Source organism: Hemicordylus capensis, chromosome 6 (genome assembly GCF_027244095.1).
Source record: "Hemicordylus capensis ecotype Gifberg chromosome 6, rHemCap1.1.pri, whole genome shotgun sequence".
Lineage (NCBI taxonomy): Eukaryota > Metazoa > Chordata > Lepidosauria > Squamata > Cordylidae > Hemicordylus > Hemicordylus capensis.
In genome coordinates, this window is record NC_069662.1 from 141,936,236 (window position 1) to 142,052,863 (window position 116,628).

Consider the following 116,628-nt stretch of genomic DNA (forward strand, 5'->3'; position numbering starts at 1 on the left):
CTCTTCAGGGAGAAGAAAAGGCCATAAGAATTCACTCTCCCCACAGAGCAAGTGCTGGTCCTGTATTAATCTGAAATTCATCCACAGCACTGGAATGTCTCACAAAGCCCTGATGCTTCATTAGTCAGGATGCCAGCTTCCATGGCCAACCAGTTCCATTGACAATTGGCCCCAAGTTCTAATGTTAGGAGGGATCTCTACCCACCATGCATAATTTGATCAGCCCTTCTCATGTTCCCCATTAGTCGCCTTTTTTCCTGAACTACAAAACCCCAAACACTTTAGCCATTCCCCACAGAGAAGTGCTCCAGCCCTTTGATCATTTTATTTCCCCTCTCATTCTGACAGCATGCAATCCTACCTGCTCCTAAGCCATGAGGAAGGTTTTAATCATGCTCTGTTCACTCTTGGCTCTTCCTCGCCTTTGTCTCATTCACCATCCCACCGCCCACCCCCCACCACATTAGTTCCAGTATTCCCTCAACAGGGATTTCTAGATGTTGTTGACTACAACTCCCATAAACCCCAGCCAAAGGCCATTGCAACTGGGGAAGCTGGGAGTTGCAGACAATATGTCTGGGGATCCCTGTTACAGGAGACAATGATTAGGTCCCTGTTAATTATTAGGTCACTGGCTATTCTCTTCAGCCTATATTGCTTATGCTGTACAAAATATAACAGCTCATATGCCACGCAATGCAACACAGGTGGTTGCAGAATTGTCCACACTGCTGCATGGGTGGAAATACCATCAACAGAGTTCCAAATCAAGACAGCTCCAGTCTGGAATAAAACTGCTCAGAGTTGTGCAACATGGAACCTATTGAAAATAATGGATGTTTGCACAACCTCATGCTGGAGCAGAGTTGCCCCTGTGTGCAGCCCTTCTGATGGTGCTCCCACATGCACAGCGGAGTGGGCACTCTAATCGCCCATGTTGCATCGCTCAGTATGTGAGCCAACACAATTAATCACAGATGACAAAGGAAGGCTACCACTGCAATCATATGCACACCAACCTAGGGGTAAGCCCCACTGAACACAGGGCAACTTTCTTTCAAGCAGATATACATAGGGTAGGGCTGACTGGTGTGAAGCAAGGGCACTCATGCAAGAGGAACAGTCAGTGAAAGTAACTGATCATTATAATGTGCTTCATATAAGAAGAATCTTGGCCCAATCAATGCCCAATCTCCCATTGACTTAAATGGCACTAAGATTTCACCCAGTAGCCGTATCTAATTACTACTTATGTTTGAAACAGACAATACACTGAAAATCAATAGAAGTGAATCAGGAGCATTCAGATGTGCTCATCTGACAGCTGCTACCGACATACTATACACCACAATAAAGCAATTTAGTATCATGATTAATGATGTTTTGCTGACAATCAATGTTCTCTTTTTCCAAAGTGCTGGAGGCCTGTTTGGTCCCGCAGCCTTGATAGCTGTAAGTAACACTTTTCCTTTCTTCAACCTCTGATGTAGTCCCTATTCAAGCTGTTGCAGTTTAAGCCCATTGGTTCATAGGAACTGACTTACAGAGTACCCCAAACAGCAACCTTACAAAACAGATTCACTTCATGTATATGATGCATCGCCACAGCTGATCACTTTGTTCATCTCTCAAAAAAAGACACGTGCATAACATCCACCTGCAACCTACTCCGCTTCCTTTTGTACCTGCTTACCTTGTAAACACAAAGCAAATCATCAGCATCATCTTTATTTGTTGGCCACCCCATAACAAATTGTTATCTGAGTGGCTCACAACAGAGGATTAAAACACTCAATAAAAACACATAACACAGTAAATCATAACAGACAAAAAATAAAAAATACAATACAATACAAAACAGCTTAAAAACTCATCTTAAAATTAGTTAAAAATCAGATCAAATCTGAAAAACCCAAAAAATTTTGGTTGAACAAAAAAAATTGTTCTGGGTGAACAAAAAGGTCTTTACCTGGCGTCTAAAAGAACAAAGTGCCAAAGCCAGGCGGACCTCACTAGGGAGGCTATTCTATAATCGGGGTGCAACCACCCCAAAAGCCCTGTCCCTTGTAGCCACCCGCCTTACCTCATTTGGCAGGGGCACCCGGAGGAGAGGCTCCGAAGAAGATTTTAAGGTTCGGGTAGGGATATATAGGGCAAGGCAAGGTAACCATTTAGGGCTTTAATGGTTAAAACCAGCACTGTGAATTGGGCCTGGAAACGGACTGGGAACCAACCTATGTGGGTTTAACTGTGAACTTCATTCAGAAACAACTCCATTTCATTCCTCTCCTTTCTCCCTTCTCTCCCTCTGCCATTCTGACTCCACCCTCCATACACTCTACAGGATCCCCACTGGGACAAATATCTAAATGACAAAAACTGATTATCGGATTATCACAACACTTCCATTGGGAATTTACTCAAATTTCTTGAGGGAAGAATTGGGCACCCGAGACTTGAACAAGATCTAAATAAAATGGTTGTGTATAATTTTATGTGCAACACCTTCAATTTATTATTTATCACATTTTCTTACCACCCATCCTAAATGGCTCTTGGCGGTTTACATCAATGGAAAAACAATTAAAATAAATAACCAATTAAAACAATTTTTAAAAGTTAAGACAATGCAGAACCATTTAAAAACTACTAAAAGCCAGACTAAAAAGTCTGTGTTTTAAAGGCTCTTTTTAAGGCCATAATGGCGGAGCTTTCTCCAAAACGATTCCTTCCTCTGGAGCACCTTCCTTATGAGGCAGGGCTACATCATCTGTTTTTGTTGTTGTTTAGAAAAAAGGCAACTAAGGGGAGACATTATAGAAGTTTATAAAATTATGCATACTGTGGAGGAAGTTGATGAGATAAAATTTTCTCTTACAAAAGCATAAGCAGGGGCCATCCCTTGAAACTGACTGCCAGGAAATTTAGGATTGGCATAAGGAAATACTTTTTCACACAGCACATAATCTATGGAATTCTCTGCCACAAGATGTGGTGATGGCCACAAGGTTGGATGGCTTTAAAAGAGGCATAGACAAATTCATGGAGGACAAGTCCATCAATGGCTACTAGTCTTGGTGGCTATAGGCTACCTCCAGATTCTGAGGCAAGGTACTTCTAAATACCAGTTGCAGGGGAGCAACAGCAGGAGAGAGGACATGCCTTCATCTTTTGCCAGTGAGATTCCCAGAGGCATCTGGTGGATCACTGTGGGAAACAGAAGCTGTTTCCCACTAGATAGGCCTTGGGCCTGGGCCTGATAGACTAGATGGTGGGGACCAACCCATCATTTTATTTTATTTTATTTTATTTGGATTATATACTGCCCTTCCAAAAATGGCTCAGGGCGGTTTACATCTTTGATAGCCAGAATACTACTTGTTTCTGGATTGAAACTGTGAAGCATACTACACTCCTACTCTCCAAAAAATACATATATTTCTCCAGCAGCTCTCCAGCAGCTCCCAGAACAATAGACAGGCATCTTCCTTGAAACTCTGGAACAGGATTATTAATATTGCTTGCCAGTGTCCAGTGTCCAAAGCCAGTGGCTTTGATCTTCTAAACTGAGCCATAGTACATATTTTGAAATATGCAAAGGCTGCTTTGAAAAGGTCATAGACTTGTGTTATTCATTGTAAGGCCCAGGGCCAGTGGTGGATCCCCATCCACTCTAAGTGCAGGTCCACAACTAATTATTTTTTGGGCCCATGTGAAGCTTCCGCTGAAGTTGAATATTCTGCACTGTCCCTGTCCCTGTCCCTGTGGACCATTTGGAGACGACCATTCCCTCTGTGCACTATTGTACTTCACCCAGTGCTGGTAGGGCTCCTTGAAGGGAAACAGAGCCCTCTTGAGTCTCTGCACCAATTTGGAGGGCATGCCCACCCCCATCCTGCATCACTCAACCCTGCATCTGAGCCTGCTCTTGTTGTTCATAAACACTTGTTCATAAACAATTTAGAAGTTGGAGTGAACAACGAAGTGGCCAAATTTGCAGATGACACTATGCTATTTAGGGTAATGAAATCCACAATGGATTGTGAGGAGCTCCAAAAAGATCTCTCCAAACCGGGTGAGTGGGCGACAAAATGGCAAATGTGGTTCAGTGTAAGCAAGTGTAAAGTGATGCACCTTGGGACAAAAAAACCCACCTTCACATAGATGCTGATGGGATCTGAGTTGTTGGTGACTGATCAGGAGAGAGATCTTGGGGTCATGGTGGACAGCTCGTTGAAAGTGTCAACTCAGTGTGCGGCAGCTGTGAAAAAGGCTAATTCCATGTGAGGGATCATTAGGAAGGGGATTGAAAATAAAAATGCTAATATTATAATGCCCTTATACAAATCTATGGTGCCACATCTGGTGTACTGCGCTCAGCTTTGGTCACCGTATCTTAAGAAGGATATTGTAGAACTGGGAAAAGTGCAGAAGAGGGCAACCAAGATGATCAGGGGCCTGGAGCACCTTCCTTATGAGGCAAGGCTACAGCATCTGGGGCTCTTTACCTTGAAAAAGAGGTGACTAAGGGGAGACATGTCCGAGGTATATAAAATTATGCATGGAGTGGAGAGGGTGGACAGAGAGAAATTTTTCTTCCTCTCTCACAGCACTAGGCTCAGGGGTCATCCCATGAAATTGAAGGTCGGGAAATTTAGGACCGACAAGAGGAAGCACTTTTTCACACAGCACATAATGAATCTATGGAATACTTTGCCATGGGATATGGTGATGGCCACCAGCTTGGATGGTTTTAAAAGGGGCTTAGACAGATTCATGGTGGACAGGTCTATCAATGGCTACTAGTTTGGTGGCTGTGGACCACCTCCAGCCTCAGCGGCATGATGCCTCTCAATACCAGTTGCAGAAGAGCAACAGCAGAGAGAGGGCAAGCACATACCTCTTGCCTATGGGTTCTCCAGAGGCATCTGGTGGGCCACTGTGTGAAACAGGATGCTGGACTAGATGGGCCTTGTGCCTGATCTAGCAGAGCTGTTCTTATGGAGCCCTGTTCAGACATTATGTTGTAATGTGTACAGATATTTGTACACATGTACATGCTTTTGTGTGAATGATAGTACATACTTTCACTTGTAAAATGAGTCTGGATACAGGCCCCCCAAATACAGGTACAGATAGTGTTCTACTTTACATACATGTCAATAACTGGTCTTGTGGTAGCAATCGTGAATTGTCCCCTTAGCTAAGTAGGGTCCACCCTGGTTGCATATGAATGGGAGACTACATGAGTGAGCACTGTGAGATATTCCCCTCAGGGGATGGAGTCGCTCTGGGAGAGCAGAAGGTTCGAAGTTCCCACCCTGGCATCTCCAAGATAGGACTGAGAGAGATTCCTGCCTGCAACCTTGGAGATGCCACTGCCAGCCTGTTAAGACAATACTGAGTTAGATGGACCAAGGGACTCAGTATATGGCAGCTTCCTATGTTCCTATGTAACTGTATGTACATACACTGTACACAAATTGTACTACAATGAACATAACCTGTGAATAGGCCTTGGGGTCATGCTGGAATGTGACCAAGGATACTTATGATTTCATAGACACAATTAAGATCATAGAAAGAGACACTATGTTCATTATCACAACATTCTTTCCCTGTTTAAAAAAAGGCACTGGGTTCAGGGAGTTTGGAAACGCAAAATGGGGATAACATGGTTTCTCTCTCATGTTTAGCAGGGGAGAGCAACTGGCCCTATCCAGCACAGCATCCCTTCCATGACTATTGCTGGTATCTTTTCTCCTTCCTTCCTTCCTTCCTTCCTTCCTTCCTTCCTTCCTTCCTTCCTTCCTTCCTTCGATTGTGAGCCCTTTTAGGACAGGGAACCATCTTATTTATTTATTATTTATTTGTCTATGTAAACTGCTTTGAGAATGGTTGTTGAAAAGTGGTATATAAATATTTGTCATCATAGTGGTCAATAATCAAGAGGGAGAATCAAGGGGTCCTTCCGCTTATGTCAAAAATTCACAAATAAATTCCTATGGTGGAGTGGTGGGCGGTGGTGGAGAAGCAGCAGCAGAGGATTATCTTATGCGATCTCTCAGATGTGTTCTACAATTCTGTGTGTCAGAAAGCCAAAGAACCTCCTACTCACTCTTGTATGCCAAAATCTACAACTGCCTACACTCTCCTATTAAATCCTCTTGTTTCCTATGACAACGCCTGTGACTACATGTTGTGAATATAAAAATCACACAATAATACTGGATATGGACATTTAGGGTAAACATGAACTGAGCATTCATAATTAATAGAAAGAACATTGCAGGCACACCCTACCCCAGACGCAATGGTGGACAACTTTCGTTTATAAGGGGAATATACACCACATCTGCAATTATATCACAAGGTCCTGTATTTCTTCCTTAAAGTGTCACAATGAAGAACTCATGTTCAAGTCATGATAGTTGCCACTTCGTTATGGTCTACCTGTGTTGCAAAGGCTCTAACCAAACTATGCCAGCAAATTTGGAGGAGGACACAGTGGCTAACAGATTGGAAGAGGTCAGTCTACATACCCATACCAAAGAAAGGAGACTTAACAGATTGATATGCTTGATATCCTTAACATGGGGGTTCTCAAGCTTGGGTCCTCAAATGTTGTTGGATATCATCCATTGTGGCTGAGGACATGGGTGTCTGGAGGAGGCAGGAGTGGCAGTTGCGCCCCCTGGAGTGAGCCAGTTCCTCTTGAATTTGATGTGACATACTCCCAGGGAGGGGGGTCTTGGCTTTGCCCCCACCTCTGGAAGAAGTCCCGTGGGCAGACTGTGGATGCCCATAGCTAGGGATAATGAGAGTTATAGTCCAACAATGTATTGAGACCCAGTACCTTAAATAGTAAGTTCACCTTATGTTGGTTCAGAATACAAGTGGTCTACAGGGATGTGGCTGTAGTTCAGTGGTTGAACTGGCTCAATCCAACCCCAGCACATCATCCCTCTAATAGCTGTTGTGGGTGTCTACCTTGTGTTTCTTTTTAGATTGTGAGTCCTTTGGGGACAGGGAACTATTTTATTTGTTATTTGTTTATTTATCTTTCTATGTAAACTGCTTTGGAAAAGTCTGTTGAAAAGTAATATATAAATATTAGTAGTGCTATTAAGAGTGTCTGCTTAATATGCAGAAGGTCTCAAGCTCAATCCCCAGCATCTCGAGGTAGGGCTGGGGGATGCGATCCTGCCTGAAGCCCTGGAGAACCACTGTCAGTCAGAGTAGGCCATATTGAGCTAGATGGACCAATGGGCTCTGTAGACGGCAGCTTCCTATGTTCCTGTGTTAGTGGTTTGGTGAGTTCTTTTGCTGTTTGTTGAGAAACTGGGTTTATTTACACATGCATGTGCGTTGTTCATTGTCTTATTAGTGGATTACATAATAATTCAGTCTGGTTGACCAATATATAGTCACACTTCATTTCTTGTTACTTGATTGCTCAGCACTTGATGACTCATAACTGAAATGAGTCAGCCAGCTTCCTTGGAATCAGAGAGGTGCTGTGAACATGAATTATTCAGTACTTGTTCATGCCAGTTCATACATGCACATACGTCACTTGATTACTGCATATTTAATGGCTCAGCGCCGAATTTGTGAACTGGTTCTATTGAAAAACTGCAGCCTTATCCACATCCACTAGATGTGGAGAGGAGGAGACCTAGTCTTCTGGTAGCACGCAGGAATTTCCCCCTTTGCTAAGCAGAGTCTGCCTTGGTTTGCACTTGGATGAGTGACTACATGCGAATGCTGTAAGATATTCCCCATAGAGTATGGGGCCACAGCTCAGTGGAAGAGCATTTGCATGCTTGCCTGCAGAAGGTGCCAGGTTCAATCCCAGGCATCTCCAGGTATGGCTGGGAAATATTCCTGCCTGAAACCTTGGAGAGCCACTGCCAGTCAGAGTAGACAGTGCTGAGCTAGATGAACCAATGGTTTGACATGGTACAAGGCAGCTCCCTATGTTCCTCCTATCTTCCCTTCCTCTCGCAGTCTGAATGTATTGGGTGGGGGTGGAATCATGCCTGATGGTTCCACCCTGACCTCTGCACAATCAGCAGAAGTTAAAAACAAGGTCTACCGCTGCAAACCTATAGGAACTGCATGTGCAACCAAGAATCCAGGTGCAGCTGTGGTTTCTGATCATGCATATAGCCCCTACATGCATCTATCCTATTTTCACCTTCTGCTGAACGTGCAAGGGTTGCGGATAGAGTCAAGAGATATGATCCTGCTTTCCTCTTGTACATGGAGTTTATACATGGAAGGGAAAGTGAAAACATCATTATTATTACTACACCGCTTTACAACAAAAAAGTTACCAGAGCAGATTACATAGCAAAAGAAAAAGGTGGTGGTGGTGGTGAGATTCCCTGTCTCCAAAGTGCCAACCATTTTCAAAGATGCAAGGGAGACACTAGCAGCAACCCCTAGAGGATTTAAAGCTTGGATGGCTTTAAGCAGGGCTTAGACAAATTCATAGAAGACACGTTTATCAGTGGCTGCTAGTGATGGCTATAGGCTACCTCTCTGTGAAGAGGTAGGATGCCTCAGAATATCAGTTGCAGGGGAGCAACGGCAGGAAAGGGGGCCTGCCTTCATCTCCTGGTTGTGTGGCTTCCCAACGCATCTGGTGGGCCACTGTGGGAAACAGGATGCTGGTCCTGGACTAGATAGACCAGTGATCTTCACTGTTTCGCAAGTGTGGGCCACTTTGGTGAAAGAAAGAGAGAAAGAAGGCCTTTAATGCGAGAGCTATTCCCCACTGTGGGGACCTCCACACAGTACTGTGCTTTTCTCACTACTGTGTGGTCCCTTTAAGAGGGATGGAGCCCTCTCTTAAAAGCTCTAGGATGAATGCACTGGGAAGGACTACATGCCCCAGTACTCTGGCCTGGTCCAGCAACCCTCTTCTTATGCATGGGCGCTGTGTTGTGGTCAAATAGGTATGGTCGCTTTCTTCCTGCTAAACCTTCACTTCACTTCTTTGCCCAGTTAGAAAAATAGGGCTTACCTGATATACCAGCTCTATTTGTGGCAATTGCTCTCCGATGGCTCATTCATACATGCAAGTCACCACTTGATGCTAAAGTCATCAAATAATCTGCGCATGTAAACCAGCCCTAATTAAAAAAAAATGTTCAATTTAAAGGGCTATCAAAACACATACGGTTAACCTCAGAAGCAAACCACCTCATTTTTTTCAGGCAGCGCCGTGATGGAGCAAGGACAACCGTTCCGTCGAAAAATGACTCTGAGATGTCACTTGGAAACAGGTTGTAGAGGGAAACATTTGCTTCCTGGCCAGCTCCATGCCTTTGAGGAGGTCACTGATGAGATCCAGCTGCAGGGTGGAGGCCGTTTCAAAGGTCCAGCTGGGACTGCCAAATATAATGAAAGAAGGATGCCTTCCAGCTGATTGTTGATTTTAATGCAACAGAGATCTTGCAATGTGAACATTTTCGGAGATTTTAAAAACTGGCCCGTGGAAAAAGCAAAAGGGGAAGAGAGGCATTCTGGAGGAGACAATTATCAGAAGAATTCTATCTATCTATCTATCTATCTATCTATCTATCTATTATATCTCTATGCCACCCCATCTATCAGCTCTGGGAGGCTCACAACAAGCAAAATAGAGAAATATAATCAAAACCAAAATGATCAAAAACTGAAACAATATAAATGGTTTAAAACAATTTAAAAACAATGTAAAAACCCTGGAAGCCCAAACCAAACAAATATATCTTAATGAGCCGCCACGGAGCCAGCGGGAGCTGTGAAGATCGGGGGCCGCACAGCCCCCAGAAGTTCCAGGATGCCCCACGCAAGTGCACAGGGCATCCTGGAGAGACCACCGGAGTCAGGAGGCTTGTTTCAGCCTCCCGGCGGGGGTCTCCTCGTGTGTTGCTGTGGCGTGAGCCGCGCTGCAGCAACACACGATCAGAAAGAGGAGGTGAACGGAACGCTCACTCCGTTAACCTCAGCTATGGGGAGGGGTACTTGGGGAGGTTTGTTGCCGGGAGCCGCACAACTCCTGTGGCAGCAGACGATTGGCAAAAGGCAGGCTAGGCTCCCTTAGCCTGCTTTTTGCTGATCATGAGAATCTCCTCAATGGGGCTATTCTCACGATCAGGCAAAACTGGGCTAGGGGAGCCCAGCCCGATTTTGCCTGATTGTGTAAACCACCAGACGAGCCCAGTGATTTACGAGCGGCTAGCCTGCTTCAGTAGCCCTCCCCTTAGCCTGGGTTTGCGGAGCGAGCACTCCGCAAACCCGGGCTGCCTGATCTATGCCACGGCTACTCATGAGTAGACCCCTGGAGGGGAGGCAAGAAGCCGCCTCCAGGCTCCGGGGGTCTCCCCAGTATGCCCTGAGCACTTGCGCAGGGCGTACGGGAGCTTTCAGGGGCCGTGCGGCCCCCGAGCTCTCCAGCCCCGGCCAGCTCCGTCACGGAGACAGCAATAGTGTGGGCGGCCGATCCAGCCGCCCAGGGCTCCCTCCCTGCTCGTGTGCGGGGAGAGCGGGCTCAGGAACCGGGTCTCACTGATCGTGAGACCCAGCTCAATGTCTCTCTTGAAGGAGGCCAGTAATGTTGTTAAGTCTCAGATTTCTGTGGAGCAGCTGAGCAGTTGTTGTGCTCAGAATGCTTGCAGGAAGATGAATTGCAAAGCAAAAGCTGTAGAAACACTACAGGGAAGGAGAAATATCAGGTGTACATTTAAATCAGGCTTGCAAAAAGCTACTACCAAGAGACCTATGATGCACAAATATTTCCTTCAGGTGGCCAGGCACAGATTTAAAACATAAAATTTTGAGGCAAAAAATCCTATCTCCTTTTTGTTCTTTTACATTAGCCCTATTCAGACATGATGGCTGTGTTCTCATAATCCTGGTAATCCTGGCTAAAGAGTTAACCAGATTGCTAAACCCTGTGGAGCTGGTTGTGAGAATGCAGATTTCCTGAGCAATATTGTTCAGACTGCTGTGCCTAAACTGCATTTAACCAGGACAGACAACAAGGCTCTCCACACAAGCAGTGTGGAGAGTCTAACCAGGCTCTGTGGGCAGAGCGTGCTTAGCCCTCTCTCCCCATTGATGAGCAGGGAGCAGGGAGCAGGGAGCTGCTCAGTCGGCTCAGCCGCCCGCATGATTACCGGCTCCGTCAAAGAGCCAGTAGGGACGGTGGGAATTGGGGGCCTCCTGACCCCCAGAAGTTCCAGGATGCCCCCACATGAGTGTGCAGGGCATCCTGGGGAGACCCCCGAAGCCGGGAGGCTCGTTTTATCCTCCCGGCGAGGGTCTCCTCATGAGTTGCCGTGGCGTGGAGCCACACCGCGGCACCTCGCAATCGGGTCACTGGGGTTAGCAGAGCGCGCACTCCGCTATCCTCGTTTAAGGGGAGGGGTGTTTTTGAGGTTTGCTGCCGGGAGCCACACAGCTCCCATTGCAGCACATGACCAGGAGAAACCAGGCTAGGCTCCCTTTGCCCGATTTCTCCTGGTCGTGGGAATAGCCTCAACCAGTTGTCAGAACCAGCTCCATGGGGCTTAGCGATCCTGGTTAACTCTTTTACCAGGGTTGCCGTGATTATGAGAACTCAGCCTATGTTCTACATATGTATGGACAGCTGTATGCAGGCACTGCACATGCATTCACTTAGGGATAGACCCCCTCAGGGTAGAGATAGGACGTGTTCACCTGTATGTGCATAAGACATGAAACGTGAATAACTGCACATGAGTATGCATCGGCATGTGCATACTCTATACACAGATGGTGTGCTTGAGAAGGGCCTCTGTGTATTACAAATGACTAACGTGTATTATCCTCTACACCAAATGTGGCCAACTATCTGTGACCACCTTTGCAAGCAGTGCTGCTCCTGGCCACACCCTTATGCCGGCTAGGCCTCTGATGCAGACACCCGGGTCCAGGGGCAGGATCCGCCAGGCCAACACCACCCCACCTTCCCCGCATGCCACCTTCCCCCACCCACTTACCGCCTAGCTGGGCCGAGGACTTGCTTTGAAAACCCCGTCCTCAGTGCACCCAGAAGGCAAATGGGCGGGAGAAAGGGAAGGCCAGAGGCAGCATGGAGTCAGAGAGGGGCAGGCAGATAAGGCGACACCCATGGGGTGTGGGGACAGGGTGGGATACCCACTCTCACTACCTCATGGCACAGGTGCCAGCGATCACCTCACCTCATTAGTGAGGCCCTCCCATTTGCAAGGTGAGGCCTGCACAACATAAGGCCTGGGGGCTGGATCCCCCTTCTTAGATCCAGGGTAGGCAGACCTGGCCCTCCAGCTGTTGCTGAACTACCACCCCCTTGATCTCCAGCAACAATGTGAAAGGGAACCTTTTTCCCTTCCTCATTTGTTTTGCAATGCAAGCCCAAAGTTCTCTGTTTTGAGAACTCTTTTTGTTAAAAAGCAATATTTGGGTATCCCTCATAATAATAGCAGTAACAATGCACAGCACTCGTTTTACACTAGGGCATCTTCCTCGGCAGCATCCAGAGTAGAGCAGCTTGAGGAATTTATTTCACTTCTCTCGGCAAGGCAGGCAACAGCCAGTGCAAGTGCCAGGATGGTAAGCTAATACTACACAAGGAACTGCAGGGAGTCACTACTGCCTGCCAGTTTGAGTCCTGCAGAAGAAAGCAGGCAAACATAAAGAGCTGCTATTATTATTTCTTCTCCTCTTCCACGATCTGATCCTGGCTTAGTAAGCCAGCCCCTGAGCACCTGGTGCAGTGCTTAGATAACAGCTTCCCTGTGCACATATTCACTGCAGGCACACACAAAAACAAAGCAAACCATTCAGACTAACATGGACTGAGTGTCAGTTCAAGAACGTGTTGTATTAATCAGCAAGGACACAGAACACGGGCTAGTGTGGACACCCCCAAAGGTCAATGCAGCCTGAAACCCACATGTTCAGTTTTCTCCCTTCCTCCTCACGTTGAGCACCTGGGGAATCCTGGTTTAGATCCCAGTTTCATAACCTGGCTTGCAAACCACAGTTAAACTATAGCTCCCAGGTTTGGGTGACTCTTGGCGCCATGCTTTAACTGAACCAGGGCTCATTCACACGACTCTCAACAGGGTTGGAGGAGCGCCCAGCCCAGGGACAGGTAGCAGAGCTGTGTGCATTCCCGATTGGCAGTCATGAATCCAAACATCAAGGCAGGAGGAGGGGAGAGTGACTGTGTGGGAGCCGGGCAGGATGGGTGCGACCAGCTCACATTCTGTCCCCAGCATTTTATCAAGGGTGAATGAAAGCAGACTCAGATGTCCTACACTAGCCTGGCAGAGTCATTTGTTTGCTTGTGAATTTTTAGCATTGAGACTGGGGATGATGGGGGTTGTAGTCCAAAAACTGCTGGACAGCGCCAGGCTCAACACCCCAATCTATTGATTCCTCAGACAGGATCAGGTTATTTCAACTGAGGGTCCATGGAGCAGCCTCTGTTTGAGATCACACAAAACTGGCACATGATCAGCAAGAATTGTATTAGCATTTCAACCTGCCCCTGGAGGGACGAGCCCTTTGCAGCTGCGGGACTGACAGCTGGTTCTGAACATGGCATATTATTCCATTTTAGAAGAAAAGACGTTGTGATTGAAAGGTGCTTTTACATCCGGCTTCAGCGTTCTCCCTCTCTCTACTATATATTCTCCAGTGTTTTGTCTTGTCTAGTTGAAATGACTCAAGCTATGGATTTCCCACCATTTCCCTTGGGAAATTAGTTCACAGTCTAGTAGTCCTTACTGTCAAGAATTTTCTTCCCAGATATTCAGCCTCCAATATATTTTTCCTTTGTTCATATTCATCTCATTATTTCCACTGAGTCCTGATACGGTATCCTGGACTGTTGCTATCTCTCCCTCTTGTATATACTTCCAAGTGCTTGTTCTCAATAAAACCAGCTTGTTTGGTATTTATCATTATTATGTGAAAAACTTACATTAGAATAAGAATTCTGGAGAGCCGGATCCTTTGTTAGGGGAGATTCCCTAGTATGAGCCAACGATAGGAAGGGGAAGTCTCTTACCATTATTCATTTGTTACCAACAATTGACTCCAAGGTTTCATCAATATGACCAAACTTCATCCCTTGCCACCTCCAGTCCAGGTTAATTATAGCAACTATCTGTGCAGTATAGTTAATTATAGCAACTATCGGCATTATTTTAGTTATTAGTTACTAGTGTTTTTTCTTCTTCAAATTAAGGTTTATTGTTTTTTTCTGTCTCTCGAATCACAACTTCCTAATTAAGATTGTTAATCAGCTGCATACATCTACATAAACTTATGTGTCAATGCAATAATGATTCTTCTAAAAAGACACCACTCACCCATAATTTTTGTAAATTTTAAAACAGCTTTAAAAAAATTAAAATCTGCTGCCTGATTAATCTGAAACGACCCTCTTAAAATCCTTTGGACTGCTTGCCGAACTGAGTTATTGGCCAAATAATGCAACCTTGCTTTTTTCTCTGGTTAGATTGAACAAGAACTGTAAAGCTTCCCAAAGTCTGTTCCAGGCTCTTTATTTACATCTGAGTCACAATTAATCACATTCACTGATAGCAGCTCTTGTCCTTATATTCTCTTTCTGATGTGCTTCTGGTTTCATCTGAAACAGCCTTATACTGAATTGACACTGCTATTGAAACAAGCACTCGGCCAGGGAAACAGCTAGGCATGCTGGCAGTTTTCTTATTCTGCTGCAGTTGCCTTCCCTGGCTGACATCCTGACTAACAACCCACTTGCAGAACAAGCAAAGTTACACTAGTGCAAAAAGATTCTATAGTTGTGCAAAAGATGGGTACTGGCAGAATTGTACTGTAGTACGCTTGCCCAAAGCTTCCCTTTATAACCAATGAGGCATGCCACGGGTGCGCAACCATGCTTGCGGTAGCGCAACTCTAGTCTGCTGTGCAAACTCCAGAGTTAGTGCAAGTAGCTAGTGTAACAGCTACTTTACAACTGCTCCTAGTGTCACAGCTACAGATTTGCACTAGTGCAATCTCCTTCAGCAGTTTGTTAGTCAGGATATCAGCCACTGATTGTCGGTGTGTGTTGTATATATTGTGAGCCACCTTGAGCTTCCTCTGTGGATAGAAAGGTGGAACAGAAGTGTTTTTAATGCCAAAAAATGGCCCTCCTAGCCCAGCATTATCCTACTGGTAGCAGTTCCTCAAGCATAAGTCTGCCCCAGAGATCCTGATGACAGCAGGGACTGAACCAGGAGCCTTCTGCATACAAGACATATGGATTCTGCCATGACACAATGACCCCTGGACAGTTGAGCACTCATCAAGCAACACCACCTGATTTGCACAGGGCCAGTGACTGCCAAGGATGCCATGCTTAAGAGGCACTAGGCATTTCAGTTAATCTTAACATTAACGTTCCAATCTTGGGTCTTGCATGTTCCAAACTTGGGTCCCCAGACGTTGTTGCACTACAACTCCCAAAATCCCCAGCCACAGTGGCCTTTGCTGAGGACATTGGGAGATGTAGTCCAACAACACCTGGGACTCAAGATTAGGGATGTGCATGAATTGAGGATGTGCAATGGTCCGGTGCCGAACCGGTCCAGATGAGGTCCGAACCGGTTTGGCACCACCAGGAGGGGAGAAGTAAGTGGGATCTTTTAAAAAGAGGAGAGCAGGTCCTTAGCTTTCACGTGTCACAGGTACTGTTAAGGGGCAATAGTGGAATGGGTTAAAAGCATGGGTACTCGTGGATGGAGAAAGGGATGGAGGCTCTGCTAGAGATTGTGAAAACTCCAGGGGAGATTTCTCTCTTTTCCTGTTCTCTTGTCAGTAAGTTACGTGTAGATAAGCCTATATAACTTGCCCCCAGCTGCCTTCATAAACTTCCAGATACTCTCTGGGTTTTAAAATGATCCTTTCACTATTGCCTCATTCTTTCATTTCTTCAGCTGACTCATTCACTGTAATTTTACACTTGCTTTCCCATTCAGTGAGAAGAAACAGGATTCCATCAGCACCCAGCTTACACTTTATACTATTTAAATAAATTGAAAAGAGGAGGGAGTAAAATAAAGTGAAAATGAGAGTGAGGTTTTTTCCCCACTTAGTCACTCTTTACTGAAAATCAGGAAGGTCAGCATACCTTCAAGGGACCTCATGACTAAATAATACATATGATCCTACCAATTTTAGTTTTGTGCCCAATCTACCACCTCTCCAAGTAAGGATTATTCCCATCTGTTTGGAGTAGTACTTTTAGCTAGCATATTCTGGGCACCCAAGGAGCTGAAATGAAGAAGTATAGCTTCACAGCCCAGATGGTGCATTGTGCAAGCTGGGCTGTCAATCTGCTCTTGATATTTGCCTGGCTGCAGGGTCCCCCAATCCAACCTGGTTGCCGCAGCTGTGAAGACAGCTTCTATCTACCTGCAGAGAGGGAAAACACAACCACAGTTGGGGTCCTGATTGTGTATTAAGGCTTAAGAGTCTGTGCTTGTTGATCTCCGAAGTCATCTTATCACTGGGTAAGCTGAGATACAGAGTAGGAATTGTTGGTAGAAACCAGGACATTTTTTCTAGAGAGAGCTTACATTGGCTGCTCCCACCCGACCTGCTTACCCACCTGAATCTAATTGGCTTCAATCTCTTCCTAGAGCAGTGGTGAAGATTAGAGAAAGTGCCTTTGAGACGGCCTAGACTTCCTAGGACAGCTTGTTTTCCTGGGCAGCACCAGTTTGTCCAACATGAAAATGGCCAGAAAGGACAATCTGCTCTTAATAGCTTGCCAATGCTATTTCAGCGGCACTTTTGCAACCACTGTCAGATCAGTGTTTTGCACCGGTGACCTTCAGTTGGTCAAAGCCAGTGACAATTTGGGATGGAGCTATAGTTTAGTGGCACAGCACATCTTTTGTATGCAGAAGGGCAGGTTCAACCCCTAGCATCTCTAGATAGGAGAGACCCCTGTTGGAAACCCTGGAGAACCACTGGTACTGCTGGTCAATGCAAATGGACCAATGGTTTGCTATAAAGCAGCTTCCTATGTATCTAATGCGTTGAACATATCTGAGGCAGTGGCAAATCAGATACTTGTTCTTCTACCCAGGAAAAGTGAATCTCTCCATGAAGGTTTATCAGTGCTATATTGGAGACTCTTTTCCATCACTGCTAACACCCTACCAATATGGACAAGTTAAGAATGGCATATTCTGGACAAAATTTGTCACCCTTAATCCTGCCCCCCGCACCGCAGTGTTTTAGGACTACATTTAACCAAAACATGCAATTCATACAAAAAACACCATATAATTAATGGAAAAAACAAACTGCATTATGCAATCAATTCTCTCAAAAGACATTTATGATATATTTTGAAGAACTTGTGTGTTTGTGTGAAATAAAATCATACTTCCTGATGACCTACAGATAGCAAATTTTGCATGAACAATCCTGCTTGAACAAGTTAGCTGGCTGCACTACTTTTTATAGAGTAATATGCTTGGGGAAGATTTAAATAGGGGTTTTTTTGTGGAGGGGGAAGTTTTTTGAAGATGTTCTGGAATTAGTCATATTTTAATATTGTTCTCAGATTTTTAACACAGATTAATTATTACAAAACAACATCATGCCCAAGAAAAGCAGAAGAACTTTTTCAGAATCAAATTTACTATTTAAATTTACCATATATGGTGGTAATTATTAAAATAAAATGAACATTTGAAATCCTACCAATTTCAAAATGTTCTTTTACTTCCCTTTTGCAAGCACATTAATACAAAATTCATATATATATATATATATATATATATATATATATATATATATATATATATATTTGAACTTTCCTTTAAATGAAATCTATGCAAAATGTCTGGTCAACAATGCAGCTCATCTACTGGTATAGAATAAGAATCTCTGACACTCTAAAACTTAAATAATAAGCACATTACATTGAAATCCTAATGATCCTAAGACTAAGGGATGTTAGCAACATCCAACATTTCAGCTCCCATTGCCAGAACCAGAGGAGTCCAACTCCAGGGCTTCCTCAGATTCTGGTCTGGTATCAAGATCCAGGGTAGAGCTAGTGTTGGTTTTGTCTCCTCAGGTTCTGGTCTAGTATCAATATCCAGGGCTGGTGCTGGTGTGGTCCTGCCTTCTTGACTCAGAGTTACAACTGTGAATGGGGGATGTTGTGGGTCGTTACCCTGACCTACAAGGCTGCCTCCAACTCTGATTCTATGATATAGCCACGATGTCAACATGTCAAGGCAGCTCTTGGGTAGATTTTATTTGTCTCTATGGATTAAGTACCACTGCATGAACAATCTTGAAATAATTCTCCATCAAATGAACTAGATGGTCTGGAAAGTTTGCCATCCTTAAAATTAATTGGCAGACGCAGTGACTTCATCCTGCCTCAGGGTAAAGCTGGGAGTGGAACAAGTGCAAAAACACAAGCTTCCATATGAGCCTGAGTTGTGCCAGATAGTGAGTTCATTGACATATCTACATCTCTCTGGAGTGAAATAGCTTGAACTATGTTCGGGATATAGGAACATAGGAAACTGCCTAATACCAAGTCAGACCACTGGGCCGTCTAGTTCAGTATTGTCTATACTGACAGGCAGGGGCTCTCCAAGGTTTGCATGTTTCTGCATGCAAGCATGGAGATGCTCTTCCACTGAGCTATGACGCCATCCTCTAAGAGGCATATCTTACAGCACTCACATGTAGAGGCTCTCCCTGTACACGAGCAGAGAGCACATCCTGGGTGGCTGGACTGGCCACCCACACAACTACTGGCTCTGTCATGGAGCCAGTAGGGGCAGCAGGGATTGGGGGCTGCCTGGCCCCCGGAAGTCCCAGAACAAGTGCACGGGGCATTCTGGGGAGACCCCCAACACCAGGAGGCTTGTTGGCCTCAGAAGTTCCAGAACGCCCTGCATGAGTGCATGGGGCATTCTGGGGAGCTCCTCAAGGCCGGGAGGCTTGTTGGAGCCTCCCGGTCGGGTTCTCCTCATGAGTCGCCGCAGGGCGGAGCCGCACCATGGCGACCCACAATTAAAAAAACAGGGTTAGAGGAGCGCTCACTCTGCTAACCTAATTTAAGGGGAGGGGTACTTTGGGAGGTTTGCTGCCAGGAGCCGCGTGGCTCCGGTTGTAGCACACAACTTCTCAAAAGCCTTAGCCCACTTTTGGGAGGTTGTGAGAATAGCCTTGTAGTCCCTCATCTAAATGAGAAACTTTGGGGCTATTCTCACAATTAGCAAAAATCGGGCTAGGAGAGCCTAGCCCGATTTTTGCTAATCATGAGAACCAACAGGCTCGGTTGCGAAACCAGTGATTTTAGAGCGGGTAACCCGCTCAAGAACCCCTGTCCTTAGCCTGGGTTTGTGGAGCGAGCACTCCGCAAACCCGGGCTGCCTGATCGTGAGTAGCCGCAGCGTGGCTCCTCGCAAGTAGACCCCTGAAGGGGAGGCGAAAAGCCGCCTCCTGGCTCTCGGGGTCTCCCCAGTATGCCCTGTGTGCTTGCGCAGGGCATACTGGGGCTTCTGGGGGCCACACGGCCCTCGAGCTCCCCAGCCCCTGCCGGCTCTGTCACAGAGCCGGCAATCATGTGGGTGGCTGATCCGGCCACCCAGGGCTCCCTCCCCGCACACTGGAAGAAACCAGGTCTCACTGATCATGAGACCCGGTCCTTTGCCAAAGTCTAAGGCAGACTTTGATTAGCAGAGGGGACAATTCAGGCTTGCTACCATAAGACCAGATCTCCTCCTCACAACTATGTTGCAGTAATACCATGATGTACTTAGACTTCTTTCATCCTTTCTGTCCAGGAAACCTATTCTTATATTTGACTTCTTTTCTGTAAATACATGTAAACCAGTCAAAAAAACAACCACCAGTTTGAGACTTGAGGTTGTGACCTCTGTAGAAATAGAGACAGATACCTACTACATATTTAGACATGGCTAGTAGCTCGTATTCAGACATATGCCAGGATAAGAACTACTCCCATCCACAATTGGGACATGCTGGACTTCTGGAATGCTACAGGAATGGGGGTTGCTTGGTGCTTGTTGTGAGGATCATTTGCCTGTCAATAGCCAGGAAGTCTTTCCAGCTCAAGGCTCAATTTCATAGCAGTTCCGTTGTCTCAGCATTGCGAACAAAACAAAATGTTTGGTCCTGCTGGTGGGTACAGGGAGTTCTTTGCTGCGCGTTCAGCAAGCCAGCAGGCCTCTCTGCTCTGATCAATCTGGACACAAACCAGAAGCCTCATTTTTAAAAATGAAAATTAAATTTCCATCTATTTCCTGTCCTTTCAGTCTGTTAAGTTGGCAACAATGCTGAAGCTGCTACATTCATAGAACCACAAGGTTGAAAGAGCCCCAAACCCCATTCAGTTCAACCTTCCCCTATGACCACCGTTCCCTGTAACAGGGATTCCTAGATATTGGGGCTATTCTCATGATCAGGAAAAATTGGGCTAGGAAAGCCTAGCCCGATTTTTCCCGATCGTAAGAACCACCGGGCTCGGCTGCGAGCCCAGTGGTTCTCGAGCGGGTAACCCGCTTTGGTAGTGAGCGCTCCACAAATGCGGGTTATCTGGTCGTGAGTAGCCACAGCGCGGCTCTGTGGCGTGGCTACTCATGAGGAGACCCTCAGAGGGGAGGCGAAAAGCCACCTCCCGGTTCTGGGGGTCTCGCCAGCATGCCCTGTGCACTTGCGCAGGGTATGCGGGAGCTTGCGGGGGCCAATTGGCCCCCGCTCCCCCAGTCCCCGCCAGCTCCGTCATGAAGCCGGCAATCGTGTGGGCAGCTGATCTGGCTGCCCAGGGCTACTGCCTCAATCGTCTGCAGGGAGAGCGGGCTTAGCCCACTCTCCCCGCAGTATCATCAAAAGCGGGTCTCATTGATCGTGAGACCCGCCTCATTGTTGATTACAACTCCCATAATCCCCAGCTAAAGGCGATTGCATCTGGGAATGCTAGGAGTTGTAGTCAGCAGTATCTGGGAACCCCTGTTACAGGAAATATTACCCCATCCTGTTACAAGAACGGATTGCCCACACATCAAATCCCAAGGTCTCCCTGCCCTAGTAAATAAAAACAAAACAAATGCTGGCATTAACCTGCTTTCTGTCTGAGGAGGGAGGTTAAGCCAACTGCTCCCACCCTGCCTGTTGTCCCTCTCCGAAGTACAAGCAGCGATCCATTTTTATTCACCCAAAAATTCTGGATTAGGTGTAGAGGCAGTGAATGTCATTCTGTGAGCTATGTCAGGTACTTCATATAATGGGTCCCCAGATGTTGTGGAGATAGCAAGGCTATTTTCACAATGGGGGAAAACTGGGTTAAGGCAGTCCAGCCCGGTTTCCTGCCATCGTGAGAACCACCGGGCTCGTGGGCAAGCCCAGTGGTTCAACGGTGGCTAGTCTGCCAAAGTAGCCCTCCCCTTTAATGAGGTTAGCGGAGTGAGTGCTCCACTAACCCCATTTTTAAGATCATGAGATGCTACGGTGCGGCTCCACACTGTGGCCACTCGCGAGTAGAACCCCAACTGGGAGGCTACAACAAGCCTTCGGGTCTTGGAGGTCTCCCCAGAATGCCCCGCACACTTGCCCAATCCCCATCGATCCGGCCGATCCGGCCGCCCAGGGCTGAGCACATGCTCAGACTGCTTGTGTGTGGGGAGAGTGGGTTAAACCCGCTCTCCCCGCAGAGCCCAGTTGGGCTCTCCACACGGATCGTGTGAAGAGCCTCAAGGAGTTAGAGGCCATAGCAGAAGGCCATTGAGGCTGGAGATTATGGGAGTTGTTAACTCCCATCATCCAACAACATCATCCAACAACAAGGTTAAGAGTCCCTGAGCTATACAACTGAAAGGGCATTTGAACTCAAATCTCCCTGTCCAAATTAAGTTTTCCACCCGGTTCACCACACTGAATCCCAGCCGATGCAACCAAGACGACAGTGTGCCACAACAGAGAGGAGGTGCATTGTGGGAAAGTCCTTACACAGCAAACAGTTCCAGATGCATCTTGGCTCTTTTGCTCCTCTCCGGATGTGCAAAGGAAAAGAAAACCATGCAAGAAAACCTCAGTATCCAGAAAAGCACCAACCAAGCTCTTAAATATTGAAAGTACAATGGCATGGATTTGAATACTGTCAGTTTCATAACATTACCTCAGTTTTTGTGGCCACACGGCCATTTCTCAGGAGCGCAAGTGGGGGTTGGAGCCTGGCTGGACACTCTTCCTACTCAGCTGCCGGTTGTGAGAATCAGTCCTGAGGCTGGAAAAGAATGGAAAGCAGAAGCTGAGCAGAGAGCTGAAGAACTTGAGAGTATTCCCCCTCCCCACAGGAGGGGGGTTCTGCTGTAACCTTTAGAAGTGCGCTGCTACTTCAGCTTCACCTAAAGCTTAACTTGTATATTTGTAAACAAATTAAATATTGCAGACTCCACAACTTGCCAGTGTTCCCGCCTCCAAAGGAAGCCAAAACTCGAGTATCCTGTTGCTTGGGAAAGTACAAATATCAACTCTTTATTTGCAATGTGACTCTAAAATGAATATAATGTCAATAATTAACTTGAGCGGGGGTGGGGGTAGATTTTGACACACTTCTATAGTGTTGTGACTACACAAGATATCAGGAGACTGCAGGGTTAATGAAGGAGCATTTATGAATAATATGTTCAGTTGCAATGTGGTATGTAGGTTAAACTGAACCTATCTGAAGCAGGCCTCTATCCAGTCATCAGCCCTGTATCTGGCACTAACCTAACATGCTGACCAGCATCAACCAACCCTTAAACACCTCTTAGCCATGTAAGAACTACTAAGGAGGCTGGGGGCCTGTCTCAAAGCAACATTGTCTAACACGTCCCACACCCCTGCTAACTGGGCAAAGAGGCACCTTTTAACGTAGTGATTCTCTTTATCTAGCAGGGGAGAGTAACTGGCCCTATCCACCCCCAGCACAGTACCTCCAGTGACTGTTGCTGGTGTCTATCTGATATTTCTTTTTAGATTGTGAGCCCTTTGGGGACAGGGATCCATCTTATTTATTGATTATTTCTCTGTGCAAACTGCCCTGAGCCATTTTTGGAAGGGTGGTATAGAAACTGAATGAATGAATACACTACAGATTCAGGTTCAGGTTCAAGGTTTAGGTTTGGGTTCATTTCTGGTTCACTGAAAAAATCTCTTTGACCCATTTGGGGGGGGGGCGGGGTTCAGGTTCAGTCTGGCTGCCTGTAAACTACAACTAAATGACATCCTTTTGTTTTCAGTAGGTAGGTAAATAACCAGCTTCAGCTGGATCAGAGAGAGAATGGGTCTTTAAACATCCCTTCTCCCCTATCTTAGCTGACAACATTCAGCATGAAGTTTCTTAGAACAGGAATCTATCTTGTTCTGTTACTCTATGAGGCTATTCCCACGACCACTGGAAAGCGGGCTAAGGGAGCTTAGCCCGCTTTCCAGAGATCGTGGGAACCACCAGGCTCGCAGGCAAGCCCGGCGCTCCCAAGGCGGCTAGCCCGCCTAATTACCCCTCCCCTTAAGTGAGGGGAGGAAATAACGGACCTAAAATAACGGCGCGAGCGCTCTATTAACCTCATTGTTTTGCTCATGTGTTGCCGCGGTGCACAGTGACACACGGGCAGACCCCCGACTGGGCAGCTGCAGCCAGCCTCCTGGGCTCGGGGGTCTCTCCAGGATGCCCTGCCTACAGGGCATCCTGGGACTTCCGGGGCTACGCGGCCCCCGATCCCCGCAGCCCCCACCGGCTCAGTGACGGAGCCGGCAGTCATGTGGGCGGCCCATCCGGCCACCCAGGGCTGCACTTTGATCGTCTGCGGGGAGAACGGGCTTAGCCTGCTTTCCCTGCAAGCCCGACAGAAGCTCTTCTCATGGATCGTGAGAAGAGCTTCTATATCAAGTAATGCACACTGTACAAGTAGAAAACAAATAATGTGCTTGTTTCTAGTTGCTTAAAGGTAAAGTGTGCTGTCGAGTCGGTGTTGACTCCTGGCACCCACAGAGCCCTGTGGTTGTCTTTGGTAGAATACAGGAGGAGCTTACCATTGACTCCTCCCACACAGTATGAGATGATGCCTTTTCTGCATCTTCCTATATCGCGACTGCCCGATGTAGGTGTTTCCCATGGTCTGGGAAATATACCAGCAGGGATTCGAACTGGCAACCTCTGGCTTGATAATCAAGTCATTTCCCCAAGAAAAATACAAGGTCCCCTGAGCACCTGCAATTAGTCAGTAGCAGTGCCCAAGTTTGCCTCCTGTCATCCTCTTCATGCATGCCACGTGTGCTTTCCTGCTCTGAAATCGCACCCTGGATTGCTAAGGCTGGAGCCTTTGTGAGTGGGCCACTTCCAAGCATGTCCGTGCCATCACTTTCTCTTGGCTGCAAACACTCCCACACTCCAGGATGCAGCAAGTGAGGAGGCAGAAACAACACAGCCGAGGGAATGGCTTCCATTTGCCAAGTTCCTCATTCATGTTCTTCCTCCTGGTACCAATTCATGCTCTGTCTCTATGGAACACATAACACTATGTGCAGGGATGATTTTTAAAACAGCGGGAGAACCATAAGCAAAGTGGCTGGAACCAATCTTTTCCTTGTGTTATGTCTGCTGGGCTGGATAGGGTTGCAACTAAACCTCATGTGTTGATGGAACGTAAAATTACACTTGTGCTAGTGCACTGATTCCATTGCGGAATCATTGCGGTGTCCAGCTACTCCTCTTATGTGGTTATGCTGGATCACTTTGTTGCGACTCCCGATGATGTGTATAAGTTGCTTGGAGCGGTGCGGCCTACCACCTGTTCTCCTGATTCTTCTCTGACATGGCTTATACTATTTGGCTAGGGGGTTGTTGTAGAGGGCCTGGTAGATATCATAAATGCTTCTCTGATGGAGGGAGGATGCAATTATTAGACTTCTTCTGATGAAGCCTCTGATGGAGGGCAAGAGGCAATTATTAGACTTCTTCTGATGAAGCCTGCATTGGATCCCTCAGAGTTAAACAATTACAGTCTGTCTCCAACCTTCGATGGCCGGGCAAGGTCATTGGGAGGGTGGTTGCCTCTCAGCTCCAGGCGGTCTTGGAGGAAACTGATTATCTAGACCCATTTCAAACTGGTTTTCAGGTGAGCTATGGGGTGGAGACTGCCTTGGTCGGCCTGATGGATTATCTCCAATTGGGAATTGACAGAAGGAGTGTGACTCTGTTGATTCTTTTGGATATCTCAGCAGCTTTCAATACTATCGACCATAGTATCCTTCTGGACTAGCTGAGAGGATTGGGTGTGGGAGGCACTGCTTTAACGTGGTTCCGCTCCTACCTCTCAGTCAGATTCCAGATGGTGTTGCTTGGAGACTGTTCTTCAAAATATGAGCTTTTATATGGCATCCCCCAGGGCTCCATACTGTCTCGAATGCTCTTTAACATCTACATGAAACTGCTGGGAGAGATCATCAGGAGATTTGGTGCAGGTTGTTATCAGTATGCTGATGACACCCAAATCTATTTCTCCATGTCAACATCATCGGGAGAAGGTATAACCCTCCCTAAATGCCTGCCTGGAGGCAGTAATGGGCTGGATGAGGGATAACAAACTGAGGCTGAATCCAGATAAGATGGAGGTACTTATTGTGTGGGGTCGGAACTCAGGAGACAATTTTGATCTGCCAGTTCTGGATTGGGTCACACTTCCCCAGAAGGAACAGATATACAGTCTGGGAGTGCTTCTGGACTCAAACCTCTCTCTAGTGACTCAGGTTGAGGCAGTGCCCGGAGGAGCTTTCTATCAGCTTTGGCTGATACGCCAGCTGCATCCGTTTCTTGTGATAAACAACCTCAGAACAATAGTGCATACGTTGGTAACCTCCATACTTGACTACTGCAATGCACTCTATGTGGAGTTGCCTTTGTACATAGTCTGGAAACTGCAGTTGGCACAGAATGCAGCAGCCAGGTTGGTGTCTGGGTCATCTCGGAGAGACCATATTGCTCCTATATTAAAAGATCTACACTGGCTACCAATATGTTTCTGGGCAAAATACAGGGTGCTGGTTATAACCTATAATCGCCCTAAAGGGCATTTACGACAAGGTCTTCTTCACTTTGAGCCCCATCTCTCACTGAGATCATCCGGAGAGGTTTAACTGCAGTTGGCACCAGCTTGTCTGGTGGCTACACAGGGACGGGCCTTCTCTGTTGCCACCCTGAGACTCTGTAATACACTTGCTGCTGAAATAAGAGCCTCCCCATCTCTGACAAAATCACCCAGAAACGAAAATTTGGGGCAGTGTACAAATATAATAAATAAATACCTCAACTGGATTTGCTGTAGGTCGCCCTGGCAAACCTCCTAAGCCAGCAGTCAAGTCCGTGTCGACTCCTGGCAACCACAGATCCTTGTGGTTGTCTTTGGTAGAATACCATTGCCTTTTATTCTACCTTTGGTAGAATACCAGGAGTCCCATGCAGTATGAGATGATGCCTGGCAACGTTTTAAAAAGGAACAGCGTGTGTTTCCTATTCATTGTGTGTGGTGGCATCAGGTATGTATTCCAATGTAACACATTTCATTTCTGTATCAGCATCATGGATGTGTGCATCTGTTAGCATTGTGTGTGCCTGCTGTAGTTTAGAGTTGCACGTGGGAGTCATTCATGTGTATTGTGCTTGTGTTTTTTGGCATAGGGTCATTGTGTCTGTGCCATATGAGTTGGCATCATGTATATGTCATGCATGTTGCACGTTGGTGTCATGTCCTTGATTGGTGCTTTCCATGACTGGCTAATATAGAGGTAGGCATAAGACTGGTGTGGATGTGACTTTAATGCCTTGATTATCCTGTCCTAAATGGGACAGGAAACTAGACTGTATGGTTTTCAGATCACTTTCAGGCATTTCATTCTATTACGTAGAGAACATAATCAACCCCCAAGTAATTAAGCAAAACAAAGGAACATAGGAAGCTGCCATATATTGAGTCAGACCATAGGTCCATCTAGCTCAGTATTGTCTACACAGACTGGCAGCAGTGGCTTCTCCAAGACTGCAGGCAGGAATCTCTCTCGGCCCTATCTTGGAGATGCCAAGGAGGGAACTTGGAACCCAGAAGCTCTTTCCAGAGTGGCTCCATCCCCTAAGGGGAGTATCTTACAGTGCTCACATATCAAGTTTCCCATTCATATGCAACCAGGGTAGACCCTGCTTAGCTAAGGGGACAAGTCATGTTTGCTACCACAAGACCAGCTCTCCTCTCCACAACAAGACATGGTTGTGAAGGTAAATCAGACCTGTGCACTTTGGCATCATTTGGTATGTATCATATTCATAAACTGGAAAATCCTGGTGCTTACAGCTAGTTCATGTATCCATGTACATCACCCTCAGGGTCAAGTGGGATTGCTAGTGTGAATGATCAAACATCACAGAGACCTTCCTTTCAGTTTAGTCATCGCATGAGGGGGAAATGAGTGATTTACCTGCATAGAAGCAGTTCTTTGTGAATATCTTGAATGTGATGTCCCTGACAGTTTTTAGGGGGAAAGTAAAGATGTAGCTCTTCACCCAGGCTTTTAAATGAAAGTATTGTTTTTACTGTTGTTGCTTTGTGTTTTATGTATTATTGTTTTTAATGGATTACATTTTTAGAGATATTATTCTTATATTTATATTGTCTGCACTTTCTATATTATTTATTTATACATTTATATCCCGCTTTTCCTCCAAGGAGCCCAGAGTGATGTACATGGTTTTGTTTATCCCAACAACAACCCTGTGAGGTAGGTTAGGCTGAGAGATATGTGACTGGCACAGAGTCACCCAGGGAGCTTCATGGATGAATGGGAATTTGAACTCAGGTCTTCCTGGTCCTAGTCTACTCTAACCACTATGGTTAGAAGTCCACTAGGACTTCCTGGTCCTAGTCTACTCTAACCACTATGCCACACTGGCCCTCTTTTTAATTATGTATTGTTTTAATTATATTGTAAACTGCTTGGAGATCATCTGTACTTTAATATTTTAATTATGCATCATTTTTAATTATGCATCAAACTGCCCAGAGATGTAAGTTTTGGGCGGTATAAAAATGTGTAAAACAACAACAATAATAATATTGTAAACCACTTAGAGATTATATTAATGAAAAGTGGTATATAAATTGAACAACCAACCAACCAACCAATCAATAACACATGTACCCAGTGAAACAAGTACATTGAGAAAAATCCGAGGGAGAACTGGCAGGAACTACCTGGGCTAGAACTGGGGAACCATGGTCCTGTGCACAGTCCCCACCCCACCCATGTAGTGATCCACCAGGACTACAGGTGGGTACAAAGGTTCTCAAGCTTGGGTCCCCAGATGGTAACAATATTTGTTCAATTTATATACTGCCTTTCATAAAACTTACCCCAAGGTGGTTTACAAAAGTTAATACAATAAAACATTAAAATCAATTACGACCATAAAAACATTAGAAAACACCAAGAAGCAACAGTCATTAAAAAAAACAGAGTGGCTGGAAAGGTATATCAGAAAACATATTGTAGAAGTGGAAAAGGCACAGAACAGGGCAATGGAGAGGATGACCTGCTGGGAGCACCTTCCTTATGATGTAAGGCTTCAGCATCTGGGGCTTTTTAGTTTAAAAAAATGGCGACTAAGGGCAGACATAATAGAGGTTTATAAAAGTATGCATGGTATAGAGAGAGTGGAGATAGAGAGACATTTTCCTCCCAGGCAGTGTTCCCTCTAACAGAGATTCCCAGATGATGTTGACTACAACTCCCAGAATCCCCAGCTGCAACAGCTTTTGCTTGGGGATTCTGGGAGTTGTAGTCAACAGGATCTAGAATTCCCTGTTAGAGGGAACAACACTGCTCCCAGGGGTCATACCATGAAACTGACTGCTAGGAAATTTAGGACTGACAAGGAAGTTACTTCCACACAGCACATTATCTATGGAATTATTTGCCACAGGATGTGTTGATGGCCATCAGCTTAGATGGCTTTAAAAGGGGTTAGACAAATTCATGGAGGACAGGTCTATCAATGGCTACAGTCTTGATGGCCATGGGCTACAGGTTTCCATTCCAACCACAATAGAAAAAGACCAGTTGCAGGGCACCAAAGCAAGAGAGAGAGGGCATGCCTTCATCTCCTGCTTGTGGGCTTCTGGTGGACAAGAAGCCCAGGTGGCACCTGGTGGGCCACTGTGGGAAATAGGATGCTGGACTAGATGGGCCTTGAGTCTGATCCAGCAGGGCTGTTCTTATTATGTTCTCAACCCAAGCATTGGTAGCCTATTTTCACCCAATGACTTTCCTTGTTGGAACTTCCTCTTTTGTATGTGCCTGCCTACAGGGAACAGATTGTTTGATTAATTAATTGAAAGCACGGTCTGCAGTTCTGCACCACAATGCAAACCTCCCCCTGTGGATTGGCAGCAGCATGATGCAAATTGCTTTTGTACTAGAATTCCAACAAGGAATCATGGGTATTCAGGACACAAAATATGTATATTCCTTAAGCAGAAATGACAATAGATTTGGAAGACTTTTCAGTTCTATAGTTCGAGGCTTCCAATTAACACAATATAGCCCTTAAGCTGCTTTTAGGATGCAGTACTTGGGACTGTGTTCCCATCATCAGGCACTGTCTTCCAGCACAGCTTTGGGACTGGACCAATTGAAGGATGAAAGAGCAGAATTAATTCTAAAAAGTGACCGCTCCAAAATGTTGATGTCACCTTGGTATCTACAACAATTCTGCTTTTATCTTTGGGGGCAGGGTGTGGAAAGATGCCAGTGATAGAGAGCAAAAGAAGAACTACAGAGAGAAATGGATGGCCGCCAGAAACATGTTGTCCATAACGGTTTATAAAGAACATCCTCTTGCCTTATATAATCCACCAGATGTCATTCAACTGATTTTTTTTAAAACAACCCTACAACTAGTTTGTGAGTCATGGGGTACAACCACAATGGAAAAAAGATCTATTGGCTCCTGTAATGAAAGTATTAGGTAGGACACAGGATAAGTATTATTAAAACATTTCAAGAGGACTAGGAATAATTTTTATAAACTGTGATTTAAACCACTTGGTGTTTTTTTAAATTTATTTTATTCAAATTTTTATAGTTTCACAAGACAAAACAGTAAAAAATTGTAAGCAATACAGCAGCAGATTAAATGCAAAACTGAAACTAAAAGGAACTTGTATACAAACAGAAAATGGGTTCCTGAATCAGTAATATTCATATCAATACAGCTAGTTAGTTTGGGGTTCATGTCAGTCCATAACTTAAGATATAAGAAGGTATCAGGTGGCACCTGCTTACCACTGATATGCCAGTTCCCTACGGTTAGCATCCAACAATTTAAAATGTTTGGCTCACCAAACTCTTTCCAATCATTGCCTTGTGTGATTTCTTTTCCAAGAGCAGCCTCCATTTGCTGGAGTAGACCAATGTATCTTCCTCCAGAAACAGCAGTGCTGTTTCAGCACCAAGATTTTCTATAAGGTTGAAACCAAGCCCTTAAGAATATTGTAAGGTAAAAGTAAAGTGTGCCATCAAGTCAATTTTAACTCCTGGCACCCACAGAGCCCTGTGGTTTTCTTTGGCAGAATACAGGAGGGGTTTACCATTGCTTCCTCCTGTGCAGTAGGAGATGATGCCTTTCAGTATCTTCCTATATTGCTGCTGCCCGATATAGTACCAGCAGGGATTCCAACCGGCAACCTTCTGCTTCTTAGTCAAGCATTTCCCCGCTGCGCCACTTAAGGTGGTATATCCATACAAAGAAACAATTTAAACTTCTAGCTTTCTAATCATCTGCTCAATAAACAATGTTAGCACTGCAGATACTGAAACCTTAAGATTTCAAACCCATTACCTTTTTAGAGAGTTTCTGCCTTGTCATAACATCTATCCTGTTCTAGGTTGAGCTGGGGTCTTCACCAAGGCAAGGATTCAAGAGTGACACAGACCTTGGACAACTCCCAGGACGAAGGAGTCAGGACCTTGGCTAGTTCCGAGCAGGAACACAAGAGCTGGATACGGCAACATAAAAGGGAGGTTGCTCCAGCAGCTTCTTGGAGCAGGCTGTTGGTTTTCATAACTGCTGCTGAGGTAATCAGCCCCCTTCCCTGGGAAAGACTGTGATGGCTTCTACTAGGCGGCAGGCCCTCAAGGGACTCCTCTGAGTCAGATAACAAAGGCAGGGCTGTGTCCTTAGGACATGTAGAGGTCCTGGCTCAAGTTCCCGTGGTTCTGCTATGGGGGGGGGTCCAAGTGGCACAGGGACACCCCCAGGTCTGGGTCAGTCTTCCTACCCTGACTCATTCCCTGAGATATCTGCCTCATCCTTCAGTTGGAGGTAGTCCTGGATCTGGGATCATGACTGATCTCTGCTCAGTGCTGGGAAGGCCCCTTAGGAAAAACAGAGCCCTCTCTTAACAAAGAATACGGCACAAGAAATATTTATAAACCACTTTTTAACCAAAGCTCCCAAAACGGTTTACATAGATATAAATAAAATGGCTCAGAGAGACGATGCCTCTCAATACCAGCTGCAGGGGAGCAACAGCAGGAGAGAGGGTATACACATACCTCTTGTATGGTGTTCAATTGGGGCTATACTCCAATTTTGAGAAGGTTGAGGCAATACAATCGACCTTTCTGAAAAACATCTTCCAAGTACCTGGTTGTGTGCCCAGAGTAGTGCTGCGCCTTGAGGCAGGATTGATTAAGGTTGAAGCTTGGGCATGGTTTTTCATTTTGAGCAATTGGCTCAAATTGATGTTTAGGCCTATTGGTATTGTCTCATTGATTTTTCAAGATTCTTATCGCTCAGCCTGGTTGGAAGCTATTGAAGGGAGATTGCAGTATTACGGATTTTCACCTGCAGCCATTCTTAGTTTGCCTTATGAGGAGGCTAGGGGCAGACTTAAGGAAAGGATTCTGGATGTGGAATCTCAGATTGGCAGGAGTCTAATTCCTAGGGGTGTTTTCCTGAATGTTGAAACTGTAAGCTATTCTCCAGCTAGATATTTATCTCTTCTTACAGTACCTAAATTTTGTAGGGCTTTAACTTTGGCCCATTGTAACGCCATGAATACAGCTGTGCTGCAGGGGAGATTCCAAAATATTCCTTATCATTGCCGTGTTTGTCCGTGTGGATCGGGAGAAGTTGAGACGATGGCTCATGTTCTTTTGTATTGCCAATTTTACAGTGACATTAGGAAGAAATATATTTCACCTCAACTTATCCTGTTTCCAGGATTAACTGAAATGGATTATTTAAATTTAATTTTAAAGGATTGTAAAGAGGAGTACTTACTCAATGTTGCTAAATTCTGTTATATTTGTGGTGTTATTCGGAATGAAGTTGTTAATTCTAAATGATTTTATTTTTGTAATTCTGGCCATTGGCTGTATTAATACAGACTGACTGACTGGCATACCTCTTGCCTGTGGGCTCCCCAGAGGCATCTGGTGGGCCACTGTGTGAAACAGGATGCTGGACTAGATGGGTCCTGTGCCTGCTCCAGCAGGGCTGTTCCAGCAGGGCTGTTCTTGTGTCTCCCTGTCCCCAAAGGGCTCACAATCTAAAAAGAAACATAAGATAGACACCAGAAACAGTCACTGGAAGGGGTACTGTGCTGGGGGTGGATAGGGCCAGTTGCTCTCCCCCTGATCAATAAAGAGAATCACCACTTTAAAAAGGCACCTCTTTGCTCAGTGAGCAGGGGTCATTCCAGGAGGCAAGCACTGGGAAGGGCTATGCTTCTCAGCACTCTGTGCATGCTTTCCAAGATGCTGCAGGGGCTCAGGAGGGTTCCATTGCCCTTAAAAGAGCCCCCCAGCACTGGGCAAAGTACAGCACTACACTTTGGGAATGTTAACCTTCGCAAGGTGCCATGGCTTATGCAAGTTTTCCTACCTTTGGCTGAAGCTTCATACAGGCCCAAATAAACAATTTTCAGGGAGCCGCACTTAGGGTTGATGGTGGCTGCCACTGGTCCCCAGGCCTTACAGTGAAGAAGACTGCACTTCTGGAGTTAATAAAACCCCTTTGGCTATTATAGCACTAGATACCGAGCTGGGCTCCCTTAGCCCGGTTTCAGCTGGTCGTGAGAATAGCCTCTATATATGCACCAACAAATTTCAGAGGCAATGAATGAGGAGAAATGGATACCATAATTACACTATGGTAGCAACCTTATTCCCCCCCCCCCTTTTTGACATTTTATATCCCACTCTTCCTTCAAGGAGCCCAGAGCCGTGTACTACATACTTAGGTTTCTCCTCACAACAACCCTGTGAAGTAGGTTAGGCTGAGAGAGAGTGACTGGCCCAGAGTCACCCAGAGAATCCTCTAGCTCTACATAAAATCCTCTTGATTTTATGTAGCTAAGAAAAAAGGTACAACCCTTTACTATAGGTACACAGGAAATGTTTAGATTATTAGACCACAGGAAATGTTTACGTTGTCCCCCCCCCCCGCATTTATTTATGCTGAAAAGACTCTTATGAAGTGTGCAAATCTGTTGAAGAGGAGAGAGAAATTATAAACAATTTGTAATCCAGAAAAGTGTCATTACTGTTTATTAGTGTAAAGGAAACAGCACTCAACCAACAATAGCCCCCATGCCGTTTAGAACAAAGAAGTTTGTGTAAGTACTTAAAAAACAGAAAAGAAGCATTGGTTTCCTTCAGGACGTTATTGAGAGCAGTTTGTAAACAGCACAGAATGACCTTCGTCCAATAAGTTTAAAAAGTAAATGAGAAATATTATTTTACAGATGGTGGTGAAGAAAACAGGAAGCCTCACAAGTCAGTAACATTTATAATGCTTTATTGAGTTTTGTTATAAAATATTTCCTAGTCTTTAGAACACAAGTTTATATATTTTCTAAACCATTATTCCTATATTCATATTCACAGAAAGGTTAAGTGCTTATGGAAAAGAGAATTATTAGAAAAATCAACTTCTGAGAAAAAGAAATGCCACCCAAGCAAACATTGGTTATAACTAGGTTTCATTATGGAACTGCACATTCAAATCCTTTGAGGGTTTTAGGGTTTGTTTGTTTCTTTGTCAAATCCATGACTCCTATGTTGTATACAAATTAAAGGATGCCATTTGGAATCCAAACAGCAACTACTGTTTTATTTCAAATAAAATTCAGTGTATTAAGCATTGTCAAGTACATCCATGCGTTCATGCCACACCATGATCTCCCTTTGAAAGGTCAAATCAAAAGTGTTTTGCAGACAGTAATTAAGATTCGATGTTATTATGTTGCAGTTCTGTACAGTATTGAATGAACAGATAACAATGGCTGGGGCTTGTCAGAAATGCACCAACACACCATCACTGGTGAGCTTCCCATTTTGAACAAGAATATTCCCATCCTGCTGTGTGGGATTTGATCTGAATTTAAACCAACTACTCTTCTGACAATCCTAAGCATGTTTACTCAAATAAGTCCCACTGTGTTCAATGAGACTGACTAGGGCTGTGATTTGCACGAGGCTGAAAACTAGAACCAGTGCAATACAGACACTATTCAGCAATTTTTCATTGGATACATGAAAAATTGGTCTGATAAACTGATACAATTCAATATAATACAATGAGCCCTTTCTCACGAGCAGTGAGAAAGGGCAAGAGGGCTAGTGAAGGCTGAGGGTTCCCTCTTTGGTGGGGGGATTGCCCACCCAGACGATTACCGGCTGCTGTCAGTTGCTGGGAGGGCCGAGATGTGTCACTCTGCCCCTCAGAGCTCCCATGATGCACCGTGCGAGTGCACAGTGCATTATGGGAATCCCCCCTCCCCTTCCTGAAGCTGGCCAGGAGCCCCACAGCCCGCCAGTCCTGGCTGCAAGCAGCCATGGCTGGCAGACGATCACAAAAACAGAGTTAGGAGAGCACTTGCGAGGTGAGTTTGCTGCCGAGGCACCGCCGGGACTGGGCCTGACGGTACACATGTGCAGGCAAAACCGGGCTGGGCTTCCTTAGCCTGGTATTGCCTGCCCGTGTGAATAGCTTCAATATCATGTTGTATTGGACTGTATCAGTGAGGGGCTTACCTGAAACTTAGCAAAAGGCTTCTTTCCAACTGGCAGTTGGTTGCCTCCTGAGCAGCAGTAGTGGCAGTTTAGCACACAGTTTTTTGCAGCTGGCAATTGGCCCACAATGCACTGGGCAAGGAAGCAATGCCACAGGGTTTCACCCTTTCGCCAGTGCATTTCTCAGTGGGGAGGAATGGCTGCTGCTATAATTACAGGGCATAGCTAATCCCCCCCCCCCCAGTAGAGCACCAGGGTAAGGATTCAATGTCTTGATGTTGCTTCCTGCCCCAGTGCATTGTGGGGTGACTGCCATCAGGAAAAAGGCAGTGTTTTCACGTGTTGCTGCTGCTGTCCAGAAGGTAATTCAAAGACAGAAGGGGAGACCGCTGCTCACCTATTAGGTAAAGCCTCCACCTCTAACCCCACACCAATGCACTGAATCGATCTGATGTATCAGCTCAGTTCAACACATCCAAACCCGCTGTGTGTTGGGTTGATGATACACATGAACAGGATAAGATTGGAATGGCTCTTGGTTTTTTGTTGTTGCTGCATAGCACTAAAGATTCACTCCCTGGCTCATATGCGTGGGAGTGTAACCTTGGGACCAAACTACACGTGGCAGTAGTCAGGCCATATTAACCCCAATGTGCTTGCTTTTTCTGGTACAAATAGTGCATGGGAAATGATCTGGATCAGGCCCATGGTGGGTAAGGGGCCTTTAGCCCAATACAGATTGTAGGCCCTCCACATGAGTTATTTACACACACATGCTTTAACAGACAAGCGGAACTTTTCTTTCCGTGTAAATTGCATTGGGGGGGGGGGCACACAGACCAGGACCACAGCAGGGTGTCAAAGCCCTCTTTACATCCCCCCTGCTACAAACCTGAGCTGGATCACACATTGCTCTTGCATGCTATTTACACCTTGTTTACCATAACTTCACCTGTGTTTGGGCCCTTAGAATAAGGAATGAATGCATAAAGTACACTTACAAAGAATGAGCCTAAAGGAAATGAGTGATGTGTCACAGGGCAGAGTCCAGTACATTTTAATGTCTAAATAACTTGCAAAAGCTTTAGAAAGAAACTCCTGCAATTCAAAGGGAGAACAGGTCGTAGAAACCTCCTACCTTAATTTGGGAGCTCCGCTCTCTCAAATTTCAGTCGTGTGTCACAGTTAAAAACAAGGTCGGAGGTGGGAGCTCGATCGTGAGCTAAGCTGCAGCTGGGTAGGATGATTTTTCTTCTTACCTCGTTCTGAAGTTGGGGACGGAATATGGGTAGGACGTGCTCACCTTACCCAACTGGAGCTCAGCTCATGATCAAGCTCCCTGCCTCTGATCTTGTTTTCAACTGACATAAAATCAAAAACTGGGTGTATGCAGAGCTCCCAAATTAGGGTAAAAGGCTTCTCCTGCCCTAATGTCAACCAGGTGAACTGCCCTTCTCAATCTCAAGTCATCCACCAGCATCTCTGAAATACCAGTCCCAATGCCGTCTGATGGGCAATTGCAGTATAGAATGGAACGGAACGTGACTATTTAGGTGACAACCAAAGCTACTCAACAGGATTTTATGAAGCTTACAGAGAGCCAGGAGTACAAATACCTGTCACTCCCTGTCAGTCATATAAGGCATTTTAATTTGGCACTAAAAGTTTGGGACCGTGTGTCACTCTCGTATGACTTCACTCCATGCCTCTCGCCTCTTCCCATAACCTATCTCTCCCACCAGCTGTCTCCAACCCTTCTTGGAGACTGGAAAATGGGTGCTGTGGAGAAGCCAAATATACTACAGCAATGTGGGCCAGAGAAGAGGCCTTGGTATTTCAGATGGTAGCCACAGGCCATATTTTGCCCATTCTGGGGTATTTCATAGCTAGGGACCCTAACCCTTTTAAATCTCAACATTTATCTCTCTTTCTCAGAAGCAGGGACATGTTTCCTTTATATTGTGCGATAGGTTTGATTAATACTACATTGATTGTAAGTAATAGGTAGCAGCATTTAATAGGAGTCATAGCCTCAGACTATGTAACAGTGGCACTTATTCAGGCAGATCACAGAATATGAGAGCTGGAAGGGACATTGGAGATCTTCTAGTCTAACCCCGAAGTGTGAGAAGAGGATGAGGAGAGGAAGGAGGGATTGCAAGAAGGCACAGAAATGTCATTTGAGAAAACTGGAAGCAGCAAGATGCACCCCCAGGGTGCATTAAAGTCTTACCACAGCCCTATCAAGTTATTTCCTGAATAGTGCAACTGTATTTACTATCTTTTCATGAGCATGTTAAAGGGTAAACAAAAAATTGCATCGAATCATCCCTGTATTTGAACATAACACAAATGTAAGAAAGAATATGACTTCTGTGTCATTGTCTTGTTCTGGTTACCCCCTAGAGAGGCTCGAGATAATGCAGGCTCACAATGGCCAAGTCTGAGGAGCTCTTGCTTGGAAGAGGTCTTGTTCTAGCCCATGTTGAATGAGTTGGATGTTGGTTGAATTATTCTTCAGGAGATGCTTTAAGAGGTGTGCCAAACTTCCAGTTCAGGCTAGCTTGTGACTTCTTTAGATTCGATACTTCGCTTTGCCATGGTTATTGATAACACAGATGTGCTGAAACAATATAAGTTTAATATCAATTCAAAAAGGTCACCGAGCCAATTCGTAAGGGCAGTGTTTTGCAAAGCTCTTCAGTTCCAAGAATGGTAGCAGCATAGCAATTGTATCTGCACTTAAGTGCCCAAGCTCCACAACAACTTAGGGCGATCAGATGAAGAAGGAACAGAGATCCTCCTATTTTTAATACAAAGAGCCTCTTTTCATGATCCGTGAGAAGGGCTCCGAGGTGGTCTGCAGGGAGAGCAGGTTATACTTACCCTTTACGCAGACAAGTGGATCATCCGCCCAGATGAGCACCGTCTCCTGTTGGTAGCTCCAGGCAATGGAGTGCCAGGGCATGCCACCCCCTAGAGCTCCAATAATGCATCATGCAAGTGTGCATTATTCAGACCCCCACCCCCACCCTGAGTCTGCCAGCCATGGCTGCAACTGGGCCTGCAACCCTGGCTAACTGGGCAAAGAGGCACCTTTTTAACATGGTGGTTCTGTTTATTTAGCAAGGAGAGAGCAACTGGCCCTATCTACCCCCAGCACAGTACCTCCAGTGACTGTTGCTGGCATCTGTCTTACAGTATGTTTTTGTTTAGATTTTGAGCCCTTTGGGGACAGGGATCCATCTTATCTATATATTTAATTCTCTAGGTATCCTCATGGCTAATCTTGTGTGTTGCAGCTCTCGTGAGAGTTTGTGAGCAAAGGCACCTGACTGGGCAGTGGAGATTCCACATGCAGATAGGGAGGAGGAGGAGCCTGTGATGGTTAAGGACAGTTGGAATGCAACTATTACTGGTCAGATAATGTTCTTGATTGTAGAGGAGAGGAATCTATATAGAAAAAAGGATAGTGGACAGGGGTCTGCAAAGAGAGGGGTCGTGAGGGAGGAAAGAGCCCCTTCAGAAGGCGGCTGCCATTATGTGAATTAGACGAGGAAACAAGATGAACAAGATCTGTTAACTCAGGAAGTGGGAGGGGGAGGGGAGACGGAGGGGGGAAAGCGAGTGGAGGAGAGAGAAAGAGAGAGAAAGGGAGGGGGACAGAGAAAGAAGGAAGGGCGAGGGATGGGCCCGAGCCTGTCAGCGGCCTGAGGGGAATGAGTGGCCATGGCGGCGGCAGCAAGGAAGGGCCCAGCCAACCACTGCTGCCACTTGGGACTACTGAGGCCATTGGCAGAGGGAGGCAGGCAGGCAAGGGACGGGCCCGGCCTGTCAGCGGCCTGAGAGGAATGAGAGGCCATGGCGGTGGCATCAGCGAGGAAGGGTCTGGTCAACTGCTGCTGCTCCTGTAGGAAGGAGCAGGAGTGGGGCTTGGGTGAGGAGGTCTCTGGGGATAGGAGGCTGCAGCTTGGCCAATAGGTGCCAGCAACGCTGCAGCCGCGACCAAGAGGGGTGAGGGGGATGGTGCAAAGGGATGGAGGAGGAGGAGTGCAGCTCAGATGAGGGTGGAGAGATCTCTGAGGTGAGTGGGGTTGTGGCAGGGGTGAGGGGAACAATCAATTTCTAGTGAGAGATGCTCTGTGCGGGTTAAGCTAGTTTATTTATTATTTCTCTGTATAAATCACTTTGGAACCTTTTGTTGAAAAGTGGTATCTAAATATATGTTGTTGTTGTTGTTGCAAGCTGCCGTGGCTGATAAGACGATTGCCAAAATGGGGTTAGGAGAGCGCTCACTCTCCTAACCCCATTTTGAGGGGTGGCTTCACAGGCAGGTTTGCTGCCATGTGGCTGCCAGGATTGGGCCTGATCCCAGCGGTTCACACAGGTATGCAAACTGGGCTGGGCTTCCTTAGCCCGGTTTTGCACACGTGTGTGAATAGCCTCAAAGAATTGCAAAGGTGCATGTTTTCTGCCACCTGCATAACAACTGTACCTGACATGGGATGTCCTATAAAAGAAGCACTGTTTTCAGGAAAGGCAAGAGATGGAGAAGCCACCAGATAAATTAGCTAGAAAGACTTGGCAGAATATATTAGCTGAAGCGGCTTTTGAAACGTGGATCTGGTTGGGAGTCCAGGATTCAAGTGCCACCTCAGCCACAGATTCAATGGTAGGCTTAGCCAAGTCACCATCTCCTAGCCTCCATTCTTCATCCACAAAATGGATATACATCACAGAATTGTGGGTGGGTAGGCTGGCTGGTTTAAACAATCATTTGAATCTAGGTTTAATGTGGGTTAACGGCATTAGGGTGATAGTGTGAACTCATGTCAAGGTGGTTTATGGCCTGAGATGAATCTGAGATTCCCACTCTGGTGTAGCCTTACAAAATCACACTAATGTTGGTAACATTAAACTTAGATTTGAACAACTGTGTGAACTAGGCCGATATATGTACTGAGCCCTTTCTCACGAGCTGCGAGAAAGGGAGAAAGGGCTAGCACGAAGAAGCCTTAAAGAGCTCTCCTCTCTGCAGATGACCGAGGGCTCCCCCTTTGGCAGGCAGATCACCCACCCAGATGACTACCAGCTGCTGCCAGTAACTCAGAGGGCTGGGGTGCTGGGACGTGTCGCCCCGCCCCCGGAGCTCCCATAATGCACCGTGCGAGTGCATCCTCTCCCCTCCCCAAAGCTGCCCGGAATTCCTGCAGTCTGCTAGCCATGGTTGCAAGCAGTTAGGAGAGGTCAGAAGCCTTGCTCCTAACCTCATTTTAGAGGGTGGTTGTGGAGGTGGGTTTGCCGCCAAGGCACTGCCGGGATCGGGACCGATCCTGGCAGTATGTATGTGCAGGTAAAACTGGGCTGGGCTTCCTTAGCCTGGTTTTGCCTGCGTGTTTGAATAGCTTCACTCTGTGTGTGTGTGTGTGTGTGTGTGTGTGTGTGTGTGTGTATAAAGGCAAGCAAGAAAAGTATTAGAAAATACCATGTGCAGCAAAAGCACTGCAGAAATTATTATTATTAGAGTTCTGAGTAGAAAGCAGCAATCAAATCTAGATTGGTTCCATCTGCATACTACAGTTCATAAAAAGAGTCCCCACCTCTGTCCCGCCCTGGGTCCAATGGGTGGGAGACACTTACATTGAGATCTCTGAAGTACTCATTGTAGTCTAAGGCATAGCCCACCACAAATAAATTCGGAATTTCAAATCCATAATCTGCACCGGAGAAATAAAACGGTAGATTGTTACAAATACAAACAGTAGAGCTTTCTTTTTGTGATAGTTCACTGACCTGGAAAATATATACAATAGCCAAATCCCAGTGATTGCTAGTTTGGGGCTCTTATATTAGATGGGAACAATTCATTACATCTGAAGCAGGGCAACCAGTCTCTTAAATCAGGGTTGTCGAGACGTGCTCAATTAGGTCATATAAACGGCCCACAATTCTTTCCAAAATGAATCTTGCTGGTCTTTTGAGAGATTGAGGGGAAGAAAATATAGACCTTGCTCGCGGCAACTCTTATCCACACACAAAGATATTAAGCCTATTCTCATGAGCAGCCCAGCTTGGGTTGAGCTGCTCGTGTGCAGCACTGAGATCGACCCTGATCCCAGCGCTGTCCCAGCAGCAAGTCCCAGTTTGAAGACCAATACCCTCTACTTGGGGGCCCTGATCGTGTGTGTGCTCAGGCTGCATGCCGGCCAAGTGCACAAGAGCCAGACGCCTATACGAGCCCCTGGTGGCGCAGTGGTAAAACTGTCGCCCTGTAACCAGAAGGTTACAGGTTCGATCCTGACCAGGGGCTCAAGGTTGACTCAGCCTTCCATCCTTCCGAGGTCGGTAAAATGAGTACCCAGAATGTTGGGGGCAATATACTAAATCATTGTAAACCGCTTAGAGAGCTTCGGCTATAGAGCGGTATATAAATGTGCTATTGCTATTGCTATTGCTATAGCTCCCGACTCACAGGGGAATCCCCCAATGCACTGTGCTTGTTGCGCAGAGCTCTATAGGATTCCTGAAGGCCGGAACTCGTTTTCCTGGCCTTCAGTGATCCACGCTGCCGGGAGCAGCGTGGATTGTGTGGGTGTGCGGTGCTGCGTCGAAGAAAACAGCAACCATCGTCTGGGGAATTGTAGATTCAACCCTGCCCCCCTCCCGCCCCCCTCTGGCCACCAGGGATTCTGATTGCGAGAATAGCCTTATTGTCTTGTCTTGGGTGAATTTAACCTTCTAATGACTTTTCTGGCAGCTCCTGGCCACAAAACTTAGAAGCAACGTTTTGTAGTTAATGTTAGGAACATCCTTCAAAGCGCAAAAAACTGTATGCATTTAAACTGATTTGAAACCGGCACAACTGTTTATGGCTTAATCCAAAGCAATCTTGAGAACTGTAGTTTTGTGGGAATTTCTTGGTTAAAAATCCCGAGCACATACACAGAACTACAATTCCCAGTTCACGGGTCGAGATCTTGGACAGTTAAAACAGTTTTGAAGCTGGCTGAAAGTTGTAGCAGGTACATTCCTTCATTTGCTGCAAATACAGGGGCGACTCTTTTATAAGGCGAGGTGAGGCAGTCGCCTCAGGTGTGGGGTTATTGGGGCAGCTTCTCTCTGCTGCCACTGGAGCAGCTCTTTAGGACTGATCTGACCAGGAGGCTCTACACACGATCAAGGTGTAGAGCCTCAAGGGGTCTGGCGGGGAGAGCGGGCTTAGCTTGCTCTCCGTGCACACGAGCCATCGCTCGTGGCTGGGCAGCCGGATCAGCTGCCCAGACGAGCGGTGGCTTTGGCCGTGGCTTGCTGGGGAGCTCCAGGGGAAAGGGAGTGCCACCTTGCAGTGCCCCAGCCCCCAGAAGGCACCACATGAGGGTGCAATGCCTTCCTGGGGTCCCCCCCCCAACTCAAGTGTGTCAGCTGCGGCTCCTTGCAGCCGCGGCTGACACAGGATCAGAGAAACAAGGTTAAGAGAGCGTTCGCTCTGTTAACCTCGTTTAGCAGGAGGGCTTTTTAGGCGGACTAGCCGCCGTGGTTTAGGCGGCTAGCCACCCGCGAGCCCAGTTTTAGGTGGGTTAGCTGCCCACGAACCCAGTGGTTCTGACGATCACTAGAAACCAGGCTGGGCTCCCTTAGCTTGGTTTCTAGTGATCATGGGAATAGCTTCCTAATCTTGCAAGAAGCTTGAGGAGGGAAGAGGAGGCAGCCAGCAGCCTTCCCTCCCTCTCGTCTCCTGGACCACATGCAACGGTCAGTTTTGAAAGAGCACTGGTCCCCCCCAGGGATGAGGGACATGGCAGCATTTGACGGGTCTTGGGTGCCACAATACCTTAGGCTGCCCCTGATCAAATACATCACTCGTACATGCTGTTAATGCAATAGGGACAGGGGAAAGCATTGTAAAACTGACTCTCTCTCCTGAGCAGATGGTCACTTTCATTCAAGTGTTCAACAACCACCCTTAGCATCACTTTTGAAAACACCCCAACAGCAGGCTGAATTACGTCTTGCCTACTTAGCAAAAGCAGGATGAGGGGATGCTTTAGCTACTAGTAGCAGAAAATCCACATGGGAGCACTTACAGTCAGGTCTGTACCCATCAGTCTGAGATGTTCTTTTCACCAGCAAACTGTCATTAAATAATGAACAACATGTTTTAATGATTAAAATACCTGGACTTGTTGAATACTTTGGCTTGTTTAAATTCACTGTCCCCCGTTCCCCCCCACCCCCATTCTCCAATGGCTTCGGCGGCAGCACAATTTGTGACCCATAATTCTGAACACAATTTAGAAGCTATAAATTTTCATTTGTTTTTTCAAGCACACAAAATTTGGATTGTAAACTGCCCTGAGATTTTATATAGGGCAGTATATAAACAAATGAACAAATAAAGTTTATGGAATTCACTGCCACAAGATGAGGTCATGGTCTCCATCTTATGTGTAAGTTTGAATTTGTTCATTCACACAATCACAGCAATCCTGAGTAAAGAGTTAACCAGGATTGCTGAGCCCCATGGAGAAGGTTCTGATAGTGCAGATTTCCCGGGCAATCCTGGTCAAATCATTGTGCTTAAACCACATTTATCCAGGATAGATAACTAAACACAGGAACATAGGAAACTGCCATATACTGAGTCAGACCATTGGTCTATCTAGCTCAGTATTATCTTCACAGACTGGCAGCAGCTTCTCCAAGGTTGCAGGCAGGAGTCTCTCTCAGCCCTGTTTTGGAGAAGCCAGGGAGGGAACTTGAAACCTTATGCTGTTCCTAGAGCGGCTTCATCCCATGAGGGGAATACCTTACAGTACTCACACATCAAGTCTCCCATTCAGATGCAACCAGGGCAGACCCTACTTAGCTATGGGGACAAGTCATGCTTGCTACCACAAGGCCAACTCTCCTCTCTGTAGGAGAAGCTCTGTAGGGCTCAGCAATCTTTGTAACTCTATAACCAGGATCACTCTGATTGTGAGAATGCAGCCATAATAAACAGCATAGCGATCAAAACCAATCAGTAGACAATAACATTTTAAAAGTAGCATAATATAATCCAAAGCAAACAGAGAAGCAGCAGGAAAAAACAACCCCCCCAAAACCCCCCCCAACGAACAAAACACCACCCAAAAGCTCAGTGGCTAGCATCCAGGCTAAATGCTCCATCAGTGTAACTAAGGTGCGTGCTGCTTGCAAAAAGATCTCTTCAACTTGTGCAAGGATCCCTTGTGTGAGCATAATGCACTTTCCATTGGCAGGAGTGGTGGTGCTGATCGAGCATTAGTTTTCAGGCCACCAAGTAGCCAAGTAGCTGTTGAAACAGCCAGCTTAAGAGTCGTTTGCTCCCACACAACCAAAAATTGGGAGCGGACACAGGTCCCAAACCTTGGTAGGACACTTGTCCTACCCAGTTTTTGTTTGGGTGAATGACCTCACTTTTTGTTAGACACTAGCCCTATTCCAACATCATGTTGTACCCGAGTTATATAGGAACATAGGAAGCTGCCATATACTGAGTCATCTTGCTCAGAAGCTGCCATATACATAGGTCTATCTTGCTCAGTATTGTCTACACAGATTGGCAGCAGCTTCTCCAAGGTTGCAGGCAGGAATCTCTCTCAGCCCTATCTTGGAGAAGACAGAGAGAGAACTTGAAACCTAGATGCTCTTCCCAGAACAGCTCCATCCCCTAAGGGGAATATCTTGCAGTGCTCACACATCAAGTCTCTCTTTCATATGCAACCAGGGCAGACCCTGCTTAGCTAAGGGGACATGCTTACTACCACAAGACCAGTTCTCCTCTTCCTGTTCTGGAGTCTGTACACATATACAGGTTGTTGTGTGAATGACTGTACCTGCGCTCATTTTAAAAGTGAACCTGGCTATAGGCCCATCGACAGACGGGAAGTGTACTGCTATACCCGAGTTCAACACTGCATGTGAATAACTGCACCTGCATAGAGATCTGAACCTGTGTACACTGTGCACAGACTTTATGAGTGTTGAACATAATGTGAATAGGAATAATAGGAAGGTGCTTTATTCTTAGAGCAAAGGACCAACTAGCCCATTGCTGTCAAGTTTCTGAGCTCAGATAGCTGTAACTCTACAATCACGCTGTGAGCTCTCCCAATAACTTGCTTACCTTGCCACCTTAACCATTTTCGGCTTGTATCCTTCAATCGTATTGAGGAGAGCTCTCATTGTCCTTCCGGTCCCAACAATGTCCTTTGCCAAGCAGGAATATAAAAGAAGAAGAAAGTCCGCCAAGAACAGAAAAGCTCTACAATTAGTATCATTCTATTATTCTAACTTCTGTGGAAGCTGACTTCTTTCATCCCTTTCTCATTGTCAGTAAAGTGTTACAGCTACTGTACCAAAGCTTAGAGGAGAGGTTATGTTCTTTGAAGGCAATACTTCCTGCACTTGGAATTAATTCAACTAAAGAAAGAAAGGACAAGAAAAGAAAAAGAAGCATAACAGCGAGGTCTGCCTGCCAATACACAGGCTCTAGTCAGGCTTTTGCCAACTTCACAGGATTTTGTTGTTGCAAGTTTGCACCTATCTACACAAAGAGAGAAAGGGGTACAGCTGATCCTTTGAATTGGCCCTCATGATTAGAGCTTTTAAAGCATATGCAAAAATAGCAAACTTACCTCCACAATTAACACATTCTGAAACCAAACCAAAAAAAAGGGAAACAAAGGAAATTGGTTATACAGAATATAATGGATTGGCAATAAGCAATCAGTAGAATTGTTTTCTATTTTCATCATGTTTTCTGGGGCTTTGCTCTCCTTCAGGGTCACAGAATGGGGAGGCAAAGGGAGATTTGATTCCAGAGAGCTGTAAGTAACATCTTGAGGGGCACTATGACTGTCCATCAAGGTCTGGGAGAAAGAAGAATTCTGTGTCCTAAACAGGCAGCAGTAAGAGTCTTCCTGCTTCTGCCCGGTGTCTGCAACTCTGGCCCAGTTCTTTCTTCCTTGCAATGGAAAGTGATGCATTGCTCTAGAGAAGAGGAGGAGATGCAAGGAAGTGGCCGTGCTTTCTTTCCCAGTGGTAGAGCCCACGCCTACATGCAGCAGGTCCCAGATTCATGCGAGGCAATTCCAAGGCACGGAATGGCAGAGGCCAACTGCATATTCATAGAGATGAGGGAATACATAGTCATGCCAAGATGGTACAGACTGAGCCCATTCACACAAGCATGAAAGAGGGTGGAAGGCAGGATAGCCATGGATTTGTGGTCATGTGAACCCGCAGGAATCCCTCCAACCCAACATGCTCAAATCTGGGTAAGCCAGATACCAGATCCTTTATCCTACTCTGTACTGTAGGGTGAAAAGAGAGCTCTCCTACCACAATGTTTTGGTCATCTGAGTGCTAGGGATGTGCATCAAACCAGTCTGGAGGTGCTTTATGGGCCTCCGAACCGGTTCGAATGGCGGGCAGTTTGGCTAGTTCAAAGGCGGGGGTTGGGGTTCTGCTTTAAGGGTGGCGGAGGGTGCACTTATCCCTCCCTCTGCTTCCCCCCCACTGGCGCTCCATGTTTTAAAAGTCCACCGGGGTGGCAGTGTACCTCCCTGCTGCCACCTTTACCAGAAGTAGGTGGAAGTATCTGATGTGCCTGCGTGCGTCAGACACATGTGCAGAGGGAGGGATAAGTGCACCCCCTGCCCTTAAAGCAGAATCCCCCACCTTTAAGCCTCCCCCTCCGGCCAATTCCATACACATCCCTACTGGGTGTGTTTGCCTTTGATAGCAGGTCTCAGAAAGTAGCAGCTATTTTGCCAATAGAGCACTGTGGCTGCAGAGGCTGCTAGCTTTGAATGTGCTGCTCTGCAAAGCACACTCTATGATTTTTTGCTTGCAATGCCTTCAATAGGGCTGGGCCTGCCATGTGTCCCTTCATGGCCAATCAGAGGAGAGCTGATGATGTAATGAGGGTTGTCCATCTACTGGCAGCACAATGCTTGCTGGGATAGCTCCTTCAGTCCTTGGAGGACCCAGCCCTTTATTTCAGTTATGGAGACTGCAGCTGCTTGGGTCATCTGTGTGCTGAGTTTGCAGACCCAAATGGAGGTTCTGCTCATTTGTGGCCAACAGGGTAGGAGCTCTTTCTCCCCCCCAAAACCACCCCCATACGATTGTGTGAAAGGGCTCCATTCATTTAACCATATGCAGTGGACATCCCTGCTAACTAGGCAAAGAAGTGCCCTTGAAAATGGTGGCTCTTTTATATTTAGTAGGTGGAGGGCAATTGTCCCTATCTAACCGCAGCACAGCATCCTTCTAGGGGTTATTGCGGGTGTCTTCTTTCTTCTTCTACTACTACTATATTGCTTTTCAACACAAAAGTTCTCTTTCAGCCTAACCCTAGCTCTAACCTACCTCACAGGGTTGTTGTGAGGATAAACATGATCATGTATACCACTCTTGGGACTGGGTCTCACAATCAGTGAGACCCGGTTTCTTCGGGTGAGCGAGGAGAGACCCCTAGGCGGCCGGATCGGCTGCCCACACGATTGCCGGCTCTGTGATGGAGCCGGTGGGGGCTGGGGGCCAATCGGCCCCCGCAAGCTCCAGCATGCCCTGTGCAGGCGCGCAGGGCATGCTGGCGAGACCCCTGGAGCTGGGAGGCGGCTTTTCACCTCCCCTCCAGGGGTCTCCTCATGAGTAGGCACAGCATGAAGCCACGCCGCAGCTACTCACGATTGTTAAGACCAGGTTTGCAGAGCACTCGCTCTGCAAACCTGGTTTTAGGCCAGGAGTTCTTGAGCAGGTTACCTGCTCTAGAACCACTGGGCTCACAGCCGAGCCCGATGATTCTCACGATCGGGGAAAATTGGGCTAGGCTCTCCTAGCCTTATTTCCTCTGATCGTGAGAATAGCCCCTTGGTATCTTGGAGGAACAGTGCGATATAAATGTAACAAAGTAGTTTTCATAGGAAAGAATAAGAAGCTGGTTCCCTGTCCCCCAAGGGCTTACAATCTAAAAAGAATAACAAGGTAGAAACCAGCAACAGATGCTGTGCTGGGTCTACCTTGTGTTTCTTTTTAGAATGTAAGCCTCGAGTGACTGTAAACTGCTTTGGGAATTTATTTATTTTTGGTTGAAAAATGAAATATATACCAAGGCTCTTTATCAGCATACTCTGCTTACAAAAACAGGTGTGCAAATCATATGTTGATCTGTCACTCTGGTCTGTCAATGGTGGTTGTGAGATACACCCCAATATTAGCATAAGATAAGCGCAATTTCCCCCCAAGGAGAAACTACGAATAGCAAAACCCTGAATCTCTGTGAACACCTCATGGTTAATTCTAGGCTGTGAGTAAGGTACACTGTCAGTGCCTTCCAAACCTGTCTGCACGCTAATGAAGTGACTTAACAAGGTGAAAATTGACCCAGCCTATAATTAGCTGGGAATGCTTATGTAGTGAGTCAGTTCTTGTACTGTTTACCTCCACATGCATATTAGCAAAAGTTATCTAATAAAATGTTTTAAAAGTGCCATGGTATGCTTTATGGGTGGCAGCCATACATTCAATAAAAATGGTTTCCTATCTTTCCGGAAGCCCAGAATTATTCATTTGAGGCTCCTTTGCACTTGTGAGCAACACTCAGTGAGTGACAGGCTCATTTGCAGCTGGTGTCAGTTCTTCCTTCCACTGCGTTTATAAAGTAGGTTATAAAATTTCTAGGCAGGTGCTTGGCAATACTATAATAAAATTAATAACACAGCTTGTGCTGTCAGGTTATGCAACTGTTATAGAAAGAGGTTTTATTCTCAAGTCTTAACAGGTTTTACAACAGATTATGCTGGCCTCGGAGGAAGGATTGTGGCCTGGTCCTCAACCCCACCCTGATGTCATGATAAGAGCCAACAGCTGGGATTACTTGGGCTTCCTTGCTCTCACAAGCTCTGAACTCCCAGAAACCCTTACAAAAAGAGGTTGTATTGTTGGTCAAGCTGGGCAACAGTTCTTTGACGGAGCAGGAGAAGATCTTTTCCCCCAGGATCTGCTTCCTGTTATGGGGACATCTGATTCCAACTAGTCTGATTCCTGTTCACAATCCACCTCCATTGATTTCCTGGCCTGGATTCTGGCTTGCTGTTTCCCTGGACACAACACTTGGGACCAGCTTTTGCAAACGGGCCCAGGACCTGGGCTTACCATCCCTGCCAAAATAACTAACGTCTAGTTATGTAAATGATAATTCCATGCTTTCTATGGTAAATTCCACAATTTTGAATTTTTATTTGCTTAAAGGGATGCAGTTTTGTCAATGTCATTGACTTACACCGGAGTTGAACCTATAGGTGGAATCTGTTGCCACCTCCCCCCACGTCACCTGTGCTTTCGGTATTTACACTGGGTGCCAGGGAGCCATGGCACCTAGAAACTTAATTGTGGTGTCTAGACCAGGGAATCAGAGGAAAAGTTATAACAACATTTTTATTTTTTCCAGGAGCCCTGCTTCTGTCCTGAATATTTTACTGGTGAAGAGGATAAAGAGAAATCTGTTTACCCACCCCTCTGGTAATTTTGTCAAGTGTCTTGCTCCTGAAATTTTGGGCTGGCTCCTACATCCAAAGAAAATTGGTCAAGGCCTAATGTACACAATGGATGGAAATTCAGTAGGTAAGCCCCTCTACCACTGCTCTGTTGCTAAGCTGAGAAAAGATACACCAGCTGAATGCCATTAGGCTGTTAAAGGTATAGGAGTCATGCTGGATATAAAATGGCAACACACCTGTCAAATTTCAGATTGTAAGCCCCTTGGGGCAGGGATCTGTTTTGTTGTACCTTGCAAAGCATGTTGAGTATTGATATAAAGGTAAAGTGTGCCATCAAGTCGATTTCGACTCCTGGCACCCACAGAGCCTTGTGGTTTTCTTTTGGTAGTGCTGATATACTAATATATAAATACTAATAACCTTAAACACAATAAGGAGGCCTCCATGTTTAGGCTAGAAAAAGTAAAACGTTTCTGTATTTCTCCTCTATAAGGAGAAGGAGCAGTATCCAAGAAGCAGTGGTGCTATGTCTATGGGGTGGAACTCAGGATACATATCCAGTAAAAAGGGCTGGAGCGACTGCAGTTCTTGAACAGTAGATAAGAAATGGGTAATTCTGCCACAACTGCTTCATGGATAAAACATTCCATACCTTTTTAATAAAAGAATCTGAAGCCATTCCAGTCACTCAGTATTCATTTTTTAAAATCTCCACAAACGTTTCTGTTGGAGGATTTTGGTGTGTTTTTTTTAAATTACAGAATTAAGACACCAGGTGCAAGGCATCCCGCCTCCTCATTCACAGCTCATCTTAGCACTATGGTTTTTTAAAATTTAATCAATGAAAATTAGTCAGCAGATAAATCAACACGAGTGGGATGATGTAACCAAAGCCAAAATCATGCCGGATATGGCTAGCTATATTAATCAGAAGATTTCACTGGATCATTCATTCAAAGTTTATTACGGTCTATGACCAGCACAAATTTCACTGGATCGTATCTTGCTGTTCTTCTGAAAAGTAGACCAGGGTTTTAACCAGGGTTGCCTGCCGTCACAGAAAACACGCCTGCCCCTTAAAAAGCGCCAGATCCATGAGAGAGGATGTGGCTGCTGCTCTTCCTGTCCTGATCCTTTGCAGGATCTTCCATCTATTCACCTCCTGCAGCTGCGGGAGTAAGTAGGACTTTAGTTTTGTACCAAGTGAGAAGATCAGGCAAAAGGACTGATGGATAGAGAGGCACAGCTATGGCATCCTCTTACTGCTTTGGAGCTTTCAAAGGCACAAACAGGGTCACCAAGTTAGTAGCTGGCATCCCACTTCCCACTGTTGGAAAGATCTTTCACATCTCTAATAATATTTTAGTCCTAAAAGCATCCTAACGAGTTTTCTAAATAGTGCTGGTGCTACTATTGCCTGCTTTGGTCAGATATAGCAGATCCCAGAACAAATTTTGTTTCTGTAACATTGTCATTGTGCTGCTATCTTAGGCACAGTGGAGTTCCATTTACAAGCAACAAACACGAGGTTTATCTTCTAATTCAAGAGCATATGTCCATGCAGCCTGGATTTGTAAGGAGGATTTAAACAGAAAGAATTGATTGGAATCAGAAGAGCTAGGCATTGTGACAGCTCCAAGAAGATCAGTAACCTTCATGCTGCTAATGATGAATGGAAAGCAGATGTTCAGGAGAGGGGCTGAGATCAGAGTCCTGGCTACACCTCAACTTGCTTCTCCTTTTCCAAGGAGCATCTCTTTTGGTTGTGCTTCAGAAGAACACATTGAGTCATCTCCTCATCTGCTGAAGAAAATGTAACCACGCTAATTACATCTGCCGAGGGTAGGAAGGTAGCTGTCAACTGCCTGGCAGCAACAGAGCAGAGCTGAACGTGGAAGAACGAATTTCAGCAGGAACAGATTCTCCATGATGGGAGCAGCCACTGAAACTGCCAAAAACCTCAGTTCCAGGCAACTGTTAAGAAGCACAGGGTTTCTGTGCTGCTTCATAAATCTGGAAACTCTCATGACAGCCTTCTCAGGCTTTTTTGTTCAAGTTTAGAGGGTAGCCATAGGAACAGAGGGAGCTGCCTTATCCCGGGTCAGACCATTGGTCCATCTAGCTCAGTTTTGTCTCCACTGCAGTGACTGGTAGCAGCTTTCCAGGGTAGGAGTCTCTTCCAGCCCTACCTGGAGATGCTGCCAGGGAGTGAATCTGGGGCCTTCTGCATGTAGCCCCCCAAACAAATGCAAACCAAGGCAGGCCCTGCTTAGTAAAGAGGACAATTCATGCCCACGACCACAAGACCAGCTCTCCTCCCCTTCTGGGCTGCAACACATCTGTTGTTCTTTCCCTTTCCTTACATATTGTTAAATCACCTTGTTAAAATAGGAGCCACAGAAAGCTTTACCAACTCTTGGAACATAAGGACATAGGAAGCTGCCTTATACTGAGTCAGACCATTGGTCCAACTAGCTCAGTATTGTCTACACAGACAGGCAGTGGATTCTCCAAGGCTGCAGCCGGAGTGTCTCCCTCAGCCCTATCTTGGAGATGCCAGGGAGGGAACTTGGAACCTTCTGCAGGCAAGCCCACAGGTGTTCTTCCCAGAGAAGCCCCATCCCCTAAGGGGGATATCTTCCATGTCTCCGATTCAAATGCAATCCAGGGCAGATGCTGCTCAGCAAGGGGCCAATTCATGCCCACTACCACAAGACCAGCTCTCCTCCTGACCACACATTGACCCCCCCACACACACACAAAAAAGACTTGTTTCCGGTCCCATTAAACACCAGGGTTTTCACATGAATTAAACCTCCAAAATTAGCCTTTCAAGCACAGAGGTGATATGGGCTATTAATATTGAGTTTTACACATCCCTTCCAATCCCTAATATATCTCAAAAGCTTGCTTTAAGCCTCATTTAGGGGAGAAAAAGGCTTTTCTGAAAAATATCAAGCTTTATCTAATCCTGTCAGTTGGGATTATTCAAGACATATCTAAGCACCGATGAAAATAAACACACACTGTTTATGAACGATGTTCTCTGTTTGTGACAGATTATGAAAGGTTGCTCTGTGTTTAATATTGAAGGTATTTGTAATAAAGTTGCTCATTTATGGAAGCTTTGCAAAGACATGCACAATACTATTAGAAAAGAAGACAATACATAATAGTGCATTGGTGAGAAGCTGCTAATTCATTCTTGCAAAGAAATTAGAGGGGTATTGGCCACTATCTGATCTATTTGCTTTTCCTACTATTGAACATATTAAGCAGTGTTATAATAAGGCAAACTATTGGTTCACCCAACCCACTATAGGCAATGTTACTGTCTGACCGGCAACAGCTCTTCTGAGTCTCAGGAAAGGCCCTACTTCCTAAGGCCATTTTAGTTGGAGATCCCAGGGGCTGAACACGGGGCCTTATGAATGCAAAGGATGTGCTCTGCCACTGAGCTACAGGCTGTCCACACCATGTTACTTATTGATCCTCCTCTCCCTGAAACTGGTTCTCTTTCTTTTAAAGCAGGTATGGACAACCTTAGCTCTCCAGCGGCTTTTGAACTACAACTCCCATAATTTCCAATCACAATAAATTATGGCTGGGCATGATGGGAGTAGTAGTTCAACAATAGCTGGAGAGCCAAATTTGCCCACTCCTGTTTTAAAGGTCCTTTAAAGATAACAAGGAGTCATATGTGCACCCTGCCCAGCACTGCTCAGCATTAAACAAAGGATGCCACTGAGCTAACATCACAGGAGGCTCTGCTTCTTCTTTTTCTCTAGCCTCCAATGGCAAAAGCGATTAACAGAAAAATGGCCATGCATGCAGTTTCCATAGCATGGGATTAACATAGTGCAATGCTACGGAGTCTACCTGAATGGCTAGTCTGGGAAAGGCACCGTTTATTGATTTATTTAGGACATTTGCATCCCACTCTTCCTCCAGGGAGCTCAGATGGTACATGGTACTTCGTCTCCTGTTTTAACCCTCACAACAATCCTCTGGTTGTTGTAGGTTAGGCTGAGAATGAGCGACTGGCCCAAGGTGGTGAGCTAAGGTGGGGATTTGAAATGGGGTCACTCTGGTCTTCTTAGTCCAACATTCTAGCCACTACTGGCTCAGTTTGGCATTTGTGTGCTAGCCCAGGGATGCATCCAACTAAGCAGCAAATTGCAAGATTAGACCAACTTCTGTACTGCTTGGCAAGGACATCGCCACACCCTTCCCTTCAATTCTACAACTAAGACGTCCAGATTGAGTAATTAGAATTTTGTCTGTATGTATATACACAAAACACACACACACACACACACGAGTTAATTCAGAATGTAACTGCAGTTTTGGCACACAATTGTGGGAAGGCAATTTGCTATTAACCACAGTTAATAGTTCCTTTAAAGGACCAACTAACATTTCACAAATTATTTCATATGTGCTGTTAATCCACTATGAAGCTATTCACATGCACACTGAAAACCAGGCTAAGGAAGCTCTTTCCACTTCTGGTGTGTGCGTGTACCAGCGGGAGCCGTGTGGCTCCAGTGGTGGCACAGCAGGAAGCCCACTTAGGGAGCCCACCGCTTAGCCTGGGTTTGGGGCACAAAGGGGCCCAAAATAGGGATGGGTCCGGAGGCCATTCTAAAGGCCTCCAGACTGTCTGGACCGGTTTGGACTTGGCCGGTTCAGTTCGGGTGGGGTGGGTTCCTTTAAGGGTGGGGGAGGGTTTACTTACCCCTCCCGCCGCTTCCCCCCCTCCAGCGCACGTATCCTTTGTAGTAATTGGGGCGGCAGGATACCTCCCTGCTGCCCCTTCTCCCGCTTAAGTGCAAAAGGCTTGCCGGAGCCTTTTGTGCACGCCGCGCGCGAGCTTCACGTCTCCCTGATGTATGCGCATGTCGGAGAGACGTGAAGCCTTTTGCACTTAAGCGGGAGAAGGGGCAGCAGGGAGGTATCCTGCCGCCCCAATTACTACAAAGGATACGCGCGCTGGAGGGGGGAAAGCGGTGGGAGGGGTAAGTAAACCCTCCCCCGCCCTTAAAGGAACCCACCCCACAGTGCCGGACCGCAGCTCTGCGGTTCCGTGCACACCCCTAGCCCAAAATGTGGGCTAAATGCTTGTGTGTCTGTGCTGCGTGGCTTCGTGTGGCACCTATACACAAGCAGCCACCTGGCCAGTGTTGAGAGGCTCCCCATAATGCACTGTGCACTCGCACTGTACATTATGGGTGCTCCAGGGGCCTCCTAGCCCTCAAACCTCCCTGCTACCGGCAGAAGACGACAATTGTCTGGGCGGCCACAACATGGATGGGATTGTCTGTGGGGGAGGTAAGCTTTTTGTGGCTTCCTCCCCTCGCCCCATCCAAGCCCATTCTCCAATTGTGAGAATGGGCTCCATGTTGTTTTTCCTTAAAAAACAACCACAGCTAAGACTGTTCTACTTTCTACATCCATTCTGGCTGGCTGACAGGCAAGTCCCTCTACGTGAATTCCATTTCAAAGGCTAAGGCAACTTGGGCTCCCCGGCACACTGCTAATTTCCTTTTGCTTAAAAGCCTACCAACCTTTCCAGTCAGCTTGGAGAAGTCATCTGCCCCGATGATCTGCATGTCTTGCATAGACTGGTCGTTCTGAAAAAATAAAAGTGTATCATGTTTACTTGCATCTTCAATGGGGAAAAGGAAAAAATGTGTCTTGGTATTTGGCAGGAGCATTTCCTGCAATTTTCTCATGTTTTGGCTCGACAGCTTTAGTCTTAATATGCTTTTAAAAACTCCTCTGCTTTTCTCTGTAATGACAAAAAAGAAAGTGTTCCTGTTTAAACCCAGTTATAGCCTTCAATAACTTTGGCAAATGCATAATTAATTTATGGAACTCGCTGACACAAGATGTGGTGGAGGCCACTAACTTAGGAGGCTTTAAAAGGGGATTAGAAAGAGGATTGGTGTATCAATGGCTATTAGTCATTACAAGCACGGACTTGCAACAAAATGTTGCCGCATATCCTTGGTGTGCATGTGTTACCTGAACCTCTGCCTGAGCACGGTGAAGGTCTTGTGCACCTTTCCCCCTCAGAAGCAGAAGGGGTTGTGACTGTCTTGAGAGGGTATTCTTCAAGCCGAGAAATTGCCTCTTTTTGTTCCTCCTTTCCTCTGAGTTCCATTAGCTCCGCCCACCTGCCTGTCTGTTAAACTGCACTCTGAGCACAAGCGTCCGTCTCACTGACTTACATGGGCACAGTTTGGAGATGGATTTTTGCCTTCAGATTTTTGTGAAACTGACATTTCTGTGGGTTACCCTGAGTCTGCTCGTACCTCCCTCTCACCTGCAGGTGCCACGGCTCCATAAGGATCACAAAATTTCCAGCTCTTTCAGAAACAGATGGCAAGACAGCTAAATTGAACCTCCTGCATTCCGAGGCAGAAAGTCCCCGAATACCAGTTACAGGGAAGGACAGCACGAGAGGGCTATTGCCTTTGGACTCTGCTCATTGGCTTTCCAGAGGCATCTGGCTGGTCACTGTGGTAAGCAGAAAGAGGGACTAGAAGAGGAACCTTTGGACTGATCCAGCAGCATGGGCGTAGCGTCCATTGTACAAGGGGGGACAAATGTCCCCAGGCCCGGAGGGTCAGGGGGCGCACAGGGCTCGAGATGTGCCCTGCCACCGTCCTTTCTGCGCTGAGTGCTGGTGTCCTGCAGCTGGGGAGCGTGGCACTTTGCTCCCGCGTGATGGGAAGAAGTGCACTGGGGCTTCCTTTCTCCTCCCCCCGCACTTCCTCTTCCCAGCAGACTGCCCCTCACAGCTGCTCCACCCCCTGGCCTCCATGCAGGAGCTGCCAGAGGAGGGGCTGCCTGCCCCAATCCGCTGGAGGAGGATGGTGACCCCTGGCATCCCCGCACCGTCGAGCCAGTGCTGCTGCTGGCCATGGTGGTAGCCACCCTCCCACTCCGCTCTGTACCGGCTCACCGAATGGTGAGTTCAAAAAACGGCGAGTGGAAGGTTTGGGTTGGATAGGTTGCCCCGCCCCCTTGCCTCTGACATCAGATGCAGGGGCGTGGCTTGGGGCACTGGGGTGCACACATGCTTTTCATGTGCAATAGAGGCCTCCTGGCTGAACTTTGTCCCCCAGCCGTCGGGAACCTTGTTACACCCCTGTCCAGCAGGTTCTTTTTGGGTGCTTAATCCTTAACATAGGGGCTAAGCCATTGTGGCTGGGGAATATGGGGAGGGCACTGTAGTCCAACAACATATGGGGGCTTCTGACTTAGCATATTGACCATGAGCCAGAGACCCACACTCACGGTTTCCACAGACTGATATCAATGGAACCTATTTCCAAAGAATGTGTTTAAGATTGAGGTAAGCTTTCACAAACATTTCTGCTTCCTAGAAGGCTTAATCTCTTGTAAATGTAGACAGATTTGTTAGAGTTTCTATAATTATAGAATTTCTATAAGATTATCTCCCACTGAAATCAATGGGGCTTAAAATGTGCTAAACTTTGTGCTTATGTTTCCATGTCACAAACTATGTTAAAGTGCGCAACATTCTTTGACAGTTAAAATACCAAAGACATCTGTTAATGCAATTTATGTTCCCTTTAATGGGGCCTGGAGACCATGTGATAATTTCACTTGCTTAAATGAGTCATTACGAATTCAAGGGAGCCATTTAAAATGGCACAACAGGAAAGATCCTGTGGGCAGTCAAAATCAAAGGGCCATTATTATCCCACCCTTTCCCCAAAGAGCTCAGGACGATGTGTAAGATTCCACCCCTCCAATTATATCCACAGAACAACCCTGTGAGGTGGGCTAGGCTTGTCACAAGCTCAGGTTGTGACTATATCAAGATCACCCAGAGAGCTTTATGGCTGTGTGGTGATTTGAACCCAGGTCTCAGTCATATATTCTAACCTAGGGCTTGACAACACCCAGGCACCATAGAGCCGCAATACCTAGACATTTAACTGTGGTACCTGAACTAGGATATTCAGAGGTAGAGTTGATTGATTAATTCAGTCTTTATTTGTCCCAGGCAGCACTGTTTCTGTTCTAAGCATGTTCCTTTAAAGGAGATAAACAGAAATCCATTTACCACCCCTCGTTAAAATATCTGTCACTAAGTCCAGTAATTAAGTGCGCATTTTCTGGCTCCTAGATCCAAATAAAATTTATCAAGGCTTGTTGTAACTACAATAGACCTTTTCAGACATTATGCTGTCCCTGAGTTCAGAAGTCCATTCAGATTTTGTGCGAATGACTGTACTTGCGTTCATTTAAAAAGTGAAACTGGCTAGAGGCCCCTGAAATGCAGGATACAGATAGGAAGTGTACTGCTAGACCTGTGTTCAACATAACATGTGAATAACTGTACCCGTGTACAGATCTTTACCTATGTACACAGACTGTACGAGTGTTGAACATAAAGCGTGAATAAGGCTTATAAAGGTAAAGTGTGCCGTCGAGTCAGTGTCAATTCCTGACGACCACAGAGCCCTGTGGTTGTCTTTGGTAGAATACAGGAGGGGTTTACCATTGCCATCTCCTGCGCAGTATGAGATGATGCCTTTCAGCATCTTCCTATATCACTGCTGCCCTATAAAGGCATTTCCCATCGTCTGGGAAACATATCAGCGGGAATTCGAACTGGCAACCTCTGGCAGGCTAGTTAAGTCATTTCCCTGCTACACCATCAGAGGGCTATTACTTTATTAACATTAGGAGTAATACTTCATTAGGGCTTATCCCACATGTTACAGCAGTGAGTACACCATGTCATTTTAACATAGTGAGACACCTGTGTGAAAAATATGCCCACAGGGAAAACATGCAGGTCACAATGTCATAGGAAGCACACTTCCCTCGCCCACTTTGGCATGGTAGCATTTTGTGTGAAACAGAGCTATTGCATTAATTTCTTACCATGAGAACCATCAAGCAGAGATTTTATTATACTAAATGGTAATATGTGGATTAGTCCCAAGAGTGGATACAAGCACAAAATAATAATGAGGAAACAAGCAAATTAGAACACAGGAAAACAGAATGCTAGGGCCTCACCACTGATTGCCCCAGAACAGCAAGTGTGAAAGTTTCTATTATGTTTCCATAGAGGAAAAAGTGAGGATGTTCTCGGTAGAAACACAAACTCAAAATGTATTCTGGAGGCAAGAGTCTTCCTGACATACAGGGTTAAGAAAGAACATAAAACAAGGATCTGTGAAAGGGCTTTCTTTACTTCTGAAAAATAAACAACAAAATCCCTTTCAATTACTCTGAAGTACATTTCCTCTGCATTTTTTTACACCCTTGGCTGCAGAAGGAACTCCGCAGCTGGCAAAGAATTTGCAAAGCCAGTCCAAGAGCCTTTCAAAGCATAAGACTATACCAGCCAAAAAGAAAATTTAGGGTAGTATACTTGTGGACTGGCTGCCACCGAGGAAACGGCAATGTGATTCCTTGTGTCCATATTTGAACTGCTGCCAAATAAGGATATTTTTCTGCAGTGTACTGAGCAAAAGTGCAAAGGAAATTAAAGTACACGTCGGTACAGGGTTTTAGCTGCCCTCCACATAAGACTATAAAGCTATACAGGAATGTATATATTGTGGCTTATTGTTCTTATGCTTCTTTTCTCATTTCTTTTCAGATATCTCTGCCTGGGTTCAAACGTTAACAGGAAACCTATCATTTCCTGCTACATGAATGAGCCTCCATGAGCCACGAGCTCCTGCACTCCTCACTCCTCTGTCATGCACAAGAGGTGGAGGGCAGCTTTCACTTTCACTTTGAAGTAGACCATAGTCCTCTGTTACATCTGAACTCAGGAACTGTGGATTACTTCAAACTACAGTTAGGGAGCACACCGGGATTTGAAGCCATTGCCTGATCCTGGTTTGTTTCATGGTGTTTGAAATAAACCACAGCTTCTAAACTGGGATGTGCAACTTGTCATGGCCAGTGTTCCCTGTAACAGGGCATCCCAGGTGTTGCTGACTACAACTCCCAGCTTCCCCAATTACAATGGCTTTTGGCTGGGGATGCTGGGAGTTGTAGTCAATGACATCTGGGATTCCCTGTTACAGGGAACACTGATCATAACCCTGGATCCAGTACCCTCCCAACTAGGAGACAAGATGGATAGTTCAGGGGATGAGCCAGGGAGAGAAAGACCCATGACCCAGACCCCAGGTGACCATGCACTGCTTGAACCTCCATACAAGAACACAAGTCACTACCTTCACCATAATCTGAGGGCACAGCTTTGCTTCTGACCTGGAAAAGTCCCCCGAGGACTTGCTAGTCCTAGTAGAGATCTCCCAGCACCACTGAAGCCCGCACTTGGAAAACTAGACAACTACCTTTAAGCAACAGAGCCTTTCCTAGGGAAGGAGCAGGGCCAATTAACTCTGCCTGGGCAGCAATCATAAATATTGGCAGGCTGCTCCTAGCACCGCTGGAGCAACATCGCTCCTATGCTGCTAGACCCAGCTCTTGTAAATTCATGCTCAGAGCTAGCAGAGGTCCTGACCACTTTCTTCTTGGAGCTGTCCAAGGTGCTGGGTCACTGCCTCTGGTACATAGACACACAGGGATCCGCCTAATTCCAAGTCAGACAGCTGGTTCATTTAACTCTGTATGGTCTACACTGCATAGCAGCAGTTCTGCAAAGTTTCAGGAAGAAATTTTCCCCAGCCCTACCTGGAGATACTAGGGAATGAACCTGGGACCTTCTTCATGCAAAGCAGATACTCTACCTTGAGCTATGCCATAAAAGACCCAGCTTGGCCTAGAACAGAATACAACTCTGGTCTACTTTAAACTAAAAGTAAAAGCTTTCTCTCTCCGCCTGTTGCTCACAGAAGAGAGGGGAGGGATGAGCATGCGAACCTGTGGCTTGCAAAGGCTGCTCACATAGCAGGAAACCATGTTTCCCCATTACATCTGAACTCAGCCATTGTCTTTTCTCTAAAGCACTTTCTTCGAGTGCTTAGCAACAAAGAAGTGGAATTGTTTTCTATTATGTCTACATGCCAGTTGGGAAACACAACTCCTCTTCCAATGGTATCATCTGGAAAGGGCATTCATGTGCTATTCTAGTGCACTAAAAGAAGAGGCTGAATCGGCAGTCCCTATTACTGAGTCTCCACCTCAGTTCAGTTTAATGTGTTTGCTGTTTCTCATTATGTGTTGTTTACTGCCTTCTGGCTAACTTTCAAGCCACTTAACAGTGTTTTGATCCAAGATTCACCGCAACTCTCCATTACAAACTGCAATCAGAAACATCCCTTAAATCTATCTGGAAAAGTTCAGAGAGCAGGAAAAATAACCCGATGCTACAAAGTCTGATCCAAGGAGGCCAGTGGCGGAGAACCCAGGCTATGCCACTCAGAAACAGAGTGGGGGGAAGAGATCAAGGCTTTTAATTTTCTCTCAGCAGCCTCTGTTAATGCTCTTGGATGGTTCCAGAAGTTTGGAATGCTGAAGACACTGTACATGGCTGCAGGCTCCCCTCTGGAGACATTCTTTAGGAATTTATCCATGGCACCGACTGGAGGCTGGAGTTTGTGCTTTGTCCTGCTCTACATTCAGGATAGGCTTCTGCCTGGCTGTGCAGCTCATGCTGTTGGGTCTAATGAGATTCTCCCTGAACAGCAATATTAGAAAATAGCCCGCAATCACATTAGATGCTGTAAACACAGCAAATTGGTAAGTCAGTCTTATCTGATAAAACAAATGCCATAGAAATATACTTGGATGGGAAAAGACAATATCAATGAACACAAACACACAGGACAGCAAGGCAGGGCTATTGTTAGAACTGATGTAAATCCTAGAGATGATCTTCTCCTTAACCTCTTAAGGCCACCTGTGTGCTGCAGGATATCCCAGGACTATTTTGAGTGACTCTACTTTGCATTGTCTGCAGTGCATTTGCTGTATGTGTAATCTGCTCCTTCCCATCCTTCTATGACTAACGCAGGTTTTCCCTCTGCCGTGTCTGCAAGGCATTGAATTAAGAGGAAGTAAATCATCTAAGCATCCATCAAGACATCATGATGTGGATCGGTAACTGGTTGAAGGACAGGAAACAGAGAGTAGGAATAAATGGACAGTTTTCACAATGGAGGTAGGTAGGAAGTGGGGTCCCCCAGGGAATCGGTACTGGGACCAGTGCTCTTTAACTTGTTCAAAAAAGATCTAGAAGTTGGGATGACCAGTGAAGTGGCCAAATTTGCAGATGACACTGAACTATTTAGGGTAATGAAATCCACAATGGATTGTGAGGAGCTCCAAAAAGATCTCTCCAAACCGGGTGAGTGGGCGACAAAATGGCAAATGCAGTTCAATGTAAGCAAGTGCAAAGTTATGTATATTGGGACAAAAAAACCCCAACTTCACACTTATGCTGATGGGATCTGAGCTGTTGGTGACTGACCAGAAGAGAGATCTTGGGGTTGTGATGGACAGCTCATTGAAAGTGTCATCTCAGAGCACGGTAGCTGTGAAAAAGGCTAATTCCATGCTAGGAATCATTAGGAAGGGGATTGAAAATAAAAATGCTAATATTATAATGCCCTTATACAAATCTATGGTGTGGCCACATCTGGAGCACTATGTACAGCTTTGGTCAATGTATCTTAAGAAGGATATTGTAGAACTGGAAAAGGTGCAGAAGAGGGCAACCAAAATGATCAGGGGCCTGGAGCACCTTCCTTATGAGGATAGGCTACAGCATCTGGGGCTCTTTACCTTGGAAAAGAGGCGACTAAGGGGAGACATTATCGAGGTGAATAAAATTATGCATGGAGTGGAGAGGGTGGATAGAGAGAAATTTTTCTTCCTCTCTCACAACACTAGAAACAGGGGCACCCCATGAAACTGAAGGTCAGGAAATATAGGACCAACAAGAGGAAGTACTTTTTTGGTTTGCAGAATACTACTATTACTACTGCTACAGATATTTATATACTGATTTTCAACCAAAGTTCTCAAAGTGGTTCACATAGAAAAATAATAAATAAAGATGACTCCCTAAATAATATATAATAATAAATCAATATTGATTGATTGATTGATTTGATTTTTAGACCGCCCTTACAAAACAGCATAGGGCAGTTCACAAACATCAAAGACCCTCTAAAACAATTTAAGAGCACTGGAAGGCCAGGCCGAACAGGTATGTCTTTAGGGCTCTCCTAAATTCCAATAAAGAATTCAAATTACGGATGTCTGCAGGGAGCGCATTCCACAGTCCAGGAGTGGCTACAGAGAAGGCCCGCCTCTAGATTGCCACCAGACAAGCTGGTGACAACTGGAGCTGGACCTCTTCAGATGATCTTAGCGTGCGGTGGGGATCAGACCGAAAAAGGTACTCTCTAAGGAGTTTAATATTACTCCCTAATAACAATAACTCCCTAATACATAAAGATGACTACCCAAAGGGCTTACAATCTAAAAAGAAACTCAAAGTATACACTAGCAACAGCCACTGGATGTATGCGGTGGTGGAGTTGATTAGTAGGGGGATAGCTGAGCAACGGTCCCTAAATATAAGAGAATCGCTACTTATCTCCCCCTCTTTGCTCAGTTAGCAGAGGGTCTGCAGAATTGTTTCTTAAATGTCAGAAATGATATGCCCCACCTGTAGCCTGAAGTGTTACAGCCCCTTTTTGTAGCCTAAGCAGCAGAGTCAAGTCTACATGTCAGTATTCTGTCATCTCATTCTGCTGCATGTGTAGACCCAGCCCGACATCTCACTGAATTGAATGGGAGACAACTCTGTCTACATATGAAGCAGAATAAGGTGACTGGTCCTGAGGAAGTAGCATGGAATGTACCACTTCACACTACAGGTGAGGGATGCCATTTTTAAATGTTCCTTCATGAAAAAAGAAAAAACACCCTTTGCAAGAAAAAGCTAGCACATCAGGTAGAAAGCCAAGCCTGCTCCCTGCTATGTTAGTTTTCTGCTTGCAAGGAGATTCTCACACACAGACGCATTCAAAAAATACAATCCCCTACCTTAGAAATGGTACTGTCCATTCTTCCATCCCAGAACCCCACCACCTGCTGAAGGCATACCAGGCCTTATTTATTTAATTATTTAATTAATATGCCGCCCTTCCTAACGTGGCTCAGGGCGGTTTACATTAAAATAAAAAACACATAACAATTAAAATAAAAAACCCATTTAAAAGCAGATTAAAATTACAATTAAAACTAGATATCATTAAAATCCAGGGTAAGAGGATGGGTCTTTAAGGCTCTCATGAAGGCTTCCAAGGAAGATAATCTTCTCATATCCACAGGTAGCGCATTCCATAACCTAGGGGCTTCAACTGAGAAGGCCCGATCCCAGATCACCACCAGATGAACCAATAGCATCCAAAGACGGACCCCACCTGATTATGAATGAGTAGTGGGGATCTTGTAGAGAAAGGCGCTCTCTCAGGTAACCTGGAACTAAGCCATCCTGGGCTTTAAAGGTAATAATCAGCACTTTGTACTTTGCCCGGAAACATATTGGCAGCTAGTGCAACTGTTTAAGAACAAGCACAATGTGGTCAATCTGGCTGCCACATTTTGAACTAACTGAAGTTTCAAAACAATGTACAAAGGCAGCCCTACATAGAGTGCATTGCAGAAGTCCAACCTGGAGGTTACCAGCTGGTGTACCACTGTTTTCAGAGCATTCTCCTCAAGAAATGGGTGGAGTTGTTGACTCAGTTGTAGCTGGTAAAAAGCGCTCCTAGCCACAGCCTCAACCTGAGGCACTAGGATCAGACCCGGGTCCAAGAGCACTTCCAACTGGGTCCACTGTTCTTGCTGGGGGAGGTGTAACCTCATCCAGGACAGGAAGTTCTATTCTGTCTTGCAGATTATGATCCCCAAGAATGAGCACCTCTGTCTTGCTTGGATTCAGCTTCAGTTTATTATTCCTCATCTAGCCCATTACTACCATTAAGGAGAAATAGATTTGGGTGCCATAAGCATATTGATAACACCCAGCATCAAATCCCCTGATGATCTCACCCAGAGGTTTCCTGTAGATGTTAAAAAGCATTGGTGACAGAATGGAGCCCTGAGGGACTTCATATAACAGTTCCTGTTTTGAGGAGCAACTGTCACCAAGCACCACCATCTGAAATCTACCCAAAACATAGGAGCAGAACCACTGTAATGCATTGCTGCCTATCCCTAAACCTCTCAGGCAATCCAGAAGGATAGCATGGTCAATGGTATCGAAAGCCACTGAGAGATCCAAAAGAACCAGCAGAATCTCACATTCCCTCTGGCGAAGTTCACCTATCAGGCCAACCAAGACTGTCTCAACCCCAGAAATAGGTCTAGATAATCAGTTTCTTCCAAGACTGCTTGGAGCAGGTCAGCCACCACCCTCTCAATCATCTTACCCAACCATGGGAAGTTGAACTGGCCTATAATTATCCCTCACCAAGTAACTGCGCATGCTTGAGGTCAAAGACGTTTCTTTGGCAACATTTAAACATACACCAAATCTTGGGTGTGGATGTTGACCAGATGCTATATTAAAATTTATAAAAGGTTATAAAAGTTAGAGCAAATAATTCATCTGAGTTATTCCTTAGATAAGCTGTGATCTTAGTCATAGAGGCATATTCCTGTAACTTTAATAGGCATTCATCCAAGGTTGGGACTGCTTGTAATCTCTAATTAGCTGCATAAAGAATCCTGGCTGCAGTAATCATGTATTATTTATTTATTTATATCTATGTAAACTGCATTGGGAACTTTTGTTGAAAAGCAGTATATAAATATTGGTCGTATTCGTATTGACACCTGAATAGATGTAAAACATAATAGCTTAATGGGGGTATATAGATAGTGCTGGAAGCAGCCTATTCACTGTTATCTTTGGGTTTTTCAGTAAACTTTAATCTATTAAGAGCCATCAGGATGCATAGGATAAAATATCTAATACACACAAGCATTTTTTTAGTTTACAGCAAACCCTTTTCTATACGGTCTTTAAGTGCAGAAGATAAGAAATCCACACAGTATGTTTCTGCAATCACTTTCTCTAAACGTCAATGATAATGGCAACTGACATGTGGCCAATTCTTTCAGCATTAGGTCATGTCTTTTGAATGGGGTGGGGCAGCACGTTATTACATTTCTCTTATTTTGGGGGAGGCCAATGCCTGGCTTGTATCTCAAGCTACCATGTGCAATGAATTGGGTGGTCTCAGACAACAAGCAGAATCTCATAAACAGCACTGCTGATGTAGCAGCAGCACAAAGCAGCAGACATCTGTCCATTTGTGGTGCCTGAGCTGAAAATGGAATCTTTTAAAACTGCTCTGGCAGAACAAAGGCTACCTTAATGATGGCAAACACGCAGCGGCAATAAATTCCTAACCCTCATTAAACTGTGGCAAGGTCCTTAACTGCCTGTCCCTCTTCCTATCATCTGAACTTTTAAGACTGTTTTTCTTTTTCCAAAGAAGTCAGTTGACTTTGTGCCCATAGGAGAGTTTGTGCTGCAGAGAAGATGACTTTGTACCCACAGAACATGGCTGCACAACTTCAGCCCTCCCATTCTTGTTTGCCTACTACAACTCCCATCATCCCCAGTGATTAGCAGTCAGGGGTGATGGGAGTTGTAGTCCAACCACAACTAGAGGTGTCCAGCAACAGCTAGAGTTAGACAGCCCTGCCATAGAAGATGCTGACCCTGGACCCTCAGCTGCTGTCTGATGATGCTAACCCCCGTCACTGACCTCAAGGGTAGGTTGGGCTCTTACTCAAATTTTTATCTTCCAGTCTGTGTAAATACAACACATCCCCTCTTGTTTCTTCCTTATAGGAAACCCATGAGTGCATACTCTTGTGTTTCCAAGTGCCTTAGAAATGTTGACTGACGTGTGCGTACACCTTCATTTATTTTTAGCATGTTGGGAAGAGTTTACTGCAAATTCCGGATGAACACTTTATGGAAATGGAATTTGTATACTCATCATACTTAAAACAGGAAATCTCTTTTCCTTGCATGGTTCCTAAGAAAAGATCCAACGTAACGAACAATGTGCTGTGATTAAGAGGTGTCTGTAAAAGATGCAGACTTCTTTATTTGGAAAAATTTGCTCGAAGACCCACAGCATAACAATGAAAGTACAACTCTCAGGATGTGTGGTGGAACCCTGCTTTTAATAGAACTCCAAAGTTGTTTAGCCTTTACCAAACTCTGACATTTTGATAGTCCTCTTGGGTCCATTTAAGTTCAATGAACCAAGGAATTAAGGAGGAGGGTGCATTTCAATGCTGTTTCTACTGTTTGATTTCATGATCGCCTCAACATCTAGATCACCTACAAATAATTCGTTTGTCTGTTTCTGTTAAGTGTGTAAGTTGAAACTGCATGCCAGTCTTTTAAATAATTATTTTTGAACTGCATAACATGCTGTAATAAAGTAGAAGGCAATTTGAACTAAGTGGCGCAGCGGGGAAATGCTTGACTAACAAGCAGAAGGTTGCTGGTTTGAATCCCCGCTGGTATGTTTCCCAGACTATGGGAAAACACCTATATCAGGCAGCAGCGATATAGGAAGATGCTGAAAGGCATCATCTCCTACTGCATGGGAGGAGGCAATGGTAAACCCCTCCTGTAGTCTACCAAAGACAACCACAGGGCTCTGTGGGCGCCAGAAGTCGAAATCAACTTGACGGCACACTTTACTTTAGTAGAGGTGGAATGTCCAATTAAGAGGGGAAAATTGCAACCATAGTCATTACATTTTCAATTACTACAAACAACTGTGGGATTGTCACAGGTTTATTAACTAGTGCAATGGTGCCGCAATGGGAGGCAGCCCATCCTGGCAGGGCACAGGACAAGAGCAGTAGAGCACAAATGTCTGGCTGTATTCAGCCTCTAAAGAACCAAAATTCACCTGCGTGTGGGTTAGGATGACCACTCGGGGATAGCAGGAAAGGAGAAGTGGGTTGTAAATCTTGGACTTCTTTGGGCACTGTTATCCTAGGCTGGACACAACATGGAGGAGGAGTGTTTAGATGTGGTAGAGGAGGAGAAGTGGCAAAGCACAAGTGATGTGTCTGAGCAGGGCTGGAGAACAAAGGGATATAGGAGTCAGGTGGGTATAGCCAATAGCATAGATGATGACACTGATAAAGAACTAGAAAGGGGAGGGGCCACGCTTTCATACATTTTGGAAGATGATGAAGAAGAGCAGAAGGTGAGGGCACACGTGAAATTAAATCTGACTGAAAACTATGGATATTGCAAGCTGCCATGACCTTCCAACACTGGAAGCATCAACCCAGAAACCCACTGGTGTTCCAAGAATGAATCATATTTATTCTTAGAGCTCTCTGAATCATGTTTTCTCCCTCCTGTTTCTGGGTATCTCTGTTGGTGCACCTAAACTTCTCTCTCTCTCTCTCTCTCTCTCTGACACCCTCTGTTTCTTCATCTACACTTGCTTTGGTTTGGGTTGCAGGTGGGTGGGTGCTGGTAGAGGCTTCTTGCTTTAGCATTCTGATACTAACAAAACTAAGTCAATAGACTTTTGAAAAACAAAGAAGCTGAAACACAAAGGGACAGGCAACTGAATCAGAGCACGTGAAGGAATCACTGGAGAACAGGGGAGCTGGGGGTACTTGGCAGACATTATTTGGTTCCCTTGGCCTTGGCAGTCACTGGCTGTGGACTGGAAGCTACACTTGTGAAATAACTGTGAAGCCAGAGCCACTAAGGATATAAACAAAACTAATGATGACCCCTCTAATGTTTCACAAAATGGCAGGAGGGGAAGGGGAGTATCTTTGGTGCTCTTCTACACAACTTTTTCTTTAAAAAATAAAATAAAAATAAAAATAAGAGCAAATAGCCATGCAAAGCTGTGGTTGCATACCAGATAGGATGTTAAAAAATTAAAAAAAATTTTAAAAATCCCTGGCATGGACACAATCACTTTACCAGCATTTGCACCTGGTATAAAAAGTACTAACTTCCCAGAGCCTTTGGACAGATAGGGCAGCATAGAAATGTAACAAACAAACAAACCACCTCAGCCTATTGTTGAAGAGTGCATGGTTATCAAAATGTTTTTCCCCAGTGGTAGTATCTACTGCACACATATACATACACAGAGAGAGTTGTGGCAAATGTTTGAAGGATACAGGTCTGGCTGATCATGTGCAGCTTTTTCAGTGACACATGGAAATGATTTCCACCCTTGATTCTGGCTGACCACCACACTACCACACGTGCAGATGGCCTGCGTTACACCACGCAAGGCTACTAGGGAATGCAACAGCAACCAAGTGAGATGTTTTCTAATGATGAGTTCTTTCAGAGCACGGAAACAATGCGATATTGTGTTTCTCCACTCTGCTGTAGATTAACCTTCCACCCATGGCATCACTGCAAGAGCAGCTTCAGCTGGGAGGGGAACAGAAGAAAGGCCGTTTCTGAATGCCATTCAACGATGAGCAGAGAAGATTTAACCTCCAAATTTAATTACATGAATGAAAAGGAGGATGAGTGGGATTATCTGCCAGCTAGAACAGCTCAGTAACCCTGTGCTGTGAACCATACACATTTGATAAATCAGAACAGGCTGAAAAGTGCAGCTCTCTCAAATGTCTACCAATAAAAACATCTGGCTAGACCAGGGAAAACATTTTAAAAACAGCCGAATGTTTCAATGGTATTTTTGAACATATTTTTCACATGATGACTGCTCTATATAAAATACAAGAGCAGACTCCTATTTATGTCAGTCAGTCAAATTAGTTAAGTCCTCCTATTCTGGCCATATGCTCACAACCAAGGGAAATATGGTTAAAATGTTAACCGCAATTGCCATCCTCCCATGGAGAGGTGAGAACCCAGAATTCTGGGTTCTCACATCACGCTCCACGGGAGAATGGCAATCAAAATGAACTCTTTAATCACACTCCCTGGGGTTATAAGAACGCAGCCTTTATCAGAGATGCCAAACCAACATGATTCTCATTCCAGTGTAACGGGTTGGCAATAGCCATAGTGAGATGGACTAGAGGGGAGAAACAGCTGGAATGTGGATTGTGACACCAACCATCAGGGACTAGAAGGCTTTGCTGATCAATGGAGAGTCTGCTTCTATGAGTCAGTATCATTATTATCAGCCAGCCCTCTCAGATCATCTGCAGCTCCTTCTGCCCCTTCTCTCTGGAGAGAAGAGCCCAGAACCTGGTCAAGGACATCAGCTACCAGAGATCAGAAGACACTGTCTAACATCCACACTAAGTTACTCCTGGGTAGTCATATTGAAATTAAGCAGTCCTTTAGAGTTATCCTGAACAACTATTGAGTAACTTAGTCTAGATGCCAGCCACTCACATAAACTCCTCCATAGATCTTCAATTTATTGCCCTTTCTTGTGGATTAACTGCAAGTCAAACTACTACTTCTTCTACTATTACTACTACAACTACAACAAATATTTATATACCGCTCTTCTTCCACCTAATGGTGCAGTGGTGAAATGACTTGATTAGCAAACCAGAGGTTGCTGGTTCGAATCCCCACTGGTATGTTTCCCAGACTATGGGAAACACCTATATCGGGAAGCAGTGATATAGGAAAATGCTGAAAGGCATCATCTCATACTGTGTAGGAGATGGCAATGGTAAACTCCTCCTGTAGTCTACCAAAGACAACCACAGGGCTCTGTGGTCGCCAGGAGTCAACACCAACTAGACAGCACACTTTACTTTAACCAACATTCTCAAAGCGTTTTAACTGTTTTATCATTGTGAACCACCCAGAGACACGAGTTTGGGGCGGTATAAACATGAAATAAAATAAATAAAATAAATAAATAAAATAAAATAAAATAAAATAAAATAAATAAATATAAGATAGTCCCTTGTCCTCAAAGGGCTTACAATCTAAAAAAGAAACATAAGGTAAACACCAGCAATAGCCACTGGAGGGATGAGTGAAAAAGTGGGATATAAATAAATAAACATGCTAGCGAGCTGTTACAGAAAGATCCCACTTGCAGAGGAATTATGTCTCTGTGGCTCAGAACAGACCGAAACTATTGAGCATGTCCTTCTATACTGCCCGTTTTATAGAGACATTCGTGTTGCCCACATTTTCCCATTGCTAAGCAAGTTCCCAGGACATTCAAGACAATTCTACAGCTTTCTGTTGCTTTCTGACTCTAACCCTGCCATTACACATAGTGTTGACAAGTTCTGTGCAGCTGCGATTGGCTTCCGTCGAAGGCTGATAGGCTGTGAGCCCCCTTAATCTGATTCCTGATGACTCTGGATTGACCTTGCACTTGCCCATGCCTTCATACCTATTGTTTTATTGCACTGTACTGCATTTTATGACTTTTAAACATAATAGTAATAGTATTATTATTATTTTATTCATTTTCATTTTTAGTATTTTAGTACTTTTAGCTTTTTTAGTACTCGTATTTTTTAACATATAATCATCCTCATACATTTTCAGTATTATTAGTTCTTTTAATGTTAATATGCATCGTCATATATGCAGCCACCTTCTACTTTCACTTTTATTTACTCATATTCTATAACATGTACTTTTATGCTGGTCTATGACTGCAATAAAGGATGATGATGATGAATAAATAAACAGTCCAACTTTAAACATGCAAAAATGAATGTCTATATGAACACGACACATATTTATATACTGCTTTTCAAAAAAGTGCCCAAAGTGGTTTATGTAGAAATAAATAAGTAGATAAAATGGCTAAAATGGCTCCCTGTCCCCAAAGGGCTCACAATAATAATAAACAGAAAGAAACATAAGATAAACCCCAGCAACAGCCACTGGAGGGATGCTGTGCTGGAGATGGATGGGGCAGTTGCTCTCCCCCGATTAATAAAGAGTATCACCACTTTTAAAAGGTGGCTCTTTGTTCAGTTAGCAGGGGACAAGTTTCCCAACCCTGGATCTCCAAATATTGTTGTACTACAGTTCATATCATTCCCATCCAAAATGGCCTTCGGCCATTGATCCAACAACATCTGGGGACCCAAGGTGGTGAACCCTGGTTTATAGGATAGGGCAGGGTATACATTAAAAAAAATGGGTTTGTCAGCTATGGCCAATGGAGACCAGTTTTCCTCCAGGATAAACACCTGGAGTGGCTAATACCCTAAGTGGCTGCCCAGGGAAGCAATTTGCAGAGGGCAGCATTTCTGTTACAGTGGCAGACAGAAGGGCCATGCACTTGGGAGAGTTCCCTTTCTCTGGGTGCTTTTTTTCTCTACTCAAGTACAGCAGTCCTTGCAGAAAATGGAGTATGAAAATTCTGTACTTATGGGAGGCCCAACAGCAACACCAAAAAGATTTTACCCTGTGCATGAATAGTAGTATCTTGAACAATTAATTTTGCTTCAGTGACAAAACCCACGATCATGTCTTAAGATATCCTGCTATCTAGGGATGTATATGTTGCAGATAGCAGCCCCAGGCTGATTTTAACCCACAAATAACTTCTTAGAGGCCCAAAAAGCTGCGGGGTGGGTGGGAATTATGCATTCTTGAATGCCTTCAACCACTGTGGCTACAATGATGGGAATTATAGTCCAGCAACTTCTGGGTACCGCCATCACAACTTGGGGTAATGACGTCCATAGGTTTACTATACGATACAATGTGTGAAGCAGTTCTCTCTCTCTCTCTCTCTCTCTCAGCCCTATTCAGACCTTATATTTATTTATCATATTTCTATACCACCTGACATGTGCATCCCTAGGAGGCATACATAAGTTAAAATACAACAAATTTTAAAACAGGATAAAATGATTAAAACAATTTTATAGTATAAAACCAATCACATTCATTCATTCATTCGATTTATACACCACCCCTTCAAAAACGGCTCAGGGCGGTTTACAACAAATAAAAACAATTAAAATCTAAAATCAAAACTAAATCAATTAAACAATTAAAATCATTGAAACATTAAAAACATAAACATTACAATCATTTTAAACCAGCATTAAAAATCTAAAACCATAAATCTAATTAAAAGCCTGGGTGAATAAATGTGTCTTCAGCACCTTTTTAAAAGTTGCCAGACATGGGGAGGCTCTTATTTCAACAGGGAGGGCATTCCAATGTCCAGGGACAGCAATGGAGAATGCCTGTCCCTGAGTAGCCGCCAAATGAGTTGGCGGCAACTGCAGGAGAACCTCTCTAGATGATCTCAACAGGCTTATGGTGAAGAAGATGTAGGGTTTTATAGGTAATAACCAACACTATGGATTTTTTAAAAAATAATTAAATTAATTAAAAGCCTGAGAAAAAGGTGTGTCTGAAGGATCATTTTAAAAACAGCCAGAGATGGGGAAACTCTGATTTTAACAGGGAGTGCATTCCAGAGCCCCGGGGCAGCCACAGAGAAGGCCTGGTCCCGAGTAGCCACCAAACAAGCTGATGGTAGCCATAACCAGACCTCCCCAGATGATCTTAATAGGTGGGAGGTTCATTACAAAGGAGGCGCTCTCTTAAATACCCTGGATCCAAGCCATTAAGGGTTTTAACCAGCACTTTGTATTTTGCTTGGAAACTTATTGGCAGCCAGTGCAGTTCTTTTAAGATCTATGGTATATGGTCTTTTGGGGTTTTCCCAGAGACCAGTCTGGCTGCTGCATTCTGCACCAATGCAGTTTCCGGATGATGCACAAAGGCAGCCCCATGTAGAGCACATTACAGTAGTTAAGCATGGACTTATATGGTATAAGTGTACAGATGTCTGTAAACGCATACACATTTTTGTGTGAATGACTGCACCTGCATTCATTTTAAAAGTGAACCTGGGTACAAGCTCTTCAAATGCATGGTACAGATGGGAAGTGTATTGCTATTCCTGTGTTCAACGTGAATTGCTGTACCTTGTACTAGATCTGTACCAGCGTACACTATGCACTCGTTGTGTGAGTGTTCAACATAACGTCTGAATAGGGCTTTGGTCTATCATGAATTTAATGCAAAAGCAATTCCATTGGGTGACTCCCAGGTCCAGAATTAAAATGGGGGGGGGATCTCTACCCATTTCTTCACATCATTCATAATTTTAAAAACTACTGTTATAAACCACATATTCATCTTTTTCTACATTTAAAAAGCAGCCAGTGTTCTAACCTCTTCTCATTGCTTTCTTCCTCCAGCATTTTGGTTCCTTTTTCTGTACCTTTTCCAGCCTACAAGATCCTTTTTGAGATTAAATGACCAAAACTGCAGGGTGTTCCAAATGCTTCAGCACCATGATTTAAATAAAGGTATTACGATACTGTCTGTTTTATTTTCAATCCCATTCCTAATAATCCCTAGCACTGAATTTTCTGTTTTTACTACTGTTGCAACTGAAGTGACATTTTCAAAGACTTGCCTGCCATGACCCCAAGATCCTTTCCCTGGATAATCACTGCCAGTTCAGAACCATCAGTTACTATTTTAAAGGAACAGATGTTGCCAGCTAAGAAAATAATCTCATATGCTCATTATAAAAAACAACCACCAAAGTTGCATCTATGTGCAACAGTAGTTTTTCAGTTTTAAAGAACAGCATTTCACTAGCCTGTTAATTTTATTTATTTGTATTGTTCAGTTTTTATACCGGCTTTCATAAAGCATCCCAAGGCAGTTCACAAAAGTTAAAATACAATGAAATCCCATTAAAATAATTTAAAACCTTAAAATCAGTTAAACAATAAAAACCATACAACACGCCCCCGGCAAAAAACACTCCACCAACAACCACCCAACAACCATAAAAAAGACAACAGAAGCAGGAGAACTGAGAGGCCTGGAAACCCCTAAAGGGTAAAAGTCTGAACAAATAAAAAGGTCTTTAGTTGTTGTTTTTAAAAGCAGCCACAGCCACTGGGAGAGCATTCCAGAGCCTGGGGCAGAAACTGGGAGCAGGCAGTCCTTTCGGTGTCCAGGACCCAAACCATTAAGGGCTTTAAAGGTAATAACCAGCACCCTGAATTGGATCTGGAAACAAATTGGCAGCCAGTGCAGCTCTTCCAGAATAGATGTAATATGCTCTGAGCAAGCAGTTCCAGAGAGAACCCTGGCAGCTGCATTCTGCACCAACTGAAGTTTCCGAATATTCTTCAAGGGCAGTCCCACATAGAGCAAAATGCAGTAATCCAGCCATGACATGACCAAGGCATGGGTAACTGTGGCCAGATCTGTATTCTCGAGAAAGGGACACAGCTGGAGCACTAGCTGAAGCTGTGCAAAGGCACCTCTGGACACTGCCTCCACCTGAGCATCCAAAAGCAGAGCTGGATCCAGCAACACCCGAAAGAGCTGCATACTTGCTCTTTCAAGGGGGGTACAACCCCATCCAGAACCAGTTGAATCACCCTATCTCAATTGGCTTCTCTACTGACCAGAGCACCTCTGTCTTGTCTGGATTTAACCTCAGTTTGCCAGCCCACATCACTGCTTCCAGCCCCCAGTTTAGTACATCGACTGCTTCCCTAGAATCTGATGTCAGGGAAAGGTAGGACTGAGTGTCATCTACATACTGATGTTACTTGTCATCTGCATATTGATGACATTTTAGTCCAATCCCCCGATGACCTCTCCCAGAGGTCTCATGTAGATATTGAACAACGGGGAAGTGGGGGAATACTGAGCCTTGCGTCAGTATTCCCTGATATACACCAGAGTATACACCAGAGACCAAGGAGTTGAACAGAAGTCCCCCAGCACCACGCTCTGGAAACACCCCCCACCCAAGAAACCAGAACTACCTCCAATGCACCATCCCCAATCCCTATACCTGAGAGGTGGTCCAGAACAATACCATGATCGGTTGTATCGAATGCTGCTGAGAGGTCCAGCAGAACCAACAGGGACGCACTCCCCCTGTCTAGTTTTAATGATATCAAGTTTTAATTTAATTTTAATTTAATCTGTCTTCAATGTTTTCTTATTTCAACTGTTTTATTATGTGTTTTTGATTTTATTGTAAACTGCCCTAAGTCATTTTAGAAAGGGTGGTATATACATCGAATGAATGAATAATTAAATATCAGACTCCACCACCTACAGATCATTCAGTTCCTGGTTGGCAAAAACCAGATCCAGCATGTGTCCTGCCATACGAGTAGGACCTGGTATTAGCTATGATAGGCCCATGATTGTCATGGTGGCCATGAAGTCCTACTAGGGGTGCCTTGGCTTCTATTTTCAGAGAAGAAAGTTGTTAATAAGTGAGGAAACTGATATAGATGCTCCCCTCCATCCCACCAACACTGAGCCAGTGCGGCATAGTGGTTAGAGCCTTCGGCAAGGACCGAGGACACCCAAGTTCAAATTCCCACTCAGTCACTATCTCTCAGCCTCACCTGCCCACAGGGTTTTTATGAAGATAAACATAATCCTGTAAACCACTCTGGACTCCTTGGAGGAAGAGCAGGATAGAAATGTATATATGTATGTAATGTCAATAAATAAATAAAACTAGCTGGGCCTGGAGCAGAGCATCTGCACCTCCGCCGGCCCGCTTCTCCACCCACCCCATGGTTTCTGGCTCCTCCCGCCCTCCAATTCCCAGCAGCCAGCCCATTCCGCTGCCACCCGCCTGCTCCCACTGGCTGGCCGCCCGCTGGTGGGAGCAGCCCTCTTCTTACCCCCTGCCCACGGTTTCTGGCTGGTGGGCAGGCCAGGAAGCCCTCCCGCCTGCTCCCGGTGGCTGGCCCGGCCCGCTGCTGCCTGCTCCCAGCGTCTGGACCACCACTGCCTGTTGCTCCTGCCAGCCAGGCTGGCCCGCTGCTGCCAGCTCCCGCCGGCTGGCCTCTGGCAGCTGGCATCCCTATTTTCTCCCCATCCCAGTCACTAATTGGCAGCTGCTCACGAACTCTCGCAAGAACTGCCACGCATGGGATTAGCAACGGGTACGCCTTGGAGAAATAAATATATAGATAGATTGAGGCAAAGCAACGACACATAAAGTAGGCAGCCACATATTCCATTATCATTTCCGATCTAGTTTCCATTTTCAAGAGAAACAATTGGTGCCGGTTGTGCACTGTGGTTCTGTGGGCTTCAGGCAATGCACTAGCCCTCGGGTTTTAGGCAAAAGGACCCTGCTATCTTGCAGTATGTGCAATGCCTCTCATTGGCCATAGCAGTGCTATTCAGGGATGAGATCCTGGGGGAATGGGCCTTTCTGAGCTCTGTATGAAGCTACTCTTGAAAATGCTTTAGCAACTGTAGCTAATACATAATGCTGATTCCGGTCTCCTGTCAGAGTGTGGCAGAGGATGAACAAACGACCAGTGGTCTGTTAACAGCACAGGAAACCTGATGAGGTAAGGGGTTCTCAAACTTGGGTTCCTAGATACAGCTGGACTACAATTCCCATAATCACCTTCAATAGCCAAAGGCTAGAACCAGGGGTCATCCCATGAAGCTGATTGCGAGGAAGTTTAGGACTGGTAAAAGGAAGCACTTTTTCACACAGTGTATAATCAACCTGTGGAATTCTCTGCCACATAATATGGTGATTTAAAGCCAGCAGCCTGGATAGCTTTAAAAGGAGCTTAGACAAATTCATGGAGTCTATCAATGGCACCTCCAGCCTCAGAGGCAAGATGCCTCTGAATACCAGTTGCAGAGGGAGCATGCCTCTCAGGGGCACCGTAGGAAACAAGAAGCTGGACTAGATGGGCCTTGAGCTTGATCCAGCAGGGCTGTTCTTATGTTCTTAAGCTCCAGGCTCTTGGCACTGATCCCAGCCCTTTGGATTTCTGAACCTAGGCAGATACTGCCAGTTCAACCAAAGCAAGCTCCAAGTTGAATCACAAGAGCTGCTTGAGGACACAGCCCATGGGAGAAGAAATGGAATAGGAAGTGTTGTGCTCAAAGGTGGATTCTTATGACTGTCACATTCTTGAAATACAAAGTAGGCTTTTCTGGCTTATGCCTCTCAGGGTGGGGCACTCGCTCCGATTTATTTTAAGTAACAAGGCTTAAGAGATGCCAGCAAAGGATGTCATCAAATTCCTGGGGGAAATTAAAAGCCCCGGGGCTTGCTCCAATTAACCATGTCCCTTTTCCAGAGTCTAATGAAAGGAAATGTCCTCCAAGCACTGCTGTTAGCATAGAAAACAAGGAAATAAAATAAGATTATTTGTGTCAATGCAAATACGTCAATATGCTTCAAAACCTCCCGAGGTCTTATATTAAGAATGAGTTGGCTGTTATTTGTTCAGTAAGATGGCGACTGGATACTGTGTGAGTTTAAATAATGTAAATAATGTATCAAAATTCTGCACTGAGGCATTTTAAATTATGTACCAAGGAAAGCTGGGGTCTGAAGCCGGAGTTAAGCAAACTTTTGTTTCATTTCTGCTAAGCATGGAAAGGGGTGGGAAGTTATGGAGGGTATAGGAACATAGGAAGCTGCCTTATACCGAGTTAGACCATTGGTCCATCTAGTTCAGTATTGTCTCCTTTGACTGGAAGTGGCTCTCCAAGGTTGCAGGAAGACTTTTCTCTCAGTTCTACCTGCAGATTCCAGGGACTGAACCTGGGACCTTCTGCATGCAAAGCAGATGCTCTACCACTAAGCTACAGTCCCATCAAAGAAGGAGCTGCTAGCCTGTAGAATGAGGGTTTCCACGTATGCCTGGACAGGGGCTTGAACCCTGGCCCATCAGGTTAAGAATCTGATGCTTTGCCAACTCAGCTACCCAGGCGTCAAACTGTCACCCCATTTCCAACGAAATTTCAAGAGACATTCCTCTCTTGTAGGCAATGTCTGGAGAAATCTCCACATGTGCAAGCGTATCTTTATTTATTGTTTGATTTTTAAACCGCCTTTCATAAGGCATCTCAAGGTGGTTTTATCTTCTTGCTCATGAGTGCTAGAAATATGACTAATTGCTTTAAATGAAAGCTGGGGTTCGCAGGATGCTGAATGCTCTGATCAGTTATGTCCAGAAGCACAGAATACTGTAAATCATTATGAATATCCTCAGCCTGGGCTTGACAAACCAAGCACCAGGAAGCCATGGCACCTAGAAATTTAAATATAGATATTTGGAGAAACAGTTATTTAATGAAATCTTTATTTGTCCCAGCCAACCCTGTTTCTGTTCTAAGTTATGTATGCTACTTGTAAAGTGGATAAACAGAAGACCATTTACTTTCTCACTCCACAACGATGGTCACTAAATCTGGTAATTTTGTCAAGTGTCTATTGTCTGGCTCCTAAATTTTTTGGCTGACTCCTAGATCCAAAGGAAATGTGTCAATGCCTGTCCAGAGCGCTGGATCTAAATTCCATCTCAGTGTTAGGGGTTACAGTCACATTTTTATATCTATCTATGCAAGTCACTTTTTAAAAGCAAGATTAATCCTTGCATTATTCAAGCACTTAACATTATCATAGTATCAAAGAAATATGCTTTATCCCCTCAACTTTGCCTTATTTCCGTTAACCAAAGCTATCTAGTATGAATCATGACAGTACTTACTCATTATTTCTTTTAAAAGACTGTATGAAATGTTCCAACAGGTACAAATATATATAACCAACTATCCATCTTGTGTGGGAGATGTGTTGATTTGCATACCTATACCATTTCACCACCATATGTCATAGTTATGTATAGGATAAATGCTATATATGGTACATTGATTGTCACTGTGGTCTTGGGGTAGCAAGCATGTCTTGTCCCATTAGCTAAGCACGGTTCGCCCTGGTTGCCTTTGAATGGGAAACCACATGTGAGCACTGTAAGATATTCCCCTCAGGGGATGGAGCTGCTCTGGGAAGAGCAGAAGGTTTCAAGTTCCCTCTCTGGCTTCTTTAAGTTAGGGCTGAGAGAAATTCCTGCCTGCAACCTAGGAGAAGCTGCTGCCAGTCTGGGTAGACAATACTGAGCTAGATAGACCAATGGTCTGACTCAGTATTCGGCAGCTTCCTATGTTCCAGTTCTATGAAGAAAACAAATTGCTGAAATTTTATTTCTGACATGAGCAAGAAAGAAACTGACTAAAACCCGAGAGGAAGTGGAAGGTAATAAATTGTGTTGGAGGAACCCATGCCCTTTCAAATAGGAAAGAGTCCCCTCGAAGTCATCCATGCCTCTGTGACACCAACAATCATTGTTTCAGTTCCCAACCACATCTCAAACCTATATGCATACATAGTAGGGATGTGTACGAATCAATTTTTTCGATTCCATTTGTGCCCAAATCGAATCACCCCTAATTTGTTTTGTGTCCAAATCTGTCCACCCGAATCACCGCCGATTGGATTTGCATTTGATTTGATTTGGATAGATTCGGACCACTTATAAAGGTCCTAGGGGCACCAAATTTGGGTGGTGGGTAGGTCCCCAAAGGTGTCACCTACCACCCAAATTTCAATACAGTGGGACACTTGGTTGATTTTTAATGGTGGTTTTTTAAAACCGGTTTTTTATATTTCCACCATAGGAAATAATGGGAATTCGAAGTTGCCCTATCCTAACCCCAACATGGATCCTCAGCTTTCATTTTAAAAAAAACAACAAACCCCCCCAAAAAAACAAAAAACCCCCAAAACCCTAAGCTCTAGCCCTTCTAGAAATGGAGTTATGAAGCAAAATGTGCAGCCACTATTTTCCAAGTGATTGGATTCTTTGGTGTCTAAAAACTTTTCCTCATAATGAATCCCTATGAGGATTCATTATACGCCTTCATTTCTTCTGTTCATTTTGACTGTCATTGGACAGTGCCAACTGCCATGTGTCAACTATCCCCCCCCCCGGGGTACTCAGTTTATTTTTTAGGATTTTTTGAAGCGTTTAGATTCTTTGGTGTCTTCATTACACACCTTCATTTCTTCTGCACATTTTGACCCCACTGTTTTGTGGGTGGGGGTGGGGAATTAGTGGCATCCCATGTGCCAACTACCCCACAACCCGCAAGCCATTGGGTACTCAGTTTATATTTCAGACATTTTTGAGGTGTTTAGATTCTTTGGTGTGTAACAAATCCTCATAGGGATTAATTATGAGAAAAGGTTATTAGACACCAAAGAGTCTAAACACTTGAAAAAATTCCTAGAACATAAACTGAGTAGTACCCCATTGACTTGAAGGTGGGAGGGGGGTGTAGTTGGCACATGGCAGTTGACAGTTGGCACTGTCCGGAGACAGTCAAAATGAATAGAAGAAATGAAGGTGTGTAATGAATCCTCGTAGGGATTCATTGAGGGAAAATTATACACCAAAGAATCCAAATACTTGAAAAATAGTGACCACACATTTTGCTCCATAACTTCACTTCTACAAGGGCTAGAGCTTAACTTAAAAAAAAACACAAAAACCCCCACAAACTGGGAATCTGGGGAAATTCATAGGAGGAATCCGAATCTCTAATCTATTTGAATAGAATGAGGCGCAATTCAATTTGGACCCAAATCTAGCCAATGGACCACAGGGGCGATTTGTTCTGTCTCCAAATCACCCGAATCAGCTAGATTCAGGCACAAATCGTTTTGTACCCAAATCGATTTGCACATCCCTAATGTAGCAATCGATGCACCTTACACTAAGGAAACAAGCCCGGAAGCAAAGGAGCAATAATGAAGCAGTAGTTAGAGTACTGGACTAGGACTGGGGAGACTCGAGTTCAAATCCTGATAACTGAGCAAAGAGACACCTTTTCAAGTGGTGATTAACTTACTGTATATTTAGCAGGGGGAGAGCAACTGACCCTATCCAACTCCAGCACAGCATCCCTCCAGTGGCTGTTGCTGGCATCTGCCTTGTGTTTCTTTTTAGATTGTGAGCCTTTTGGGGACGGGGCCATTTATGTCTTGTTTATTTTTCTGTGTAAACCACTTTGGGAACTTTGGTTGAAGAGCGGTATATAAATATTCGTTAATCCTCATTCAGCCTTGAAACTCACTGGGCAACTCTGGGTCAGTCACTTCTCTCTCAACCTAACCCACCTCACAGGGTTGTTGTGAGGATAAATAATATAACCATGTAAACCGCTCTGGGCGCCTGGGAGAAAGAGTGGAATATAAATGGAAAGAAAGAAAGAAAGAAAGAAAGAAAGAAAGAAAGAAAGAAAGAAAGAAAGAAAGAACAAAGGTGTTCAACAACCAAGAAAGCTACCTTCTAAAAATACATACTGCTGTCAGGTCTGCGGGGAGAGCGGGCTTAGCTCACTCTCCCCACAGACGAGCAGCCGCTCGTAGCTGGGCGGCCGATGCCGGCTCCATCACGGAGCCGGCGGAGGCTGCAGGGATTAGGGGCCGTGTGGCCCTTGGAAGGTCCAGGATGCCCCGTGCTTGCGTGCGGGGAATCCTGAAGAGACCCCCAAGCCCGGGGTGCTGCAGCAGCCTCCCAGCCGGGGGTCTACTCATGTGTTGCCACACATCGCAGTAACACACAAGCAACGAAATGAGGTTAACAGAGCACTCTCTCCGTTAACTGCATTTAAAAGGAGGGTGTTCTAGGAGGGCTAGCCGCCTTGGGAGCACCGGGCTCACCTGCGGGCCCGGTGGTTCCCACGATCCACGCAAAGCGGGCTAAGCGCCCTTAGCCCACTTTCTGTGGATCGTAGGAATAGCCTCACTGTGTGATAGCAAAGGACTTGGGCAAGCAGAGACAAAGGATCCTATAGTGAAAGGGAGGTGACAATTGTGTGTGTGTGGGGGGGGGGGAGATTAGGGCAAAGCTTGCAGCGATGGGAAGCTGCATCTGGCACTCACCCGCCCCCTCATACTGTCTAATTTTTAGATGCACAGATCATACGGTAAGAGCTATGGATTTAGAAGTTGCTATGATACTTGTGCTGCACCGCTCAAAAATCTTAACTTGATATAGTGCAGTGGCTCCCTATCTGTGGTCTGCAGAGGTGGTCTACACGCGTGCTGCAGGTGGTCCATGGGGGGGGCAAAATGATAATGTCACAATAATTTAAACTCACTGGTAGGCCTGCTGCAGGTAAATGTACTGTGATGAGGGCAATATGTTTGTGAGTGAGCAGAATAGATTAGAAAGAGCTGCATTTCTAATACCCCTTGATATATAGGTTTGATTCCCATCAGCCATAGGTGAAGTTAAAAATGTTTTAGACGACTTGCTCATGGGGTGGTCAGCAAGAGCTCTCAGTGACAGTGCAGTGGTCCACATAAAGGGAAAGCTTGGGAACCACTGATACGGTGAATAAGGTAACAAGAGCAGTGGTTCATACATGCAGCTCTGAAGGGTGCAGCAGAATCAGAGTTCAGTGCAAACATTCCCTGCACGTTAAATGGCCCTCTTTGGCTTTCTTCTGGTGTTCAAGCAGCTCCTAGCATAACACGCTGTGCTGAGAGGAGGAAAGATTTATTTGCCAAGTAGTGTTTGCCAAAGTTTGTACTGCTGGGCCAAATTCTGTACTCCCTGGCTTCACATACCCGCCCCTCCCATTTGAAAAACTTATCTTAAATTAGTGCAAATATTGGCTTCGGGGGTTTACAGGAATGATTCCACCAGGCAGGCGCCAATCTGTAATTAATCCATGACCACATACTGTGAACCAAGACAACATCAGTCACCACTTCAGACCTCGGATATGAAAGCACAGAGTGTTTAACTGTAGCTTCCTCTGAGGAATGCAGCCTTTACCAGTCAAGCTAATGGAGATTCCCTTTTAACCCAAAGGGTAGCAAAAAAGCACATGCCTGTGTGTGTGTGTTTTCAGCAGGAAGGGTCATGAGTTCTCTTTCCCATGTCAAATTGGCATAACTGACAACATGGGATCAGCACACTGCCTCGATGCAGCAACAATCAGCAAGTCTAGCCAGCACTTGATGCCCCCCCCCGCCCCCCACAACACAGTGAATTAAGTAAAGTGATATAGAAAGGGGAGTTTCCACAGGCTGCATCTGAAGAAGGGCTCTTTATCTGCTTTAAGTGTGCCTGGGAAATGTTCTTGAGGTCTAAAGAGCACACACACTCACCCCATTATGCATGCATGCTGAAAAATTTATAAAATTAGCAACAGAACATCCAGCAATAATCAAGTGTCTCTTTGGGGCGCTTCCATACCAGGAAATCACAATGGATGGTTTCACTGTAGGAAGCAATTACTTCATTCATAGTTGCAACCGCCATATATAATGCCAGAGGTAGTAAACCAATTCTAACAACCTGATCTTATAAATGTTTACTCCAAAAGCTCTATTCCAACGTTACTCCACAGAGGCTGCACATTCTCTGAAAGCATGCCGGAAGTCCCAGCCTGACCTGGCACATCATTCACTCAGTCCCCCAGCCTGTTGCTCACAATAATTACTACTACTACTACTGTACTACTAATATACTGTTTTCGACAAAAGTTCTCAAAGTGGTTGACATAGAAAAATACATAATAAATAAGTAAAGATGGTTCTCTGTCCCCAAAGGGCTCACAGTCTAAAAAGAAACCTATGGTTACAGGCAGTCATCTGAAGAGTGTGATGGCGGGCACTTTTGTGACTGGCAAGCTCGGGCACCCGAGCCTGCCTATCACAGATGTCCCTGCCATCAAAGGTCCACAGAAAGGGCTGGATTTCTCATACTGATTAGAGCTGACCGTTTTTGAACTAACCTCTGCCTGCAGAGCACCTCTAGCAGAGCTTTAAATCACAAGATCTCCTGTACAGCTAAAACGTGGATTTACCAGAACCTGAACTCTTGACTGAATGACACCAAGTTCCCTAAAACATCCAGCTTTAGGGCAAACACAAGGGCAGTACTGTTGTCTACTCCAAGTGTTTTGTGGCACTGATCTTTCGGTTTTTGACAACAACGCTGGGAATGTACAACCCTAAAAAAGATTTCAAAATAACTGTATGTGGAAAACACACACACACACACAACTGTATTTGCTTGTATACACAGCCAGATCAATGTATCCATTGTATCCGGGTTGCTATGCAGGGTGCGTGTGTGTGTGTCACATTTTTAAAATTAGTTATGTTCTGGATACCGTAACTAATTTTGATGAATTTCAAAGGATTAAGGGAGCTAGCTCAAGCCACATAATCTTCTACACTTTCTGCCACATGATTCAGTCATTAGCAAAACAACTTCCTTTTGATGATTTCTTATAGCAAAGGGACAAATGAAGAGTGATTTCCTCGATAGCAAGAGCTGAATATCCATTTTCAAGCCTGAAGTTGAGATATTAGTCAGCCACTGCTAAAGAAGTGTTTGTGATGGGGCAGTATAGAAATATAATAAATAAATAAATAAATAAATAAAATAAGCAAGCAAGCTGGTGGATAGAAAACCACATGAAATACTTTGAACTGCCTGCTTTCTTTCTCAAGAAACACAAACAGTTAAAAAACAAACAAAACAGAACATCGAGCAACAGGGGTGCAATTTCAGTGCTTGCCCTAGGTGCTATTTTCCCTAGATACGCCCCTGCCTGTGAAGTAGATTAGGCTGAGAGGTAAATGACTGGCCCAGAATCAGCCAGTGAGTTTCATGGCTGAGTGGGGGGTTTGAACCCGGGTCTCCCCAGTCCTAGTCCAGCACTCTAACCACTACACCACACTGGCTACTTGACAATGAACATATATTGCATAACAGAATACAAGTTACTAGCAAAACACGACTTAATTTCAGTCCTCCCCTGCTAAGTCCTAAGATTCAGATTGCAATCTTATGCACACTTAATTGGCATTAAGCCTGATTGTACTCAGTGGCTGACATCCTGACTAATGAAGCACTGATGTAACAAGAGAAGCACCTATGTGGCACTGGTGCTTCTAAAGTGTTCCAGACTAATGCTGTGCCAGTGCTAGTGTGTGTGCATGTGGATCTTTCCCTCGGAAGCCAGCACAGGAAACCTGATGAGGTAAGCGGTTCTCAAACTTGGGTTCCTAGATGCAGCTGGACTACAATTCCCATAATCACCTTCAATAGCCAAAGGCTAGAACCAGGGGTCATCCCATGAAGCTGATTGCGAGGAAGTTTAGGACCGATAAAAGGAAGCACTTTTTCACACACCATTTCTCAATATGGTAAGACTGCACAACACAGGGATGGCAATACATTGCAAATGCAACAATTCTGGGTGTGAATTCTTACAACAGTTTTTTTTAAAGCACCACACAAGTTAGAGCTCTGTATAGAGAATTAAATAGCATGCGAGTGAATATTTCCATTTTATTCCTTGCCTCCTCCCACCCACCCTTCAGTTTTGCCAGCTTACAAGGTATTAAACCAACATTGTCTTTTTAAGGGATGTTTTGTCCACTTACTTACTTTTGTGCCATTTATAGCTGTTTTTTTAAATGCTCGGATCCCTTGCCAACAACTTTGCATTCTTCTGACTCCCTAGATCAGGGGAAAATCTAGACTTGGATCTCACAGAGGCTATTTGAGCACGTGCGGTGGCCATTTTTGTTTTCAGCAGCCTTAAAAAATTATTTTTAAAAATGTCTGCCGCACATGCTCAAATGGTCCCTGCGAGGTCTTATGCCTTGGCAGGCCTCGCAGAGGCCTTTTGAGTATGTGTGGCAATCTCCAAAATGGCCACTCACTGATCTTTGTAGGCCCAAACAGGCCTGAAAATCAGCCTGGGATGGGCTGTGGTGGTGATCTAAGAGGTCGGCAGGGGGAATGGGAACCTTTGTGGACCTCCCCCCCGGCCCTTAGGAAGCCCCCCAAAGGGGCTACATGTTTTAAAAAATCCATGAATTTGGGAGGGGGTGGGAGGCAGCATAGCACTGCCCCCCCCCCCGTGGCACCTAGGGCACATGCCCTGGCTGCCCTCCCCTAGTTTTGCCTATGTTCACAGGATTGTTGTGGGGATAAGTAAAACCATGTGCACTGCTCTAGGCTCCTTGGAGGAAGTGTAAGATATAAATGTAAAAATAAATAAATAAAAATAAAGTGTGGTTTTCTCCCCAGAATCATTCAGGTTCTTCCACAAACTCACTAGAGTACATCTCCTTCCCTTTCATTCCAAATCAATAAGTGGTTTTTTTGGCAGGGTGCTCAAAAATCATTGAAAAAAGAGGAAGTAACTTTCAATGCTGTTGAAAAAACATTCACAAAAAGCACAAGTAATTCAACTAAATTATTAAAGCTGATAGGACCTTGTTTGGTTCAGATGGAGCTTGGAATCCGACATCTTTCATACGCACATAAGTGATTGTACTATGAAAGTAGTAGCAGCTAGTCTCTCCTTTTGCAGAATAACAGCCTCTCTGCATTGCTTCTGAAACGCTCCAATGTGTGTGTGCATGCCTGTGCACATACTCTAATGAAACCGAAGGAAAAACCTAGCCGAGTGTGCTGTTCTGATGCATATGCTACCATGGATTGCGGCCAATACACTCAGTCAGACTTACTGTGTTGCTAAAGTAGCAAGCTTTTGAATTGCCAAAATCCTCTTTTCAGACAGAAATAAAAAGTGGGCAGCTGAACTAACTTTACAGAGAATTTTCTAGGTGGTTAAATCCAGAAGCTTCCTTCTTCGACTTACATCATCTCTGATCAACTAACCTTTTAGCCATGAACGCGGAACTTGGATCAAGAAAACGGATCAGAATCCCACCAGTGTTTACAAGACTTGGACATGGCTCTTGGAGACAAACAGTTGGAGAGAGAAAAGAGCACAGCTGCGCAAAGTGAACAGAAAGCAGCAGGACTCCCTTAAGGAAGAGAAAGAAACAGGAAATGGTTAGTAGGGGAAAGCGAGAAGGGAGAAAAATAGATTGTGTGAGAAAACCACTACCTGGGAATGGGAAGTGAGTTAAATAAAAACAAAACTGAGAAGAAAATAGTAAACTTGTGGATGGAAAATTAGAATAATGAAAGTGAGAAGGCTGACAACACACATACACACACACTCGAAATGGGAATCCAAGGAATTTCCATAACATCAGTCTGGAGTATTTCCAGATGGCAATAAACTGCAGGGTGTTCAACACTTTCGTGCAAGTTCCAAACGCAATCTTATTGCCCATATAAGCACGGCTGCAAGCTACCATGCTACTTCCTAGCAGGTTCTTACCTTCTGTACACATGCTGAACAGGAACCTCATGCGATAGCTGCAGTGCCATCTACTGGCCAGCTCTTGTATTCTGAGAAGAATCCCACCCATTTCCTCAGTTGCCACATAAGTAGTAATGAAAAAGGGTGGATTTTTCTTGGAATGCAAGATCTGGCCAGTAGGTGATGCTGCACAAATCACACAAGGTCCCCACTCAGCATGTGTACTCAGGCAGGGGCGTATCTAGAGGAGAGGGGGCCCGTGTTCGCCCCTCTCTCCGGTGGCCACTCAGAGTGAGGAAGATAATGAAGAAAAATAAGGAGGGGTGGAGCTGAGGGGCCCTCAGGGGCTGGGGGCTCCGGGTTCTTTGAACCCATCTGTTCAATTATAGCTACACCCCTGTAAAGGTAAAGTGTGCTGTCAAGTTGATTTCAACTCCTGGGGCCCGCAGAGCCCTGTGGTTTTCTTTGGTAGAATAAAGGAGGGGTTTACCATTGCCATCTCCCATGCAGTATGAGATGATGCCTTTCAGCATCTTCCTATATCACTGCTGCCCAATAAAGGTGTTTCCCATAGTCTGGGAAACAAACCAGTGGGGATTTGAACTGGCAACCTTCTGCTTGTTAGTCAAGCATTTCCCGGCTGTGCCACTTAAGGTGGTTACTGAGGGTAATATTGCACTAGGAAGTAGCAGCAGCATGTGTGCAGACAGGTAGATCACACCTGAAACTTGTGTGAAATCTTTCAACATCCCACAGCTTCTTGCCATCTACAAAGACCCATCATTTACATAAATGAGTCATTATGATACTGGAACAGAAGCTTGAACACACCACGCTACCATCCAGGTGAAACCAGCAAAATAGAATGTACTCTTAGCTTAGGCAAGAGAGTTCCCTCATCTCTCACCCAGTGCAAGAGCAGAAAGGATTGGAATGGGGGACATTTGGGGGGGGGGCATACTTTGCCTTTCTATTCCCAGCATTATACAGATCCATGAACAAAAAATGAAAGTTAGTTCAAGTTCACTGTAAACAATGGCTGCTTCGGTTCAAAAAGGCTGCTTCGGTTCGCTCAAGGGGCTTGGGCTAGCACAGTGGAGGTTTCACCTTTTTATTTTTATTTAAACAGCTGTGAAATCACATGCCTTATCATCAACTGCTTTGGGAACTCCCCTTCAGTTTCAATGATCATCTGCTACATGACATGGAGGACTGGAATGTGAGAAAACAAGTCTCTGACCTCTCCTTCAGCTTGGACTCGCAGAAATACTATGGCCAGAGGCACTGCTAGGTACTTAAAAGATCCATGGCCCAGGTCCACAGCTTCCTCACAAGAATAATTATGTATGAATTTTAAGGTAACGTCTCTAATTATAATGCAGCACCTATGTGAGGGTGGAAGCTGCAGAGAGCTCAGTGAGGCTAGAAGCTCCCTCCTTTGCCCTGTGCAGGTCCCTCCACTGCTGCCTTCTTTTCTGGAAGAGGTTATGGAGGAGGCGGATGAGATTTGGCTGAGCAATCCATTGGAGGCCTGTGCTCTATGGGTCATTCCCTAATACAGGGGTGGGCAAACTTGGCCCTCCAGCTGTGACTGAACTACAACTCATCTTCCCCAGCCACAATTTATTGCAGTTCAGCAACAGTTGGAGGGCCAAGTTTCCCCACCCCTGCCCTAATGACTTCCCTGGCTATGGCTGATACTACTACTACTACTACTACTACTACTACTACTACTACTACTATGTATTTGTACAGCACTGCCTTGAGTGTGTAAATTATATGGATTATCTTGGCCCTATCCACCCCCAGCACAGTACCTCCAGTGACTGTTGCTGGTGTCTGTCTTACATTTCTTTTAGATTGTGAGCCCTTTTGGTACAGGGATCAATCTTATTTATTCATTATTTCTCTATGTAAACCGCTTTGGAAACTTTTGTTGAAAAGCAATATATAAATATTTGTTGTTGATGTAATCCTTACAACAACCCTGTAAGGTAAGTATTATCATACTCATGTTGCAGTTGGGGTTGAAAGGGAGTGGCTTGCCTCAGGCCACCTGGTGAATTCATGGTGGGAACCTGATTCACAGCTCCGCTCTTTAGCCACTATGCTACGCCAGCTCTCTAGTTTCACTGTTCTTTAGCCAGTTATTCTCACTTCAGTTTGTGGGAGCTAGGACCCTGGCAGCATCAGCTCTCAGCTGCAATGTCTCATAGTGACCACTGCGGGGAGTGGGGGTTAGGGTCATGGATAAAAGTGCTGGACTCCTGCCCTCTTTGTTCTTCCTGCATCAGTCTCCATTTTGTCTCTCCAGAGATGGCTGTTTGTTTTGGTCTCTCTCTCTTCAGCCATGAGCTACCGCTGAAATTAAACTGCAGGCTTTTTCACATTTGTTTGTAAACCTTTCCTTAAATATATCCTTGTAGTTCTTCAGTACTAAAGAACTGTCTCAAGACCTCTTGCTTTGCTGCTTTCTCACCAAACTGGTTTTGCTTTGCTACTTGAAGACTGAACTGCCATTCTTTCCCTACACAGTTTAAGTCATATCTTTACTAGCACTCAGGCTTTAAATGGGTCTAGTTGCACTGAGCAACTCTGGGAGTTGAGAAAGTAGTGAGAAAATGAGGTCCTCTTCGTTGGCTTGGCTCTGCCCCTCCCACAATGTCATAGGGAGAGGAGGAACCCCCTTCATGGGCCTGGCTGGGACCAATTAGCATTTGGCTCCTCCCCTCTCAGAATGACCACCATCAGCAACAATTCTGCCTAGCTGCAGCAGAGGAAGAGAGGAGAAAGAACAGCTCATTTCAGTGACTTTGCAACCAGCTGGGGCAATAGCTCCGTGGTAGAACATCTGCTTTGCTTGCAGCAGGTCCCAAGTTCACTCCCTGGCATCTCCAGGTAGAGTTCAGAGAGATGCCTGCCTGAAACCTTGGAGAACTGCTGCCAGTCAATGTAACAATACTGAGTTTGATGGACCAAATAATCTGAGACTGTAAAATGTTCCCATGTTTCTATGTTCCTCCCAGAACTGTCTCCTGCAATGGCTATTCCTTCTGGTCATTATATAATAATATGAACATGGTAGTACCTGAATTTTGCTCATTTTCCTCTTCCCTCCCAATTTCCCCACCCTGTTTGTATCTTTGTTATAAAATGTAAACCACCGTGAATGCTTAGCAGAAAGACAGGACAAAAATATAGTAAATAAACAAACATATGTGCTGTGATTAAAAATAATTATTCAAGGGATAACTGGCTCAGTTTCTATTATGCTATTTCACTGGGCAAGGTTCACAGAACAACGGATGGGATAAGACAATTTTTAAAGATCCTATTAAAAGCAATGAGTTCTGAAGTTTATGTCTTCTTTCCCCCAAAATATCTCTCTTTATGAAAGGAGAAATGGGAATTCATCAAATTCACATTTCATTCATTGATTCACACAACAGCAAAGGCCAGGAAGACTGATTCCCCTGCATTAAAAAAAAACCCAACACAAATAATCGTAGGATACAACTGTAAATGCTGCAAACAAACCATATTCAATTGATTATTATTATTTAAAGCAAATTGATTACTTACACGGTAACTTTTCAGTCTGACAAAGTCAACTTTCATGGAGATGAACTTTTCTGAATTTCTACTGAGATTCTTAATATGTTCCACAAGGTCAGCACAGAATTTGTAGCCACCTTTAAGTACACAGAGAACCACAATGTCATTGTATCCAATGTCTTGCATGATATCTTTGGCCAAACGTTCTATCCTAAAGCAAAAATTAAGAATAAATGTATGGTAAGGCTTGGGTTTTTCAATGCAAACATACTGTATGGTGCAACACAAAAGCATTAAATTTCAGTACAATTTTTTTTAAAAAAACATATTTCATACAATCCAACTCTAATTGTGCATAAAATGGCATTTATGCATGATTAGTGGTACCAGAATGTGGCTGAAAATGCGCGCCTGAATGCACATGGTGCACATCCAATTGCAATACAGTGAAAACAGTCTGCATACATATTCAAATACACATTACCAACCACATTCAGCAACAACTAGTCATGTTTAAATACCATTTTTACACATGAAAAACCAGAAAACAACAATACATCAAAGCACACATGGAGCAAGAAACAATCCCTAAGATTTCCAGATGGATTCATAGATCTCAAACACACAAATGTCCCATTCTTACAAAGGATTTGGGGAGGAGAGCTAGTCTTGTGGTAGTGAATATGGACTGCCCTGGTTTGCATTTGGATGGCAGACTACATATGATCTCCGTAAGCTACAGGAGAACCTCATTATCGGGCTTCTATTCACACACATTACCATGGGTAATGAAACTGCATACAATGAATCATTGAGTCTATGGGGACACAGGGGTTAGGTTCCCAGACTAAAACAAAAACAAAAAAAACCAAATTGCCCCCCAAATGCAAAAACAGGCCAAGTAAAGTGCCCTACCATGGCTCCGCAGACTGTTAGGGGTCCAAGGATGAACACCCCATCACACACACACGTGCAAAAGATTTAGCCCAAATCCAGCTTAAAATTATATGTTTTTTTTAAAAAAACACACACACAAATGAGCCATAAAATGGCTCCCGTGCTCAAAATGGCCTGTGGACAGTGGTCCCTCTAACTTTTTCCATCTCTGTGCGGAATGAATTTTGTTCTGGGCAGAAGAATCAAGGCACTGTGTGTGCACATGCATTCAGTGTGGGGCCTTCCTAATTCAACCTGAGCAGGAACTAAAATGAATTGAGTGGACATCAGAAAACTTGTGAGTGTGTGCATGTGTGTACACCTTAGAGGGAAGAGTGCCCACGGATATGCGGAATTAACACCCTTTTGGCTGGATGTTTTTCGTGAATGCCGAGGTCGGGTGTCCATTACCCAACCATGGATACACAAAACTGCAGATACACAAAACTGCAGATGTTGAGCTGGCAGATTTATTTATTTATTTATTTATTTATCAATCAAGTTTGTACATTGACCCAAACCTTCATTTCTGGATGGTTAACAATAACATAAAACAAGTTAAAACATACACAAAAATCTTAAAACAATTTAGACAATCTAAAAGTCAAAACAGATAAAAACTTAAAAATTTAAAAAGCTGAAAATGCTTGGATGAAGAGGTGGGTTTTCAAGTGCTTTTAAAAAATTGTCAGAGATGGGGAGGATCATATTTCAATAGGGAGCGCATTCCACAGTCTTGGGGCAGCAACTGAGATGGCCCGTCCCCGTCTGGCCACCAGCCGAGCTGGCTGCAACTGGAGACGGACCTCTCCAGACGACCTCAATGAGCGGTGGGGCTCATAATGAAGAAGATTTTCTCTTAAATACCCAGCGCCTAAGCCATTTAGGGCTTTATAGGTTCTAACCAACACTTTGTATTTTGCCCGGAAACCTATTGGCAGCCAGTGTAGTTCTATCAGCAAAAGAGTGATGTGGTCTCTCTGAGATGACCCAGAGACCAACCTGGCTGCTGCATTCTGTACCAACTGGAGTTTCCAGACTACGTACAAAGGCAGCCCCACATAGACCCCATTGCAGAAGTCAAGTATGGAGGTTACCAGCAATTGTTGTGAGGAGAAACTCAAATATGTAGAACACCGCTCTGGGCTCTTTGGAGGAAGAGCGGGATATAAATGTAAAAATAATAATAATAATAATAATATGTACAACTGTTTTGAGGTCATTCATCTCAAGAAACGGGCACAGCTGGTGTATCAGCCGAAGCTGATAGAAAGCCCCTCTGGCCACTGCCTCAACCTGAGATACCAGGGAGAGGTGTGGATCCAGAAGTACTCCCAGACTGTGTACCTGTTCCTTTTGGGGAAGTGTGACCCCATCTAGAACAGGCAGAATAAAATCATCTCTGGAGTTCTGACCTCATACAATAAGTACCTCCATCTTATCTGGATTCAGTCTGAGTTTATTCTCCCTCATCCAGCCCATTACTGCTTCCAGGCAGACATTTAGGGAGGTTATACCATCTCCTGATGATGTTGACATGGAGAAGTAGAACTGGGTATCATCAGCATACTGATAACACCCTGCACCAAATCCCATGATGATCTCTCCCAGAGGTTTCATGTAGATGTTAAAGAGCATTGGAGACAGTATGGAGACCTGAGGGATGTCATACATAAGCTCAGATTTCGAAGAGCAACAATCTCCAATCGACACCATCTGAAATCTGTCAGAGAGTAGGAGCAGAACCTACTGTAAGACAGTGCCTCCCACCCCTAGCACCCTCAGACATTCCAGAAGGATACTATGATCGATAGTATCGAAAGCTGCCTAGAGATCCAAAAGGACCAACAGAGTCACACTTTCTCTGTCAATTCCCAATTGGAGATCATCCATCAGGTTGACCAAGGCAGTCTCCACCACCCTCTCAATTACCCTGTCCAGTCATGGGAGGTTCTAGACAGGCCTATCTTTTCTCAACTCAGAGATCTAATTCAGGCTTCTTTAGAATAGATTTAATAATCGCCTCCCTAAAACAAGGGGGCATCTTCCCCTCCCTCAGAGAAGCATTTATAATTTCTACCAGGCCACCTACAACGGCCTCCTAGCTAGAGAGAACAAGTCATGTTGGACAAGGGTCAAGAGAACAAGTGGTAGGCTTCATCACTCCAAGCAGATGAGTCCTACATCCTCAGGAGTCACATCCTCAGGAGTCACAAACTGAAACCGATCTAGTCAAACAACATAAGAGTTGCTGGACACCTCCAAGTCAGACACCGAAGTAATTGTGGAGTCTCCATCTAAGTTGGCCCGAATACTAGAGATTTTGTCTGCAAAAAACTCATTAAAACATAACAGTGTGTAACTGATGGCTCCAAATTCTGATTCAAGGAAGTGGGTGTACATACTAGCCCCCTCACAACCCTGGACAACTCCGCTGTTGAGCTCACATGATGCAATGAGCTCACAGATGCAATACAGGCAGAAAAGAACCGCTTCTTTGCCACACATATTGTCTGAGCATAGATCTTTAAATGTGCTCTATGTTGTAATCTGTCAGATTCGAGTCAAGTCCTTCTCCACTTGCATTCCAGTCATCTACCTTGCTGCTTTTGCTCCTGTAGATCTTCCGTATACCAAGGGGCCAATTTCCAAGCGGGTCAGAGGGGATGCTTAGGAGCAATCGTGTCTACTGCCCTGGTGAGCTAGTTGTTCCAGTTCTCCACCAAGGCATAAACAGGATCACCAGCAGAGCCAACATTAAATTCCTTTAAGGCTTTTTGGAATTCTATTGGATCCAATAACCTCTTCGGACAGACAATTCTAATAGGTCCCTCATTTCTGTGGAGGTGGGAAGTAGTTGTAAGCCTAACTTTAACCAGATGGTGGTCCGTCCACGACAATGGGGAAGTCACAGAAGTCCCCACCCACGGAACACCACCCCGAGCAAAGTAAAAGACCAAATCAAGTGTGTGACCTGCAATATGCGTCGGTCCAGAGACCACTTGGGATAGGCCCATAGTTGTCATGGCCGCTATGAACTCCTGAGCTGCCCCAGACAAATTGGTCCCAAAATGAACATTGAAGTCCCTCAGCACCAAAAGTCTTGGACGAAGTCCGTGAGCTCAGTAAGGGATTCTGTTGGGCAGCAGGGCAATCGGTACACCAGAAGTCCCAATGTATTGCTTGTCCCCAAACTTAAGTACACACATTCAATATGGTCAGATACCCCAAAAGAAATCCTGGCAAGGGCTACGTTATCCTTATAGACCACAGCCACTCCACCTCACTGCCCACATCCCCTCACCTGCTCCTCTACAGAATACCCTGGAGGGAGAAGCTGGGACCAGACTGGGCCACTAGCCTCCCCCAACCAGGTCTCCATGATGCGTACCAGGTCGGCCCCTTCATCCACAATCAAATCATGGATGAGTTTGAGTTTACTCTGGAGTGACCTGGCATTACAAGGGAGCAAGGCAAGCCTATGTGGTTTGTGGGCAGTACTCCCTGAGGTCAAAGAGCTGGCAGGACAATCGGAGGGGAAGACAGTTATTAATTTCTGACTCCCCTTCCCCTGGAATGGCATGCTGACCTGCCAACGTTACTTCTTCTATTCCCCACCACCACTGGAATAGCTGCCCCAGTCAACGAAGGCGCCCCCTTCACTGATGAGGTTCTCTTCTATTCTCCTTAGTGGGTGGGGTCATAGTTCAGTTGAGGAATAGCATCTGCATGTTTGCAGGTCCCAGGTTCATTCCCTATCATCTCCACACAGGGCCTGAAACCTCGGAGAGCCTCTGCTGATCAGTGCAGACAATACTGAGCTAGATGGATCAATGGACTGACTCAGGATAAGGCAGCTTCCTATGAGGCTATTTCTTGGTTGCATTTTTACAACATGAAAGTACATTACTTATGCACAAGCATTTAAGGCTATTGATGCTCCTTTTGTCAGCCTGCTACTCAGATATTTAAAATATGTTGATTATCCAGTAAGGAGAGCAGTATGCCAAGAGAGATGCTGAATCGTCTTAAAGAACTTCTCCTTTTCTCACCTTTCTATTATTGCAATCATTACACTTTGCACCATGAGTTATTTCTAGTGACATTTTGGCCCTCAGGCCATTTCTATATCACCAGTCAAAGCCTCAGAAGTATTGAAAATTTATTCCTGATGACATCTCATGAGCACATACTCCCCAGGCATCAAGAATGAAAGAGTTTTTCAAAAAATGTTTTTTTAAAAATAGATTATACTCTAAACACCTGAAATATAAAAGACAAGCTCTCATTAAAACTGCATTTATATTTAAGGAGAGCCAGTGTGATGCAGTGGCTAGAATACTGGTTTTGAGATGTGGGAAATAAGCCACAGTATTTCCAACCAGAGTCATTGGCAAGATTAGCTCACCTGTGCAAGTGCCCCAGATCAATAATTCATGTCCTCCACACTGCCTGAGAAGTCAGATGTGCTGTTACTTTAACAGTCTTGGTTCTGGCATCACACTGTTAAACACCCCGCTATCGTGTAGAGAGATGCCCCTACTGCACAATGTGATGGCAGCAGGCAGTAATCTCCTTACTGTGCAGTAAGTGTGCTCCGAGATCACGCAGGAAGTTCTTAGGGACACAGGAAGCTGCCTTATACTGAGTCAGACCATTGGTCCATCTAGCTCAGTATTGTCTACACTGACCGGCAGTGGCTCTCCACAGTTTCAGGGAGGTGTCTCTTCCACTCCTACCTGGAGATGCCAGGAATTGAACCTAGGTCCTTCTGCATGCCGACTCCAAGCAGATGCTTTGCCACTGGGCTATGGCCCCATCCCCGCCAAATATCTTACAGCAGACAGTGCTCGCATGTAGTCACCCATCCAAATGCAAACCAGGGTGGATGCTGCTTAGCAAATGGGGCTATTCATGGTCACTACTATAAGTCCAGCTCTCTTGACCTGCGGTGTCTGCATGTAACACTAAGTGGCAGGCAGTGGTATCTTCCTTATTCTGCTGCTTCCCACCACCACGAGGCAAGTGATAGCATGGAGAAGGTGTGCTGAACTTGATGCTGCTGCTTACAGATGGAGAAGCAACAATGAAGCAGAGCAAAGGCAACCTTTTGTGGAAGATTACCAAGTGAGGGCTGCTTTAAAACACAATCCAAGTATTTTGAGCTTGATTTCCCTGGAAATATTTGGCTTCCAAAACAGGAAGAGAGCATGGCATTTTAGTTATCAAAAGGGAAAGCTATGACCTGAGCTAGACCACATGGGCCCAGGCCCTAGATCTTTTAAGTACCTAGCAATACCACCATGTCCAACCAGCCTACCTCACAGCGTGGTCGTGAGACTGCAAATGCTACTCTAAGTTCCTTGGTGGAAGATACAAAGGTCAATTACATTAAGGAGTAGATACAACACTTTTAGAATAGCCTATCATATGCTTGGTATATCTTACTATTTAGAGCTACACATCGGGGGAAATGGAGTGTTTCGAGTTTCCCCATTGTTCTCTATGGCCAAAACACTCAAAACATTTCGAGATTTGTTCCGTCAAAACAACTGGGTCAACCTGTTTTGACAAAATGTTTCAGCTGTCCGTGTTTTGTTTCAAGCTCGAAACAAAATGCAAAATCCGTTTCATGGACATCCCTAAATCTTTGGTGACATACAAATCTTTGGTGACATACCAATGTATACTTCCTGCATTGGAAAAACTGAATATTTAGTTATAGTGTGTCATCCTCACAGATCCTCACCTGTCCACAATGATCCCATGTGGTATCAGCACATAATCAAGATCTCCATAGTAGTGCTGTGGATATGTAAACAGATCCAAACTGTATCCTGGCCAGTTATCCGAAATCTGCAAATTACACAAACTCCATGAAAAAACATAATTTGTTAAGCACTACAAGTTTATTTCCACATTACCAGGGTTTGACCACAACCCTTGATAATAGTTTGATAAGAAAGCGACAAACATTCAGGCAACTGATCACTGGATCCTTTAAAATGAAACCCAGTAGGTCACCAGGTTTCATTCTAAAACAGAGCTTGACAAATCTCAGGTGTCAAGTACCCAAGGTACCTAGAAATTTCACTGTGGCTCCTAGACCAGGATATTCAGGGGCTGATTTATTTAATAAAAATAAATATTGGTTTAATATTTTAATTGTGTCATTTTTATAGTCTTGTTTTTAGTTTTTGTGTAAACCGCCTTGGGATTGTTTTAATGAAAGGCGGTATACAAATTTAACAATAAAATAAATTTAACAATAAATATTTATGTGTCCCAGGCAACCCTGTTTCTGTTCAAAATACATTACTTGCAAAGAGGATAAATCCTAACCCATTTTACCTCCCCCCTCCACAATGTCCATCACTAAGTCCTTTAATTTTGTCAAATGTCCATTGTCTGGCTCATAGATTTTGGGGCTGGTTCCAAGGTCCAAAGAAAATCTGTCAAGACCTGTTTTAAAGGATCCAGTGGTGACTGGTAAACGTTCTAAGTGGGCTAACTCAGGGGTTCTCAGACTTGACTCCCCGGATGTTGTACTAAAACTCCCACCTTTCCCAGCCACAATGGCCTTTGGCTGGAGATGATGGGAACTGTAGTACGATATCTGGGGGCCCAAGTCTGAGAACACCTGGGTTATCTAGAAAGCAAACAAAAAAATCTGAGTGAAAGTCTCTCTCTCTCTCTCTCTCTCTCTCGTGCTAGCAAATCAAAGGCTCTGGGCATCTACGAGCAATATCTTGCCCCAAGCGTCTACGAATGGGGAGTACTTCTGGCTTTCAAGCAATAGTCCTGTGTTCTCTTTAAATGCATCTGAAACCACTGCTGGAACACCAGCCTTGGCTGAGTTTCCTCTGGACTGCTTTCATAAGAGGATACTGCTAAGGATCATTTCACACTGTCCATCTGGGCAAAGGTTCATGGTCAGAGTGCCACTTTGTCTATAATTGCATGATTGTGGAAAACAATCCACAAAGGCCTGTGGAATAGCCTCCCATTGTTACTGTGGTTGGAGAAGAAAACAAGACAAAACTTGGGCTAATAACTTCAGCAAGGGCCTGTCACACGCAAGCAGCAGTAAATGAACCAATCGATGTGGAAATCTGCATGGGAGCACATGCAGTAGAAATTAGCTCTGCCTTAAAAGTATGTGCAGCTACACGCCTAAAAGAGAAATAACCACAACAGTCACTTTCTAAGAAAAGGAATTTAGAAGAAAATGTTGCTTTGCCACTCTATTAGACCATTGGCTGCTGCTAAATCAAACATGATGGTGCTGTAAAAATGGTAACATATTCATTTTAACCAATTCCATAGGTTAAGAAAGAGAGATAATATCCTTACACTTTATGCAGTTTCCTACTTTAACCATGACACTGGACAATTCATCCAAAGGTCTAGGGTCAAACTAGATCAAAGGTCTAGAGTCACATCAATAAGAGGTGTCCATGCACTTAAAATCAGACGTGCCTTTTAACTGTGTAAAATAAGCTAAGGCAGAGGGGCAGTGTTCAGAGCAGCAGCACATAAGGGAGGGAAGGAGATCCTTTTCTGTCATGTCATTTTTTCAACAGAAGTCACCATAGGAAGATAGGAAGCTGCCACAGACCATAGGTCCATCTCGCTCAGTATTGTCTTCACAGACTGGCAGTGGCTTCTCCAAGGTTGCAGGCAGGACTCTCTCTCAGCCCTATCTTGGAGATGCCTCCAGGAAGGGAACTTGGAACCTAGATGCTCTTCCCAGAGCGGCTCCACCCCCTCAGGGGAATATCTTACAGTGCTCACACATCAAGTCTCCCATTCATATGCAACCAGGGTGGACCCTGGTTAGCTAAGGGGACAAGTCAGGCTTGCTACCACAAGACCAGCTCTCTTCCCTGTTACCCACTCTCTTCCCTGTCACTCCTCAAAGTGGCTGTATGCTCTTGCAGTGGCTACTTGCAGGAAATAACCACTTTGGGAATGCATAGGAAGTTTCCAGATTTTTGGCGGGGGAAAGTTGTGACAGGAAAGGGCAAATCTCCCTGTCCTATATGCTGTGGTCGGTCAGAATTGGCTCTCCAACATGGCTGCTTTTAGTCAGTTAAGAGGCACTCAGTTCTAAGCATGCATCTTATTGATGCAATTAGGCACACATCTAGTTTGACCTCCAGCCCCACGCCCGGCCAGACCAGTTTCCTTTGGGAAATACTACTTTGCACAGACTGCCTGACCTTGCATTTCTGCTTTTCTCACACACTTGTTTTAAAGGTGGGGTTTTTTAAAATACCATGTGGGAAGGGATGGGGTGCTCTTTCAAGTGTTAAAGTGTGTATGTTGGGTGTGAGGAGGAGGATTCTCCCCAAGGTTAGAGGATATACTTTGATATATTATTGGATATACTTCAGATCAAATGGTAAAGATACTTTGTATTTTAATTGTAATTCTGGTTACTATTTTTTAACCCCACGGCAACTATAGGCATGAAATCAGCCCAGGTCAAAATGATCACACTGGTTTGTTGTTTTTAACCAAAACATTTTTGTTTTTGACATAAATGGAGGCCCACTAAAATGGAGGTCCAATGGAGACCCATTGACATAAATGGAGGCCCTCAACAGCCATTCAGTGTGCAGAACTAGCAACCTGACTAGATATATAGGTGCTTGAGTAAAAATATCATGTAATAGGAAGGATGGGGAGGGGAGAGAGAATGACCCCATCTGTGCTACTTAAATAGTCTTTTGTCACCCACAGCTGTTTCCCCAAGAAAATGCAGTACCTAGGAACACAGGAAACTGCCTTATACCGAGTCAGATGACTGGTCCATCTTGCTCAGTAATGAGGTTGTTTGCACGTGCGTGCAAAACTGGGCTGAGGGAGCCCAGCCCGGTTTTGCACGCACGTGTAAACCACCTGGATTGGGCCACACAGCGGCAAACCCGCCTGCAAAGCCACCCTCTAAAACGAGGTTAAAGGAGCGAGCGCTCCCTTAACCTCTTTTTTTTTTTGCTCCTGTGACAGCCAGGGGAGGGGACGGGGATCCCCAGGATGCACCATGGATGCATCTGGTTTATTTTAAAATTCAAAACCCAATTTCAGGGTTTTTAATCACTGTAATTGTTTAATTGTTGTTTTAGAATGTTTTTAAATTATTAATTGTTATATTGTGTTTTTAAAATTTGTTTTAGCTCTTTACTGTTTTAGTAGTGTGTTTTAATTGTAAACCGCCCTGAGCCATTTTGGAAGGGCGGTATACAAATCAAATCAAACAATAATAACTGCCGTCCCTCAGTTGTCTTTTTTCTAAACCAAAAAGTCCCAAGTGTTGTAGCCTCACCTCCTAAGGAGGATGCTCTAGGCCCCTGATCATCTTGGTTGCCCTCTTCTGCACCTTCTTCAATTCTATAATGTCCCTTTTGAGGTATGGTGACCAGAACTGTACACATTATTCCAAATGTGGCCACACCATAGATTTGTATAAGGGCATTATGATATTAGCAGTTTTATTTTCAATCCCCTTCCTAATGATTCCAGGCATGGAATTGGCCTTGTTCACAGCTACCGCACATCGAGTCAACACTTTCAACGAGCTGTCCACCATGACCCCAAGATCTCTCTCCTGGTCAGTCATTGACAGCTCAGACCCCATCAGCACATATGTGAAGTTTAGGTGCTTTTTTGCTTCAATATGCATCACTTTAGACTTGCTAACATTTAACTTCATCTGCCATTTTGTCTCCCACTCCCCCAGTTTGGAGAGATCCTTTTGGAGTTCCTCGCAATCTCACTTGGATTTCACTACCCTAAATAGTTTGGTGTCATCTGCAAATCTGGCCACCTCGCCGCTTGCCGCGACTTCTAGATCATTTATGAATAAATTAAAAAGCACTGGTCCCAGTACAGATCGGGGGGGGGGGGGACTTCTTACTTTCCTCCATTTAGAGAACAGTCCATTTATACCTATACTCCTACCTTGCTTCCACACAACCAAAAACTGGGAGCACACACAGCTCCCAAACCAAGATAGAACAGTTTTTGATAGTGTGAATGATCTCCAAGTATACTATGTCAACTGGATCAACTTTATCCACACACCTGTTGACATTCTCAAAGAACTCCAAAAGGTTAGTGAGGCAATATTTAACTTTACAGAAGCCATGCCAGTTCTCCTTCGGCAGGGCCTGTTCTTCTATATGTTTAACAATTTTGTCCTTAAGTATGCTTTCTATTAATTTACAAGGCACAGACATGAAGCTAACCGGCCTGTAGTTTCCCGGATCCCCCCTAGATCCCTTTTTGATAATCAGTGTTACAGTGCCCACTTTCAAGTCCTCTGGTACAGAGCCTGATTGTAGGGATATGTTGCATATTTTCACAAGGCGATCAACACATTTGAGTTCTTTAAGGACTCTTGAGTGGATGCCAACTGGCCCTGGCAATCTGTTAATGTTTAATTTTTCCAGACTGTTTCGAATGCCATCTTAAATTCACCTAAATCTGACTCAGTTCTTTAGCCTCTGTCCCTGAGAAGCTCGATTCAGACACAGGTATACACTCAGTATCCTCTGCCATAAAGATGAAAAGAACTCGTTTAGCTTCCTTACAATTTCCATATCCTTCTTAATAATCCCTTTCATTCCATCATCATCTAACAGATCAACCACCTCCCTGGCAGGTTTCCCGCTTCAAATGTATTTAAAGATGTTTTTGTTATTCTCCTTGATGCTAAATGTTCCTCAAACTTTCTTTTTGCCTCTCTTACTGTCTCCTTGCATTTCTTTTGCCAGAGTGTGTTCCTTTCTGTTTTCTTCATTTGGGCAGGCCTTTCAATTTCCAAAGGAATTCTTCTTCCCCTTTATAGCTTCCTTGACTTTCTTGTTAGCCCTGCTGGCATCCTCTTGGACTTGGTGGTACTTTGTCTCCTTTTTGCTAAAAATTCAGAGTTTCTATTAATGATGCTTTCAATAAACCACGCATTCTGGAGCAAAATGACTCTCTTGATTTCCCTTTTCAGTTTTATTTTCACCAAACTCCTCATTTTAGAGAAGTTTCCTCTTCTGAAGTTCAAAGTGTCTGTTAGACTTCCTTGGCAATTATCTCCTCACATATATGCTGAATTTGATCACACTATGGTCACTGTTCCCTAAAGGTTTCACGACACTGACATCTCACACCAGGTCCTGGGCATCATTCAGGATTAAGTCCAAGGTCACTTTCTCTCTGGTTGGTTCCATGACGAACTGTTCTAGGGCACAGTCATTCAGCATATCTAGAAATCTGGACTCTTTGTCATTACTTGAATGTGCATTTAGCCAGTCTATGAGTGGGTAATTGAAGTCACCCATTATTACAGCTCTGCCTCTCTTTGATGCCTTCCTGATTTCTTTCTGCAACTCCCAGTCACTGTGAGCATTTTGATCAGGAAGGCGATAGCACATCCGTAGCAGCACATTTCCTTTCAAGATTTGTATTGTATGTGTCCTCCTGCTTCATTCCTATTACATGTGCAGGGATCTGTTTTGTCTGAACTGCCTTTCTATACATGACCCAAATGTTAGCTTAAATTGGTACATGGGTTGCAGGTAGATTGTTAATTTGTAAGAAATGCTCCCCACGCCATGCAATAAAACAACACAACGGAAGGACATCAAGACATAAGACATCAGGATAGGTGTGCTCTCAGTGCATCTCCCTTTTAATCACGAGGGACAGAAAAGTATTGCCCTAATGGACTTACTCTCATTGAGGACCTTTTTGTGATTTAGGCAGTTTTTCTTTAGGAAGAGATTAGTCCTATTCAGAAATTATGCTGTATGTGCATACAGATGTTTGTACACATGCACAGGTTTTTGTATGAATGAATGTACACATGTTCCATTTTAAAGGTAAACCAGGATACAGGCCTTTCAAATGCAGGGTACAGATAGGTAGTGTACTACTGTACATATGATGAACATAATATATGTGAGCTGTACATGTGTGTACTGTACACAGATTGTACCTGTGTAATGTGTGAATAGGGCTATGACCCTCCCCCAAACAAATCTGCCATTTTATAATATTCAATCCTTCCTACACATGGCCAAACCGTAGGACTCCTGTACAATTTAAGAAGATCTTGTGCATGCATTTTCTGGGTAAAACACAGATTCACCCACTACACATTTTCCTACCCCAAGCACTCAAGGACAAGACAGACCAAGAGAAGGCAGAATCAAGAGACATAGTGGCAGGAGGAAGGCATTATGGAAGAAGCTCTTAGGAGAAGGGCTAGTCTCTGGGAGAAGGGGAAAATACAGATGTCTTGGGGCTCTATGGCACATGATATGTTTTATTATGTCGCTCTTAAACTTAAACATTTCATTATCTGCCATGAGATTTGGCACAAATAACACATATGACCAGGACTGCCACATTCGGACGGCTAATTTGTTAGATGGATTGAAACATTTTGATCAACTAAGAAGGTGCTTCCTAATAATTTGGCAATAATGTTTAAATTTTGCTTTTGTTATTTGTAATACAAGTACCTATTTGAAACTGAAAAAAGCAAGCACCTCTTAAGAGGTGCATAATTAATCAACTAAGATTCCTTTAATCAGGAGACAGCCCTTCTTATTACAACTGAAACTGGTTTACTGTTGCCGAGGGTGCACACCTCTGGGACGGCAGACGAGCAAATCCAGATGCAAAAGGAGGCGGAGTCAATTATCCACTGCAGCTCATGAGCCATATACTTAGACAGCCTGCATATATACAAATACAAATCTGCAGACAGTTTACTACAGAGCAAGAGCACCAGTCTCTAAAACTGTGATGTGGTTCATATATATCAGTTATCTGGAGAGGCCATTAATTCATGTAGAATGACTTCTGTAAATGCAATGCTGAATATACTTAAATTACCGGAGGTCTACAGGCCACCTCCAGCCTCAAAGGCAGGATGCCTCTGAGTACCAGTTGTGGGGGAGTAACAGTAGGAAAGAGGGCATGCCCTCAACTTCTGCCTGTGGCTTCCAGTGGCATCTGGTGGGCCACTGTGCGAAACAGGATACTGGACTGGATGGGCCTTGGGCCTGATGCACCAGGGCTGTTCTTATGTACCTCTAGACCCAAAAACATATCTGCTCAATTATGTCAATGATATAGTTCCAAGAAAGTATTCACAATTAGTTCTTTAATAGCAATAGCTCTGTTGGGTTTTGCAAGAAGTACCTAATGGTGCAGTGGGGCTTGACTACCAAGCCAGAGCTTGCCGGTTCGAATCCCCACTGGTATGTTTCCCAGAAACACCTATATCGGGCAGGAGCAATACAGGAAGATGCTGAAAGGCATACTCTCATACTGCGCAGGAGGAAGCAATGGTAAACCCCTCCTGTAATCTACCAAAGACAACCACAGGACTCTGTGGTCGCCACGAGTTGACTCGACGGCACACTCTACCTTTACCTGGTGCCGAAAGGTAAAAAAGATCCCACACTAAAGGTAATGGTTTTGTAAGGTTATGGAACTAGAGGCTCTAAGACAACTGCTTACCAGAGACCTATTTTTTAAAATATAGCATAAATTAATTTTGGTCACCACTCACCATTGATATTTAACTTAATCTGGTTTAAAATTCTCACTTGATCTGGGTTTTTTTTAAAAAATTGTACAGGTGTAACAAACACAGTTCCAAGGAAATTTACAGAGAAATTTACGATCTATGCTTGTTTGTTCAGAAGTAAATCCCATTGTGTTCAATGGAGCTTACTCCACAGCAAGTGTGTTCACAACTGCAGCCTTAGTTTTACATCTATGTATTCACAGTATATATTTCAACTGTATTTATCAGCTTTACAAATTATTTCTGTACTAGCTGGGCCGGGCGCAGAGCATCTGTGCCTCTAGTTCTTGGCCCTTTGTTCTCATCCCTCCCCTCTCCAATGTTTTCTTCTCTGGCCAGCCACCTGGCCAACCACTTTTTCTGGCTTCTGACTGCCCCCCACTTTCTTGCCCCAACGGCCACCACCGCTATTTCCCCTGCACCAATCGCTTTCTTCACACACACCCTGCAGCCACCTCCTTGCTTTCACCGGCGCCACTCTTGCCCATCTGTCTATTTCTGCCCATACACTTTTCCCCCTAGCAACTTACTCGCGAACTCTCGCAAGAGCTGCCACGCATAGGATTAGCGACAGGTACATTTTAGAGAAACATACATATAGATAGATGTTGGTTTATATGTTTATATTGTAATTTTAAAAAGTAAAATGCCTCTAAAACTGGCCAGCAGAGTTGTATAAAACACCTGATAAAAGGCAACCAGCTCATATTTGTATTTTACAGATGGGAAACACAGAGGCTGAGATGGATGACTGCCACCGCTGCAAATTTTTTTCCTTTCAATTTTAAGCATCAGCAGGTTGTGTTAGAACTCCTAGCATGCAAGTCCCATTTTACAGCTGGGAAACACTAAGGATCTATACAGGTGAGTTGCAATAAATATGCACAGGATGTCAACTTTTGTTGTTGTTGCTATTGTTGAAGAATTGGGAGTCAGAAACCCTTACTGATTTGACTGAGAGCTGCTATGATGTAGTGGCTAGAGTGTTGGACTAGGGCCAGGAAGATCACATTTTAAGTCAGCCATGAAACCCACTGGATGACTCTGGACCAGCCACTTATCTCTCAGCCTACCTACAGGGCTGTTGTGAGGAGAAATGTAACAGGCTCTGGTATATGGGCATCTGCAGGAATTTCTCTGAGTGGGGGTAGCAAAGGCTGCAATCCAAAACCCACATACACCTGGGAGTAAGCCCCACTGATTTCAATGGAATGGCTCAAATCGGGTGTGTATGTGTGTGCGCCCCCTTGCCCTCCCCCCTTCGGATGCCCATGTGCTCTGGGCTCCTTGGAGGAAGAGCAGGATAGAAATGTAAAAATAAAATAATTTTAGCACACACCAGAGATCAACTACTAGACCTGGAACCATCTTCTCTCCATCCACTTAAGACCACCTAGCACCTAGCTATATCAAGGTTCTGATGTTGTTGGACTACAACTCCCTTCATCACCAGCCACAATGGGAAACTTTTGTGACTGGGGATAAAGGGACTTGTAGTCCAAAAACATCTGAGGACCCGCAGGTTGAGAATCCCTGCAATATCTTAACACTCTTCTTAATCACCCTGTTTTGCTCATCATAATCAGTGACAAGGGATCTTCCCTCCCAGGACAAATAGCAAGAGAGGGATTGATCTACTCAAGTGAAGAGGCAAAAAGTCTCCTCCCTCATCATGGTCCCCAATTCAGATCACCCACCAGCTGCAATTTAGGAAAAAACCAAGGGCCATCGATGAGTTTGATATAAGTAACATATAGTTTGGCCCAGTGCAGGGGCAAGGTTGATCCATTGGACTTCTGCCTATCATGTAGCTGTTCACAACTCAAAACCTCTCTGCGGAAAGGGAGAACAACCACCCTGAATTGTGATGAGATTATAGGATTATGGCTGAGAAAGGAGCACGCTCATGTCCTCTTGTGTAACCTATAGTAAAGGTCCTCCCACTTGAGACTGAATTAGAACCCCCCATTAAGCATGCATCCCAAGAGTGTGTGTTTGTGGAAAGGGGAAATAAAGCCCACAGTTTCTACTACCTTTGATTGCTCAAAGGAAGCCTCATCTACAGTAAGCGAATGCGACCACGCGGCTTGTAACAGCCGCAATCCGATGCCTGTTTACTCGGAAGTAAGTTCTGGCGAGTTGACCGCGTGCAGAGGATTGCAGCCTTGCAGCGACTCGCCCCGATTCCAATTCAAAGCTAACGTTTCCCTCTCCTTTTGGCACAAAGGGCCTAATCTAAACTGGTGATGCAGGGGAGGGGAGGGATGAATGGAGGGAAGATAAGGGGGAGCGGCGGGGTGGGAAGGACCAAGCGCGGGGCCGGGCCGGCTGCCTCAGGCCCCGGGAGGGTCTCGCTGGGCTTTGCTTCTCCGCGGCAACAGCTGCTGCTGACTACGGGTGGGGAGGGAGTTTGCATTTACCACGACCCCTCGGCCGCTGCGTCCCGGCTGAGCCTCCGCGGTGCCAGTCTTGCTGCTTAGCCCGGCCATCTTCCGAGGCGGGGCTGCGCGCGGCGAGACCCCTTGAGCAGAGAGGAGGAACTCCAGAGCGCCGGAGGGGACGCGTGAGCGCCCGGCCCGGCGGCGGCGGCGGCCTTCTCGTCTCGGATGTCGCGGGCTGCAAGCAGCAAGCAAGGAACAAGGCGGGGGGAGGCGCCTCGCTCGGGCTGCGGCAGGAGAGGAAAAGGAGCCGCCGCCGCCGCCAGAGGCCCGGCGAGGAAGAAACTCCGCGCTGGAGTCGCCTTGCACCGCTTCACGGAGCGCCGGGTGCGCGCAGCGGCTGCTGCCTTCCACTCGCTCCCTCGCCCGCGGCTGAGTCGCCTTGTTGCTCGCTCGCTCGCTCCTTCCTTCCGCCAGCCACAAGCGATGCCAAGGCTCCCCCGCCCCCCATCTGCTCTAGATTCCCCCACGGAAGAGGCATGAGAGCCGCAGCTCGCCCTTCCTTACGCAGCAGCCCCGGGATTTTATTCCACACCGGGCCAGACCCACCCCCGATTCAGCGCGACGGACTCAAGCGGATTCTTCTGAGCACTCCATGCAGGTGCCAGAAGGGTAGCCGTTTTAGTGGGCTGCGGCAAACTCACGCAAGGGATACCGTGCTTCCGAAAAGGCTGAAGGTGCAGCGCTAAACGCACTTGCTCAGGAGTAAGCCCCATTGACTACAGTGGGGCTTACTTCCGAGTAAACACGCGTGAGCTTGCACTGTAACCGATTTATTGTGCCGGAAGTTTTAGCTGACTAGAGGCCATTTCCTCAGATGTCGACTGAGACTTCATGTATCTGAGGAGGTGGAGCTGTGACCAGAGCATGTGCCACAATACGAATACGTGGGTGTAGGTCGTCTTTCAGGTGACACAAGGCTCCTGTGCGCATTTCTTTGGCAATAAATCCCATGAACGGTGACTAATTTCTGGAAACATGCATAGGATTGGGCTGTAATGAAGCTCATTTTATGCACAACCCTAAATTTATTAACTCAGAAGTAAATCCCATTGAGCTTAATGGGACTTACTCCCAGGTAAGTGCAGGCAGTACTACTCAGACTTGGGCCCATTGGACTACAACTCCCGTCATCCCGAGTGGCTGGGGGATGAAGGGAGCTGTAGTCCTACAACCCCTGGCACAGGATTGCAGACTCAGGTAAAATATATATATAAAACTTTTCCTGGTCTGTACCACTTAGGGCTGCGGGAAAAGGCATATCATGGAGAAGGCTAAGATGTCCCTCTATCGCATTTTGGCTCAAGCTCCACAAAGCCAGGAAATTGAAACCTGATGCCTTAACAGACATACCACATGATCAATAATGCTGCTGTGCAATGTCACCAATTGTGTTTGCTTACAACTTGCCCTCCATGCACCTGCATTTCTCCTTGGTCTTTGAGGCCCAACTAAAAATGGGGAAGACGGAGTGCCTGGCACCAGCAAAGAGGCCCCATGGCATCCATGTGAGTGCATCAAAGGCAAATTGTAATCAAGCCCAACTGGTGACATTGCACAAAATCATCACTGATCACGTGACACGTCTGTTAAGGCATCGTGAGCCAAAATGAGATAGCCTGAACTCTGGTCTTAAACCGGCAGGGTTTTTTTAACTATCTGATTTCTGTGGTTTGTGAAAAGGAAATTTATCATTACAGTGATAAATTTTGGCAATCAAGTTTCCTCCCCAATGTCACATTTAGTGTTGATTCTAATGAACACTGTATAAAATAATATAATGCAGTGAATTACATTATATGTTATATATTTCTGAAACAGTTGTAGGATATCCTGCATTAAAATGGTGTAGTAGAACCAGTGTGGTGTAGTGGTTAGAGTGTTGAACTAGGACCAGGAAGATCTGAGTTCAAATCTCCATTCAGCCTTAAACTCACTGGATGACTTTGGGCCACTCACTTCTCTCTCAGCCTAACTTACCTCACAAGGTTGTTGTGAGAATAAACATAACCATGTACATTGCTCTGGGCTCTTTGGAAGAAGAGAGTATAGTTGTATAAACTGATTCGAGCTCGAATCAATTTGAGCTCAAAACAGGCTGTTTCAAGCTTGAAACAAAACACCCTTAAAATAAAGTGCCTGTTGCAAGCTCGAAACGAAACATCCCCATTTCGACTCAAAATGTTTTGAGTGTTTTGAGCTGGTCTATGAATTGGGGTCAGCAGGCAGACCAGTCTTCCAAGGCAGGCTGACACACTGTCTGGGACTGAGGCCTGGTCTACTCGCCTCATACAGTGGGTCGACCAACCCTCTGCCCTGGACTTGGAGGGTCGGCCTGCCTTAGAGGACTGGTCTACCGGTCTCGGCAGTATTGCACTGGAGGGGCAGGGTATAAATATTTTAAATAAATAAATAAATAGACCAGTTCTCTGAGATGGGCTGGCACATTATATCTGGAGGAGGGCTAGTCTACCCGCCGACCCCAATTGGTAGACCAGCTCTCCCTGGAAAAACAGGCCTCAAAATGGCACTCAAAATGTTCTGAGTCTTTTGAGGTTATTCATTGAAACAGCGGTCTTTGGCCACTGTTTCAATGAATCAATTCAAGGATTTTGCTATTCCTTTCAAGCTTGAAACGAATCACAAAATTTCTTTAATTCACATCCCTAGAAGAGAGGGATATAAATGCAAAATTAATAAATAATAAAATACAATATATTTATAGTTGGAAACTATATTGGAAAGGAAAGATTGTGCCGTCAGTCAGTGTTGACTCCTGACAACCACAGAGCCCTGTGGTTTTCTTGGTAGAATACAGGAGGGGTTTACCATTGCCTTCTCCCATGCAGTATGAGATGATGCCTTTCAGCACCTTCCTATATCACTGCTGCCCGATATAGGAGTTTCCCATATTCTGGGAAACACACCAGTGGGGATTCAAACCAACAGTCTCCTGCTCTCTAGGCAGGTTGCTTCCCTGCTGTGCCATTAGGTTGATCTAATACTACAGTACTATAGTTATAATATACTACAGTATATTACTACAGTATATACTGCATAAATATACTATATTATATTATGTAATATAATATACTACGGTATATTATATAGTATAAAATATATGTACAACTGTCTCTTGGAAGGTGCATGGTGGGGGGCACTTGGTTAAAAAATTCGATTTTTGAGAGCCATTTCCCATCTGCACGCAGTACTGTGCTTTCCCCAGAATAACAGTAAAACCCTAGCACCACCTTGAAAGGCACACACAGAGCCCTGGAGAGTGTCATACTCTCCAGCACCTTCCTCACAGAGTTCTATGGCAAAAGTGCTGGAGAGGAGGATGACACTTGCCAGGGCTCTGTGTGTGCCTTTCAAGGTGATGCTGGGGCTTTACAGGGTTCTGTTATTCTTAGAGGCCTCCCCCTACCCCCCAGCGGTAGGAAATGGCTCTCAGAAATGGAGATTTTTATTTTTTATTTTACAAAGTGGCCCAACTTGTAAAATAGTGAAGATCACTGGACTATGGCATTTTCGCACTGTAACTGGTATGTTTCCCAGACTATGGGAAACACCCATATTGGCCAGCAGTGATATAGGAAAGATGCTGAAACTCCCATATTGGCCAGCAGTGATATAGGAAAGATGCTGAAACATCAGCTCAAACTGCGTGGGAAATGGTAAACCCCTCCTGTATTCTTCCAAAGACAACCACAGGGTTCTATGGTTGCCAGGAGTCGACATCGACCAGATGGCACACTTTTTAGCCACCTAATGGTGCAGCAGGGGAATGACTTGATTATCAAACCAGAGTTTGCTGGTTCGAATCCCTGCTGGTATGTATGGGAAACACCTGTATTGGGCAGCAGCAATCTAGGAAGATGCTGAAAGGCATCATCTCATACTGTGCGGGAGGAGGCAATGATAAATCCCTCCTGTATTCTATCAACTACAGGGCTCTGTGGTCAGCAGGAGTCGAAACTGACTCGATGGAAAACTTTACTTTTACTTTAAAAAACAAGGCACCCGTCCCTCCCTGAGTCCCCGCTGACTCCACAAGATCTTAGAGATAGGAGAGAGAAATTGCTGGTTGTGCATGCACCTGTCAAGCCTCTAAGTGGCTTGTGTGGTTGTTCTGCCTTCAGGATCTAGCAGGGCCTGTGTGCAAGAGGCCTTGTCAGGTCTAGTCCTGGGCAAGGCCTCTGGGCCTACAATAACTGGCGTGGTGTAGTGGTTAGAGTGCTGGACTAGGACCGGGGAGACCTGAGTTCAAATCCCCATTCAGCCATGAGACTAGCTGGGTGACTCTGGGCCAGTCACGTCTCTCTCAGCCTAACCTACTTCACAGGGTTGTTGTGAGTACACTGCTCTGGGCTCCTGGGAGGAAGAGCGGGATATAAATGTAAAAATAAATAAAAATAACCAACTATTTACTCATACTTTTTAGATATTTCCGGTGCAGATACAGCAGTGCTACCTGCCGTCATGTAAGGAGCCCATCCTCGTCGCCACTGTTAAATCAGCAGGCCACACACACAACACTGGTCATGAATCGACCCTAACAGCTCCTTTATTATGCAGACAGGACACTTCAGACAGCTTGCTAGATCCTTACTGTAGGCCTGCTCAACTTAGACCCCCTAGCTGTTTTTGGACTACAGTTCCCACAATCCCCAGCCACCGTGGCCACTAGCCAGGGATTATGGGAGTTGTAGGCCAACATCTGCAGAAGAGCCAAAGTTAATCAGCCTTGTCCTACAGGCCGTACAACCACACAAACCCCCTAGAGGCTTGACAGGAGCATGCACAACGTTAGCGATACAGGAACTGTAGAACCAGTTGAGCTTTGCCAATAGGCAGTGAGTAGGCTAAATTTAACAGAGGTTACCTTAGTCATTAAAGTGGCCCACTCCATTGAAGTAAATGGGGCCGCCTTATTGCAGAAGTCAAGTGCAGTTTGCCTGACAGCATGCCGACCACGGCGGTGGAGGCGTGGAGGTGGGCAGCAAAGACAGTGTCAACAGATAATTCTGAAGAAGTCTGAGGGAGTCACTCTCTGCCTGACAGAGATAAGAGAGCAGAAGGGAGGGGGAGGGAAAGGATGTAGCAACCCTGGGTGGACTTACTTAGGAGTAAGCCCCCATACTGCTTTTCCTCCATGTTGCTCTAACTCCCCACCTGGTTTCCCAGACTGTCCATTCCATGCCTCCCCTCCCGCCCTTCCCTGAAAGTTCACCTTCTATCACTAAAATGGTGGTTAATACCCCCTGAGGATAACCTCATGCTTCCAGAGAGCTCTACTTAACCTTCCAGCGAATAGATTCATCCACTGTGGCTCTGGGTGACCCGAAGGGGATGGTTGTAGGCAAACCAGAACTGTCTGTCCTGAGGGTGAATGCGGATGTGGAGATATGTCTACTTTAGTAATGTGTGTCGTTGAGTCGGTGTCGACTCCTGGCAACCACAGAGCCCTGTGGTTGTCTTTGATAGAACACAGGACGGATTTACCATTGCCTCCTCCCGTGCAGTATGAGATGATGCCTTTCAGCATCTTCCTATATTGCTGCTGCCCGATATAGGTGTTTCCCATAGTCTGGGAAACATAGTCTGGGAAACATACCAGCGGGGATTTGAACCGGCAGCCTCTGGCTTGCTAGTCAAGTCATTTCCCTGCCAGTATGATGGTGTGCAGGGTCTCCATGCAAAATCCCTTTTTTTGAATGTAACAATTTACATACGTCAGGTCAAGGATTGCCCTCCACTCCCTGCTTTTCTTTGGTACTATGAAGTAGTCATTTGGGATTGTTGCATTTGAATCTTGACTTATTGGTGTGACTGGCTTGGAAATTTCTTTGTGAGGACACATCTCGAAAGGAAGACCTGGGTTTGGACTAGGGTGGGTGGTCCTGTTTATTTTGATTAAGTGAAAGGGTGATCTGGTGGCCCTAAACTGGGGAAAGGAGGATTTGCTTAGCTTGCAATCCTCCTTTGTGGAGGAGGCTGGCATGGTTTTCTTTTCGTCTTTTTTCGTATAAGGATCCAGCACCTCATCAAAAAGTTTGCCACTTTTAAAAGACAAATTGACCATCTTAAGGCAGGATTTCTGGGCCACTTTCCAAAGTTATTTAGCCAAAGCATGTGGCGCACAGTAACATTGCCAGAGCCATGGCCAGTAACTGAATGGCATCCTGTGAGGAGTCCGCCATGAAGGGAGCAGCTTTCCCTAGTTTATTCAGGCCTTGTTTAACTTTAGAGAGGCCTGGAGGAACTAGTGGCAGGAGTTCCTTCCTTGACCCATAGGATGGAGGCATGGGCAAAGATGGAATTAGCCATAGAGGCCTTCATGGGGTGCAGTGCAGATGGGACCTGCGAAGGGCTGCATCACACTTCTTATTATCCTGATTTTTCAGTATATCGTCCCCATCCTTAGGCAGGATAGCACCATTAACAAGGGTGGCAGCTCTGCATCCACCAGGGAATTTTGAGGTTTTCCATAACTTTCCTGGGGGCTGAATAAACACACCTCATAGCCGAGGGCCTTTGCAGAGTGTGTTGAGAAACAACTGAGGGCATCGTATAAGAGCCTCAGGGGCCTGAGCCAGAGGCAGGACTTCTTGATCCCCCTTCAGTTGTGTTGGGGATTGGGGAGAAGAGATACAGTGCCCTCAAGCTTTAGAGTCTTGCAGGCCTAAGGACAGGATAGGAAAATCCAAGAGAGAAAATAATTGCTGAGAGCTAAGCTGGATAGGGCCTCCCTCACCTTCTGAGAGCTCACCCTCCTCTGTCTGATGCAGGCGTCAGGCACATCCCCTTTGTCGAAATAGTCTGAACATCAAGCTTATGGCGGGGCTGGGGAGAGGAGACTCACACGGGGCTGGTTCACTTATTTAAGTAGCTAGGGCCAGGAGAACCATGCTCTGAACTGCTAGTGAGTGTTGAGTTCCCTGGGCTTCTTGCTGTTACAGCTCCTCCTAGGGAAGCAGTTACCAGCAGAATCAGCAGGTGTGGGAGGCTGTAATGGCAGATTTTCTCACCTTGGAAAAGGGTTTGTGGGAAGCGGCGGGACTTATTATGTATTAATTATTATTTATTTATTACATTTATAAACCGCCCCATCCAGAGGCTCTGGGCGGTGTACAATAACTTGAACTTGAAGCCCCCTTCAAATTTCCCCCACCACCATTTCCCGAAACCACTTCTGAATGTGGGTGGAAAATATTCCTGTGAAAATACTCCTGTCTGAGGCCTTGGAATGCTGATACTGTAATGGAGCTAGATGGATTAATGGCCTAAGTACCTTCTCCTATGTTCATCGTTGATGGGAATCAGATATGCCAAAATAGTGGTGAGAACAGATTGCCCTATAAAAATGTCTTGGTATTCATTCTTATTCTCTTCATTCTTAAATAAAAAGGAACAATTGTAATGAAATAACAAATAACAATTGTGCTTATTCACCTTTGTTCCTTTTGCTATACTAACAGGGCATATAAGCCATTAAAAAATAATCAAAATCACTGGTTCTCATCTCTGGCAGTTCTTTTACATATAAATATAGAGCTACATTCCTTGGATTCTCAAAATGTATTTTGTCAAACTTCCTGGAGAGAGAGAATGGAATAAGAATGTTTTCCTTGTGTCTAGGGCTCGAATGGTTTTCATTACAGCATTATTTTTCCTCTAATCAGCAGTACTGATGACCCTTATGAAAAAATACACATCTGTTTTAAATGGAAAGTGATATGTTTGCTCCATATGTTGATAGATGCTTCCATGCGCATCAAACAGAGAATAGCACCATGTTCCATTATGATATTCGAACGCTGGCCAAGCACATCAGTCGCAGAGCAATGTAATTCAGAGCAATAGTAGGTCCAGTTATAACAGCATAATTACCAATTGGATTAATAATAGCAGCTGACATACTGCACAACACAGGTGCTGTTGTGTCTTCCTCATTCAAGCTGCAAAATGAATGGAATGAATGAATGAATGAAAGCGCAACTTGCGCGATCGCATTATTGGAAATAATGGCTATGCTGTTGTGCAACTCCCTTGCACAATTTTGACATTTCCAGAGGTGTACGCTTTCACAACTTGCATTAGGAAGACACAACAGCACTTGCATTGCACTAAACACATGTGGAGCGTTGCATGGTATGTCAACCAGGATATAGAAGTGGAACTCATGATAAAAACATCGCATCAGAATTGAAATTTCATGTGTTGTTGGTGATGAGTAAGGGACAGAACAGGGCATTGATGGGCAGCAGAAAGGTGAAATGTAGTGTTGAGGTGGGCCTTGTCAGAATAGTTTTATTTTCCTTGCTCCCTTACCTACTTCTCCCAGTTCTTTATCTCACCATCATCCCCTCA

At 45.0% G+C, this 116,628-nt stretch overlaps 1 protein-coding gene, 1 long non-coding RNA gene and 1 other non-coding gene across 8 annotated transcripts; 1 reads left to right on the top strand and 2 right to left on the bottom strand.

Annotated features, from left to right (window-relative positions):
- Window positions 1–33,654: 33,654 nt before the first annotated feature.
- Window positions 33,655–108,784, bottom strand: PRTFDC1 (phosphoribosyl transferase domain containing 1). Of its 5 annotated transcripts, XM_053262874.1 has the most exons (10): window positions 108,524–108,751; window positions 108,238–108,391; window positions 97,970–98,076; window positions 91,312–91,495; window positions 55,247–55,312; window positions 45,810–45,827; window positions 45,299–45,381; window positions 43,236–43,282; window positions 40,792–40,868; window positions 33,655–37,774 (listed from the first exon to the last, which is right to left on the bottom strand). In XM_053262874.1, exons 2-10 carry the CDS (start codon window positions 108,304–108,306, stop codon window positions 37,727–37,729), a joined length of 699 nt encoding a protein of 232 aa, XP_053118849.1. In that variant the 5' UTR covers window positions 108,307–108,391; window positions 108,524–108,751; the 3' UTR covers window positions 33,655–37,726. The 5 variants fall into 5 exon arrangements, 4 of the variants coding, with proteins under 4 accessions (XP_053118849.1, XP_053118848.1, XP_053118850.1 ...); XM_053262873.1 differs by having other exon boundaries at window positions 108,238–108,751; XM_053262875.1 differs by lacking the exon at window positions 45,810–45,827 and having other exon boundaries at window positions 108,238–108,758.
- LOC128330279 (uncharacterized) lies at window positions 34,927–69,381 on the top strand. 2 transcript variants are annotated; one of them, XR_008310034.1, is made up of 5 exons: window positions 34,927–35,021; window positions 49,631–49,803; window positions 56,014–56,206; window positions 61,669–61,815; window positions 69,088–69,381. It is a non-coding gene; the product is annotated as an uncharacterized LOC128330279 (long non-coding RNA). The 2 variants fall into 2 exon arrangements; XR_008310033.1 differs by lacking the exon at window positions 69,088–69,381 and adding an exon at window positions 66,619–67,159.
- On the bottom strand, window positions 78,371–78,443 carry TRNAK-CUU (transfer RNA lysine (anticodon CUU)). Its single transcript has one exon. It is a non-coding gene; the product is annotated as a tRNA-Lys (tRNA).
- Window positions 108,785–116,628: the final 7,844 nt, after the last annotated feature.

What these genes read in the sequence shown, in the direction of transcription:
- PRTFDC1 (XM_053262874.1), bottom strand. Translation starts at nt 108,306, where the DNA reads ATGGCCGGGCTAAGCAGCAAGACTGGCACCGCGGAGGCTCAGCCGGGA. An exon ending in CATGGGATCATTGTGGACAG is followed by an intron (nt 91,496 to 97,969) that starts GTGAGGATCTGT and finishes TTTTTGCTTTAG; the next exon opens with GATAGAACGTTTGGCCAAAG. An exon ending in TCAGACTGAAAAGTTACCGT is followed by an intron (nt 55,313 to 91,311) that starts GTAAGTAATCAA and finishes TTATTTTTTCAG; the next exon opens with AACGACCAGTCTATGCAAGA.